At 36.7% G+C, this 104,932-nt stretch overlaps 4 protein-coding genes across 5 annotated transcripts; all 4 read right to left on the bottom strand.

The window, feature by feature from the left end:
- Positions 1-27,457: 27,457 nt before the first annotated feature.
- On the bottom strand, positions 27,458-31,038 carry LOC133857366 (uncharacterized). The gene is made up of 5 exons (XM_062292612.1): positions 30,830-31,038; positions 30,668-30,741; positions 29,046-29,175; positions 28,626-28,937; positions 27,458-27,950 (listed from the first exon to the last, which is right to left on the bottom strand). Exons 1-5 carry the CDS (start codon positions 30,938-30,940, stop codon positions 27,675-27,677), a joined length of 903 nt encoding a protein of 300 aa, XP_062148596.1. The 5' UTR covers positions 30,941-31,038; the 3' UTR covers positions 27,458-27,674.
- Positions 31,039-33,779: 2,741 nt separating this feature from the next.
- LOC133857294 (uncharacterized) lies at positions 33,780-34,644 on the bottom strand. Its single transcript, XM_062292504.1, has one exon. It carries the CDS (start codon positions 34,553-34,555, stop codon positions 33,968-33,970), a length of 588 nt encoding a protein of 195 aa, XP_062148488.1. The 5' UTR covers positions 34,556-34,644; the 3' UTR covers positions 33,780-33,967.
- An 11,447-nt stretch (positions 34,645-46,091) lies between these two features.
- Positions 46,092-46,842, bottom strand: LOC133856540 (uncharacterized). The gene has a single exon (XM_062291592.1). It carries the CDS (start codon positions 46,772-46,774, stop codon positions 46,184-46,186), a length of 591 nt encoding a protein of 196 aa, XP_062147576.1. The 5' UTR covers positions 46,775-46,842; the 3' UTR covers positions 46,092-46,183.
- A 6,393-nt stretch (positions 46,843-53,235) lies between these two features.
- On the bottom strand, positions 53,236-98,027 carry LOC133857340 (ABC transporter D family member 1). Of its 2 annotated transcripts, none has more exons than XM_062292570.1 (27): positions 97,726-98,027; positions 91,372-91,444; positions 86,414-86,588; positions 81,330-81,609; positions 77,655-77,879; positions 75,121-75,318; positions 74,506-74,960; positions 74,124-74,262; positions 73,964-74,042; positions 72,306-72,544; positions 71,864-72,168; positions 71,663-71,774; positions 71,387-71,545; positions 69,347-69,446; positions 69,158-69,266; positions 68,029-68,119; positions 65,155-65,279; positions 64,874-65,023; positions 64,707-64,779; positions 58,456-58,636; positions 58,183-58,341; positions 55,874-56,035; positions 55,565-55,801; positions 54,642-54,805; positions 54,492-54,544; positions 54,314-54,392; positions 53,236-53,759 (listed from the first exon to the last, which is right to left on the bottom strand). In XM_062292570.1, exons 3-27 carry the CDS (start codon positions 86,473-86,475, stop codon positions 53,673-53,675), a joined length of 4,023 nt encoding a protein of 1,340 aa, XP_062148554.1. In that variant the 5' UTR covers positions 86,476-86,588; positions 91,372-91,444; positions 97,726-98,027; the 3' UTR covers positions 53,236-53,672. The 2 variants fall into 2 exon arrangements, with proteins under 2 accessions (XP_062148554.1, XP_062148555.1); XM_062292571.1 differs by having other exon boundaries at positions 55,874-56,032.
- Between the last annotated feature and the right edge of the window lie 6,905 nt (positions 98,028-104,932).

Raw genomic sequence — 104,932 nt, 5'->3', positions numbered from 1 at the left:
ATCGTTAGAGTACTCATAATGAGTTGTTTAAAATTTAACTTTTCTCTAAATTTTTAACAAAACACACAAAAATTACCATTTAAACAAATTTTCGATTAAAAGTTGAATTTAACATCATCAGAATCTCTCGTTAAATTTAAAGAATCAAAAAGTGAATGTTAAATTTTTTTTCATATTTTTTTTTGCATCGAATGCTATTAGTAGTTAACTTTACCAATAAAAGATAGTATTCTATTTACTTAAAGTAGAGAAATATTTAAAGAATTTATTATTTAATAGTTTTAAAAAGTGACTAGCCAAATCAGCAAAAATAAATTTTTAGAATGAAATTTGAAAAAAAAAAAAAAAAATTAGAAAGCTAATTATGAATGCACTAAAATGGTTTGGCTTACGGTTCTTGATCCACTGCAAACTAGGAAACCTAACTTGAATCCTAAACAGGCAAAAACAACAACTCATATTCACAAATTGAAAGACCCGGACATGAAGATCGGACTCAACTCCGAAACCCAGTGCCTCGTTCCCGACCATAACCCAGTTCTTGCACAGAGTCTAATCAACAGATTTGGCCTTTCAACTGCCCCGCCCCAAGATCTAGTGCCTTGACCCGATTTGCCCGAGTCCATTTTTGATCCAACCGGACCAGATAACCCATGATACCATCGGGTCTACCCAGTTAGAAGGGAAGAACTAAAGAACACCCAAATTTTATTCCGTGAGATATAGTCTTATATATATATATATATATATATATATATATAAAGAAGAAGAAAGAAAGAAAAAAGAAAGAAGAAGCCATATTACAAAAAATGTAACCAGCCAAGTAGCCAACTACTAATTAAGATTCTACTTAGAAGAGAAAGGAAACTAAAACCGCGAGAGAGCACGTGGAAGGTTGGAGAGAATTTGGGCATGTTTGAGAACTATTGCAGGTGCGGAGGCTAAGCAAAAGTTTTTCTCCAATTTCAATGATTCAATTTTTATTTTTAATTATTCTTTGTCCCACGTTGAAAAATTGAGAGTTTTTTTTGTTTACTTTATAAGCATTTATCTTGCTCAATCTTATACTAAATTAGATTTTAAGTACATACATGCTAATTGTCTCACTCATTGTGAAGCATTGATTGTCGCTTTCGATGCACGTGTACAACTGCTATTCTAATAGTCATATTTTTTAATATTTAACTGTTTTTTTAACTTTCAGAAACTACATTTTTAAACTGTTTTTTTAACAATGAGGAACTGTTTTTCAACCGATAAAAACAGTAATAAACTACTTCTGTAATTTATAAAATATATTTTTCCTGCATATTTTATATAATCTTTTTCCTTCTTTGTTATTATAGAATTTTTTATTATAAGTAGTGTTCAGAATTTACAATTTGCACATTACATTTGGTCAGTATTGTATCATGAGGACATCATTGTTGTATTCCTTTTTCCAAAACTTATTATATAAGTGGGAGGCAACATTTATCTAAGAGACATATTAATATTCTGTCTTACTTTCAAAAAGAGTTCAATAATTTTTAATATAGTTTTTATTTTGCTTTTATTAATTTATGTAGTTGCACATCTTTATTTCCAATAAAAAGGTGACCATTATCTTAGCCCAATCTGTAATATGGTTATGCACTTCTAAATCAAGTGGTGGAGCGGCTGCTTCTAGTTCTAGGTCGGGTGGTGACTGCGGCCCTAGGGGGTTAAATCTCTTAGGAGCTAGGTTGGAGCAAATGTGTGAAAATAGTCATTTTCGGTGTCAGCTAAAATGGGGGATGCCATCATGCCTCAAACTGTGGTTCCTTAATTTGCGCGTATGCTTATGCACAAAATAAAGTTGATTTTGTAAAGAAGAAAATAAAAGAATGGTTTGCCAATTGCCATTGTCCCATCAGATCGTCGGTGTTTATACTTTGAGAAATGATCATTTCTCTTATACTTTTCCTCACCACAAACGCAAGAGACCAACAACTGAGCCACAAACGCAAGACAACAATGTCATGTGTAGTGTGGAAGATAAAATCTGATAGCCTGATGGACTTATAACCAAAACCACAACCTCGAAGGAAAAGAGATAAGAGAATGCAACACGAAGTAGGGGAACAGTGGGGGCATTTCATAGAGAACACTTTTTGAGGCTTTCGCAAGCGGAAAAGAGAGGAAAAAACACCAGCAATTGGAAAGAAGTTGGGAAACAAAAACATGGAAAAGAGGGTGATGAAAAGGGTGTCCCTATCTAATCCATGTCGTTTGTCTTTTTTATCACTTACATGCCCAGCCTTCTTATCCCTCTCCATAATTAATACCACCACCTCAAAATTCCTTTCCAGAAAACCCCTTTAGCATAACAGAGACTGAAAAAAAAAAAAAATGGTGACAGGGTGAAAAAGAGCCTTATGTAACGAGCACTTTTTTTTCCACAGGAAAACAAAGAGAAATGATAGTGAGGAGTCATTTTACCGTTCCCTCTTCTCCTGATCTTTCTATTAAAAAAATAGATTTTAATAAAAAAGAGTGTACTTTTGGATTAAAATTTATTTATTTTTAATGAGAAGAGGGAGAGAAGAGATGGTCAAGTATCTTATCTCTATCATTTCTCGAAAACAAATGTTCTTTTGATCACTCGATCACGTCTGGTAAAGCTGGTTTCGTCCTTGGAATTCGAACGCTGTTTGCTTTTCCTTTTGATAATTCGACGTCGTTTGTGTAAGATTATTAACTGTTAAATCTTGACCGTTCAAATTTTAACAGCAGATGTGCAGTTAAAAAAATAAGTACTGCATGTAAGTTGGATCTGTTTGTTCATAGTTACGTTGTTTGGAGCTTATTCTAAAGAAGTTTATGGGCCCATAAAGAAGATACTACAATACATTGAAAAAATCGCATCATTAGTCCTTGGAGCTGACCAAAATTATTTTTTATTTTCTATGGTTCAAAAAGTTCATGAGAGGTCTTCGTGGTAAAAATAATTACGAATTACTCCATGTACCAATTTTCTATCAACTAGGTTAACAGATTATGTTAGTCAATCATATTACACTCAATAAGAAGTCAACACGTGTCTATTACAATAAAAATATATAAAATATAATAAAAATATAAATAAATAAAATCAGAATCTATGTTTTTTTTTTTAAAAAAAAAAAACAAAAAAAAAAATTATCAAAGAGGGAGAGGGAGAGGGAGAGGGAGAGAGACAGAGATTTGCATTGACACTGCAGTATACGGTGGAGATTTAGTGAATCATATAATTAAGGGATGGATGAAAAACTCATATTTCCACTTGGTGAGGATTGACCCAATCGGCACAAGAGGCCAAAAGCTGCTCCTAGTTGTTGACCACAAAAGTCCAAACAAAATGTGCTTTTTGTAAAATGACATCATATGACATCATTTGATGCTTGTAATGATTTTTAAATTTAGGAATGTAAAAAGCAACATTCTAACGTGGCAGACATATGTTAGTGTACGCGGGTAATCAAAACGGTGGTGTTTTAGAGTACAGCATGTATGCGGTAGTGTAACAAGCCGTATTCCTTTCGTTATACCTCCAAGTAGCTCACATGTGACATGGCCCCAGCTCGTGCATCTGACATGTGGAGAATGCTAGCTTCTAGCAAATAGCATACATCTTTTTTGCACAACCACCCGTGAAAATAGCAGCGTTTCTCTAATTCTCGTAATTAGCAAGCAATGGATTACTGAATTTCACTTGCCTCTTTCCTATCGAGATTGTTAGAATAATATTGAGTTATTATCTTCCTAGTATTATATTAAAATAATATTTTTAAGTTTTTTTTTATTAGGTTTACTATCTTTCTAGTATTATTTCATTCTTAATGTCTAGGGTTTAGTACTTGTCTATTATTCATAACCTCTTTATACATAAAAGTCTCTTGTAATACAATAATATTAAGACTTAATACAATATAGTCAATTATTCTCTTTCGCTCATTCTTTTTTCCATATACTTCTCCGATATACTTTACGTGGTATCAAAGCTATTTAACATAGATAAAACCGGACCTGAACCAAAATTATTCTATATTGACAGTCAAGTAGATAGAAAATGTAATGCTTAGACTCCATCTCTTAATGGCCTTTAGAAGATATTTTTTATTTTTTATTTGAGAAAGTAATGGTGAAAATAAAGTGTTTTGCACGTTTTTTGTGTTTTAGATTGTTAATGTTTTTATTTTGAAAAGAAAAAGAAAAAAAGAAAAAAAAAAACCGAAAGGACCAATCAAAGGCAAGAATGTTACCTAAATTATTACCTAATTCATAGGTAAATAGATAGCTAACCCAATTATCTAGACTTCGGTAAACCTAACAATGTATGGGATATAAGCAGTACTCATACACTCAAACGAACGTACAATAATCTTAATCCTCATCAAGCATGCATGGAAGCTTTATCAGTCAATACAGAAGTGTTCACAAATGGATATGAAGAAAACACCATTGCCTGATAATTTAAACTAAGGAAATGCTGCTCTTACCACAAGGAGGCCTGCGGACACCACCAAAATGGTCCCTTGACTCTGCCTTTCCATCAGCAAAGATATACCATAGCCTGTCAGCTCCGCAAACTTCTGGGTATATACGTAGTTTTTTAGATGTCTTGCCAGCTGGTTCTTCATGACTAAACATAATATTACTCTGACATCCAGCAGGCTGTATAATTGACAAACAAAAATAAAACATAAGTTCGTGTAGCTGAAACCAAAGATATGAAAGATTCACAAGCACATCCATTTTGGAAGATGTTTGAATTTTATACTATCAGCCTATAAAAAAGAAGAGCCGTTGTACATCCTCCTTTTGTACATTGTGCTCAAAGGTGTTACAGGTACTGTACAACTTAATTGTCAAAAGAAAACACAGAGAGAGAGAAAAGAAAATAATTTTTTTTGAAAAGAGAAAAGAAAATAAAGAAGGAAAAATGAAAAAGTGTTATCAAACAAAGCCACGGCACACGGATCTCTTTGCTAAAATTTTTATTTTTGTAAATAAAAATATTAACAAACAATATAAACATAAAATATTTTTAAAAATAGAAAGAAAAAATTAATTTTATATCACATTAAAACAATTTCTAAATTAGAAACAAAAACATCTATGAGTTTAGTGTACGAGTTCTTTATGTATAGAATTAAAAAAGGTCATGATAGACATATTTTTTAAGAAATGCATAGTATATAGTAACCAAAAAACATGTTAGATATCAGCTATATGCATAGTTTAATTAATATCTTATAAACAGTACATTTTGGGCTACATCGGAATTCGGAAAGTGATTCCGGCGCAAACTAGAAAACTATATAACCCGAATCCTAAACAATTCGTATTCACAAATTGAAGGACCCGGACATGAAGATCGGACTCACAACTATATATCCCAAACCCAGTTCTTGCACACAGTCTAATCAACAGATTTTGCCCTTCAACAGCCCCGCCCCAGGACCTAATGACTTGACCCGATCTGCCCCAGCCAATGTTCAATGCAACCCGATGACCCATGAGACCCGCAGGTCAACCCGGTTAGAAGGGAAGAACAAATTAAGAAACACCCAGATTGAGATATCCGTGACCGTGAGATATGGATAAAAAAAAGGGTCGCTTTACTTCCTAAAAATATAAGCAGCCAACTACGTACCAATATTCTCTTTTACAAGAGAATGGAAACTAAAACCGCGAGGAAGGAAATGGCATAGACCAGCCAAGCGATAATTTGGAGCCACAGAGGAAGTGGAATTGTAATGGCTGTGAAGTAAGCTGTCACTGCAAAGAAGACACCAACAAGGTCGAGCACTCGGGCTATCACAGGAAACTTGGACTTCATGAATTTGCTGACGAAGAAGGAAGCAAAGCATAATAAGAATTCGAAAGAGAGCATGTGGAAGGTTGGAGAGTATTTGGAGTGAACTTGGGCATATGTGAGAGCTATTGCAGGTGCGGATGCTAAGCAAAAGGTGACCATTATCTTAGCCCAATCTCTAATATGATTATGCACTTCCAAAGCAAGTGGTTGAGCGCCTGCTTCTAGGTCGGCAGGTGGCTGCGCCTGCGCGTGCGGCCTTTGGGAGTGAAATCTCTGAACAAGTTGGAGCAAACGTGTGAAAATAGTCATTTTCGGTGGCAGCTAAAATGGAGCATGCCTCAAACTGTGGTTATTTAATTTGCGAGTGACTTGCTAGTATATATGCTTAGTTTTATAAGGTGTTCGCGCTAGTATCTATGCAAGGTGTTCGCGCGCCGGACCTATTTTGCTGCTTGGGAAGTTTCCCGGTTCCCACTATAAGTCTATTTTTTTTTTTTTTTTTGGGTAAAACTTGGATGATTTCCGGAAGTTTTGCCCCATCGTAGCACTGCTCATTTTTTTTTACATTAAAAAGTTGACTATGATGTCACATCAAAGTCAACTTTTTAATAAAAAATTATTTTTTTATTATAAATGGGTGATGGGGATGGATGAGTCTCTCCATCAAGCATTTCTCCTGTCGTAAAAGAAAAAACAGAGGGGAAAAAAAAGAAAGGAAATGACACACCGAATCATACCTATGTACAGTATCCCACTATTCGGTATTGTACCGTCCCTTAACAAACAACTCCACTGGTCTCCAAAACTACAAAATCACGAATACAGTATTACGGAATGCAATGAAGCCAAATGCGATCTGTAGCATTTTGAACTCTCTCTTTGGCCAACCGATGTGCAGCTTAATTTGCCTCCCTTTCAGTATGACATATTTTCCAGCTCTGGAAACAAAGGAGTACCTCTTGAATATCAGCCAAGATTTGCCCATACATACTCCAGTTTAATCCTATTTTGTTTAGAGCATTCACCATAAGTAGAGAATCACCCTCCAAAATAATTCTAGTATACCTCATATGCAAAACTCATTTATTAGTCCAAAATAACTTTTTATTTTTTCTATTAGTCCGACCCTCAAAATTAATTTTTTACCCTTAAAAATCTTCATTTTTTAATTTCATCCCCGGCCCCTTATCTCAAATCCCAGTTCTCTCCCTAATCATATGCACATGTCATATCAGATACCCGGTGCTGATCACTTTCCTCAACCCCTTTCCCTCAACATCAGATATCCCCTGCATTGTTATATTCTAAATTAACAAAGATTAAAGCGATAATTTTCCTAAGCGTTAAATTATATATACTATCCTTTGGCCTTATTCTTACTAGTTACTACTGCCCATGATTTCTTACAATGTTCTTTTTTTTTCACATATTTAAATGTGTAACCTTTTATAAATAGAGTATTAATGTTTCTTGCATTACTTTTACACAACTCTAACTACTTCTTCTTTTTTTTTTTTTTTCTTTTTTTAAATGATCAACTATTGAATTTATTTTCTATATGTGGGCCATAAATATTCAATGGTTGATATTAAAAATAGGTTGTTAGAATTGCTCAAAAATTGTGCAAGAAACATTACTCTTATAAATAACACAAGATGTGCATACAATGCGGGCTAACTCTTATTGACAATATACTTATTAAGTCATGAACTTAAACGATTTTTATCTATAAAAAAATTCGTTTTGCAGATTTGACAGGCGACAGTACTCATAGAGAAGGCAGAGGTGGTAATATGATTTCGAAGCAGCAAGGCAATGTCATATAAATGTGAAGTTAACAGTTTATGAATTTAATGGTTTAGTTAATTGAGTGATTAAAGAAAAGTTGTAATGGACAATGAACTTAAAGGCTCAGGTAATGTATTATTAATGATATTAGTGAAAAGAAAAGAAAAGAAAGAAGAGAGAAAAAGAAAAAGATGTAAGAGTAAGATAAAGGCAGGTTCAGATAATTCTTAGTTAATTACAAGTTAATAAATTTAGGGTTGCTACAAACAATATCTATGGTGATTAATTTGAGAACTTTTTATTTGGTAAATTGAGCTATTTCTTAATTGGGGTCTAAATCAAGAATTTCAATTTGTATTAATTTTTGTTTTGAAAAGAGAAATGGCGTAGACCAGCCAAGTGATAATTTGGAGGTACAGTGGTAATGGAATTGTAATGGCTGTGAAGTAAGTTGTCACTGCAAAGAAGACACCAACAAGGTCGAGCACCCAGGCTATCACAGGAAACTTGGACTTTGTTGGGGATAAAATTAATCCCGAGGACACGTGGATCCTAATTTGGAAACATCTTGGTGTTACATCTCGAACATTTGTTACGACCCAGAAAATGAAGATTGTCTACGTATAATGACGTCTCAGTCTTATCAAACCCGGCAACTGTATGAAATATCCTGAGATTTTCTAGTCTGATCGGAGCGAACATATCTCGGATATTTATGCTTCGGAGATTTGATAGAAGCCACGAGACTATTCGGGAAGTTGAATCACAACCCGATATACAAAGACTGTCTCGGTATGATAACACCTCGGATAAGACGGTCTCGGTATGATAACACCTCGGATCTTCTTCCACAACCCTGTTACGATGCGGCAATATTCCGAGATCTCCTAATCCTTTCGAAGCGAACGTGTCTCAGATATTATCACCTCAGGGGTTGGTCGAAGTGTGTTACAATTGTCTTAGAATGAGATAAGACCAGTATCCCTCAAGATCAGGGATAAGCCTTTATCCCATTATTAATGGGATAAGAACACTAGTAACGTGGAAATTAAGACTAAAGAGATACGAATGCAATTCAATTTGGACTCTGCGGCCTTATTCAAATTCCCTGAAGATAAGGTTAAGGTTCAATCAGACTATGACTCGAACTCCTAGTTCAACTACGTTTTAAGAGTTCCGGTAGGACTGCGACTACCAGCCTATAAATAAGACCATCACACCAGGTATTATACAGATGATTTCTGAGCTTTTGAGATTACAGATACTTTCCAAGAAATTGATTTGCACTGACTTAGGCATCGGAGTAGGCGTAGTTGGCACCCCCGACTAGTTGTTTGTTGTTTTACAGGAATCAATGTTGTGCGTTTGCTTACGAATAAGAAAGCGTAGCATAGTAAACTAACGCAATTTAGTGCCAATATCTCAAATTGAGCCCCACCAAGACTTAAAAAGGTTGCTTCAGATTCGAAATTTATATCGATATCTATATTTATATTTCGTCTCTCAAAAAACTTTGATTTTAGTCACTTGCAGTTAGCCACATGTATGGGGGTCATACACATGGCTAACTATTAGCCACGTGCATTTAGCTACGTGGGTTACACGCAGTGAATCCGGTTGTTACTAAATGCATTTTAGCTACGCTTCCTTTTATATATGTGGCTATTTAGCCACGTGCCACCTTAAGTGGCTAAATGCAATTTTATTTTCTAAAAAAATAGGCAATTATAGCCATGTGTAATTAAAGGCACGTGACTAAAATTTTGGTTCTTTTTTTTTTTTTTTAAAAAAAAAAACGTAACATAAATTTTTATTCTGTTTTTCTTTTTTCTTCTCCCAATCCGGTGTACATCCAGGCTAGGACCGGCAATCACCCAGTCACTGGATTCGAACCCATCAAACCAAAAATACAAAAACCCAAAATGGGAAAAAATTCAATTAACCAAAACAACAACAATCCAGTCGCCGGAAATCAAACCAGAAAAAAAAAAAAAAAAAAAAAAAAAAACCAATTCGCCGACCATTAAACCTAAACAACAAAAACCCAGTAGCCCACTCAACCACTCGCCAGAAATCATCAAATCAAAACAACATAAATCCAAAATTAGATTCAAAATCCAGTCGGCGAGCGTGAGTCGGCCGGATCTCCTCCATCTCTGAGAGTCAGTCGATCTCGATCTCTACCTCTACGGCTGTGATCCTCCGGACTCCAGCTCCGTCTTCGACCACGGATCTATCTCGGATTCGCTCCAGCTCTCCGATCGGTCTCCCTTTGTGTGAAGAAAAGGAGAAAAAAAAAAAAAAAAAAAAAAAAAAAAAAAAAAAAAAAGGAGAAGAAGGAACGGCGAGCGTGGGAAAAAGGGAAAGAAGGAAAAGAAAAACCGAACACCAAAAAACCAAAAACTGGCCGGTGAGCGTGAGTCGGTCGGATCTCCTCCATCTCTGAGAGTTGGTCGACCAAAAGCTCTACCACTCGGGCCATGACCCTCTGGACTCCAGCTCCATCATTGACCACGGATCTATCTCAGAATCTCTCTCTCCAGCTCTCTCGGTCTCCCTCTTCCATCTCCCTCTCTGTGACTCTATGTGAAGAAAATGAAGAAAAAAAAAAAGAAAGAAGAATGAACGGTGAGCGTGGGAAAAAGGGAAAGAAAGAAGAAAATATAACAAAATGAAAAAAAAAAAAAAAAAAAAATAGTTAAAAAAGGGGGCGGGGGAACTGATAAAAAAAAGGAGAAAAATTGAAAAAAAAAAAAAAAAAAAAAAAAAGAGTAAGAAGGAGAGAGATAAAGAGGAGGGAAATTAGAAATTTGTTGGAGGGAAGTTTTAGCAATTAATGATAGATTAGCCACGTGGCCAATAAATAAGTGGTTAAAATTCTAAATCTTAAAATAAATTAAAATAATTTTAATAAATTAGCCGTGTGGCTTATGTGCCACGAGGCCAATTGGCCACGTGCATATAAGCCACATGGCTAAAATTTTAAATATAAATATTAAAAAATAAAAATAAAAATAATTTTTTTTTTAATAAATTAGCCATGTGACCACATAAGCCACATGGCTAAAATTTTTAACCTAAAAAAATTTGGAAAAAAAAAAAAATCAATTAGGAAAAAATTTTAGCCGCGTGGCTTCTTAGACACATAGCTAATTAGCGACTTGGTAAAAATTCAAGTGGCTAATTACCTACACAAATCATTTAGCCATGTGGTATATTATCCATATGGCTAAATCGCCATGTGCCGGTACTGTAGCCACGTGGCTAAAAGCAATGTTTTTTGTAGTGGCAGTTAGATACTCATACTTGGTGGCCTTGATACCAATAACGCCACGGGGAATCAAATTGGGATTTTTGTGGTATATATATATATATATATGGCGAAACGATAATCCATCTATTTATTGAGCCGTGCAATGTTTATAGACCTAAAAAATATTATATTTATTTTATTTGAGAATATATATATTTATGGTTTATTTTGATTTCGTAGATAAAAAATACAATTTTAAACTAAATCGCAGAAATAAATTGTTTAGAATTGTGAGAGTTATTGCAGGCGCGGATGCTAAGCAAAAGGTGACCATTTATCTAATATGATTATGCACTTCCAAATCAAGTGGTTGAGCGCCAGCTAGCTTCTAGGTCGGCAGGTGGCTGCGGCCCTTGGGGGTGAAATCTCTGAAAAAGTTGGAGCAAATGTAAATAGTCATTTTCGGTGTCAGCTAAAATGGGGGATATGCCTCAAATTGCGCTTTTTTCCTTAATTTGCGAGTGCCTTGCTAGTATGCTTTATGTCCTAGCTCTTTGCAACTGATAAACCTTTTGAGGTGGATTGGATTTTCTTTTCTTCCAAGTAATTAAGCGATCGAGGGTGCTTGGGAGAAAATGCCTCTTGGTGCGTGTCTCTCGCTGATATTTATAAGAACAAACTTGGGTGCGCATGACAAGTCGTGGCTGGATCGATCCCCTTATTCCACTGCATACGTCGCAAGCCATGTCTTCAAGAATATTGCCATTGGAGAATCAAAAGGAAGAAATCAATTGTAGAATAGGCTTAAATTTACTCATCATTAATGCAGTTAATGATTGGGAACATATTCATGCATGACATGCAGTATCACTGACCCACAAATATTTTAATTGCTCTCAGATCATTTGGTCACCATATTCACAAAGAAGACAATCTCGAAAGTTGGAGACAAAAAGGGATTGATTTGTTTGTTCAAAATAAGTTAATCTTTTGCAAAATTTGAGTCTTGTTCCACGCATAAAGACGGGGAAGAAGATTGGGGGGACGTTTAAAATGAGGTTTAAAGGCTATGCTGGGAAAAAGGCATCTCATAAAAGCCCTATCACTAGTTTTGAAAGCCCTGCTGTAAATGCTCGATCTTATGTCTTTGACTTGTAAATTTTTATTAAAGCTATGAACTACTATTTGAGAAATGGGATTTATTAAAATGCCAAAAGGAAGTTATGACATTATATTATTTCTGGTTTAGCCTTCTATAAGATGAAAATATCGATCTGGAATTTTCTCAGATTTTCCTTTCCTTTTGCAGACTTTACTAAATGCTTTTGGTTGTGTAAGTTCGATCCATTGGAGTAGTGTTGGACTACATATATAGATTATAGGAATAGATTTTAGGCAGCACCTCACTCATGCACCCATTACGTATCGATCCAATAAATGCAGGTTAGGCTATGTCGTGCTAAAGATACGGGAGACTTTTGCCATTAAGAAATTGAAGAAATCAAAGATGCTTAGCTTTGGACAGGTGAAGTGCTATCTTTATTAATAGTATTATCTAACGGGCCCGTAAAGAAGATGTTAGAATTCATTGCAATTCTTATTAGTTATCATATATTTTATTTAGATACATACAAGAAAGTCCTCTAAACTACAAGTTTTTTTTTTTTTTTTTTAAATATATATATATATAAACGGACAGGTGTAACAATTAGATATATCAAACTACCATTTCGTGACAAATAAGCCACTCCGTTTAGAGTTGGCTGTTAGATTAGATGGAAAAGTGGTTACGTGCACGTGATCACTTTTCTGTTTTTCTTCCTATAATACCCTTATTTTTTTAGGGTGAGTTTTCACCCCCTCAACCTCTGCAAAGATGAACAACTCACCCTTCGCCTCCACGAGAGGTATGGAAAATGGTGGATCTCCATCCTCCCTTAGCGGGATGGACACCATTGGTTGGAGAGAAAACTCACCTTTAGCGAAGGGGCGGCCTCCACTCAATATATTTATGTATATATATTTTTTATTTTTTATTTTTATTTCTTCTTAATTTTTTGCAAGTAACAAGACTAACCTAGCTCGGCTAGCCTCCATACTTTTTTTTTTTTGATAAAAGGGTACTGCTGTCATTAAAACAAACCAAAGACCCAAAGGTCCCATTACAATGTTAAGGAATACCAAGACTCCCTAAACAAAAAATCAGAATTAAGTTCTGATTTGGGAGCAAACTATCTAAAAAACACCCAAAAATTACAAGATCATACATTGGAAGCCACCCCAACCAAATAAGCACCACTACTAAAAAGATGGCTGATCTACGCTAAAAAGCGAAAAACTCCAATAAAATCCAAGCATCTAACAGGTAGCTTGCAAATCTAACTAAATAATACAGCAACCGTCAAACACCCCCACAAACGAAGATGGCCGAACCACTGCAACTAAGAAAACCAAAAACCAATACAACCCAAACAGAGCCTCGGTGAAGTGAAGGAACGATCTTCCGAGAACCGCCGTCCAACGAGGGAAAGGAAGCCGGGAGAGTAGCGCGTGACCATCACACGCCAGGAAGGTCTCTGGCGCATGATTGCCACGCGCCGATGAGGAGGGGACGGTGGAGAACACGCCAAACGTCGAGGGACTCGGAGGATGCCGGGGAACCCAAACGTGAGGTCGGTGTTGTGCAATCATGGAGAGAGAAGCATAGATCTAGATCGAAAAATTTCGATCCAAACAAATCTTCCAAAAACACACAACACACGCCATCCTCCCCACGGAGCTCACCGGAAAACCCCAGCACCTGAACCTCTGCTTGCACCAAAGAACAACAGAAAAACAAAGAACCAACAAACCAAAAAAACCTCCACTGGTTCAAAACAACCGTGAAGAAACAAACCTCCAACAGCCCTAAAGCTTGGAAAAAGGGACCATCTACCTTTGAAAACAAGTCAAGGAGGAACAAAAAAACCACCCTAACCATAAAGGCTAAGGGGAGACACCAGCACCCGGAGGGGAAGGCGTGAAGCCCACCCCCCGAGCGAAAACCAAGCAAACTCAATGCTTTTCCTTCTTCGGTTTTTCCTCTGGAGAAAAATATCAGAGCTAGATAACGCAGCAAAAGATGGCTAGCCTCCATACTTGAAAACGTAAACACTTAAAAAAGAAAAGCTTCTTAAAAAATGTTTTATGTTTTTTTTTTTTTAAAAAAAAAGTGTTAATAGTAAAGATCATATCTGAAAAACTGTTTAATTAGTATTATCTAAACGTGTTTTTTAATATTTTAAAAGATAGAAAGAGTTTTCAAAAAAGAAATGATTCATTTTTTCCTCATGTTCTCCTCTCATCCTTCTACTTTTGAAAATAATCATTGGATGTGTAATGTTCATGTAGGTCCCTCATATGGGCCTTCAAAATCTATGAGTGATTTTCAAAAGTAAAAAAATTACAAAAAGGACACGAAGATAATGTAAAGCAAATCTCAAACTATATACATGTTAAAAAATCTTTCCCTGCATACACGTGCTAAAACTTAGTATCAGGATCCTTTAAAGCTTAGGATCACAAGATCCTTTAGAATGTGAAAAAAATATTATACACTAAGATGATAAATGGTTGAGATTTTATTATTCTAATAATGTAAAAAAATATATATACATAGTAAAATATTCTAATAATTTTAGAGGAGCTAGAATATTGTTGTTTTAATTATCTTTGGATCTGATCATCGAAGAAATGGTACTTGCCTACTGCCCTTGCAACAAGTTCTGCATTATTCGTGCACCGTGAACAAAATGACATGGCAGTACTTTCCTTACACCTCCAAGTAGCTCACATGGTCCCAGCTCGCGCATCTGATATATGGAGTATGCTTCTAGTAAATAGCATACATCTTTTTTGCACAACCACTCGTTAAAATAGAAGCAATTCTCTAATTCTCGAAATTAGCAAGCAATGGAGTGAATTTCACTTGCCCCTTTCCTATTCAGATAAGACAGAACCTGAACCAAAATTATTTTATATTGACAGTCAAGTAGATAGAAAAAGTAAAGCTTAGACTCCATCTCTTAATGCCTTTTAGAAGATATTTTTTTTTTTTTTTTTTTTGGGAAAGTGATGGTGAAAATAAAGAGTTATGCGAGTTTTTGTGTTTTAGATCGGTAATGTTTTTGTTTTGAAAAAAAAAAAAAAAATCGAAAGGAACAATCAAAGGCTAAAATGTTACCTAAATTATTACCTAATTCATAGGTAATAGATAGCTGAAACAGCTAGCATAGCTACCCCAATTATCTAGACTTCGGTAAACCTAACAATGTATGGGAGATAAACAGTACTCATACGAAGTTGCCGAACAAGTTGGAGCAAATGTGTGAAAATAGTCATTTGGGTGTTAGCTAAAATGGGGATGCTTCATATCTGTGGTTCCTAAATTTGCGAGTCCCTTGCTAGCATATATGCTTATGTTTTATAAAGGAGTTGGTGTTAGCCGCATTGGTCTTCGCCGCATTGGTCTTTCGCCGCTACTTGGAAGTTTCCCAAACATATAAGAGTGCCCTTTCCATACGGTTATGGCAGAAACCAAGGGGTTTTTGCTCACCAATAATCCGTCGACACGTCAGCTAGAACAAAAAAATTGAAATATTGGTGAAACATCGGATCCTTCTCACAACTCCCACTTTTACCTTTAAAAAAAAAAAAAATCCACTGCACCATCACCTCCCGTCTGCCCCACCGTGGGGCTGCCCAGGCCGGAAAGCCATCGCCACCGACTGGGCCGTAGCGTCTGGCCACTGCCCGGACTGGACCACGCCACGAAAACTCCCCCAATTGGAAGATCACCGCCCGTCTGCCCCACCGTGGCACTGCCCAGCCTCCGACCACTGCTCGAACTGGACCACGCCGCGAAAACTCCCCCAACCGGAAGATCACCGCCTGTTTGCCTCACCGTGGCACTGCCTAGGCCGGATAGCCGTCGCCACTGACTGGGCCGTAGCGTCCGGCCTCTGCTCGAACTGGGCCACGCCGCGAAAACTCCCCTAACCGGAAGATCTATTCCATCACCGCCTGTCCGCCCCAAATCCACAGCCCCACCGTCACTACCCAGGCATGAACGCCGCCACACCGGTAACTCCTCGTCTCTTTCTCTGTTTGTGTTCTCTCTCCGATTTTCTCTGTCTGATGGTCGTGATCCGAGGGTGCCGCGTTCGTAGATGTACCGGTGGAGGAGCAACATTCGTATTGGGCACAGCGTCGGCAGCGTTCGGGCCTGGGCTCGGGTGGCGGCAACATTCGTCTCGTCTTGGGCGGTGATTCATCGGTCAAGAGGTCTTGAGAGGGTCTTTTTTTTTTAGCATACGTTGAAGAAACCAGTGTTTTGTTTCTATTCGATTTTTTTTTTCTATGCTTACGTGTCAACTTTTCATTGGAAGGCAAAAAATACCTAGTTTCTGCAATGTCCGGATTGAAGTTATTCCCAACATATAAACTAGAAAGAAATTTTAATTTTTTTTTTTTTGTAAGGAAAAAAGTATAGAAAATTGTTCGGTAATGTGTAAAAATAAAGTAGATTTTTTTTTAAAAAAAATAAAAGAATGGTATGTCATTGTCGCATCAGATCTTTGGCGTTGATACTTTTCCTCACCACTATCCAAAGGAAATATCTTAATATAACGAGAACATATCCATTAAGGGTAGCCAAAATAATTATTGAAAAAGTATAAATTTTTATTTTAACTATTTATTTTTTTATATATATATTTTAACAGATTTTTTATTTTTTTTAAACATTATTTTGTGTGAGAAAAAATGTGAAAGAAAAAAAATATTGTGATTAATAGTCTCTCCATGTCATCATCGTTTCTTGGAGAATTCTGTTTTGCCTTGCACCGGAAAAGATTTTCGAACGGCGATCAACGCGTAAACACAAAATCAAATTACGCACATCAATAATTATAAATCCAACACAACAATAGATTATGTACTAATAAACGTTATTGTTATTAACAAAATAAAGTTACACAAAATATCTACAAATCTGAAGGCCGTCGTTCCTGCGGATCACAAGTTCCCGTACCAGGCGTGTACTCGCCAACAGGCGATTGCTGCGCAAGGAACGATGTAGCAAGCGATGGTGTCCCGACGGGGGAATGCTAGCTTAGCTGTTGTCCAATAGGCGACAACGGACCAATCGTTGTCGCATTAACTGCAAGAAATGAAAACAATTAAAAATTTTGATTATATGCATATCAAGTCCATAACATTGATTAAAAATAAGCAATTTACACAATATTAATCATACCTGCAGATGTACTACTAACAGAAGACGTACTACCTCCGTTTGCTGGTGGACTGTTGAGCACCAGGGCTCGTAAAAATGGCCCAGCCACCCCCAGATTTTTTATTTATTTATATATATATATAAAAGAAATCATTAAAATAATAATAAAGAAAAATGATTGCCACATCAGCGCTGAAGTGTAACACGGGAACAGGTGTCGCGCATGCACGCCAACACCTGTAGGATGACGTGGCTGGACGTTAGTTTTGAACAGAAAATCAGACGGAGGTACTATTTCCGTCTTTTCATATACCATCGGTATCAAATTTGATAAAAAGTGAAACTGAGGGGGCAAAAAATAAAGGTCGTAAAGCACAGGGGGCAAATAGGTATTTAATCCTTGTTTTTATTTGGTTGGACTTTCGAGGAAGAAGAGAGAGAGAGAGAGAGAGAGAGAGAAAATATAATAGAAAAAGAGTAAACAGATGAACAAACATTACCTATTCACTGTACATGTTGGTGAAAAAAAAAAAAAAGTTATAATCATTAGTTAATTGGAGTAAAAAAAAAAGAAAAAAAAAAAAGAAAGCTCAAAATAGTTAAATTTGGCTACTTTAAAAGTTTTAGAGCATCGGTTAGAGATGTTCTAATATAATTTTCCTTGTTGTGTGAATAGTAAATAGGCAAAATAATCTGTTCACTATTCACCATAGGGGTGTACAAGCGGGATGTTAACCGTCAACAACCGCTATATTTATATATATATACAAATAATTATATTTATTGTAAATGAGCCTCAAACGCAACCTTTAAATTCAAGGAATGAATCATCTTAAATTTTTTGATAATAACGGTTTGGTATTTTTTTTGAATTCTTATCATATTTTAATTACAATACAATTGTCAATATATTTTATAATATTTGTCAATATAAAATTGTATTTTCTCTATACCTCAATCTCACGGTGTTGCATAAGATACTTTGATCATATGCAGGGGTAAAATTGCCCCTGAGCTTGGGGAGAGAAGTCCCCCCAAATTTTTTAAAAAACCTCAAAATTTTTAAAAATTGTCTTAATTTTGTTTTTATTAATCCGACCCTCAAAATTAATTTTCTAACCTTAAAAATCTTCATTTTTTAATTTCATCCCCCATCATCTCAAATCCCAGTTTTGTCACAAACCATATGCACATGCCGTATAAGATACCTGGTGTTGATCACTTTCCTCAACCCCTTTCCCTCAACATTAGATATCTCCCACATTGTTATAATCTTAATTAATAAAGATTAAAGCGATGATTTTCCTAAGCGTTAAATTATACTATCCTTTAGCCTTATTCTTACTAGTTTCTTGCACATGATTTCTTATGATTTTTTTTTTTTTTGTTTGCACATATTTAAATGTGTAACCTTTTATAAATAACACAAGATGTGCATACAATGTGGCCTACGTCTTATTGGTGATATAATTATTAAGTTATGAACTTAAATGATTTTCATCTATAACAAAATTTGTTTTGCAGATTTGACTGGCAATAGTACTCGTAGAGGAGGCAGAGGTATGACATGGTTTCGACTTTCGAAGCCGCAAGGCAATGGCATATAAATGTGAAGTTAACGGTTTATGAATTTAATGGTTTAATTAATTGAGTGATTAAAGAAAAGTTGTAATGGACAATGGACTTAGAGGCTCAGGTAATGTATTATTAAGATAATAGCAAAAAGAAAAGAAAGAAAAGAGAAAAAGAAAAAGATGTAAGAGTAAGATAAAGGCAGGTTCAGAGCATTCTTAGTTAATTACAAGTTAATAAAAAATTTAGGGTTGCTACAAACAATATCTATGGTGATTAATTTGATAACTTTTTATTTGGCAAATTGAGCTATTCCTTAATTGGGGTATAAATCATGAATTTCAGTTTGTATTAATTTTTGTTTTGAAAAGAGAAAAGAAAATAAAGAAGGAAAAAAATGAAAAAAGTGTTATCAAACAAAGCCACAGCTCTCTTTGCTAAATTTTTTTATTTTTGTAAATAAAAATATTAACGTACAATATAAACATAAAATATTTTTAAAAAGAAAAAGAAAAAAATTAATTTTATATCACATTAAAACAGTTTCTAAATTAGAAACGAAAACATCTATGAGTTTGGTGCACGAGTTTATGTATAGAATTAAATGCATAGTATATGGTAACGAAAAAACATGTTAGATATCAGCTATATGTATAGTTTGTCTAATATCTTATAAACAGTACATTTTGGGCTACATCCGAATTCGGGAAAGTGATTCCAGGGCAAACTAGAAAACTAACCCGAATCCTAAACAAGTCGTATTCACAAATTGAAAGACTCGGACATGAAGATCGGACTCACAACTATCCAAAACCCGTTTCTTGCACAGAGTCTAATCACCAGATTTTGATTTTTGCCCTTCAACTGCCCCGCCCCAGGATCCAGTGACTTGACCCGATCTGCCCCAGCCAATGTTCAATCCAACCCGATGACCCATGAGACCCGCAGGTCAACCCGGTTAGAAGGGAAGAACAAATTAAGAAACACCCAGATTGAGATATCCGTGACCGTGAGATATGGATAAAAAAAAAAGGGTCGCTTTACTTCCTAAAAATATAACCAGCCAACTACGTACCAATATTCTCTTTTAAAAGAGAATGGAAACTAAAACCGCGACGAAGGAAATGGCATAGACCAGCCAAGCGATAATTTGGAGCCACAGAGGAAGTGGAATTGTAATGGCTGTGAAGTAAGCTGTCACTGCAAAGAAGACACCAACAAGGTTGAGCACTCGGGCTTTCACAGGAAACTTGGACTTCATGAATTTGCTGACGAAGAAGGAAGCAAAGCATAATAACAATTCGAAAGAGAGCACGTGGAAGATTGGAGAGTATTTGGAGTGAACTTGGGCATATGTGAGAGCTATTGCAGGTGCGGATGCTAAGCAAAAGGTGACCATTATCTTAGCCCAATCTCTAATATGATTATGCACTTCCAAATCAAGTGGTTGAGCGCCTGCTTCTAGGTCGGCATGTGGCTGCACCCGCGGCCTTTGGGGGTGAAATCTCTGAACAAGTTGGAGCAAACGTGTGAAAATAGTCATTTTGGGTGTCAGTTAAAATGGGAGATGTATTAAATTGCGCTTCTTTATGCTCGTGTACTTTTATAAAAGAATTAGGCCCCGTTTGAAAACCTCCTTGCCCTCCCCTCCCCTTGGGTTTTTATTTTGAATGATTGAAAATTAAAATTGATATGATATAAAGTTGATATAATTTATATGGAAAAGTGAAAAAAAAAAAAAAAAAAAAAATTGTATTGTAGTGAGTTTTTTATTTAAAAAGTAATAAGAAAGTGTTGATGTGATATAAAAAGTCAAAAAAGTTAAGAATGTTTTAAAATTGATGTTTTTTGAGATAAGTGAAAGGAATGGGAGGGGAGGGGAAAGTGGTTTTCAAACGGGGCCTTAGCCTAAGTGGTCGCACGAATGCATTAAATTGGGAGTTTCCCAAGAAACCTACCTATTGTTAGATGGACTTTTTTGGATGTGCGGGCCACCTCCAATATGTCTTGGAGCGGTGCCTTTTAGTACTTCTTGTAATTCTATTTCTTCCTTTTGTGATATATCTCTAGGAGTGGTGGACTAGACTTGACATTTTGAGGATACGAAGGAGTGTAATCCAGCCAAGCTTGAGCGAGTGGTGGTCGATCGAGCTCGACTCGTGTAATTTTTTCTTGAGTTCGAGTTCCAGTTTGAGCTCAAATTCGAGCTCGAACTTTCCACGAGCCTGGCTTTCGTGTTCGAAATTGGCTCGAACAAGTAGGATCCCTGTGCGAGATCGAGCTCGAGTACTCGGCTTATGCTCAGCTTGAGTGGATCCTTTCGTATTTGGAGAGCAAGTGAGCCGTTCTGGACAGGAGGTTGTGATCGTTGGACTCGTGATGTTTTTGGTCGACCTCATATATACAGTCATACTCAACCCAGGATGTGACCTTGAGGCCACCATGTGCATGTCTGACTTTAAAAGAGGGGGGTAATTACCTTTTCCCCCCATAAACTACCGGCTTGTGTCATTTTGCTCCCATGAACTATCACTTCGACTAAAAGAGAGCATCAAACTACCATTTTTACACACTTTGCCCCCTTTTGTTAGTCTAATTCATGCAAAGACTTAAATGCCCTAACTCAATTTCAAAAATGACCTAAATACCCTTATCTTAAAAAAAAAAAAAAACAAAAATAAAAAGAACAAAAAAAAAAAAAAAACAAAACCTGAAGGAAAAGGGTTGGCTGCCGCTACCCCTGAGGTGGCCGGATGGCCTGCGAGCTACCCCCAGAGGTGGCTCTAGCCACCTTTGGGGTGGCTCGCGGCCCACCCCAGCCTAAGGGGTGGCCGCACGGCCACCCTAGGTCTTTTCTAGGGTGGCCGCGCGGCCACCCCAGAGGCTATGGGTGGCTCGCGGCCACCCCGGAAGCTGGCAGCCACCCCAGAAATGACTCCTCTATGATTTTTTTTTTTAATATATTAATTTTAATATTTTTTTATTAATTATTGTAGAGGGTATTTTGGTCTTTAAATCAAAATTAACGGTAAAAAATGGCATATTCCATCCAAGTTAACGGAATTCCTGACGGAAGGGGGCAAAGTGTGTAAAAATGGTAGTTTGATGCTCTTTTTTGGTCGAAGTGGTAGTTCGTGAGGGCAAAATGACATAGGCCGATAGTTCATGGGGGGAAAAGGTAATTACCCCTTAATAAAGCCTACGAGTATTTTGGTGTAGTGATGAGATTGTAAAAGCCCCACCCCCATCATTTTGTCAAAATCAGGCCAATGCCTATTTAAACCTACAAGTTCTGTAAACATATTTGCATTTTGCTCATTAAAAAAAAAATTAAACTATTCTGTTTAGTGGTTGCATCACTATTACTCCTAAAATGAGGAATTATATATTATTCATTTAAAAAAAATGATAGAGAGTCAGTATTTTCTCACTACTGAAATATTTCAAAAAATTACTCTTTTTTTGGCACCAAGAAATAAAAATCATTCCTACTTGTCATCTCTTTGCCACTTGCCCAACAATCGTGCCCCTTAATTCAGTGATTTTTAAGTAAGCAATTGGGAGATATACATCATTTTTTTGATCTAGCGTGCAATACGATATGAATATTTTAATTAATATATATACATATAAACTATTTTTAAAATCATATCATGTTAATTTTTAGTTGAATGATAAATTAATAAACAATAGAGAGAAAGAGAGTAGGACTGAAATAATTAGGGAAAAAAAATTGTATAATCAGTTCCTGTACTGACTTGAAATAAGCTTTTTAAGGTTTAAAAAATGATTTAAAACTCCACGTGATAAGTAAAAATGACAAATAACTCCACACTTTGAGCTTCTGTTTAAAATTTTGTAGTAATTTGACCTCTCTATATAATGTGACGCATTAACATATTAACTAATTTTCTAACTACTTATACTTATGTAACTTAATTATGTTAATTGAGTTGCTTATTCCCTAACTTATGGGATAATTGCACCACTGGTCCCTATGGTATGCCATAATTATTTTTCACCCTCTATGGTTCAAAAAGTTCATGGGAGGTCCTTGTGATTAGCAATAATTACAAATCGATTACTGGAGTCAATTCCGTTAAAATTTTTGACAGATTCTGTTAAATGACACGCCAACGCTACATTAAACCAATAAGATAACGACACGTGTCCATTTAAATAAAAAAAAAATTATTAAAAAATAAATAAATAAACTTATTTTTTTAAAAAAGAAAAAAAAAACAAAAAACAAAAAACAAAAAACAAAAAACAAAAAAAAAAAAACAAAACAAAAATGAGGAGGGGTGGTCGAGGGTGGAGCGCAGCCACCCCTTGTGGCCTGGGGGTGGCCTGAAACCTACTTGGGGTGGCCGTGGTCGTGGCCTCCCCAGAGGCTGGGGGTGACCTGCTAAAGGTCCATGCGTGGCCTTCAGGCCACCCCCAGGCCACTGGGGGTGGCTGCGCGCCACTCCCGACCATTGGGGGTGGCCACGCGCCACCCCTTTGCCCTTCCCTTTTTTTTTTTTTTTTTAAATAAGTATATTTATTTATTTTTTAATAAATTTATATTTTTTATTAAGATGGATACGTGTCGCCATCTTATTGGCGACACGTGGCACCGGCGTGGCATTTAACAGAATATGTCAAAAAATTTAATGGAATTTAACTCCAGAGATCGATTTGTAATTATAATTTATCACAATGACCTTTTATGAACTTTTTAAACCATAGGGAGTGATTTGTAATTATGGTATACCACACGGACCAATTGTGCAATTATCCCTTAACTTATTAATACAAAGTTAGTGTGTAGAAATTAAATGGTCAATATACATAAATACATATTTTGATTAATATGCACATTTGAATATTAATTAACATGTATGATGACATACTAATGATACCATGTTAGTTAACTAACACATTAATGTTAGTTATGATACGTACTATGTTAATATTAATGTTAGCTATGCTAACATATATTAAGTTTGTATGCTATTGGTTATTGTTAACATATAGTATACATCAATACATGTATCCTTTATGATATACATTGTATTTAATAATCTAGATATTTTATTATTTTATTAGTATGAATTTGTATATTTATTAACTTATATGACATTATATGGTTATAATTTATACTTATAACTTGATTTGTAATTATATATATGAATTATGATATAACTTATGTACTTATCTATGATAAGTATCATCACTATGACTATTTATGAGTCATAAGTATCCTAATTCCTAAGTATGATAATATTTAGATCATATGATCATATGTATGTAGTTAATATGAATTTCATTTTATTAGTATGAATTTGTATACTTAGTAACTTATATGACATTATATGGTTATAATTTATACTTATAGCTCGATTTGTAATTATATATATGAATTATGGATTATATCTTATCATATAACTTATGAGATTAATTATGACAAGTATAATCACTATAACTATTTAAGGGTTATAATTATCCTAATTCTTAAGTATCTAAATATATAATGATAATATTTGGATATATGATCATATTCATATGATATTATGGTCATGTTATATTATATGAATAATATGATTAAGTGTCTAAATTATCATTAAATTATTTAGATCACATGATTAAGTGTTAATATTATTCACTTTTATTATTCAACATATATATAGCCAATTAATTATTTATATTTAATGAAATTTGGCTCCAATAAGCGATTTATAAATTAGACGAACCACATGGATATTTGAGTTGATTTTGGTATGACATAAAGTGATTTGTAAAAATAAGTTATAAATTAATTTGTTAATATATAACTTATTTTTATTATATATATATATATATATGAGTCAAGCCTTAATAAGTGAGTCAAGCCTTATACGAGCGGGTTCACGAGCTTTAATCGAGTCGAGCCGAATTTATACGAGTTTACATCGTTTAATAATCAAGCCTAATTCTGTATTCACGAGTAGCTCATTTAATAATCGATTCGAACACGAGTCGAGTTTATTCGAGCCAATTTTGAGTAAGCTCACGAGTAGCTCAGCTCGTTTACACCCCTACAGTGTGGGTATCTCACGTTGTGGCGAACTAGAATTGCACGTGCAAGGGTGGATCCAACATACAAGCCCCAAGATTTTTTAGCAAGCACAATTTGAGGCCTCCCCCATTTTAACTGACACCAAAAATGACTATTTTCAAACATTTGCTCCAACTTGTTCAAAGATTACACCACCATGGGCCGTAGCCACCTACTTAGAAGCAGGCGCTCAACCACTTGATTTGGAAGTGCATATTCATATTAGAGATTGGGCTATGATAATGGTCACCTTTTGCTTAGCATATGCCCAAGTTCACTCCAAATACTCTCCAACCATATTGTTGCGGAGATGCTCTTATTATTAGAGTTGTACTTTTTCAATAGCTACTTTGACTATTATTGCTGGAAATGCTCTTACCATTCACATTAGAAGGAAATAAAAAGCACTCATAATAATCGACCTTAACTAATATAGAAGTAGAAAAGACTTGTAACCCTTTTAGAGAAAACCCTAGCCATCGGGTTCCTCTTCAGATCTTGGTTGAGGGGGGAGGGGGCGTTGCCCTCGACCCCCTACTCTTACTTTTTCCCACTTGTTTACTTGCTTTCTGTTTATGATTTTGTTTTCGGCCCGGCACTGAGCTGTGGGCTGTTAGATTTATTCTCTCTGGGTGGCTCTCTACAAAACCAAGAGGTGAATGTATTTTCCTCTAATTCTTTTGAGGATTTGAAGTTAGTGGGTTTCGCTCTACGGTTGGGATGTTCAAAGGCTCGAACTGGTGCGAGGAGCGTGGAAGATAAAGAGGGGTCTTCTCTTTCAGATCTGCACTTTCTGTGCTATTTCAGGGGTCATCAGCAACGTTTGAGGAGGAAGGAATGATGATAGGTTACACAACCTATGGTATTTATTTTTCAGGGTGTCGGCAGTGTTTTGATGAAGAAGAAGACTGATGTTTGGGTTCACAAATTGGGTTACTTCTATTCCAACACGGGAATAGGCTTATTCTTGAGCAAATTTTGGTGGGGTTTTATTCCAGTATGCAGATAAGCTAATTTCAAAGCTTTTTCTTTTTCTTTCTTTCTTTCTTTCTTTCTTTGTTTAGAAGAAGCCTTATACAGATTTATCGGCGACTCCCTACGCTCTATGCCGGCCAATGTTATTTAGTTTATGTTTTTGGCTTCTTTAGATTGTATTATGTTGTTTAATCTCTGCAACCTGTCATGATAGACTTTAGATTTAGTTTTTAGATCAGATCTTGTTATCTTATCTTCTCATAGTGAAACTTATCGTAAAATAGAGATGTTTTTCTGTGTCCTTTTACTAAGACAACTGTTCTCTAAGTCAAGAATTAGTTATGTATTTTGCTTTTAGGAGTCTTTATACCCCTAACTACAGCTTTTGACCTTTTAGGCCTCATATTATAATAAAGGTTATTCCGTTGTTAAAAAAAAAATCGACCTTAGCTATTATCTCTCATTTGCTTGTACTTTTTCTTTTTTCTTTTTGCTTCTAAAACTAGAAGCCGAATTCGGTCCAAAGGGGGACATCTGATGTCTGAAAAGGGGTTGAGAAAAAGTGATCAACCCCGGGTATCTGATGCGACATGTGCAATTGTGCGTATGTAAACGTAACAAGACTAACCTAAAAACGTAAACATTTACAGGTGAAAAGTTTTTTAAAAAATGTTTTATGTTTTCTTAAAATTATTTTTTTTTCTTAAAAAAAAAAAAATGTGCCAATAGTAAAGATCATTTCTGAAAAACTGTTTAATTAGTATTATCTAAACGTATATTTCAATATTTTGAAAGTTAGAAAGAGTTTTCAAAAGAAGAATGATTTCATTTTTTCTTGTTCTTCTCTCGTCCTTCCACTTTTAAAAATTACCATTGAATATGTAAGATTCATGCGGGTCGGATCCTACAAATCTAATAGTGATTTTCAAAAGTGGTAAGATAAAAAAAAAAGACACGAAAATGATGAATGGTACATCTCAAACTATATACGCACTAAAAAATCTTTCCATACACGAACTAAAATTTAGCATCAGGATCCTTTAAAGCTTAGGGTCACAAGATCCTTTATAATGTGAAAAATATGTGGTACACTAAGATGATAAATGGTTGAGGTTTTAATTCTTTTAATTTTTGTTTTTTTAAAAACATATACATAGTAAAATATTCTAGTAATTTTAGAGGATCTAGAATATTGTTGTTTTAATTAATTATCTTTGGATCTGATCATCGAAGAAATGGTACTTGCAGTTGTTCTGCATTATTCGTGCACCGTGCACAAAATGACATGGCACTTTCCTTATACCTCCAAGTAGCTCACATGGCCCCAGCTCGTGCATCTGACTGACATATATGGAGTATGCTTCTGGTAAATAGCATACATCTTTTTAGCACAACCACTCGTGAAAATAGCAGCTTTTCTCTAATTCTCGTAATTAGCAAGCAACAGAGTGAATTTCACTTGCCTCTTTCCTATCCAGATAAAACAGGACCTGAACCAAAATTATTTTATATTTGACAATCAAGTAGATAGAAAATGTAATGCTTAGACTCCATCTCTTAATGCCTTTTAGAAGATGTTTTTTATTTTTTATTTGAGAAAGTGATGGTGAAAATAAAGTGTTTTGCGAGTTTTTCTGTTTTAGATCGTCAATATTTTTGTTTTGAAAAGACAAAAAAAAACGAAAGGAACAATCAAAGGCTAAAATGTTATCTAAATTATTACCTAATTCATAGGTAAATAGATAGCTAACCCAATTATCTAGACTTCGGTAAACCCAACAATTTATGGGTTATAAACAGTACTCATACACTCAAACGTACAATAATCTTAATCCTCATCAAGCATGGAAGCTTTATCAGTCAACACAGAAGTTCACAAATGGATATGAAGAAAACACCATTGCCTCATAATTTAAACCAAGGAAATGCTGCTCTCACCACCAGGGGGCCTGCGGACACCACCAAAATGGTCCCTTGACTCTGCCTTTCCATCAGCAAAGATGTTACTGCCACTCATTTCTCTCAGTTTAGCCGTGCTCATATACTTTTGATCAGCAGAGCCAGGAGGAACTTCACCCTTCAAAATACCATAGCCTGTCAGCTCCGCAAACTTCTGGGTATGTAGTTTTTTAGATGTCTTGCCAGCTGGTTCTTCACTAAACATAATATTACTCTGACCTCCAGCAGGCTGTACAATTGACAAACAAAAATAAAACATGAGTTCGTGTAGCTGAAAACCAAAGATATGAAAAATTCACAAACATAACCATTTGGAAGATGTTTGAATTTTATACTATCACCCTTGAAAAAAAGGAGAAGAGCCGTTGTACATCCTCCTTTTGTACATTGTGCTCAAAGGTGTTACAGGTGTACAACTTAGTTGTCAAGAGAGAGAGAGAGAGAGAGAGTTGAAATGGTCTTGCATCTAGCAGAAAAACTGGTAGAAAGAAACCAAGGAAAGGATGCGATTCGGCAATAATTTGGATGGAAAGACAAAAAATGGACATTCAAGCAAAGAAAGAAATGCAAATTAGAATATCTAGCTCTTATGCATGATGAAAAGAGTTCAATTTATTATAGGAGTGCAATTGAAATTATTGTCATGGGATCCTCTTCTGACATTTCACAAGCTTGGGAATTCAGATACATTTGATTCCAAAAGCTTGCAATTTAGGAATGCATAAAATTTGACACTTCATTAACTCAATATTAGACCCAGCCTACAAAGTTACCCTGCATGGTGGATTAGAAGAGAGTACTAGCACAATGACCACTGTTTAACTTCTCATCCAAATTATAATACTTGGGGGAATGAAATATAAAAACAATGAAGGATTCACTGTCATGCCCACAAAATACTCACATTTGAAACTTTGACAGACGTCCGTACATTTCGAGGTGCAGGCTCTCCCATGTCTCTACTTTCTTTTGATTCCAAGGTGCGCACAGCAGCCACTGACCGAGACACAATTTCAGGAGGGCCAAAGATATCGTGGCCACTGAGCTCCTTAGACTTGGCACCTGATGTCTGCTTCTTAGTCTTTGCATCTGACTCACTTTGCAATGTCCCACTTAATTCACGCTGCTTTGCTACCTCAGGGAGAGAGGTAGGCTTCTTGGGAGAAAGACTCTCTTCAGTACTGAATGAAATTTGACTGATTCCATTCATTGCTTGCTGAACGTTCAAACATATAAGTTAGAAGGAGAATGGACAACATGATGGACTTTTGATGTCTAAGATGCTCATATTGCACCCTGAACCCAATGAGATCCACTAATATACCTGATAAACACGCAGCCCTGTTCTGTTATTATGATTAGCAGCATCAGATTCTGATGCACCATCTACGCCGTTTCCAGCAAATATACCACTACCATTAATTTCTTTTAATTTATACCCAGAACATGGCTTCCTGAAAGTAACACACGAAACAGTTCCAAATAGACTTAGATATATGACACCCATAATACGAAATCATAATGCCGCAGACCTTGCAATAAGAAACATAGATGATGTAGCATAAGCTTGAAAATCTATAGCAGCAAGATTTATTTTTCAGCTTTACCTTTATTTCTTTATATTCGTTGGAAGGTTACAGTGAACTCTATCAGAGTTAGGAACATGTTTAAGCAGAATCAAACCTCAACCCTGATGAGGGCAAAAAAAAGTAGGCCACCAGTAGGTTCAAGCTCAATCCTTTTTTTTTTTCTTTTTTTTCTTTTTATTTTGGCAAACCAAAACTTAATCTAGCAGCTTGCTCTGGTCCTAATGGGCAAAGAAGGAACTTTAATAGTAAGTTTTCACAATGTAAAATTGTATGAACTCTTTTCTTTTTGTGTTTTTCACATTTTCCTGATCTGGCATGACATAAAGCATAAAGTGTATCTAATTCCCTCCAAGCAATGTTATTCCATCTCTTACTTGGTCCAAGGAGGAGTTGCATTTAAAGATTTAATTTATACACATGCATCGCATTAGCTATGGAATTCTACCATGTAAATTTTGAGACTTTGAAGTTTGGTACTAAAACAAACTCATCTTGATATGCCAGAAATGGCAGTGGCTATTCTAGTAAAATCTTATCCTATTTTTCGTTCTGGATTATGCAGTCAGCAATTTCAATCCCTATTTTAAGTATATTATTATCGCTTCAATATCTTCAAGTATGGAAGTAATACCACTAGTCAAGATCCTATTTTTAAGGATTGAGATTCCAGCAATTTGGGTAGCAAATTGCTAGGTTGGACAGTAAATTGTGAGAGAGTTCATATAAACACACCTACCTGGGTAAGTGACTGAACTTTGTACGGGTGCGTTTTACATAGGTTCTCTTACAAATGCTGGGTATGACTGACTTTGACCATTTCTAACTCGGATATGCCCATAACTTCGTCTCTAGCAGACTAGCAGTTAAGTCTTATAAGCTTTCTTCACACTTCCACATATATATTTATGTTTTTGTGTCTGCATGGGGGTAATCAAGTTTACATTACATATTAAAAAGAAAAATTACCAAAATTGTAGTAGCTACTATAATTTAAAGATCAATCAGAAGAGAAGCTTCAGCATTTAACTTATGACACAGATCAGGAACACAAAAAAATTGACACAAAAATTCTATCAATCGCATTTCTAAATAGAATAAACCAGTATTTGAAACAGATACGAAATCAGATCGAAACCAAGAAAGCATCCGTTAGATCTGACTTCAAAGTCAGCAAAGCACAATCGGAAAAGAATAGAGGAACGCAAAAAAAAAAAAAAGATACCGCATGCAATTGTTGCATTGTAAAGCGGCATTTGAGAAATAGTTTCAAGTGAAAAACGAACTTCTCAGAATAGACAAAATGAAAATTAAGCTCAAAAGCGAAAATCTTTGAGCGCAAAATAGAATGCAATCTTACTTTTTCGCTAGGCTCTGAGTTTCTTCGTCGGTGAGTTGATCTCCGTGGAGGACTTTGCTCATTTTATCGGACGGCTGAGAATACACACATACACAAGTGTTTGTATTAATACGTGTGGCGCATAACCGCACATTTATCACCGGAGAAATCAAGAAGCAGTACCTGGTGAGAGCGAGCGCCGTATACATTGGCCGGAGAGTTTGACGGAGCAGCCTCCGGCCAGGTGAGCAGATCCGCTGTGGACGTCTTCCTCACGGGTGTGCTTCTCTCCATTCTCTCTCTCTCTCTCTCTGCGTGTGTACGTGAGCGAGTTAAGCGTCAGACTATTTTAGTCTGCCTTTGAGATATTTTCAAAAAAATTTGAAAATTTAAATTTCGTATAGATAAGGGTCTTGGGCTGTGTAAATGATATCCACCAAACTATATATAGTTTCTTTTTTTCTTTTTCATTTTTTTCTGTTTAATAAAAGGAAAATAATTTTATGAAGAAATTTCTGTGGTTTTGGACTTTCCTTCTTTAAAGGCTTTCAAACAGCATAGTTTGTTTCTTTTCCCCCCCTTTTTTTTTATGAGTTGAAGAAGGATAAGAATGGATAAAGCATTAAAAAATAATCTAATTTCGGACAAAGTTTTCTTTTAAAATAATTTTAATTTGATCTGCTTTTAGAAAATGTAATTCTCGCATATATTTTAAAAATTATTTGATAAATGTCAATTTAATAAACTAAATATAAAGAATTTCTTCCAACCTAATTTGAAGTAAAGCTTTATTGCGGAGTCTTTTACGGCGTTAAGGGCAGTAGAATTTTGTAAAAATAGAGATTTTCCTTATATTATATTGGAGTGAGATTCTTTGATTGTAGTGAATGCCCTTAATAATAGGAATGAAAATTGGCGAAGGTATGGGCAAATTACGCTTGATATTGATGCGGTTCTTAATGATTTTCAAAGTTGAAGTTACTGTCATACAAAGCGGGGGCTAACAAGGCGGCTCATCTTTTGGCAAAGGAGGGCATTTTGCACCGCATTAATCGAGTGTGGCGTTATTTTATTCTAGATTTTATTTTTAGTATTGTGAACTCAAAGAAGTTGTCTCTGGCTTTTTAGGGCTGTCTAGGTTCTAGTTTTGTATGATTGTTTATGCAATGAAATAGCAGTGATTTTTTCTTTTTTCTTTTTTCTTTTTTTTAAAAAAAATAAACTTTATTAATTTAAAGAGTACCCAAAATTCTCAAAATAGTTAAGTGCTAGTAAACCGTGAGAGGTCCTTTTTGGTTGATTCCGGCGGGTATGTGTAGATTGGGTTTCAAGCTTCTCATCCGTTTGTTGATTGTTTTGAAAGAACACTTGGAAGGCTGAGATCTAATGAAGGTATATAGCGAGTGAATGGTTTGGAAGGACGTCGACAGGAACTTTGGAGGAGTCATCGCCGTGAAGAGCACCAAAAAGAAAGAAAAATTGAAAGAGAGAGAGTGGGATCGGAGTCCCTGAGAAAGAGTTGATTAACTTTGATACCATGTAAAAAACTACATCAAATAAAAATAAAAAAATACTCAAAATAACATTTTTATTTTACAACTATTTCACAATAACAACGCAGCATTTTTATGGCATGAAATGAATCAAATTAGATTGTTATGTGGAAGATTGCATCAAATAAAAATTGAAAAATTGTCAAAATTACATTTTTATTCTACAATTATTTCATAATATCGACACAACCGCTTGAACTAACACTTGGACTCAAATGAAAAAAAAAAAAAAAAAAAAGAAAGAATTAAGAGTTGATTCGGACTATCATGTGAACATTATAAAATAATTGAGGGATAAAAATATAATATATACTATTTATAAAAAAAAAAAAAAAAAAAAAAAAAAAAAAAAAAAGAAAGAAAAAAAAAAAAGAAGAAAAAACCCCTCTAGAATCTTGAAGGGTCATGTTAATTTAAAACGACCGTGAGTTGCAACAGTGTTGTGTTACAATAAAAATAAGAAGCTCTCTAGAATCATGAAGGGCCATATTAACTTAAAACGACCCCGTGTTGCAACCATGTTGCACGTGTTACAATTGTAATGCTATATCCACCATGCACCCCCAACGAGAGGAAATTAATAATTTTATTGCCACTCATGGGGTGCTTATCTATCTGTTTAAATTGTGCATCCTATAAAACGAAAGATGCCAATCCTTTTTTATTGGATGGGACGTCTATGTTTGCCCTTGCAATGAATTTTCAGTACAAATTTGTTCCGGCCGTGAATTAAATGAACAAAGCTGCTGGTGAATAGGTTCGGATTCAGCTCAAATTAATTTAATTTTGATATGGTTTACTTATTAAATCAACAGAGTTTGAGTAAAAAATTCAGATTCAAATTTGTATAAAATGGATTCGACTCTTATAAGTTTTTATAATTTTATTTTTATTATTTTTATAATATTGTTTTTAACTTTGTAACGAAAACATGTTAAATATTTAAAAAAAAAAAAAAAAAAAAAAAAAAAAATATTTTCGTAATGCAATATATATATCTTGAATCATTGTAATTGTAATGAATGCTGTTAGGAAAATTATCTGCTCATAAAGGTTGTGGGCCACCAGGCCCATGATCAACCCACAGTTAAGGCCCTAAATAATATTAGGTCCAGCCATCAGGTTTGTAGCTATTTTTCAGCCTATAAATACATATTTATAACATATATAAAGGAGGACTCAATTATCTCAAGCAGTTTTTTTTCTCTAAAAAATCATAATCAATACTCTCTAACTTAAGCATCAAAGGGGGATCGTCGGCACCCCCGACGCAGTTGTTTGTTATTTTGCAGATCTCAAAGAACAAGACAAATCATCAGGCATGTCATCAGGTAACACGACACCATGCTGGAAACTGTATCAATGCTTTGCTCGCTCTGATTGCAGCCTTACTTTTTCTCTTATATTTCAATACTAAAATACTGGGAGTTTGTTCTGTTAAATTCCTATTAGGTAAATAAAGTTAAGCTTGAATAATATAATAATAATAAAATCTCAGTACGGAAGAAGAAGAAGAGGGGGCGGAGAGCAGAGGGAGGAGGAAGGCGGAAGCGATAGTCGGAAAAGCATGCTCGCATGACAACCAAATGAACCAATTAAACAGCCAAGTGCTATGTATATATGAAAGATCGCGGAACAGTTCAACTGCAACTCTTTTTTTTTCAAAGTCAGTATTCTCTTCATCATCCTAATTCCTATGGGCACATCTACACAAACAAAAAAACAAAAAATTCCGACTTTCCGAATTCACAAGCATGAAAAATTGTGCCTAAAAGGCCTCCAAAGCCGCTAGAGCAAAAATATCATAATCTTCACAACTGTACCCATGGAAATCTTTACACCCACACTCATCCCACTTCTTAACCTTCCCATTTCTCCTTCTCCCCATCTCCTCCATTGCAGGAACTTCAACTTTCATCCCCACTTGCAGCTTAGGTGGCTTGTTGTCACCCACATGTCTCATCGTCGAAATCATCGGGACCCACTTCTCCATTTCCATGTTCGGTGATTCAAAGACTTCTTTCCACGGAATCTCTGCCCTCCCCAAGAGCTGTGACCCCGCAATCCTGCCAAAAACAGGTACTTTGCTCCTCCACCGGAGCTCGAAAACCACGTTTTCTTGCTTCAGATTGTCCATGGAGTCTTGGGTACCAGAGCAATCCAACGAGAAGGACTCGTTCCAAGAGAGGTCGGATCTGGAGGAGATTTCTCGGGTGTTAAGCCGAATTCTTTTGTTGTTTCCTGCAGAAAGATAGCATCTAACAAAGAGCGTGCCAGTGGACTTGAAGTCCACGTTTTTTGTTTGCATGATAGTCAGTTTACAAGAAAGAGAAGAAAGCTGCTGAGGAGCATCCATTGAGAATGAAAGTGGAAAAGGCTGAGAGGTTTGTTCTGTGGGTTAAGAGGGTTTGGCAGGTGCGGATATATAGAGTTGGAAGGAAGATGGCAGATGGTATTATATATTGCTTCTTTTGAGGACGCTTCTATATTTTATGTATCACCCAGCTGGAAAGCTAGATTCTTGTTGTACTACTAAGATCTATCTACTTTTATAATGACAACATTGACAAGAAATGGGATCGTAAGAGATTGTTTAGAAGATCATGTCGAATTAAAATAAGCCTTTAAGATTCTGCAAGGATTTCCTTGCAAGGTGCGGCACAAGTGAAGAAATCCTACCTCCACTAAAAAGAAAAAGGTTTTTGGCACTCGTGGATTCATTTCTTTGACTGATCGGAGCCGTCGAAGTGGAAATATATCCAGACACGTACGCATATGACCCGTTTTGACTGTCAAAAGTAGAATTGCCTAATTTCCACTTCTACAGTTAAATGAAGAATCCATCGTTGCCCTGGGTCACGAATTTGGGTCTAATTCTAAACATGATATTTAGGGGTGGGTATCGGGTAAGTTGGTGTCGAAAATAGCATTTTCGATTACCGACCCGTCCTTGTCGGTAAAGTCGGATAATTACCCGACATATTTCCGTTAAACTTTGATTTCGAAATTGTCGGATAAATCGGAAAGTCGGTAATAGTCTATCGGATGAATCGGTAATACGAACACATACAGATATGCCTATAAAGGCATAAACACAGGCAAACATCCAGAAAGACCAAGTAAAACTCAAAACATGAAAATAAAATAAAATAAATTTATGTGAAATGTGTAATAACAATAACTACAAGGATCTAAATCAGTCAAAAAATGATAACAAAGAGTTTTGTAAATCGAAAAACAGAGAAAAGTATAAACGACATAGATCTATCATCAATGCTAATTGCTGTACCTGATTTGCAAAGAATCAACTAGAGGGAGTCAGGGAGAGTTTGGTAGAGAAGCTAAAAATGGAAGAGAAGCGAATGGGCCATGGCACGTGAATGAGCTTTATGAACCCCCCAAACGCAGTATTTTCGGTCTGTTTGGTTGCTGGAGGAAAGGGGGAAAGTTAACCGAGGCAAAGAAATTAAAAAGCATGGAATTTGAAAGACGTTTAAATGGAGGGGCGAACGGGCAAGGATTTCTGGTTCTGGGTTAATTTGGCGGGGGGGAGACGACGCTGTGGGTCTGAGCTGAGGGTGAAGGTCAAATGGAGTGAATAGGGTTTCCAAAAATTAGATTATATAGGTGTTCAAAACGGCGTCGTTTTGTTAGTTTTGTTAAAAAACTAACTGAGCCTTAGTCATGTCAGGTAAGTCGGTAACCAACTGAAAAAACCATTTTGTCGATTACTGACTGATCCGAAAAGTCGAAAACTCTTTTAATTTCGAATTTCAATTTTATAATTAATCGGTAGGCGGAATGCGACCAAAGTCGGTTCGGTAGCGATCGGCGTATTTTCGGTAGTCGATAATCGGATAATTTGCCCACCCCTAATGATATTCATGTCTTTTTTTTGTATCTGTCTAATAATAATGTAATTTTTAAAATTATTATTTGATTTAAATTTAATAGTGATTTTAAATGCTATATTATTAGTAGAAAAACATCAATAAAAAGTAATTTTAAAAGTCACATTATTTATAATTCAGATTAGATAAAAAAAATCATAAATAAGCTTTGTGCGTTAATTCGAAAAGGAGAAGTGATTCCACAAGTTAAAGAATTAATTACCTAGCATGTCCTTGAAAGTGCAATCCTCCATGCTACTTATTGAATTATTAATTTTCTTTAAATTAGTGATTGGCTGTAAAGAGAGGAAATGAAGAGAGTTCATTGGTATAATATATTTGTCTAAGGCCCATTCGAGCACTCACTACATGAAAAATAACTGAATAATATCAGACAGCTTTAAGCTCATTGCGTACGTACGTGATAAGCATTCAGGGCACCATCTTTATGAAGTACTCTCTCATAAAAAGGAGCACACATCCCCAAATACGCACGATCATTAACATTATCATTATCACTCTTTTCTTAAATCTCTCCACTCAGTTTTTTTGTCAATAAAATTAGTAACTTAAGGCCAGGATGCCAACTTCGGCAATCTCCTTCGCTGATTTCTTTCTCTTTTGCAAGCATTGACCAAACGGTACCTTGGCACGAGGAAAATTGTTCTAACAGTTTGGCACCTCCTTGCAGGCACTGGCCTTTTGTCTTCCTTGCAAGTCTCCTCCGCCGGACGTTTGGTGTACGATTAGTTACAATTATCCTCATTTCATAATATATATATATATATACTTCGTTATACTATTCCTAAAGTTTGCTTAGATAAATTTAGGGTTAAATGCTTTAGAAGTACTTATGGTGGCTCACGCCTCTAGATATATATATATGGCCGGTTAGAGTCTTTGTGAAAGGTGCAGCCACCCTAAAATGGGCGTTGCCGAAACTACTCTTAAATGGCTGATTTCGGCAAACCTTCTATGGCTGGTCTGAGGTTATAGAGGATTTACGTACGTTTAGATCGATCGTGCATGTAGATCAACAATTAAGTTACATCAACATTTTCATGCAAAAAATCATTGAAAAATTGGATGAGATAATTGCCAGATTAGACGGTAGTTTAGCTGAAAATAACAAAGCGCCAACGCTATGACAGCCACAACGGTGCTATCACCGTATTCCTTGCAACCACCGTGTCAAACCGCATGATCCACCACCACTTAAAGTCCAGCCACCAGGCTCGGCCAAGTCTACACAAAAGGAACAACTCAATCACACCCAAGGAGAAGTAACGGGCTACACCACTGGCAACCCAAAATCAAATCCCTTCGCGCAGCTGCGCCACCTTGTACCGTCGAGCACAGGGAAGCCCAGATACGATGGTTGTTGAGCTAGCGGGCTGAAAGTGTTAGAAATAATCAACATATTATTTAATCTAACATGCGCAGCGGAAAACGAATAAACAGGATTCAGGCTTACCTCTAGCCATGTTTGCTCAAGCGTCTCCACGATCCATCTGAAGGCCAAGAAAGATTATTTGAGGGATCTTCTAACCTATGCCTATTGCTTGATGGCTGTACTGATGGTGTACACAGGCACTCTATTTATAGGCTAGGTTAGGGACCCTCAAAATGGTAAACACCGTATTTGTTTCCTTCCATCAAGGAAACAATATCGTTAATTGATTTTAAAATCAATTAACCGATTCCATATTTACGGTAATCTAAATTAATAGAAATAACCATAATACCGATTCCATATTTACGGTAATCTAAGTTAATGGAAATATCCATAATGCCGTATATGTTTATTGAAAAAATAATAAACATAGTAAATACCGTAAATGTGATATAAAGGCCACAACCAAAAAGGAATAATATATTACATTCTCCCACTTGGACTTTATAACACATGACCATATGGTATTAGGTTCTTTAGTTTTGGCCAATCTTTTATGGAATCCTCCAACTCAGTTAAGAAATGTTTCACACGAATCATGGCGGTAAAACCATTATAAAATTAGGTCGTCCCTTCCATGTATCACGATGTAAAACACTCCTTACATGAGTACCTTATGGATAATCAAGCTTTATGAATGAACTTCCTATAAGTCATTCGGGTCCAACTTTATTTATCCTCATGGATAAAATAACAAATGTGCACAAAAAATCTTTATTACAATAACTTTATGTCTATAGACCAAAAAGAGACAAACCAAGCGAAAATGAATTAATGAGTCTCATATATTCCGCATGACTTTATTCTTTCTTTACCGGTAAACTTTAAATCATGGGATCCGCAATCATTAATTCAGTACTTATATGCTCAATAGACCCTTTATGTCTCTTAATGTTATCTCTCGTACTGAGATACTTAATGTCGATTTACTTCTGCTTCTACTTTTTATTCTTATAAAAGAAGATTATAGTAGAATTACCGCAGAGTATCTTTATGGTCTAACTGTAAAATCGACAAGATTGAGACTTTCAACAAATGTCTCAACCATCATGCCTGTGTACCAAATTCATAGCACGCTAGACTTTTAGCTTTCTTGGTAGATGTAGCAACTATAGTCTGCAAACTGCATCTCTAGGATCTATCCTTCAATAAAAAGATATATACCTTAGAGTAGACTTTCTACTATCTACACAATCAGCAAACTCAAATCTAAACAACTAACCACCTTCAAATGGAAAGTGTATCCTTAGGTTAAGTTGTTCTTCTTGATTCCTTGCATATACCGCAAGGCTTTATTTGCAGCACTTTATTGACTCAATATACTTATTGTCAGTCATATGGTTATGTATAATGCAGACGCTTAAAACTTTTCATCTGCCCTTATTCCAATACCTTTTGGGACATTAATCTGTATTTAATTAGTCCCTCTTAATTGCTACTGAAGGTGCAAATCCTTCATTCTAAATTTTTTCCAAAACTTTTTTCAATGTAGGCCTTCCGAGACAATGTTAATATTCTTTATGTCTCTGTGAATCTCTATGTCAAAAGACATAAGAGGTTTCACCCAAATCCTTCATTTCAAAGTTTTGTGAACTTTATGTAGCAAACCTAAATCACCACTTGCAAATATAGGACTAGAAAGATTACTGTACTCCCACTGACCTTAAGGTATATATACTAATCAACAAGGTTTTCTATAAACAATAACCTTGTAAAAAGTATCTTACCATTGAGAGATCTATCACAGCCCATAAATAGAATTCTTTAATTTGCAAGCTTTCTGACTGTTATTTATAAAACCTTTTGATTGTTTCATGTAAACCTCGTCCTTAAGATCCCTATTCAGAAAAATTGTTTTCGCATCCACTTGATGTAGCTCTGGATCAAAAATAAGCTACTAATGCTATGATCATCTTGATGAACCATCCTTAGACACTGGAGAGAATGTTTCACGATAATCAATGCCTTCCTTATGAGTAAAACCATTGGCTACAAGTCTAGCTCGACCCTTCAGCCATGGACTTAACTCTCACTTCATGGCACTGAATCTCAATGAGGAGTTTTCTCCATTCATAGCATGTGAAAACAAATTTGGATCATCTTTATGTCCAACGTCAACATCAGACTCTGGGAGATATACAACATAATCACTAAGAATTGTTAATCTACTTATTCTATAGGATTTTCTTAATTCTACTTCCTCTGCATTTTGCAATGGGAGAATAGATTTTGAACCTGTTCTGTATGAGTTGGTTGTTCTAGAAGTGATTGTGGCTCAGGATAATCAATCTGATTTTCCTGAATACAATCAATCATCCTCTATGAGGAGGAGATTTGGCCAACTCTAGTGCTTCCTCAAATTCCAATTTATGTGAATGAGCACTCCCACTAGGTTCCGTATCCTCTAGAAATTTTACAATCAACAACTCTAGGCTTATATGAAGGATAATAAAACATTAAAACCCTTTAAAGTTTACTAGATAGCTTATAAAAGATCCGCTGATTGTCCTTGAATCTAATTTCCTTAGGCGAGGATTATAAATCCTCTCTTTAGCAAGGCAACCCCATATGTGTAAATAATTTAAACTAAGCTTCCATCTATTTCATACTTTAAAAGGTGTCTTATGGACAACCTTAGATGGAATACTGTTTAACATATACACAATGGTCTTCAAAGCTTTACTCTATAAGGGTGATAGCAGATTAGTATTACTAATCATTTCATTTTGTGTGTACCTACCTTAATACTCTATGCCTATATTAGATCTTATGATCTTCATATTGTTTCTCTTCTTCTTCCTTATAGGTATTGAAAGCATTCAATACCCCAGCTTTAATATTTAGAAGATAGAGATACATAAACTTTATATGGTCATCACTAAAAGAGATAAAAAATATCTCTGACCATTTAGGCAATGAGTATGAAAAGGTCAACACCTTTCAATGTACATGATCTCAAGAATCTCAAAATGCTCTCTTTGGCACCTCTAGTGGTCTTGTTGGTATGCTTTCCCTTATGCAATCCACACAAGTACCAAAGTCAGTAAATCACCGACTTTTATTTTCTGTATGGAGATATATTTCAATCTCCAAAGCCATAACAAGAGCATTTTTAAATTCTTAAAGACTCTACTTTACGTCAACATCACTATGCAGAAATAAACAAATAATTTTGTTTCAAAAATTGGGACGTAGGTCAATTTTAAATAGACTTTAAATAAATCCCAACCAATATTCCACCAAAAAATAAGAAAAATTTCAAGTTTAAAATAAAATTGAAATTTTTAATAAGCCAAACTAGAAAATAGATTTCAAAAAGATTATGGAATATAAATCATTTTTTGAGGTCAAAATTATAACTGAATTTTAAAATTAACCTATAGATCCCAACAAGCTCAAATTATAAACACGTGTTATCCATTTTAAAAGGGACTCTGCATTTTGTTGACAATGTGGATTGTTAAACCATAATCAATCCACAATATATTTGATTGAGTCACTAAAAGAGATTCACGACATACTAGATATGGAGATTATCTTTATTTTAAGTCATTTCTTATACTTCATGCAATCTTTCTTTATATGCCCTTAATTTTCCTTATTTCATGAGAAATATGTATCTTGATTGCCATAATACTTTATTGGCACCTTATTCTCATGCTTTAAGTGTTGGACATGATTGCATTTATTGGTCCTTCCTTTGACATGAATAATCATGTGAACACTTTATAAATTCTCTCATATCCTTGAACACACATGGTTAGAAGTTTATTTACTAACCATTTATCCTTACGTGTGTTACAAGATAAAATTCTACACTTAGAAGAGAGAATTCAAAAAATTGAAATAGACCAACAATGACTCAAAAATCTCAATCTTTAGGGACTTAAGCTAATCTATAATATCCTTCATTCCCATAATGGGATTATAAACACTTCAGAAACTGTAAAAGGTTTGTCTTTAAAGCTTTTTCTATTAGGGTGCTGGCCAAGTTTTGTTTGAACTTACTAAATGTTCATAAACAACCTTTATAAAACTTTGGCTCTAAAACATTCAGGAATAAATCCCTGATGACTTTAGTGACATGAGATTTCATGAACATCTAACTTAAGTGATTAAATCACTCCCACCGTTCATGCTTAATAATCTCACGTGGCATACTTAATTCCGCGGGAGTAGGTGGTTTGTCCACACGGAGTACCAAAATTTTTAACACCCCAAATGAAAAAGCATATCAATCATTTTTCCAGTCAGAAAAATATTATCATAATGTATTGGAATATAAAACCACCAAAAGGTAGAGTAACAGGAATAGCTGCAATAACCCAAAATTAAAATAAATACTTTAATGCTATGAAGTAACTTTATTTTAAATTAGCCAATGCCAATTTAAATAGTAAATTTCAACCTACCTTTGGGCAAAGGTTGCATCACGCATGAAATTTACTCTTTATTGATAAGACTAATAAATTTAAATATTAATAAATAAAATTCTTCGTACCTTTGGGCAACCGAAAGAAATTTTACTTTTAATACTAAATTTGTTATCTCATTCTAATTAAGTCATAAAAATAAAAACTTCCCTTTGGGGATAGGTAATTAAATTTATGAGTTAATTACAATACGATGTTAATTTTTCTATATGAAGTTCATGTGTACGATCCTTATGCAATTATTACAAAATTAGGATGCTTTGGCTCTCCCAAAATCATAATAATCACGCTGTAATTCATGAACATCTAATAAATCTTTATGAGGTTCATGCGTGTGATCCTGATGTAATTATCATACAAAAAATGGGATGCTTTGGCTCTCCCATAATTATTATGATAATTACGTGTGTGTAATCTTAATGCAATTGTCATTCAAAATTGGGATGCTGTGGCTCTCCCAAAAATTATCATGATAATTGCTACTTCATTAACATCTAACAACTTTATAGATGCCCCCTTAATGGCCTTAGGAATATAACAAACCAATACTTAAATGGGGTAAACAGCATTTTCCAAGGTGCAAGTAGATGAGCTCCCAGGAAAGTGAGGGGGGTCACACCGGACACACTTAAATCCCAAGACTTTCCTTGCCAGAACTTTCCCCGACATTGCATTCTTAGATATTACTGTAAACACATCAGTATATATGGTATTGTTAATTATTCTTAGGTCTAGGCATCAAACAATTTATATTTAAACAATATAAATTTAAAATATATATTCCTCAATTCATGTATTAAATAAACAATAATTTTAATACACAGTACTGTAAATAATAAAGGGAATAAAACTTTAATATGAGGACATAATAAAACACATGGCCTAATGGTTTAGTAAGTGGCCAAGGCCCTTTACACCTGGTGAACCCAGGTTCTAAACACCATAAGGCCTAAATTCCCCTTTTAAAAAGAACTTGATGGGTTACTGAAAATGGTTGCTGTATTGGGCTGACCCAATTGGGTTAACCCATTTAATTTGGGTTGGGTATCTGTATTGGGCTACTATATTGGGTTGGGCTTCTGGGTCACAAGACTCCAAATGGGCTACTGTATTTGGCAATTAGGTCAACCCACTTAATCGGGTCAAGCCTCTGGGTCTATGTATAGTGCTGGCCCAAACTAGGTCAGCCCACTTAAATGGCCCAAAACTACATGGGTTTTAAAAAACCCTACCCGAAAAATATATCCAACCCAAAAACTTTAATGGGTCGTAACCCTACCCAGTCACCAACCAACCCGACCCGTAATATTCCAGATGGGTTGAAAACCCTAAAAATGGAACCCTAGCCGCCACCCCTTTATGAAAATACCCATATCAAAATTACAACAACTCAAAATTAGGCAGTATATCATAATACACAGAATAGTGATAAAACAAAAAATAGTTTTATCAAATTTATGGGTTTTCACAAACAGTATGTGAACAACAAATATTCACAAAATAATCGCTAATGCGTTTCTATCATGTCACAAAAGACGAAATATTGCTCAAACAATATTGACAAACAGAAGTGAACAATACCAAATAGAATATACTTGATTCAATATTGATAACCAATAAAAAATACTTGATTTAATATTGATAACGCATAGTAAAATTATATGCTGAGCAAAATAGCACAGAGGCTGGCTCTGATACCACATGTTAGAAATAATCAACATATTATTTAATCTAACATGCGCAGCGGAAAACGAATAAACAGGATTCAGGCTTACCTCTAGCCATGTTTGCTCAAGCGTCTCCACGATCCATCTGAAGGCCAAGAAAGATTATTTGAGGGATCTTCTAACCTATGCCTATTGCTTGATGGCTGTACTGATAGTGTACACAGGCACTCTATTTATAGGCTAGGTTAAGGACCCTCAAAATGGTAAACACCGTATTTGTTTCCTTCCATCAAGGAAACAATATCGTTAATTGATTTTAAAATCAATTAACCGATTCCATATTTACGGTAATCTAAATTAATAGAAATAACCATAATACCGATTCCATATTTACGGTAATCTAAGTTAATGGAAATATCCATAATGCCGTATATGTTTATTGAAAAAATAATAAACATAGTAAATACCGTAAATGTGATATAAAGGCCACAACCAAAAAGGAATAATATATTACAGAAAGTTCACCGGGCGTGGAACATCGCGGGTGCACGGTGGAGGCTCGTTGAGGAGGAAGAGTACCAACTTATACCGGGCACCACAGAAGTGATTGAAAAGCTTAGAAACGATTTCCCCCCACTTCGATCTGATGAGTTTTCCACGAAGAAAGGGTACTGTTGGGTTGTGATACAGATACGTGCATAACTGTGCGCAACTAATGCACAAACCCCAATGTGTTTTAAAGTTGTGTACAACTATTTCCCTTCTAATTATCTGGTTCATGAAAACTTTTCCTTTGCCAAGTACGAGATCAAGAGGCTATTGGTTGTTAGGGTTTCACTTTCTGTTTTTGTTTCTCTCTCAAAAAAAGATGTTGCGGAAAACATGGAAATAATTAAGGAGGGTTACTGTATAATATTTAATTGAAATAAAAAGTAAATGAAAGAGACATGATTTGAATTTAAGACTTTTATTATGATATTATGTTAAATTATCAACTGTCTCAAAAGCTTAGAAAAAAATAAATTTTATCATTTAATCAATACTTTAACCGGAAGCTATTTTAGAAAGAAAAAGAAAGTTGATGGCAAGTGTAAAAAAAGTGAGAAAAAAATTATGTGAGCATGAAAAAGAGATGAGATATATATGATACACTAATAATTTTTGTTCAACTTTGTACAAACCTTTTTTTAAACTAAATATTGAAAAAGTGGAGTAGCAGCACAAAAGCACGTAAAGTAACAGAGTAGCAGAATTAAGAGCAGATAAAGCCAGAGGAGCATATAAAGCGGAAGTTTGAATAACTTTCTTTTTTAGTCGTCGAGATATTTCAATATTTGATCTTTCCAATAATTGTTAGGTGCTACCATTATCTGCAGATATTAGACAAAAATATTTCAATCGCAAGATGTTTAGTTACTTGAGAACAAGGCCCATTGGTTAAGATTCAGAGCAGCCTTCATTTGATTCAGCTGGGGGTCCGAGATACTCCTATATGGATGGCTTCTAATTGAAATATCTATTCAAGTAGAGGGACTTGGTAGGCACTAAGAGATATGCTACGTACCAATTAATAGTTGCATGTTGGAGTTTGGTTTGGTTTTCATTAGCTATTCCAAAACACTCTCTTATTCTTTGGTTGGCTATAAAGGGCAGCCTTTCTATTGGAGATAGAATTCTAATTAAAATGGGGAGCGAAAGGGGAAGTCAAGTGTATGTTTTGTAGAGGTTGTGGATATAGTCAGAGAATTTGGCACCCTGTTATGAAGAAATGTATTCAGGATAATATTCCTATTGAATGGGAAGATATTAAGAGTAAGGGAGTGAAAGAATGGAGGGGAAAGAACCTGAAAGCAGTAATATGTAAACTGGCTTGGGGCTCGGTGGTATACCACTTGTGGAGGCAGAGAAATGATGTCAAATTTGGGAATTCATTAATCTCTGATACAAAAGATTTGTTGGGAGGTAAGAGCTATAATTAGGTGGAAGGGAAAATTCAACGGCAATGGGGAGAATATGGCACTTTGTGCTAATTAATTGGAATATCCGAACTAATGTCCTGATTTAACTCTGGTTGACTGTTTGGCTGGAAGCTTCGCCGATTGATGTTGTTTCTGCTGCTGTTCATTCTGTGAGTATCCTGCAAGTGTAAAGCTGCTGGATGGCAGAAGGGGAAAGCTCAGTACAGATTGTATTGGGGCTTCTTTGATTTGAATAGTTGTTCTGGTTTGTTCCTTGTTTTTTCTAGGCTGATTGTTTGGAGTGGCTACTGATTTTGGTTGTTCTGAGTTAGTCTCTGTTTTGGTAGATTGTTGGGATTGTTTATGCTGTTTGTTGTAAAGGCCTATTGCCATAGGGATCTAGCAGGTTTCTGCTAGTGTGTGTTGTAATTCTTGATTTGGTGTTAAAAAGAAATTCATTAAAAAAAATTCAGAAGAAAAGAAAAGAACAGTTCAACTCTAATTCTTTTTTTTTTTGTATGTATTCACTTCATCATCATATGTACATCCAACTTTCCGAATTCACAAAAACAAAAAACTGTGCCTAAAAGGCCTCCAAACCAGCCGCTAGTGCAAAAATATCATAATCTTCACAATTGTATCCATGAACATCTTTACACCCACACTCATCCCACTTCTTAACCTTCCCATTTCTCCTTCTCCCCATCTCCTCCATTGCAGGAACTTCAACTTTCATCCCCACTTGCAGCTTAGGTGGATTGCTGTCACCCACGTGTACCATGGTCGAAATCATCGTGACCCACTTCTCCATTTCCATGTTCGGTGAGTCACAGACTTCTTTCCACGGAATCTCTGCCCTCCCCAAGAGCTGTGACCCCCCAATCCTCCCAAAAACAGGTACTTTGCTCCTCCACCGTAGCTCGAAAACCACGTTTTCTTGCTTTAGATTGTCCGTGGAGTCTTGCGTACCAAAGCAATCCAACGAGAAGGACTCGTTCCAAGAGAGGTCGGATCTGGAGGAGATCTCTCGGGTGTTAAGCCGAATTCTTTTGTTGTTTCCTGCAGAAAGAAAGTATCTAACAAAGAGCGTGCCAGTGGACTTGAAGTCCACGTTTTTGGCTTGCATGATAGTCAGTTTACAAGAAAGAGAAGAAAGCTGCTGAGGAGCATCCATTGACAATGAAAGTGGAAAAGGCTGAGAGGTTTGTTTTGTGGATTAAGAGGGTTCGGCAGGCGCGGATATATATACATAGAGTTTGAAGGAAGATGCCAGATGATATACATATATATATTGCTTCTTTTGAGGAAGCTTCCTATATTTTATGTATCAACCAGGTGGAAAGCTAAGATCTCTGTACTTTTATAATGACACGAAATGGGATCATAAGAGATTGTTTAGAAGATCATGTCGAATTAAAATAAGCCTTTAAGATTCTTCAAGGATTGCCTTGCAAGTTGCAGCACATGCAAGTGTTGAAATCCTACCCCCACTAAAAAGAACAAGGTTTTTAGCACTCGTGGATTAATTTCTTTGACTGATCGGAACTGTAGACGTGGAAATTAGGCAATTCTAATGTTTACAGTTAAAACGGTACATACAGGTACTTGTATGTATATATACATACATATGTAAATTGCCAATTGGTCAGCAATTTGGTTTGACTAACAGGTGTGATATAACAAACAATAAATATTGTTTGTAATGCCTCAGGCTTTATTTTCTATAGTATTTAGAAGTTATAACCAAAATTAAGACTATCCAACTCATCTTTTGAGTTTGTTAGAGATATTCAATTGTGAGAGATAAGGACAATGGAATAACTTCAATTCGGTCTGGCAGAAACTAAGCTTTGTTTGCCTGTCAATGAGAAGTTGACACGTAAGCTTGGAGCAAGAAAATCAAATACATGCAAAACACCCGATTTTTTTGCAGTGAAATGAAGAGATCGAGGGAGAGAGATTAGCGTCTTCACGTCAGAACCCAGCCCTAACTACCAACGCCAACCTCGACAACCAAACTGGCGTAGCCCAAGTGGAAGCCTCGCCACCTCGTGGCCGACTCGGGTTCGACCTCAACCACATCGCCGTTCACCATCTCCGGTTGAACCAAAATGTTGAGAGCACTAAATCATCGGACCAGATGTGATCACCGAAAACCACCAGAGGGGCGAGAGGGGAGAACGGTCGGCAAAAGGGAGAGATCCCAAAGGACAAGGCTCAAGCCGAATCTCTGTCGATAGTGTCTGGAGGTCGCGGGAAAGAGGATCTGGAGGCTTGTTAGTGGTCACCGAGACTCTATCGCCAAATCTCTTTGGCTGAAGGACCGGCCGTCCGACGATGGAGAAGAGGCAGTCGGCTGACGGGTTGAGGAGCTTTAGTTTTTTTTTTTTTTTTTTTCCATTTTTTTTTTCATGAATTTGGTGTGATCGGGTGTTTTCGGCCTATATTGTTTTGATGTGTTCTGGTATACTAACGTGACGTGACATGTTATTATTAGTGGGCACTGGGCACAAACCCCTTGTTCTCTGCCATAACCGTATAGAAGGGGCACTCAAGGATAATTATCTCATACAATCTTTGACTTGATCTTCTCTTTTATGCATTAGCCATTCTTTTTTTGACTAATCGATAGGCTTTTTTTATTGATCCTTTTTACTTTTCTCTTGGGTCTTTTTTGATATGTTATTGTCTCTCGTCTTTTTTTCTTTTTCTTTTTCTTTTTTATTATTACTCTTTTCTCACTATCCATATTAAAAATCTTAGATAGACGACGTGAAGAGAAAAATTGCATACATGAATGTACCCGAATCCAAAGTAGATAAAAACATCAAAAATGCCTTATGAATTAATTTGAAAAGGAGAGGTGATTCCACAAATTAAATAATTAATTATCTAGCATAGAATTAATAAAAAAGCATGTAAAAAACATATACATGATTTAAGAACACATCACTTTATTAAACTAATTTGTAGGAATAACGAGTTAGTTTGTAACTAATTTCTGTCCATTAAACTATATGGAAAACAACTAAACAATATTGGACAGCTCTAATTAAGCCCATCACATCATAAAAAAGGGTCACACATTGACTGACTTTTATACGCATTAATAGAATTACCTACTATCGACCCGTTTTGACAAGCTCATTTACTGATTTCTCTCTCTTTTGCAAACATGGATTGATCGATACCTTGGCACGAGGATAAATGTTCTAAGAATTTGGTGCCTCCTCCCAGGCATTTACCTTTTGTCTTCCTTGCTGCTCTCCTCATTTCATGAGATAGACTTCCTTATACTACTCTAAGGTTTGCTTAAATAAATTTGGGTTAAATACCTCGTAGATACATGCGGGTAGGTCCTAAATCAACTCGCCGTCACGGTTTGAAAAAAGGTCAAAGGTGGTACCTGTCATTAATAAAAAACTCAGTTATTACTTCTGTTAGTCTTCTATCCATTTTTTTAAAGGACCTCCACATCACTCACCTTAGAATGCTGACACATGTTTCTCTTTCCACGTATTTCGTCCATCTCGAATGAGACACCCACGTGGCACACGTTACTAGGTGATACTTAGGGTTTCATTGTAACTTGGGTTGAGGAAAATAATAATAAAAAAAATACAAAATTGTAAAAACTTGAAAAACACAACTGTCAATTAAATAAAAAAATTGAAGAACAAAAAAATGGGGTGGCCAGCCACCCCATTTTTGCCATGGGGTGGCTCGAGCCACCCCCAAAAAGCCTAAGAAAAAAACAAAACAAAATAAAATAAATTTGAGAGTTGGCCTTTGGGGGTGGCCAAACCACCCCCAAAGGCTACGGGGTGGGTTCAGCCACCCCTAAAAGGCTATGAAAAAAAAATTAAAAAATTAAAATAAAAATTATAAGATTGGCCCTTGGGAGTAGCCGAGCTACCTCCAAGAACCATGGGGTAACCGAGCCACCGCCAGACCGGCCAATCTTGAGTGGCCAAACCCACCCCCTGGTTAAACTGAGTTGGCTGGCCACCCACATTTGGGCCTTGTGGGTAGTCGAACCACCCCCTGGTTGGCTATAAGAGATGGCTCGAGCAACTCCTTGGCAAAAATGGGGGTAGTCGACCAACCTATTTTTTTGTTCTTCAAATTTTATTTTATTTTCCTTTTTTTAAAAAAAAAAATTGAGGTTTATTATTATTATTATTATTATTATTATTATTATTATTCTCATCCTACATGACATTAAAAGCAGTATTACCTGTGATACGTGATCATGTGGCTACCGAGACAAGTGTCAGTATTCTAAGATGTGTGACGTGGAGGTCCGTTAAAAAAATAGACGGAGAACTGACAGAAGTACCAACTATGTTTTTCCATTAACGACATGTACCACCTGTGATGCTTTTTGAAATCAAGGTGAAGATTTTATTTAGGACTTAACCACAAGTACCTCTAAGCTATTTAACCCAACAAATTTATTATGATTATTGTTATTATCCAAATTTTGTAAAAATGGTGGAAAAGTTCTAATGTGAAAGCCTAGGCCTGTATAGTTGCCACATGGTGGTTGAGGCCCCTAGAAAACGTTAAACGGGAAAATAAGATCCTTTTCATTTTATGGTCATAATTTAAAGTTGGTACATCTAAAGATGTACATGAAGTTAATATTAACACGTCTTTTAGAAAATTTAAATAATGTAAAATCATGTATACCATTTAGATACATTAACTTTAAATCATGACTATAAAATTAATACTATCTATTTCATTTGAAATTGAGAGAATCCTACTCCAGGATTCCTAAAACAAGAGGCTGTGGCATGAGGGAATCCGTAAGTGGGCTTTTGCTGTATATATATTCCATGTTGACATGTTGTAGCTAAAGTAGAGTCCCCATAGATACGTATAAGCTTTCATTATTGTTTATTTATTTATTTATTATTATTACTATTATTATTATTATGGAGGGTAGAGGGCAGAGGCACTCAGGCATGCATCCTTTAACTGAAGGCTGTAGGGTATATAGCGTGTTGTCTGTTCCCACTGGTTAACATTTTTTAAAGGATTACGAGCATCCCAGTATGCCACTAATTATATTTAATTTAATTCTTTTTTTTTTATTTTTTATATTAATGTTAGTATTATTTTATCAAGCCCTCTATCTGATTATGTGTTTTCTTTGAACTCTCTTCATACGCTTTTAATACTGTCACAAAGCTTTCCTTTTCTTATAATTGTGTTTGGATAATTTTCGAAAAATACAAATGTCATACAATTTGAATACCGTCAATACTGTTACATCATCAATTTATATCACAGTCTTATAATAATCTACTAAAAATATTATTTTTTTCACGCCGTTGAGAGTTAACAGCTATTAATTATACTACAAGTGGAACCATAGGTAAGGAAATTTTTGTATCGTGCAATAAAAAATATTTCTTTACAACCCAACAGGCTAAGCAAAATCCTCAGAAGATCGATGCCACTTTATTTTGTTATATGATAATCAGTTTACTAGAAAGGATCCTAGAGAGAGATTGTGACCAACACTTTCGTTAAGAAAATACTAAAGATAGAGATTGTGATCCACAAGTTGCTACAAAAGTGATAGTTTATGGTGCCCTAATGCTTATCCACATTCAGTTGGAGTTGATCCTCTGATGTGTATCATAGTAACCCAATCTTCGGTACTTATATCCTGTTGGACCTTTTTCCATAAATTATATAAATACTTAAAGAGAGGATCGAGTGAGTAATAAAATTTAGAAATTTACACGATCAGGTTAAGATTGAAGGGTCTGATCTAACTCGTTTAATTAAATAGGTTAGATTAAGGTTAACCTATATAGTCTTATATGCATGTTTCGATACAACTCGAACCTAACACATGGCATTTAAAGTTGTCAATTTTTACTTAACACAAAATTAGCAAGTTTAGGTTAAAAAGCTTAACCCATTTAACTAAATAGATCGAGTTAAGATTGACCAATACAATTTTATACTCATGTTTGAACACCACCCAAATTTAACAAGCAAACACAATTTGTCACCGTGTGCAATGCCAATCTCAGCGTTCCGGATAAGATCAAATATATAGATAAATAATGAGTTTTTCCTTGTTAACGCGGTTCACGGGCCCAATGGTCTCTCTATAGCCTGTACTTCACCAGCTTCGTTAGCCAACAGATGGAAAGAAATCAAAACTAATTATATTTTAAAAGAAAAATATATATATTGGATGTCAACTAGGTTAATTTTATATATATATATTGGATGTCAGCTAGGTTAATTAAATTAAATTGTGGTAATTTAAAAGGAAATTTCTGGCCACAATTCACAACCAAGTGGCGGTAGCACTATACAGCACGACCCCAATTTAGGTTGTGACTTCATTCAGGCCAATGAAAGACAAAATCATTGGTCTTTTTTTTTTTTTTTTCTTTTCTTTTTTCAAATGAATATGTGAAAGGAGTTTTAAGAGAGTACAACTCAAGTGAGGCAATGGGGGTCAATAATATAACTCCGAATGATTATAAGATTAATGAAAGAATGAGTCATAGAAGCAACTGACGAAGAAGAGGCTTCATTTAATCATAATCCTTCCATAAAAGAAGTCATATCCTAAGGTTACACGTAGCACGCTTTTTCTTTTTCTTTTTTATGTAGACACACGTCGGACGCTTGGGTTATGAAGGAATGCACCCTTCTTTCGGTTGCGAGTGTTTGACATTGTGATTTTATAGATAAAATGTACGATTTAAAACCAAATTATAGAAAATAAATTATTTGGAATTACATTTATAAAACATTGTGATATGTAAAACGTAAAAAAAAAAAAAAAAAATTAATTAATTAATTTTTCAAATCACATGCAATGTGTGCTTTTCTAACCCATTTGGGTTTGTAATTGAAAAACATAACTTTTAAAAAAACAATTAAACGTTTGGTAAAATCATAGTTTACATTTAAAATCATAAATTAACTTTTAAAATTGTTACGTGCTTTTTCTTTTAAAAAAAAAAAACCCATTGCCTGCAATTTAAAAAAATATATTTTCAAATCACAATTTCAGATGATTCATTTTCTACGATTTGATTTAAAAATCGCACATTTTATCTACGAAATCGCAATACTAAACGCACCCTAAGCAAATAGGACTCTTTTATCTATAGTGTTAGAGCATTCCCAGCAGCTTCCCAACCATTTTCCCTCAATACAAGGAACAAAATTACTTTTTACTTTCCTATTAAAAAACACCCCCGAGCAGCTTCCCTTCATTTTTCCCTATATCATTAAAATATTATTTTTTTACTTTTAATTTAATCAAAGGTAGGAAAAAGAAGATAAAATAGGAGAGAGATAATATATTTTTGGAATAAACAATTGAATGAAAAGTGAATAGTGCTTTCCAAGGGAAACGAAAATTTTAAGAAAGCTGTTGTTGATGAATTTTTGTAACTTTCTTAAAATTTTCTCTAAAACTTAGAGAACAGATCCTCTTTAGAGAAGCTGTTGTGAATGCTCTTACATCAAAAGCATGTATGGGGCACAAACATTTAAGGGTTCAAAACATTTGAAAAAAAAAAAAAAAAAAAAAAAAAAAAAAAAAAAGAGAGAATGAAACACAAGCAAAAAGGAAAACCACACGCAAAATGAGATCCTAAAAACCTTTACTTCTGCCATTTTATTAATGGGGGCCAATCAATATGATAGATTTCGAATTCTTACAACATATGACTGATCAAATAGGCTAATAAAAAGGGAAAAGAAAAATAGGGAAGGACAAACAAACAAATAAAAACTGTACACATAGGATTTCTTTATGCTACAGAAGCTATGACATGCTTGTATGCTACAATCTTATTATCCATTGTTTAGTAGTTTCTGCACTTGGATTCATCTGATTGGCTCCTCCTGCTTTGGGCCCCCCCCGAAGTATACAGAACAATAGTTCACGGCACGTGCCAAAAAAAATCAATTTGATTAGCAAAGCCACCTTTGGCTTGCTCCCATCTCAACATGTAAGAATTAATAAAATCTTACACGGTAACTGGAATGTCAGATTGCAGATGCTACTAGCAGAGTCGAACTCATTGCTCGATTGAACGAAGTTCCCAGTTACCCTCACCATCAATTAGTCGTAATTCAATGGAATGGAACGGTATTAGTGCCGGACGCTGCCAAATACAAAACCAAGAGATATACATAATGATTAAAAGGCGTTGCCGGGGGGGGGGGTTGAAAAAAATTTAGAATCAAGTACAAATATCAAAACACTTGGTGGAGGTAAACAAATCACACTCTGCATTATTCAATGGTGAAATGCATTTTGCACAGTTCATCTTAGAGTATCCCAGAAGAAAGAGGGAGGAAATTTCAAAATATCCACCAAATCAAACAAGATGTGCTAATTTTAAGCAACTAAATCAATTGAAATTGGACATAAATACAATCTTCACTATATTCCTGACTATAATATATTATCTATTCCCTAGCCAAGCTATATTTATAGCAACAAACATCTAAATCTGCTTGTCAATTAATGGTTTACTACTCACAAATTTACTGGTGAATAAAATTGTACATACATAATCAATTTCTAATAATATGATATTCCATACAATAAAATATGCATGCAGGAAAAGGAAAGGGGTCACCAATCAATACGGAGTGCATCACAAGTACAACATCCATTGTCACATGCCAATCACTAACAAAGTTTTATGCTTACTTGTGAGGAGGTAACAACCGTGATGCCCAAATCCTTTGCAAGCCTATAAAGCTGTTCTTCGACATCAACACTTGTTGCACTGCAATTTCAGAAAAGGTAAACATAAAATGAAGATGTCAGATAAATGGGAAGCATTTTTTTAAAGGGGAAAAAAAGATGTGTGGGGTTCATAACATACTTGGTGCATTCATCAAGGATGCCAAATTTAGGCTTGTGAAAGAATAAGCGTGCCTGTAAAACAGAAGGTATCATGTCAAATACAGAAATCCTTCATTACATTCTTCACGGTATTTGTTTAAAGAAGTGACTTTGTAAAGATTTGGCTTACCATGCCTAATCTCTGCTGCTCTCCAAGAGAAAGAGTGTCTTCCCATTTCAGATCAGCATCCCAACCACCGTCCTCTCTTTCCAACAGATAATTTAATCGAACATTCTCCAAAATAGTTTTCAAACGTGAATCCAGAATGCTTTTGGTGTCAGCAACATTTTGACCTGAATTTCCACAATTAAAATCCTCAACCGAATAATGGCAAGAAATCATTAATGACACTGCTTTTTAAACAATGGCAAGAAGAAAAGCAAGCAGTATCTGCTTCACACATATGCACAGATAGAAAAGTCGACTGAGCATTTTCTCTGAATTTCTTGATGCAGAGATGAGAGACAAGTACTGTCACAATCACCCAGTATGATGTTCCATAAAGGTGTCACTTTCTTACTAAAAGCTCATGATGGAACCTGATGATGTTTGATGGGAAACTTCAGCGGCCCAATTCATACATTTCAACTTCAAATACTGTCTAGATGTCTCCGAATTGAGAACTCTAGCTGATATGTTAACATCAAGAACTTAGGATTGTTTTCCATGGTGCAATTTTAGGTAGCGTTTTCTCATCATTTGCATCATGCATGCTCTTGGATGGCCAAATGTGCATTCCCCAGGGGAAAATTCAAATTCTGATCAACTATTAAAGAATCAACAATCATAACAAAAAACAAATCTACCAGTTCCATTAATATTTTATCAGTTGAAATATCTGTGGTCCACCACTCTTTCAGTCTAAAAGTAGAAAACATAAGCAACGTCTCAAACATTTCAACATAAGAAAATGATAACTTGCTAGACATGCACTTACCAGGAAAAAATAAAATAAAATAAAATAAAACTTGCTAACCGTGTTTAGATAGAAATCAGGAAGTTGAAGAGTGGAAAGTATTACATAGGCATTCTGATCTAAGCAAGAAATTCACCTTTTCCATACAATTTCAGTGCCCTCAACGCTGCTTCCTCACATGAGAGAGGATATATAATTTGATCCCTTAGGGTTCCTAAGCACGTATAAGGTCGCTGAGGAACATAGAAGACGCCACAACCAGATCCAGCCTCTTCATCAATATGTTGGGATGGTTTAGTGAGTCTTCCGCTTACAACAGGCCATAGACCTTTAAGGACTCTGAAGACTGAACTTTTCCCACTCCCATTTGGACCTTAAAACAATGCATATATGTCAGATGCAAAATCTACATAACAACATAAATAAAGAAAGTTACTTCACTAACCAGTTACAAGTAGGCTTTCCCCTGGTACTATGTTACATGTCAACTGCCTAGCCAACATTTTCTGTGCTGGAGTAATTATATCCACCTCAGAGAAGGAAATGGCATCTTCAGAGTAAAGATCTCTCCTCTTAGATGGCAACTTACTTTCAGACGTAGAATCTGCTATAAGGCCAACAACTCAATTAGCATGAACATGCAACTTCCGATTACTCGATTAAACAAAAACCAAGCAAGAATGATTGCCATTGATTGACCATAATTTACATAGTAATGTATACAGGCCAAACAATGTCAGTTCAACTAATCAGTATATTGGAAGAAAAGTATCTTCACACGGTGGTGGTACACCTTACAATCAAAAGAACGAAGACAGTAAAACTACATAAAACTACACCTAAGTTACAACTTTTGATATGGGTAGCTCAGAAACTAATATCACTGTGTAGAGATATTTATTTGCTCCTTCTAATAATATTTTAGCCTGTTGATATAGTTGCTGTGATCTCCAAACAATGCCAGTTCAACTAATCAGTATATTCGAAGAAAAGGATCTTGATATGGTAGTGGTACAGCTTACAATCAAAGAATGAAGACAGCAAAACTACTTCAAAGTTACAAGTTTTGATCTGGCAAGCTCAGCAACTAAAATCTCGATGTACAGATATTTATTTGCTCCCTTCTATCAACATTTTAGCCATTTCAAAAGTTTGGTCATGCTGTAATCTACATATATACCAATAAAATCAGACATGCTTCCTAAATAACACCGATGTTCAAACCCATGACTATGCATCATCATTGTCGCATGTCCCAAAAATCTAAGCCCATTAGTGGAAAAAGAAAGTATGACACTCCTTCAGTTTATACCCCCAGATCTTGGCCACTGCCGTATGCAACTATATGGTGCTTTCAAATTCTAATCTTGAGACCATAAAATCCAATTGTCTCTGCCTGATATGCTTTGATCCCAACCCATACTTACTCCATAATGCATTTTATTGTCAAATGACAAACAACCAGAATGCCTCAAAACCTCAAAAAAATGAAAAGTCGCAAAAATGTCATTTAGATTTAATTACATTTAACATTGTTCCTTTGGCCAGCCAAAAGCACATTAGAATCATAATTCCAGATAGATTAAGTCATCTACTTTTTACAATGTACCACTTCAAAAACCTGAGAATAGCATGTTAGAAATTTGCTCCTTCTACCAAAAGGCATGCTCTGTGATGGATGGCAACATCTTTTTTCTTTTACACCAATATTTTTCTTCTGCTGCTCAGCTTAAGTCCTTACTCCCACAATCTCTTTGTTGTTTGCTTAAAGTGACAAATTGGTATGTTGGTGACTATATTATTCACCGACATCTGATCTCAAGCTCTTGCTTGCATACATAGATTGGATAAATCACACAATTCCACATGAGCTCTCTTGTTTAAAAAACGGTATCCTAAATTAGTTTCATTACATAAAAATCCACATATGTGATGCATATCAATATTCTCTTGTTCAAATATGTAAGAACTAATAGGAGTCCTGGGAAAAAAAAAATGTACGAGCATGATCCCATTATCAGCCATATATGATGCATTTCAAATTTATCTCATCAATGTAATTCAGACTTGGTTACTTGAAAGCTCTTCATACTCCAATAAACCATATATCAGCTTCACATTAAATAGCTTCCTTAAGACCTCCCCTGCAACAAACTCTATGGTTCCGCAAATGCTGCCTGGGAGGCTGCATACCATTTGAACCATGCTCAAAGCAAAGCAATAGAAATTAGATCCAGTGGCTGGTTGAAGAAAATGTTATTTGCTAGATCTCTAATGTAGATCAAGAAGATAATCGGAAAATCCTCAACCAGGAGCAGTGCATCGAATCACAGCCCAGAATGGGGAAAATATCAACCACTCCTAACCTTATGTTTGAGGGGAATAATTCTCCTAAGAAAAGACTGATGCAAAAAATAGCAAATCCAAGACTCCACTTCTTATTTTCTAATTCAAATAAATATAGCTGGTATAGGACAAACAAAAAATCTGACACCAAGTGATCCCAAAGTATTACCTTATTCCCTAGCAAGAAACATGTCTCCAAGACACTAACGGATCCCATAAACAATTCTGTACTAATAACTAAGATCCTCAGTGTTCCGATAATCTTATCATCCATTTCTATTTTTTTTTCCAATTCTTTATCTTTTCCAGCTACCCAGTTTCAAATCAGAAGAAAGTTGGACTGTGCTTTTTAAAAAGTTCAGATAAAAATATTTGTTGAAATCTTAAAAGGAACACAGAAAGACATACCAGACTGTGCAGCATGTAGAAGCTCTTCAAGCTCAAAAATCCGGTTAATGCCACCAGAGAGCTCAAGGAATGTTTTATGCAATTCAAGAATGTCACCGAAAGCCAAAAAACTTTGAGATACAACAGAAGCTAAGAACCGCAATGCATGTGCCAGCTCACCTGGAAAAATAGTATATATATATACATGAGAGAAAGAGAGAGAGAGAGAGAGAGAGAGAGAGAGTCTAATAACAGGCTGACAGAGTCTCAAAATTACTATTAGGCTAATCGCACCTTGAGTGGCAACCATTGCTCGGTCACCCTTGTGCTCCATTGCATATAACAAGCTCAACCCCCAAGTCACATTATGCGGGAGTTGCTTCGTGATAAAATCATCAATTATACCAAACAGCCATTTCTTTTTCAAAAGTGACATTGAGTGATTGAGAAGCTCCCTGAATCTTGACTCAATCATCTGAGAACATATAAATTTAAAAATTAATAGCTAATACAAACAATGTTAAATATATAGTTCAGGAGCGCATGATGCCCATTGCTCGAAAGAAGTTTTTATGGAATCCCTATCAACCAAAATTTGTACCTTTGGTTCCGGCAAATGAATAATCATCAAACTTATTTGGCTATACTGAACCATGATGCACACAGGACATGCAAATGACAAGTTTCTTTACTACAAAGGAAAGACAAAACACAAGGTCTTGAGGCACTACAGTTCAGTTGTATCTATTGTTGCCACATCCTCGAGAAGTAGCAGACAAGTTAAAAAAATGCAAGCTGCTATAAAGAGTGCCAAAGCGATCCCACCATGAGTAAGGAATAGATAGGACGAACCTAAAAGATGTGGAATGTAGGAAACTGACAATTAAGCAAGTAGCAGAAGTATTCATAGCCTCAAACAGAATTGATTTGACGAACTTTGAATTGATATTCAAGAGCAGAAGAATGAAAGTTATGTAGAGAATAGAATGGATTAAGGTATGTTATAGGGATGTAAATAAACCAGTACGTTCGACAATCAACTCAGTTTAGCCCAATTCGAACTCGAGCTCGATACTGTAGAAACTCGCTCGACAAAACTCGATAAACACAGCACGTTTAAAGCTCGACCGGATCGCTCACCAGGCTCGTTAGTCCGGCTCGTTAGCTCGTTCATATCTCTTTTGTGTGTGTGTGTGTACATATATTACTAAAAATGAGTTATATAAATTTAAGCATGTATATTAGTAATTAAGTACTATATGTTATATATGTTACTTAATATTTATGTGTGTGTATTAGTTAACATACTAACTAGTTAATTCATAAACTAACATATTATCTAGTTAATTAAAATATACTAAGTAAATATAATGACCTATATGTTACTCGATATTTCTATGTATATTATATATGTAGTAGTTAATTATAGTCTATAGGTCTTTATATATATATATATACACACACTAAAAAAGCATATAGTATATTAGCTAAGTAAATATAGTATTACATATTAATTATAATACTTTGATAATAGTATTTAGTATGTTAAACTAACATATTAAGTTATTAATAGTTAGTATACAACAATATAACTATACTGAATAGTTAGTATATGTATATTATATAAACACACATCTATCACATCACACATGATTAACAATAGTTATATATTGGGTTTGTTTTTTAATGTTGGGTTGTAGTTTCTCAGCCAAAAAAAAAAAAAAAACAATAGTTATATAATGTACTTATACTATAGTTACTTCGTTATATAGAATATATTAGACTTATTACTTGCTCACATTATACATATACCATAGTTTATACTCTCTAGTTATGGCTTGAACTTCGCTTTGATCACACATTGAAAAATTTAATAGCCTAGCTCAAGCTCTAGTTAAGCCGAGCTTGTTGAGTAACCCGGCTCAGCTCGAATGACATTCTCAACGAGCTCGAGCTCACCCGAGTTTTAAATGAGCCGAGCTTAAACACACATTTCATAGCTCGGCTCAAGTTCGAGCTCGACTCATAAATGAGCCAGTCTTAAAATCTTATAGCTCAGCTCGGCTCGGCTCGACTCGATTACAATCCCGAGTCATATCTACGGAGTTCTGAGATGTTCAACAAATGATTTTCAAAAACACCTAACCTATAGCTTGCCAATGTCTTGAACACATATTTTATCCTCTTGTTTAATGGAAATTTCAACACATGCAGTTGAACACTGAATAGAAGAATTGCGAGCTACCCAGGTATCACCAAGTACGGGGAAAGAGTTTCATTGACGGTCCATAAAGCTATTCCAATTAATCAAACAAAAGCCGTTTTTATGAGGGAAACGTGTATCAAAGATTGACATGATAGACAAATGGCACATCCAAGTGTCCTACACCAGTGCAGATAAGAATCGCCTTTCTTTCAAGCAAATGCAACAGGAAGAAAAGGCAGGCAAAACAAGAGAGAAAAAAGAGGGGAGGGGGGGAAGGGAAAACCAGAAGAGGGGAGGAAATAGGAATGCTTTCACTTGTCATTATGGAGGTGGCCAATCTAACACAATTGTGCGTAGACCAGTTACTATAAGAATCACCTGATTCTTGTGTCTCATTCCCCTTTTAGTAATGTCTATCATGCTGTTAGGCTTAGAAGAATAAATTGGGGACTTGTTACAGGGGTAATTTGGATTGTGAGGTTTCGAGTAGGAGAAGTCAGCATTTCAAGTTTGAAAATATGTGTCTGAAGTCGGAGGGCTTTATGGATCAAGTGAAGTTATGGTGGAAGTCTTATCAGTTTTAGGGTTCCCCTAGTTTTGTGTTTGCAAGTAAATTGAAAGCTTTGAAAGTTTATTTGAAAAAATGGAATGAAAAAATCTTTGGCAATGCAGAGAAGCAGAAAAAGGATTTAATGGATGGTATTTGAGAACTTGATGTCATTGTATAAGGGAGAACATTGATTGAGGAAAGGGTGAAAAAGGAAGACTTTGCAAGGGAATTGGAGAGATTGCTTCTCTATGAAGAAGTGAGCTAGAAGCAGAAGTCCAGGGCTCTTTGGTTGAGACAAGGGGATAAGAACATAGTTTTTTTCGCCGGTTAGCAAATTTGAATAGAAGAGATAACACTATGGATTCATTAATGGTTAATGGTTCTAAATCTTGATCCTATAGAAATAAGGGAGTACATTGTGCAATTTTATATGCAACTGTATTCAAAACAATATAGTTGGAGGCCAAAGTTGGATGGTCTTTCTTTTCATTCTATTGGTGATGAGGAGGGTTCTTGTTTGGAAAGAGAATTTGAGAGTGAGGTTTTTGAGCTGGTTCAAACACTTAATGGTAATAAGGCTCCAAGACCTGATGGGTTTTCTTTGGGTTTCTTTCATGGTCGATGGAGTTTTGAGAAGAGCATTATGCTACATTCATTTCTCTTATCCCAAAGAGAGCTGGTGAGGTGGAGATTAAGGACTTTCGTCCAATAATTTTAGTGGGTCGTGATTATAAAATTATATCTAAGGTACTAGCGAACAGATTGAAAAAGGTGCTGGAGAAGATCATCTCAAATTCGCAGAATGCGTTTATTAAGGGGACTGATTTTGGATTCAATTTTGGTTGCAAATGAGTGTATTGACAGTTAAATCAGATCACAGGTTCCTGGCTTGCTGTGCAAACTGGATTTAGAGAAAGCATGCGATCATGTGAATTGTAAGTTTTTATTGTATTTGTTGAAGAGAAGTGGTTTTGGGTAAAAATGGCAAGCATGGATAGCATTTTGTATTTCTATAGTGCGATTCTGTGTTTTAATAAATGGAGCCCCCTTTGGTTTCTTTAGTAGTACTTGTGGTTTAAGACAGGAGAATCTGTTATCTCCTCTATTATTAGTAGTTGTTATGGAGGTTTTGAGTAGGATGATGTCAGCCACATTTTTCGATGGGATCTAGAAATAGTGCAAAACTGGTTGTGTCTCATCTATTGTTTGTGGATGACACATTGATCTTTTGTGAGGCTAATTGTGAACATTTTCGTAATCTGTGATGTCTATTTTTATGTTTCGAAGTGGTATCGGGGTTAAAGATCAATTTATTGAAATCATAGATTATTCCAGTTGGTGAGATGGATGATGTAGAAAGTTCGGCTAGTATTATTGGGTGTAGGGTGGCTTTGTTACCATTGAAATACTTGGGTCTCCCTTTGGGTGCACCATACAAGTCTACTTTTATTTGGAACTGCATTGTAGAAAAAATTGAAAGGTGGTTGGCTAGTTGGAAGAGGCTCTATTTATCAAACGTGTCCACTTACTATTTGTCATTGTTTCCTATTCCTATGGGTGTGTCTAATAGGCTTGAGAAACTTCAACAAGATTTTTTATGGGGAGGTATTAATGAGTTTAAGTTCCATTTAGTTAATTGGGCAACTATATGTTCTCCAAAGCAAACTGGTGGATTGGGGGTAAGAAATTTGATTTAGTTCAATCAAGCTTGGTTAGGTAACTAGTTATGGGGTTACGCCACAAAGAGGAAGGCCTTGTACAGAATGGTGGAGGAAGCAAATTATTATAGTATGTGTGGAGGTTGGTGCTCTAAGGAGGTAGGGGAACCCTTTAGAATTGGAGTGTGGAAACATATTAGGAGGGGGTGAGGAGTTTCCCACCCCCCCCCCCCCCACCCCCCGAAATTTGTCAGATATAAACTGAGAAATGGAACTAGGATTAGATTCAGGCATAATTGATGGTGTGGAGATCATCCACTGAAGGAATATTTTCCAAAGTTGTTTAGTATTGTTTGTTGTAAGGAGGCATAGGTTGCGGATAATATGCAGTTTTCTAATGGTAATATTTAGTTAAATTTATATTTTATAAGATCTGTACATGATTGGGAGGTCGATTTGGTGATGGCGTTTTTGATTTGTGGTATTCCCTCAGATTGAGACAGGGTGGGGAGGATCGTATTTGGTGGATCCCTTCAAAGATGAGGAAGTTTGAAGTAAGGTCGTTTTATCACGAGTTATCTACTTCAGGGGGTCATCTTTTCCTTGGAAAAGTATTTGGAGAGTCACTGTTCCTTTGGGAGAAAGTTTCTTTGTGTGGACGGCGGCTCTTGGAAAGATTCTAAATTTGGATAGCTTGAGGAAGAGAAAGGTAATAGTGGTGGAATGGTATTGTGTGTAAAAAGAGTGGAGAATCCATAGATCATCTTTCTTACATTGTGAAGCGGCTAGAGAATTATGGAATGTGATTTTCAGCCTTTTCGGAGTAGAATGGATCATGCCTAGAAGGGTGATAGAGTTGTTAGATTGTTAGCGAGGGCAGATGGAGTCGTTCAGTTTTAGCCACTTGGAGGATGTCCCCTTTGTGCTAATGTGGAGTCTTTAGAGAGAGCAGAATGCAAGATGCTTAGAAGATTGTGAGGCCAATGGAAGAGTTCAAGAACATCTTGGTCAATCACTTTATATATGGACAAAGGCATATAATATTTCACATTTTTCTAATTTTTCTGAATTTGTGGATTTCTGTTTTTCTTTTAATCATTAATGAGGGTTATCTCTTGTATACATCTTGTGCACTAAGATTACACCTCTCTGAGCTTTTAATGAAATACATTTACCTATGAAAAGAAAAAAAAAAAAAGTGCTGATTCATATTGGGAATCTATTACTCGTATTATTCAGTATTTGTAGAGAGTTCTTTGTCTTGGGATAGTGAAAGATCAAATAAACATCTCAAGGTAAAGGGTTTTACTGGTGCAGATTAGACATGTTCTCCCTCAGATAGACGATCTACTACATGATATTGTACATTCTTAGGCGATAATCTGGTCGCTTGGAAAAATAAGAAATAGACAGTATTGGCACAGTCCAATACCAAAGCAAATACATGGCAATGGCTCTTACCGCCAATGAGTTGACATGGTCGCAACATTTTCTCCAGGAGATTGAATTCTCGGCTCCTACTCCTATTCCATGGTTTTGTGATAACGGAGTTGCTTACATATCGCATCTAATCCAGTTTTTCATGAAAGGACCAATCATATAGAGGTTTATTGTCATTTTATTCGAGATAAGATACTCGGTGGAGATATCTCTACACCATTCGTGAAACCTGAAGACCAGTTAGCTAACATGTTAAAAAAATCCTTGTGTCGAAAGTGGTTAAGAGTTTATTTGTTCCAACTGGGCTTATATGATATATATATGCTCTAGCTTGAGGGGGAGTGTTAGAAGAGTTTGTTAGGGTTAGAAGAATATGTTGGTGACAAGGATTTGTAACAGGAGTATTTTGGTCATTGTATTGAATTTTACAGGCTACATATGGAAAGAAACTTTTTCTATTTGCTTCCCATGCAAACCTTATAACACATGTAAAGTAACTTTTTCTCAATGGTTTACTCTAGTTGCCCACATTTTGGTAATGGCTGACACTCAAATTTCATGTTTAACTGCAAGCCCTATGTCCATGTTCAAAGACAAGGTCCAGAACATCAAGAAATATGATTATTGATAACCACAGAAAAACAACTTAGCATCCATGTATAAAACAAATCATGAGGTTCAGGAAACTTACAGCTTTTTCTCGAGCTCCACCCCCAAAGAAAGCAACAGATTCGGCATGAGTACGCAGTCTTTCATGCATGAACCTAATTTTTGCAAAATGTACAAAGTCAAGTTGATATTAAAGCAATATAGCTCAAGCATTAACGATGTAGGAAGCAGAAACCAAAAAGATGTTACCTAAAGATTCCTTCAAGCTGTTGTTCATGACTTGCCAAATCACCAAATTCAGGAGTAACAGTTCTTAAAAAACCCAGACCCAGTAACATGTAAGCATACAATATGGCAACTCCCCTTCGGCCTGTTAACAGCTTCATTCTCCAGGTGAACCTTAATAATTGTAGAAACACTTAAATTATCCATGAAAAGGGAAAAAGCAAGCAGTATTTGAACCTCATATCAAGCTTCTAATGAGACAAACCCCTCGGCACTACAATAACTAAACTGAATACAGTACTCACCAGAGAATGTCCACAGATGGCTTTACCATTCCAGTAACCAGTCCTGACAAATCAGTGGTCAACTTTTCCAGATCATGAGTTATTCTCTGATCTGCATCTATAGTTTTGCTTGACATGTGAAAGACCTACAAAGAGAAGCATTTCACATGAATTTGGATTTAATCCTGGATGTCTCACTAAAGAGCTTAAAAATCAACCAAATAGCTTCTAATGATCCAGACACCAATCCAAAATAAATAAAACCACCAAATTTCCGAGATGAATAGCAGAACTTTCAAACGAAAGTTTTTTAAAAAAAAATTACAAAAAAGGAATTATAACAGTGACAGTTAATTCATAGACTAAACAAATGCAAACTTTTGCCGAGTCAGTCAGATCAAAAAAATAAAGCTAGCTAAATTTAAAAATGTGGCACACAACTTACAAAATAATTTTTTTTATAAGTGAAGTATATTTCAAAAAAAGGCGCAACTCAAAGTATACAGGATGTATACATGATACCCCTAAACCAAAAAGAATGAAGAACACAAATCTAAAAAATCATAAAAACAAATATCAGACATAGAATGTAGCATCACTCTCCACGTAAACAATGTTTGTATCACCAACTTCTTCAAATTAAGTGAACCAGTCTAACAATCTTCAAAATTGTGTATGTTCCATTTCTTCTAGAGACACCACATTAAACACAATAGAGCCATTATTCAAATCGACACCATCACCCGGTTGCCCTTTTGCCCCCTCCAACTCCCCAACATCTCTATCACCGATCGAGGCATAACCCACGCAACACCAAACAGCTACAATATTGTACTCCACAATTCTGTAGCAACCATACAATGCAGGAACAAATGATCAATAGACTCTCCACATGTCTTACACATATAGCACCACTCCATCACAATAATATTCCTCTTGCGTAAATTATCCAAAGTTAGAATTTTCCCTAAAGTCGTCATCCACACAAAGAAAGCCACTCTCGAAGGAACCTTTACTTTCCAAATACTCTTCCAAGGAAACGAAGAATGTATAGGAACAGATGATACATTATAATAAGACTTCACTTCAAATGATTTTCTTTTCGAAGGAATCCAACAAATTTTATCCTCTCCTTCATACCTCACTTTGAGAGAATACAACACCTCAAAAAATCTAGAGACTACTTCCACCTCCCAATCATGTACCGGGCGAGTAAACAAAATATCCCACAAAATGTTACCATTTTGTCTCTGCATATTCTCCGCTACCCACGTATCCTTACCAGACGCAATAGTAAACAATTCTGAAAAAAGAAGCTTTAAAGGTGAATCTTCACACCACACATCATGCCAAAAAATACTCTAGAACCATCGTTGGCCTCATATTTCACATGAGTTGCAAAAGCATCCCAACCCCTCCTAATATATTTCCACACTCCTACTCCAAAAGGACCCCCAACCTCCTTTGAACACCAACCACTCATACTACCATATTTAATATCCACCACCTTTCTCCGACGAGCATCCATTTCCATAGCAAACTGCCATAGCCACTTACTCAACAAAGCTTTATTAAACTGAATCAAATTTCTCACTAACCCCCCGAAACCTTCGAGGAACAAATCGTAGACCAATTAACCAGATGGAACTTAAACTCATCTCCAATACCTCCCCAAAGAAAATCCCTATGAAGTTTTTCCAAATGATTAGCCACTCCCACAAAAATAGGGAAGAGGGACAAAAAATATGTTGGCAAATTCAAAAAAGTACTACTGATCAATGTTAACCTCCCACCCTTTGACAAACACAATCTCTTCCACCCCGCCAATCTGTTTTCCATCTTCTCAATAATACTCGTCCAAATATTAGAATCCTTATACTTAGCACCCAAAGGAAGACCCAAATATTTTATAGGAAGCAAAGCCACACCGCATCCAAGAATGCTAGCCAATTCCTCCACATTCCCTGCCTCACCTACAGGAACAATCTTGGATTTAGACAAGTTGATTTTCAGCCCCGAAATCGCTTCAAAACATAGCAGCAAGCATCTCAAATCTCGGAATTGTTCAACATTAGGCTCACAAATGATCAAGGTATCATCTGGAAATAATAAATGAGACATAATCATAGCCTCCTGATATCTCAAGCCCATAGAAAACCCAAAGAGTCGCCCGCTTTCCACTGTTGCAAACACCATCTGACTTAAAGCTTCCATCACCAACACAAACAGTAAAGGAGACAAAGGATCCCCTTGTCGTAGACCTCGTGAACTACTAAAAAACCCCAAAGGCGACCCATTAATGATGATATAGAGAAACGGGCAGTTGAGATACAATAAGCAATCCAACATCGTCATCTCTCTCCAAAACCACATCTCTCCAACAAATAAAGCAAAAACTCCCAATTTACATTGTCATAGGCCTTCCCCAAATCCAATTTGCAAATAATACCCGGTATTCCTCCAAAGCGAAGCCGGCTATCCAAGCATTCATTAGCCACTAATACAGAGTCTAGGATTTGTCTCCCCTTGATAAATGCAATCTACGAGTGAGAAACAATTTTCCCCAACACTGACTTCAACCTGTTTGCCAGAACCTTCGAAATGATTTTGTACATCCCACCTATTAAACTTATAGGTCGAAAATCCTTGATTTCTACCACTCCGCTTTCTTCGGAATAAGCGAAACAAAAGTAGTGTTTAGACTCTTCTCAAATTTACCACTAATGAAATTCCTAGTTCTAAATTATAACAGTTTCAGTTAATGAAAAGTTTTAAAAAAAATAAATAAATAAAAAACGAATATCTTTTATTGAAACACTTCAATGCCTGACAAGTAGGGGTTCTTGCAAGATAGAGATGCCAAAAGAATCAACTATACACTTTAGGAACTAGTACCTTATAAAATGCATTATTTGTCAAATAGTTCTTCAGTAAGTGTTGAGTCAAACGGATCCTCCACCCAAGGGCCAGCCTGGCTTTCAAGTGCCTATAAAATAAAGCATAGTTTAATTGACTGTTACTAAACGAATGGTAGCAAGCAATCATTTACTTGACCTTCTCTTCTTCATAACATAAACAATCTAATACAGGTAACCATGCAAAATAAGTCATTAAAAAAAGTGCTTATGTGTAATGTGGGGTATTTGGTGCGAGGGGAATGCTCGGCACCTTGAAGATGTAGAAACGCCAGTGTTGGAGTTGCGTCGAAACGTGCTTAATACTTTATTTGTATGGGTCTCAGCTCATCACAGCCCGAGTCGTGTTACTCTTGCAAAGTTTTTAATTTCATGCTCTTTTGTTTCCTCTTTTTAGGGGCATTTTTATATACTTCATGTATACTAGAGTTGTGTCCATCTACACTTTTTAATGATATAACATTATTTATCAAAAAATAAAAAAGTGCTTAGCTTTAGGAGTGGAAAAATTATTCTTGAAAGTTATACTTGACTAATAGCATCAAGAGTATCACAAAGAAGAATACCAATGATGAGTACATGGCTCACAGATGAATATATGTATGATCTCATTGGATCATCAAGTGTTCCACTCAGATGGTTACAAGAGCAAAGGATAGAATCAAGAGTTTCATGACGCAGTAGACAATTTATAGAAATATCTGAGGAAATCTATGATGGCATCATTCATCAGACCCATTAGATAAAGCATTACAAATGACCATGAGAATGCCCACCAACATATGAGGCTTACAGCATTAAGCCTGTAATAGTAACAGGCAACTAGTATCAAACAGTTGAAGCAATAAAGATACAGCAGGCAATCCATTCAAGAAAAAAACAGCACATGGAATATTACTAGACATTCTTTCCTGAGGAACAAAGTAAACAGGATATGGATTGGACTGCTAACCCTCTATTTGCCATGTTAACCTTCATAATGCTAGCTCTAGAACTCGTGAAGATATAGCAAAATTCTTGACAGCATATGACTTCCAATACCCAGCAACCAAACTGTCTTATATATGCTTTCAGTTCAATAAAGTCTATTTCACTAAAAGCTAAATTACCTTAAAGAAGGTGCAATGAAAGAAGATGCACCACTTTGAAGAACACTAACACCAATTAACCGAATAAAGGACGCCTTATCCTGCTCCAAAACATACTTCACAGTGGTTCCTGTGAATATCAATGCACTTCAATGACAAATACATCACTCCCAGGATCCTCTACAGCTTACAGAAGAGAAAAGAATATACCATTCAGTGAGGCAATACGATCTGAGACCCATGTCCTTGATACAACAAAAAAAGCAACCGCAAGCAATTGTGCTCCTTGTCTATCAAGTAATGTTGGTACCTGAAAAGCTAGCAGTTTGAAGGTCAATAAAAGCACTTTTTAAGAAACTTTTGCATTCATCAATCCAACAAAAATCAATCTTTTAAAAACACGAGGAAAGGAATAGATTGGAAGAATAGAGAATGAACCACAATTTCACAGATTAAGGTAGAAAGTGTTACGCACTTTACTGTCCATATTAGGATATACACTAAAAAATGTTATTTATAAACTAAAATCTCCAAATATTTAAGATCATTAAAACAATGAAGCATATGCATAAGTGAGGGAAAGGGGACTGGTGCAGGACAAGGTGATGCTATCCCAAAACCACAAACAAAATTCCAACTCTTTTCAAACTCATCCCCACTAAACGTGGGGCAGGAGAGCAATAGAGAAGAAACATGGGAGTGAGGGCAAGGTCCTCGCGAAAATGTATGTTGAAAATTTAAGCTTCACGCACTCCCAGATAGACAAGTTAACTTCACTGCCAACAAATGATTGGATACATGTCAACACATGACTGGATGCATGCCCCTCTCTGTGTTTAGTTTCTTGCATCAGGCACTCTACTCTATAGTTTCAAGCTGCAAAGGAACCATATGTATATATATTATGGCCAGGTACATGAACCTTATTAACCCCCCACCCATGCAATGTAGGTATATACATAAGAGATTAAGCTTTGGGACTAGTGGTAATATTTCAGTTACATAAGGATTTCTTAGAAAATAGAACTACATGCTTTACCATATGTGCAACAAAATATATAATTATTGGACTGTTTCCTAAATCATCTCCCACATTTGCAGGTAAATAATAATAACATTTATGCATGTTCCCTTTTTTTTCAAATGGAAAGGGACATATATATCAAAAATGTTTACGGTTTTTATTGTTCTCATTCTCACTTAGATTGATGTTGCATGATGTCATAATGGATGAAAACAAAAACTAGCAACTTAGCATAATTGAAAAACAATAAAAAAGTAAGAGTAAAACAAACTTGGACATTTCTCCAAGTATACCCTGGGGCTGGGGATTTAGTAGTTCTGTATTCATGATTTGTAGATGACACAAATGTTGTTTCTCGACCTCACTTGGATCACTTAAGATGTTTTGAGGAGTATGCTTTGTTATTGCTGTTTCAGGTACAGGGAATCTTGGTAAGTGTGAATTTGTACTGGTTGGTAAGCTCAAGTACTTTAGGAGCTTGCTAGCCTTTTTAACATGCAAGGTCGGTGACCTTCCTATTAAAAATGTTTTGAGAGAGAGAGAGTCTAAAGCAGCAGAAGGAAAAAAATAAAAATAAACAAATAAATTAAAGCTACCTGAACTGACTATATTTGCCCACAATAGGATCTCCATGACCAACAGTAGATAAAGATAAATTTCAGAACAGATGCATGGAGATTTTCCAAAACAAGATCTCATTTAACAAGCAATCAATTTGATCACCTCAGCAGCAGGTTCCATGGGCAGTACAACCCCTTCTATGCTTTCCACCAAATTATCACAAATATTCTATAATCAAAACTACCAGGAACTCCCACCATCAAATGGTGGGCTGCAAAATGACATCTAGAGGTTAAACCAGAGCATAAACTCACAACCAAAATCTATTGTATGTTGTCAAAAATGTAGAAGTTAAGGTGAGCATGTGAATGTCTCAATCATTGTAACTTGTAAAATCATAAGAATGAAACTTCATTTACTTATCAAAAAAATAAATCATAAGAATGAAACTTTGGCTCAAATGCCACCAGAACTCAATATAGAGAAGTTGGAAGATGAAGGAAATGTCTAGTCATCAGAGTGCCCAAAAAAAAAATAGAACATCAAAAAATAACACAACTACAAAACACAACCGTTAGCCATATTCTGGTGAAGTATTACCATGCCAAGAATATAACATAAACAGTACCGTATTAAGAAAGTGTAACCAAACTAAAGAGACTCACCAGTATTTTCAACATGGCAGCAACTCTCAACGGCAATACCCTTGGAGTTGTTTGGAGTTGCGGAAACACAGGCAATGGAACTGTTTGATCCACAGAGGGGGACACTGCCATCACCTCTGTAATGTATGATTGTGCTTTGGAATTTGAGTGTGTAGAATTCTGGACAAAAACCATTGAAGAGAGTTGTACAATAATAATAATTACAATAAAAGAAAGCAAACCATAATAGGATTAAAATTTGATTTTTATTTTTATTTTATTTTTTTTTTTTTTTACCTTTCCACTCATGGAAAACGCTCGTTGAACTGCCATTGCATCACTCTTGCGAATTGTCTCAGAAGGCTTCACCATAGCAATCTCTGCTTCGCTAAGGACTGGAGAATCCTCCCTGAAGTTATCATCAAAGTCTGATAAACAAATGTCTTCATCCTTATAGACAAACACAAAGATTGCAATTAACCAACTTAAAAATCCAACCTTCTATAATGAACACTCCAGCCTCCTTCACCATCCAAGGACAACACCACGTCATGAAATGCTACTAGTGCTGGTCGATGTGATATGGTTATGCACGATGTTCCCATTGCTCGAACTTTAGCACAAAAACGTTCCTCCATATCAGTTGTGACAGCACTAGTGCACTCATCAAGAATTGCGAATTTAGGCTTATGGTAGAACAGTCTGGCCATCCCCAATCTTTGTTGCTCACCCAGTGATAGTTCATCTCCCCAGTTTATCTCTTTCTCAGGTGGGTAACGGTCTAATAGGTACTCAAGGTCAACCTTGAAACAGTACATGCAATTCCTAATCCATCAGTTATATTGAAGGCTGGTTATCAAATTTCAATAGAACTAACAAATTTTAAGCATCAATGAGTATTCAGAACAGAATAAGAGGAAAAGAAAAATAGAAAATTTACATTTTTCAATAGCTCCACCATTCCACTATGAGTGAGAGGTTCAACCTCTTGATCTGCAGTAAGAGGATAAATTAACTGGTCCCTAAGTGTTCCTACAGCTGTGTAAGGTCGCTGTGGCACATAGAAAATCTCCTTATTAAGATCAGAACCAACTCCAGGTTTCACGATGTGGCCAGATACTAGAGGCCAGAGGCCTCCTAGAACTCGGAAAAGTGAGCTCTTCCCACTACCATTTGGACCTTCAGAAGAAATTAACATATAAATCCAACATGTCATAATCACATACTGAGTTGGTATCTCAGAAAAAAATACATCTTTTACACCAATTCTGAATGAAATTAAGCATTTTGTTTTTATATTTTCATGTACAATTATAGAAAATCATAAAATGTACCAAATGTATAAAAAATTAAATTTTAAACGGCAGCAGTTTAAATATGTTGACAAATGAGATACCAAATAGAAACTGGTTTTGAACCTAAATTTTCTTGAATCACTATATTGAGCTGCACATGAGTTCAAAATGTGTTTGATTTAAGTATCTGTTGCCTGGTTTCTGTGTTTTTCTTTGTTCTGCTTTGTCATTTCTAATTATGCTGTCAAGAAGTAGTTTGTACTCGTCCTTTTAGGTTGAATAAGATACATTTGTTTGGTTTGTTTGTATTTCTTTGTTTCTGCTTCGCTATTTCCGATTCTGCTGTCAAACAGTAGTTTGGACTCTTGTACTTAATGGTTGAATAAAATTCACTTAATAAAAAGACCAGGAATAAAGGATATAGAACTCAAGCTTCTGCCCCAAAATACATTTATTTCCAATACTAATGTGCATCAAACTATTCATACAACATTTAATTTCCGGAAGAAACATATATTCCTGGCTGTGGCAGCCATCCATCAACAGCACAAACTCCACCAATCTGGAAAAGGTATAAAAGACATTCCAACCTTAGAAGAGCACTATGCAACCAACAGGCACTAAATCTCTTAACTATGCAACTAGCCTAGAACAAATTACCACCTTCCACAGCCCAGCCATCACCACCACCACAATCACTAATATTAACACCAAAACCACCATTACCATTCAATATCATCAGGTTCACCTTAACCCATACATGCACCACCACCTCTCTGTCATCTTAAATAAGTCAAACATGCCACCACAGAAGGAACCAAAGCAACCAGACAATCACCACCACCAACTTAAACCCCCCTCCAATGTACATTATAACATCTGAGAATGGCAAATCAATGCTACCTTGACTCAACCATTAACCACAGCAACATCAACACTATATACCACATCCACAACCCTCCACTTCTGCCACACCATGACCATACTCAACTGAACCACGCCTAGCTAGCTGTGTGGTCTCTAGATTTAAACATAGAACACTTTACAGGCAGCAAGCTACCAATGCTAAAGACCATGTCAAATTAAGCATTTTCTAATAACAATAGATACTAAGGTCTGTTGCAGCGAGAAGAACTTCTAACCATCATATAGAATCAAAGTTTATAAATAGCCTTAAAGTGAGTGCTACGATTTCACGTAAGAACTGATTTTATTATTCTCGAAAGGGCAAGGAGACACAAAGCAAAGAAAATATAGAACGAAATAACACCAAATAAAGATTCTCTTAAGTCAAAAAGGCTACCTGTGATCAAAAGATTAGATCCTGACTCAACTCTAAGAGTCAAATTATCCACCAAGACATTACCAGAGGGTGTAACAACCTGGAAGACACTTGCAATAAGAACATAAAAACACAAAATTGATACGAACTCAGGGTAGATCATTAAATAATTTTCATGTACCTTGACACCAGCAAATTCAATGTAATTAGCTTCACAAATGTAATTAGAACTCCCATATCTCTGCAGAGGAGATTTATCATTAACCACACTTAGCTCTTTTGATATGACAATTAATTCATGAATGCGGTCAGCATAACCACTGCAAACAAAGAGAATATGTCAGGATATTATTCACAAGTTAGAATAGGACATGTGTAATCACCACAAGTTAGCATTGGACATGCCTAATCACCAACATATAACTCTCTCATATTTCATATTTAGCCATATAAATGCATCAGTAAGATCTCTAGTGCTGCAGTTAGAAAGATGCTTATATTGATTATTATAGATTGCCTGTTTTATTCTTGGAAAATGCCACAAAGAACAGATAATATAATACCTGAGACGATTAAGTCGTCTTGAACTGATAGATAGTGTTCCAAGAGACTGAAATAGAGAAATTACGACACTAGTATGATATCTTAAATTGCTTAACATCTCTGCACGCCCAATGGTTGAAGTGTCAGGTCTCAGATGGCCAGAAAAGAAGGGCTCAACAATCAGGATAACAGCAACTGTAGCACCAAGATACTTCAGAAAGAAGTCCTGAATCATGCCAAACCACCAATGATCGTGAATAACAATACCCATATGCCTGATCAGGGTTTTAAACTTCTGCTGAATATGAAATTCTTCTCTTCTTTCTCCACCATAAAATGCTATACTCTCTGAATGGGTCCTTAACCGTGAATGAAGCTGCCGATAATCTCCTTCCAATTGTTGTTCTTTGGACATTAGTTTCCCAAAAGCAGGAGTAAAGTTTCTAATCATGACCCCTGCCCCTGCTACATACACCTGGAAAGTAACATAAGAGGTAGAAGCTAGCTTTAATAATTATTCACCAATCTACAAGCTATCAGCAAATAGTCAGGAAAATATCTATAATGACAACATAACATTTCAACTATCAAGAAAAGATTTGACTGATCAGAGCTGACAGCAGATAGAGAATTACCAATATCCACAACACGTATTTGGGGCTGGCATAAGAACAAAGACGCCAAGTATAGAGCAGGCCATCAGTGACTGCTGTTAGATCATCCTGTACAAGTTCACTCAACTCTGAACAGAACCTTGGCACATCACTTGCTATTCGTTGTTCAGGATTATTTACCCGTCCGTCAACATGTGATATTTTGTAATAAGCCATATTCTGAAACCCAAATAAAGAAATAATAAGCAACAAATACAGCGAATTGCTAGGACAGGCAAAGCACCATCATGCATTCATCAGGTAACTTTTATGGTAGTTACTCATTAGGGAACTTGTCAACTATTGAAAAATGCTATTTCTTGTCTCAAGAGTGAAAATTTTGAAGAATGAGATTGATAATGCTCTTTACTAAACAGAGAGATCTATAGATGTTCGACGGAAAGCAGGGATCCCATATCAGCTGGACCTTTAGTTCAAGTATTGAGATGCAGAAGCAATACAGATCAAAAATGAAAAAGGACAATACAAGATGATTATTAGAAAATCAGCCATATACACACCATACAACTCTCCCTAAAAAAGAGAAGATATAAACAGTATACAAACATTATCCTAAGATAGCATTCAGGGAGAAGGCGATCACAACAGGCTTTTTGACTTAGGACAAATCAATCAGACTGAAAAAACGGTTTACAGATGCAAAATAAGATCTAAAGGTATACAACTACACAGCATTGCCACAATGTACCAGCCCAATTCATGCAAGCAAAAGTTAAAGGAAGAAAGTCAAAGTTTGGATCATATATAAGTCCCAAAAATGCTCACTATGCCTAAAAAACCATTTTTTTAGTAAGGTACCACAGGAGCCCAGAAGAATATGCATTTTATATTTGCCTACAAACTTCAGATGTACAGGTATTACTTTACCTTCCCAATAAATTACATCAGCGAACCCATTTTTAGACAAAAACCATTGATTCTTCCCTCCTTGAGATATCTTGAATTTTTTTTCTCACCCATAAAAACTGAACCCCAGACCCATCCCAGACCCTTATAACCTAAGGCGAGGTCCAAAGGGGCAGGATATATTACACATATGAAAACTCTAACTATATCATATTGCCTTATATCATCCAAACCACAGTTGCAGATGTCTAAGGAAAAAAGAGATGTAGGACCACAGAAAAGTCACAGGCAGTCTGGACAGGTCTCAATCTTGACGTGAAAATCAAGAGTGTGTTTGATTAAGTTTTTGAAGTGTTTTCAGTTTTCGGTGTTTAAAAAGAGTTCCATGTTTTGAGAAGTGCTTTTGGTGGAGGTCGCATCGGAAAAATTATTGTTTGTGGAGTTCATAGAAGAAAATTGTTTGGTAATCAAAAAGGGCTTCTAAAGAGCAAATAACTGAGAAGTATTTTCCAACATAAAAGAAACAGAATAAAAAAAGCAACCAAAAAAAAACTGTTGAAGGTGTGGTAACGGCCGCCGCTCTTACAGAGGAGTGGGGGAGATCAGCCAAGCGCAAAAGGGGTGGGTCTCCACCCCCTCTCCTTGATAGTGATGGGCAACCCACACCTGCGCCTCCACGAGAGACGCAGAGGGTGTGGGTCCCCAACCCCTTCCGCTCTGCAAAGGTGGAAGACTCAACCCGCCTCCGCGAGAGGCGCGGAGGGGTGGGTCTCTACCCCCTTTCCTATGTAGGGGTAGACGACACACCCCCAAGCCTCCACGAAAGGTTCGGAGGGGGTGGTCTCCATCCCCTTCCGCTCTGCAAGGGTGGACGACCTAGCTTGGTGCCTCCGTTAGAGGCGCAAAGGGGTGTGTCTCCAACCCCCTCCAGTGAAGGGGTGACCTCCACTTTTTTTATTTTTTTCATTTTTTTTATAAAAAACGTCAATCTCCACACCTGAAAAAAAAGCATGCATTTTCAAAATATTGTTGTGTATGAGATTTTTTGAAGTGTTTTAATAGTCTTTTGCCTTGAAAAATGTGTTAGTAGTAAGGGCCACGTCTGAAAAGTGTTGTGTTTTGAAAATCCACTTCATAACAGAACACTGAAAACTGCTTTCCAATGCTTAAACAGAGAAAAGAGTGTTTAGACACACAACCAAACAGGGTGCAATTTTTTAGTAAGTCAACATAGGAGCCCACAAGAAGAGCACTTCTAGATTGACCTACAAATATAATATCCAAGTAGCAAAAGAGGTCTCCTAGACTGATCTAACTTGCTACCCCTCCCTAGATTTTGCTTCCTTAGGACCCAGAGGATCAGAAGCTCCTTGTAAATGTTGTCAAATTCAGTGTAGATAACAATGGCAAACGACAAATTCATCTATAATCACCTCATGGTTTGGTTAATAATAACCAACAAAGCTTCACGAAGGAATTCTTTTCTTTATTCTATCTTTTTCAGTTAGAAAGTGTATAAAAGGCAAATAGACAACCTTTCACCAAAAAACAGATGTTAACAATTGAGAATAAAAAAACATATAGTAAGGAAACCAAAAATAAAAAATTAGATAAAGCAATCTTGCACCCAAAATGGTAAACATAAGTACCTCAAAATAATGAGCATGGATAAGTCCTGTCAATATTTTTCTGAACCGCAGACTTAAGGTCCCTGTAATGTACTTTGAAGTTGAATGCATTGCTGAAACAAGGAAACATAATAAAATATTTTCCGAAATCAACCGAAAAAATAATGGTACGCGTCGAAGAAAAGCAGCACGGAATAGAAATCCTTGCACTTTCGCTAGCCTGTTGCCTAAAGCAGTTCGCAACACCTGGAAAAAGTGGAAGAGTTGTAATTGACAGAATACTACAAGAACCAATCTTGTTCATGTCATAAAGTCTTGTCCGTTCCTCAGATACTAAGACAGACAAGATATTCTCAAATAATTTATGTTTATGCATTTAGCTTAAATTTTAACAGTTCTCTTTCAACTTTTCCTTGTATAATAAGACAGAAAAGATGCCCAAAATCCTTAGGGAATATACTTGGAGATAACTCTTCTATCTAAATCATAGATTCATCTTTTTTTTTTCTAAAGAAATATATAATGATTTTTAAAAATCCATCACTTTATAGGACCGAGAGGGGTCTTTGGAGGAGATTATATATTTATTCTTCAAAACTTTGTATTTGTGGACAGCTACTTATGTGTCTCCTCTGACGATTAATCATAATGATTTCCTTGTTCTTTTGGCTAATTCTAGTTAGATGTTTCTTTTTGTATACTTCATGTATACTTAGGAGCGCCTTACACTTTTTATGATATTTGTCGATTACTTTCTCTTACCTATCAAAAAAAAAATGATATTTGTCGATTACTTATTAAAAAAAAAAAAAAAAAGGAGAAACCCCACAGAACCTTCAACTTTTTTGGTTCTTTGGCGCCCAGTGTTGACACACTGTGGCTGCAAGTTCAAAGCCCGTTATCCCACTCAGAGAAGGAATTATCTCTTATCACATTTGAGAAGATATTACTTATATATTAACAATACGATGATCAGTATTGGATCTCTATACATTATCCATCTGTTAAGATAAAAATGATTTTAGATTTCTAACTTGGAGAGTGATTCACTTACCCAAAGAGAGAGAGAGAGAGAGAGAGAGAGAGAGAGAGAGCAATTGAATCTTTGATTAAATCCTACTTATCACAAATTCACATAAAAGTATAATTCCATTGCAATTCCTTCTACTTTGAATCCGAAAAGTCTCAGGCTACAGAGCACAAATGTGTCACTTTGAGTTTTGAGAGTGGTCACTTCATACAAAGTGCTAAAGGGTAGGACCACATCAAAGCCACCCTCCCAGGATTCCACTTAGTGGAACCAACATTGGGTAATATTTGGAAATTTGACATGTTTAACCACTGCTTAAAAAATTGGTTGTCCAATCAAAAGAGGCTTTAATGAAATCTGTCAGCAATCACATCTATTGCAAGCTAAAGTAGGATCCTTGTTGGCAGCAGGGGGAAGAAAAAAGAACAGGGAAGGACAAATACAAAAACTTTAGAACTTCTCTAAAATGTATTATGTTAAGACTATAATATAGCACTTTTTTTTCTTCCAACCTTAAGGGATTCATGCCTCTTCTCAAATACCGGGGAAAAAAAAAAGTTCTCTCTCAAAGAGGCATAATGTAATGCCATCCACTTGAGTCCTCTTCTATACAATACAAAAGCTAATTACATGTTGAATTTTTTGAATATTTGAGGACATATAACAAACTGTCTATTTCTATGAAAACTGGAATCTTAAAAATAGACTACTAATCTATAATCAACATATACGACTTTGCTTCTTTCTAGTAGTGAAACATTAGAGTAAGGAAGTCCACAAAAACCCAGAATTCCATATGCTGGATGAAGTGAGAATAAAGAGAAAGAAATAAAATGAAAGGAAAAATTAAATTAAATAAATCTTGTCCCAACCACGAACTTTAAAGTTAAATGAAGAACTGAATATTTGCAACACAATTTCTCAAAAAAAAAAAATTATATTACTATTAATATAAGTCATCGTATAAGTATTTGATTTCTTTTTGCATTTTTATCCTTTTTTCTATTTAATAATTTGATAAATGTATGTCACATAAGACATATGTATTATTTAATGCAATTACAATAAAGAATCTGCTGTGGATAGGAAAAGGGACAAGGGAGTACGCTAGTCAATCGATGAGCAGTATGGTATGATTTGCCTGGGTGCAATAGGGAGGTGGCCTCCAGAGCGGCCTCTAGGGAGACTCCTTCGAACATCTCTATTGAGTGACAGGGCCCTTTTGATTAAATATGATAGCGGAACCAGCAGGGCAGGTCGACTGGTCACCATGTCGAGTCCTCCCCGCTCTGTTGTTCGTCTCAGGGCTGGAATGGAACTCATGAGCAACTCCCATTTATTGCAGTCCAAGACCGTGTCAGTGTCCCAGACAAGAGCAGGAAGGGCTGCTAATCAATACTAAGAACCTTGCACTTCCTCATCAATCTTTAGGAAGCCAGGAGTATGGGCATAGCAGGACTTGAATGGAATCTCACTGACCACGTCCTATAGGGATCTTCAGAAAGCAACTAACTAAAAATAAGCTGTCACCCACAATAGGTAGAAAGGGGTCTAATTTTCCCTGTCCTCTTGGACTGCAATTGAAAGCTTGCTTGGAAGTGTGAAAGAAAGGATGAGATCAAAGCCATTGAAAGGAATGAGCTGTGAGAGCAAGTTAGAGGGTTAAAGGAGAGCGAAGCGAAACTTGTTGTGAATAGGCTACTAGACTAGATAAGAGTGAATCCTTGAATGGAGCCGGCCTTGCAGTATAACCAACTCGTAAAGGCAAAGAAAGAGTAGATCTGATTCCCTTTTCAAAAGCTAAAAAGGTATCGTCACAACAACTACATTTGCTCGGTAAACTACTCAGGGCTACCCATGATTTAGTAAAAGGGAGGGGAGTAAGAAAACGGATCACCTAACAAACAGCAGCTGTGCGCGCTAACGACTTTTGCGCGCTGGCACACTCAGTTGCTGCTTGTTTCATTCAGGGGTTCACTTCATTCATTATGAGCTAAAAAGTGTAAGGCTCATTAGTGAGGTCTTAATAACTTCATACAATGAATGATCAGCAATTCAATTTATGCTTTCAGCAAGTAGGCTGGTAGTAGATCAGAGCGGTATTTCCTTGGATTGACTGAAAGCTTTATAAGGTAATATCTAACTTAAATAGAGGGTCCTAACTCAATATGGTATTTCTTCCCCAGCCCGCTATTCCTTCCTAAAGTTAGGGTGAATGGCGAACAAACTCAGTTGCAGACTCAGACATGTTGATACTAAGACTAGAAGAGGAATGCCCCTATTTATGCATGGATCAGTATTTAGCTAATCTTGGATCAGTATTTTCACACTCACCAAATCTGAAAGATAAGGTCGTCCTCAACTAACAGTCAACAACTGTATTCATTTCATTGGCCAAAGGAAAAAGATTTGAAGATGCAAGTTACCAACATTAATATTTAGCTTTTTTTTCTTTTTTGTTAAAGCTTAACTACAAATAATATATTCAGGTGCAAAAGCAAACCCCACAACTATGAATTGAGTACCATTGAGGCATTGTCCAAAGAAAAACTAGATCAAATACAATATACTGATAGCTGACACAAACACTAGCAAGGGAAAAAATGCAGAGCCATCAGAAAGAGCCAAAGGTTACAAAACTTGCAGAGGCACAAAAAGGGGCTTACCACTATGGCCACTAAAGCTAAGAGGTCCCTCGCACCCATTTTGCCCATCTCGGACAGTAGAACTGCAGCAAGAACTTGAATTGACTTCAATCCTCCTTTCTTTTTTGTGGTTTTCTTTACATTATTATCATCTCTAACCACCTCCTCTGATTTTTCTTTATCATCATTGAGCCCATTTTGATGCTGATAAGAACCAGGCTTTCTACAGTTAAACCGTGATTGCACGTACGCAGCAGTCCCTCCAGCAACTAAGATACCAGTGGCAAGTAGTAGAGTTTTCCTGCGGAACAAAAATAATAAATTTCCATACAAGAGCGTAAGCAGGGGGTTGTGTGCATGATTAGTAAGTTGAACATAGAAATGTATGGCAAGGAGGAAGCAACTTTTCTGTCATAACGACATTTATAGAGCAAACACAAAATTCACTGGATCAAAAACAAGAAAAACGGAGCATATGATTTCACAATAAATAAATGGAAAAGAAAAGAAACAAAAACCATACAATCTTACACACAATATCATTAGAATGATGGATCAAATGATATCAGCAATCCAAATGACATATTAGACACAACATTATTCTGAAGAGGGTCATAAAGGTTGCACAAGTGAATTCAATAAAAAAAAAATATATCTGGCTCCTTCCTTCCTTATCTCCTTTTCTCCCCGACCTTTAATTTCTCTATCATTTTTTATTATAAGTATAAACAAATACAGACGTTTAATCTCTCTATAATCACTTCCGTTTAACCTTCTATTGTGCTCTTTCACCCATCCCTCTGTTCTCTTCAACCTCTTCCTGATAAGAAACTGGATGTCCTTCCTGGGGGTTTTAATAGTACTCAGTGCACACACGCTGGTGAAGTTTCACCTCCTAATACCATGTTTGCGGAGGTAGTTGTTGCTCCTGAAAGTGTCTCCATGGGCAGTTCTAAGTTCTTCATTGAATCAAAATCTTTCGAGTTCATTCTCAAATCAGGAGACAGTTTCTTCATGTTATGAGTTGTAGAACGGCATAAAGGTTACTATCGATTAATCATCCTGGGAAGGGACGGAGCCTTTTGGTTGCCTTCTATACTTGACAACGCTTCTAGGTCGGCAAACAATTTGGGTTACCTTCACAAATCCAGAGAACCACAGAGAGCTCTCATGAGCCAACAGTGCAGTAACTCTCATGGGAGATACATTTTTTTTTTATATAAGTAATTTCAAATTCAATAAAAAAGCGCAGAGGGGCGCAACCCTAATACACGGGAAGTATACAAGAGTGCCCCTAAACGGGAGAAACAGCTAATAAATTTAGAAAGTCTACAAAAGTATAAACACCTAGGTGGCAAAGACGGGACGCTATCCAAAGATATAGCGTGTTAAGCACACACTTCCTTAACACTACCATTACAGTGTCGACATCTTCAAAAAGCCTCGCATTCCGCTCCCGCCAAATGCTCCACAAAACACAATGAGGAACTAACCGCTAAACTTTTTTACCTAGGCCATGACCCACTCAACTCCAAATAAAGAAAACATAAAACTCCAAAGCTCACGGGTGGCGTCGCAATGAAGTAACAGATGATCAATAGACTCCCCCTTCTTTTTACACATACAACACCACTCAATAACCACAATATTCCTCATGGGAGATACATGGCCATTGAAGAAATCAACGGCAGCAGGAGGAGGGACTTCATTCTTAGTCCCGAAAGTAACAACAGTTGGAGATGGTGTAGGTTTGTCGAGACTCTCAAAAATCTGTTGTCTCCTCTTACCTCCGTGAAACACGCCCTTCCTGCCGTCGTCATACCCTCATCAGAGCTTCATCTTGTCACCGTGAACAGTTATTATGCTCAATGGTCGCCGGACAAGGTATTCTGGCCACTTCAAACGAAACAGGTTTCGAAGTGATCATTGCCGCAGCTTCCCAAACAGCACGTCCTCCTAGGCAATCTCAGAAAGCAATGTCTTGCATGCCTAGCTCATTCAACTCTACAGCCTCTTCCAAGGCCCGAAAATTGCCTAACAAGAAACTAGGGGCAGAAAAGTGGGAGCTCTGTTTTTCCCTTTGAGGATGTAAAGAATTTCAAAAGAGTGCCTTTTCAGCATGCTTCAAGGAGTTCGGTTGCAGACAACAGGTCTTGACTGATACTCTTCTTGAAGGAGAAGGGCAAGCGTCATGTGAAATGGGAAAAATCACAGGTGGTCCCCTCTTGGGTACCATGTGTAATCAAGCCCAACAATTTCCCAGATCCATTTGGGCCTGGGGATACCTCAACCAGTGGCACTCCTCCTGTTACAGGCCTCGTGGACAGTGTAGGCCTTGCTCAGTACAGGCCATTCTCTCCTACGATCCTTGATGTAGTAGCTGGCTCTTCATTAGACAGCCTCGGCCCACTTTTGGTCTTTTTGTAATCAATGCGTTTTCAGACTTTCTGTAATCAGTGGGTTTCGTCGCTGATTACCTGAAGGCCCAACTAAACTTTGTGTTGCAGTCTTCGGTGGAAAACAGGTGTGCGGCCAGTTCTGTGCCTTTCAAGCCACCTGCTCTCTTGGGGTGAGCGGTCCTCTTGGACCAATAGTGAACCAAAGAAGACAACCCCTTCAATGAACAGGAAGACGTGTTACGATACGATGAATATTCCCGCTTCAAGGCCGACAATAGCGCATTCTGTTGGGACAGCAATAAAAGCATCATTCTCGCCGGTAGCAGGGTTTTCTCCACTGGTGATGGATGCCTGACTGAATGGGATTGCTGTGAGGTAGAGAGGAGAGAAAGCCTGCACATTCCAGGGATATTTCTTCAGAATGTTTGCTTTGAGAGTGGCTTTGGAAGGGAAGAGAACAATTCTTTTAATGGTGTTCTCAAGTCCAGGTCTCAGGTTAGTCCCCATCTCAGTTTTTTGGACCTGCATTTAGATTCGAACGACCCAACCCCTCTAGACCATCAGACCAGTTACTGTGGAACCCTATTTTTGCAACGAGGTTGCCCACAGTTCTTCCCAAAACTTCCCCTCTCAACACTCCCAACACTTGCATGAGGCAAGTCCAGACCACAGCTTAGGCTAAGAGACCCATGTATGGGTTTGAGAAATTCTCGGGGTTTCTTACGAAAGTTTCGAGCAGGAGGCATCAGATTTATTCTCAGCCGCAAGAGTGCCAAAGGTATGTCAGGCTCACTTAAAAAAGAGGCTGGGAGTGAGGTCAAAGGAGCCAGGGAACTTCTCAATTTATCATGCTCGGTGAATTATGATTCCAAGAGGACCACATCCAAACCTTGTCTCTCTTCTAGGAATCAAGGAAAAGCTACTATTCCATTATGAATTTGGAAATCATTTGTTGGAATGTTAGATGACTTAACAACATGGGGAAAAGGACCAACATTACCAAAAATGGAAATGATCTCATCTGGCATTGTTCGTGGTTTGTGGGACAGATCTTTCACAGAGATGTCTTCTTTGCCAGCTTCAATAGCCTCTTGAGGCATACTTCAATGTGGGATAAATGAGTAATGGATCACATCGAAGAGCTACTGGACACTTTCTCTATTTCCTGTAAATTCAAATATGCTTTAGACGAGTTTGTATAGGCTTTTTCAGGATTCTGACTCAGAAAGATGTTATTTGTGGGAGGAGTTAGCTAGTGTCTAAGTTAGGCCTGTAAATAAATCAGTTCGTTCGACAACCCGCTCGATATCCATGACTCGACCCGAACTCAAACTTATGACTGTAGCAACCCGCTTATTATTATAAAAACCCACTCAATTATTAAATGACACATACCCAACTCGCTCGACGAGAATCGATTAAGGCTCGCAAGCCTATCTCGTATAAAGCTAGATCCAACTCGGTTAAGGCTCACGAACCTAGCTCGTATAAAGCTCGACTCAACTCGTTAGTCAATCTCGTTAGCTCATTCATAAAACTTTGTATATACATACAAATATATAACAATATATTACGAAAAGTGAGTTATATAATCCCTCCAACTACTCCCATTTTTTTCCTTTGTTCCTACACGTGATCCTCCCATTTCCCCAAATGCATCCCTTCCCCTAGAAACTTCCCATTATTTTCAGCCATTGGATTTCCCCCTTTAAATCTTAACCATTAAAATCAACTCAACCCATTTAATGCACCTCATCTACCACACGCGTTTTTCCATGTCTGATTCCTTGAAGTATGCCCCTAACTTTCAGCCCATGGATTCTTGTAGGCAAATCTTGACCGTCTTTTTTTTGTCAGAATTAAACTCTACCTAGCAACCTGTTGAATACACCATCCATCCTACACCCTTGGATTCGCCCAAATAAATTTCCACCGTCCATTCCTTACCATCTGCATTGAATGCATACAACTACCCCCACTCACTCAAAAAATTGTTCAATCCTAAGAAAAATAAAGACCATTCGAGAACCTTCCTCCACTTTCTCCCCTGCACCGTTTCATTTTCTAGGTTACTCTTACTACACCTTTCACCACAGCTCACTAGCTCCTCCCTTCACAGCGTGAATCACGGAGGTCATCCAGTTTCTTCTTCTTCTCCTCCACTCCTCTCTGTCTCCTATTGACAAAACCTTGTCGCAGATTCACAGTCCCAAAGTCATCGCTTGCCTTCGTGCCAAAGAGTTGTAATCGAGCCAAGCTGCCCAAATAAGGCTTGAACAAGCTTTTATACCGGGCTCGAGCTCCGAGCTTGAATCAAACAATAGTCTAGCTCAAGCTTGAGCCGAGCCGAGCCGAGCCAAGTCAAGCCTGTCAAAAATCGAAACGGCTAAAATTCTCTCATAGATGTCTATCCCGTATTGTCAATATCATCTAAATATAGTCCGGCTGAATTTTGATTGTAATGAATATTAAGTTGTCAATTAATTAGGTTTTTTCATTGCACATTAAATAACCACTTTCTGTTAAACAAAAATTGACAATTTGAATAGATTACAGTGTATCACAACAGTAAGAAGACAGCAGAAATGCAAGAACGAATATCAAATAGACAAACCAGATAAATTGACTCAATAATGGAACAGAAGCGTTAAAATCAGATAGCATAATTGAGTATCAGGAGAAGCGCATATAGATGGCAGTTAATACCTCCTTGAAGCCAGAAAACTTCGACCATGCTCAGTTAATTGCAACAGTTGAAGAGAAGGCATGGTTGTAGATCAACCTTCCCCTATTAACAAATACCAGCAACTGTGATAGCCTCCTCTTATCTCCGGAAGGCAAAAATTCTGGCCGACATTAGAAGCAATTGAGAGATGATAATCTGCAGCCAAAAAAAGAACTGAAAAATTTTGAAAGAGAGAATAGAAGCATTTAGTGCATTAGTGTTGTAAGCTCCACATACTGAACGAGTAAATGCCGTAGCAAGAAAACTAAAATTTAAGAGCCATGTTTTCAAGGAAAATTGCACTTTACTTATCAATTACAAAAATCAGTGTCACTCCTTTATAACAACCCCTCTCAATTGACGTGTGTGGGGGAGTTCACCCTAGCTGTCACTTATAGAAACGTTGAAGACCATTTTACTTGGGCTTTCGCGGGTGTCTATGACCTTAATTCTAATAGGAATAGAAGGCTTCTTAGGGATGAGTTGGCTGGAATGCTCAACTGGTCGAACTTGCCTTTGTGCATTGGGGGTGATTTTAATGTTACATGGATTCCCAGTGAAAGATCGGGAGAAGTTTGTTTATGCCCAGCTATGGTGGAATTCTCTTACGTCATTTTTTATCAGGGCCTGATAGACCTCCTCTTGTTGGCGGTACTTTTACTTGGTCGATGAATCGGGAATCACCCTCTTGGTCCAGAATAGATAGATTCCTTATCTCTCCAACATGGGAAACCCAGTCTCTTGGTGTGTCCCATGGTGTGTCCCAGAGGAGGCTTCCTAGACTTTTCTCGAATCATTTCCCGATCCTCCTTGACTATGACGATTTTCTAAGGGGTGGTAAGTCCTTCACATTTGAAAGCATAAGGCTAAAGTCTAAGGGTTTTGTGGACGAGGGGAAACAGTGGTGGGAATCTTATCATTTCCAAGGCTCGGCAATGTAGAGAGGAAGAAGAAGATTCTTTTAGAAGAGCTACATGTTTTTGATATCATTGAAGAAGAGAAGGCCTTAGGTGTTGAGGAGAAAATGAGGAAAGGCAGGAGTTGTTAGGGAGTTAGAAAGGTCCACGCTCATGGAGGAGATGAGTTGGAGGAAGAAATCTGGAGTTTCGTGGTTAAGGGAGGGTGACAAGTGTGCGAAGTTTTTTTGCACAAAATGGCTAACTCCAACATAAGGAAGAACTCCATTGACTCCTTGTTGACTGATGGTACAATTTCTACCAACCGGTTGGAGATCAGTGAGCACATTGTCCAATTTTATAAAAATTTATACACCGAGCAGTTCAGTTGGAGGCCTTTGTTGGACGGTCTTTCTTTTGATTCTATTGATGAGGCTAAGGTTAGTTGGTTGGAGAGAAATTTTGAGGAAGGGGAGGGTGTTGGAGGTAGTGAAAGCTATGAATGGTGACAAGGCGCCGGGCCTGACAATTTCTCTATAGCGTTCTTCCAAACTTGCTAGGTTGTTTTAAAAGAGGACATCATGAAGGTCTTTCGTGACTTCCATACTAGAGGTAAGTTTGAAAGAAGCCTAAATGCTATGTTCATTGCCTCATTCTGAAGATTCTTAGGGCTGTGTGGGTGGCATTTACAAAATTATTGCTAAGATTATAGCAAATAGGCTTAGGATGGTGTTGGAGAAGATTATTTCTAATTCGCATAATGCGTTCATCCGAGGTAGGCAAATCCTAGATCCTGTTCGTATTGCCAATGAATGCCTTGATAGTGTAATAAGATCTAGAGAAGCGGGTGTTATCTGCAAATGGACTTTAAAAAGCTTATGATCATGTTAAATGGGACTTTCAGTTGTACATGTTGAGAATGTGCGTTTTTAGGGGAAATTGTGCTCTTTGATAGCTCATTGTATTTTCTCGATGCGTTTCTTGGTTTTGCAGAACGGCACTCCCACAGGTTTTTTTAGAAGTTTTGTGGCTTGAGACAAGGGACCCTCTGTCTCCTTTGCTATTTGTCATTGGGATGGAGGTGTTGAGTAGGATGCTTTCTGCTACAGTAAGAGGGAGTTTGTTGTCTGGCTTCTATGTTAGTGGGATTTATATCTCTCACCTTTGCTGATGATACTTTGATTTTCTGTGGAGTTGATCCAAATCATCTACGTCATCAACGATACTTATTCTTATGTTTTGAAGTTGCGTCAGGCTTGAAAATACACTTGGCTAAGTCGTAATTGGTTCTTGTGGGAAATGTTGATAATGTGAATGGGCTTGCTAGTATTATGGGTTGTGGGGTTTCTTCTCTTCCTTTGAAGCATCCGAATCCACTGTTGGGGGCCCTCCTATAAGGCCAAGCATATTTGGGATGGTGTTATCGAAAAGATAAGAGTATCGGTTGGCTAGTTGGAAAATGATGTATTTGTCCAAGAGTGGTAAAGTTACCCTTATCAAGAATACACTTTCCAGTTTACCTACGTACTTTTTGTCCCTCTTTCCTCTCCCTGCGGGTGTTGCAAACCGTATTGAGAAGCTTTAACGTGATTTCTTAGGGCATCTCCAGCAGTTGGAGTTAAAATAGCTACTCAAAAAGTATCAATCTCTACTTTAACCACTGGCTATCTTAAAAACACTCCAACAATAATCTCTATTCCACTCTTCATTTTCTTAAAATATTGTTTTTTAATCTTTTTCTTTATTTTTATTTTTTTTTCACTTCTCCATCTCACTCTCCGGTCTCCCCCAACCCCCAACCCCAACCCCAACCCATCTCATTTCTTTGAGTATTTGGAGCTAGCAAAATAGAAGGAATCCCAACAGAGCCGAAGCCGAGTGATCGGCGTAGTCAACGGAGTTAAGGATCTGCGATGAGGATCGGCGAGCGTCGAGATGATCGGCGACGAGGAACCAAAACCTGGACGAGTAGAGGATCTAGCGGGCATCGGCAGTGACGATGCAGAGATCGGATCCGATGGTGACGGCGTAGTCGACGGAGGCGTGGATTTTGGTGTGGGGGAGGAAGGCAACGGCGTGCTGGAGGTCGAGCATCTCACCGCGAAGCTTGTCAGGCTTGGTGTCAACGAGGACGAGCTCATCGGCGAGGTCTTGGGTGAGAACGAAGACATTGCTGGGGACGGAGGAAAGAAGGGCAGCGGTGGTGAAGGAGAGGGAAGGGGTTGGTGGTGTTGACCGAGAGGGGCGGAGGGTTTCGTTGGGCATCAAGACCGGGAGGGACGAAGAGGGAGAGTGGGATAGTGAGAAAATATTAATAAAAAATGTTTGTAGTGTTGAACAGTGAATAGCCATTGTTGGCTATTTACTGTTCAATGTTAAGAAAAAGTAGTTAAAGAGGCTAATCTGCTGAAGAAGAAGAAGAAAAAAGGCCAAAAATAGTTAAATTTGACTTTTTGGCTAAAGTAGAGCATCTGCTGGAGATGCTCTTATTGGGTGGACTAGGCGAAATTCACATATCACCTGGTGAGCCGGTCCAAGGTTTGTTCGCTGATCTCTAAGGCAGGGTTGCGAATTCGGTGCTTGTTGATGTTTAATCATGCTCTCGTAGGAAGACAAGCTGTGGTGGGTCCCCTCCAAAAGAGAGTGTGTTCTTTTTGTTGTCAGTACTCCTGATTTTTTAACTTTCAATGAACCATCTCCGAAGCTCTTTTCTCCTGGTGCTATTCTCTCCTCTTCGGTCGGCTTGGGGTGGGGAGTCGGCCCTTTACTGGTGAAAGGGAAGAGGGTTCCCTCTGCCTGCTTTGGTTGGAATGGAGGTGGGTTGTGTTGGAGAAATCAGTCAACATGTGCTTGATTTGGCACCGTGTCGGGGCGTGGTTTTTCTCAATAGGGAGGAAGCTCCATACTACACTCCCCTTAGCTCCTATCCCCCCGCAGTGATGGGAAAATCTGGTCACTCAAGGTCAAGGTATTCAGATTGGGTCTTGCAAAGAGTGAAGGAGATCCATCGAGTATGGGGGTTTTGTGTGAGGGTTTTGATGAGCAGTTTATGGCTATTTTGACAATTATTGAAGCAAGTCGTCTTCCTAAGGGTTCGGGTTCCATCTCTAAACTGGGAAACAAAGGCAATAGGGAGTTAAAGAGATTGGAATGCTCCATTAATTACGCCTCTAAAAGTGAGTGCAAGCCATGGTAAAGCAAAGGAAGGGGTATTTTAGTTTTTAATGAAGCCTTAGCTTCTATCTTGGAATGTGAGAAGATTGAATGGGGGGGATAAATGCATGAGTGTGAGGAACCTACTCAAAGAAAGGAAAGTTGTTACTGTCTGTTTTCAAGAAACTAAGTTGGAGGTCAAGTCTCATAGTGTTGTGCGTAGTTTGTGGGGCTGCCATCCTGTGGATCGGTGTTGTCTGAACTCTAGAGTGGTGTTTTGCTTATGTGGGATAGGAGGCTGGTGGGGAATTTTTAACAAATGAGAATAGACATAATGGAGTAAAAAGAGGTAAATGAAGGCTTATAATAGCGGTAGTAAAAAATGACGTGTTAAATAGGGAAATTGCAAAGAGTATAATTTTAGATAAAATGTAATGACAAAAATGAACATATGCGCATGAATGCGATTGGTTGACAAGAATACATAAATTCGACCTCAAATCAATTGAAATTAAGGCTTAGTTGAATTGAGTTGAGTTGAATGCATGATGATTGTAAGAAAATTGTCAAAAATGAGGCTTAGAATATAAAAAATAGGCATTAATTCTCCATAGTTTCCATTCATTTTCCACTTTTGACACCTAATCGTTTGGAATTGAGTACGGCCTATTGGGTAGCTGTTGAAATCTGCAAAATAAAACAAGAACATAGAGCTCCACTAACAAAAAAGCAGATGATCGAAGCTATATCACAAAAGATATAATACAACGATAATAATGTAGTACGTAGATCTTGTATATAGACTATAAATAGACAAAAACTTTCAACAACATGTAAAGGACACTACATTGCAGTAAATTTTCTGTGTGAACTCTCAAGGTACCACAAACCTTTGAATGGACAATGAAGCTAGCCATGCTCCATCAGATGTAAAAGTTGGTGAGAAGGCATAATTTTGGGAGACTGAAAATTCAATTTAGAACCAGCAAATATGCATTATATCAGTTTCTTGTTCTTAACAATAGTTCTTGACAGCAATCACAGATAACATGTCTGCAATATCATTTGGCTGAGTTGATAACCAAGGCATTATGAAACAACATAAACAAACTAAAGAAAACAAGAAAAATGCAACAAGCATATCAGCTATGATATTTGGAAGAAATTTGTGAAAATCACAGGTTCTTCAGAGCAAGAGAAGAATTTCAAATAATAATTCTGTATCCAAGAAAAAATCAAGTTTGCCAATAAATGATAGAGAGAACAAAGAGTAACATGGATAGAGCAACATGTGTTATAATATGGAGATTGCATTCTAAAGTTTCTAGACCTCTGGAAAGGAACAACTAAAAGAGATCATTTTCATATTTAAATAAATTGTCCCTAACACAGTAAAGGTTAAGTTGATTGTTGCCAAGAATTAGAGTAGAATAAAGTAGAGAATTGCACTTGATATTGTTTCTTTTAAATTTTGTGGGTTTGCTAGAGGGCTGAAAAGGACTTTGTAAAGGACTTAAAATTTAATAAACCTAGGAGAATCTGGCCAGCTTTATTTTCAAAAGGAAAGCTTTCTTTTTCAAAATAAGCCCTAATTGTATCCCAATTCCTTCCTATTTTCTAGGAGTTGTTTCCAAATCTATTTCACACACACACAAAAAAAAAAAAATCAATTTCACAAGGAAACTAACTCTTTCTGCCGCCAGCTTTGTAGCCCCATAATAAATCCTATGTTAGTTGTAACCCTAGCTCATAATTAACCCTTTTCAGCTGCCAGCCTTACAGCCCAATAATAAACTAAGACCTAAAAGCCTAAGTCAGCTTGCAAAAAACATTCTCCCTCACTGTTGCACCATGAAACAGGTAGGATTCTCCAAATTTTTCTCAAACTTTTCAATTGAAAATTGAAGTTCAGATTTGCATATAGCCTACCTAATATTCCTGTGTTGTTTCTATGCAAAATTAGTTTCAAATCGAGCCCCAAAATTGATTCCCAGAATCACTTGCTATACAGCTTCTAGTCAAAATTTTGGTAAGTGTTCTCAACGATTCCTTCAAATTTTTGTGATTCCCATGTTCTAAATCTTACAAAAACAGTGCAAGAACTTTATTCGTGCACAGAGAGCTCTTGTTGCCCCAAGCAGAACATATTTTGCAACCTAAATTTTATTAAGTGCTTAGGTATGGTCTATAACAAGCCTTTAAATTGATACTTAATTATGCTATTATGAGAACCATAACAGAAACCTAATAAAGCATGAATAACGGATTGAAAATTTGATGTTTGAGTTTCCTATTCATGCTGCCAACACTAAGGAAAACTCTTTGGATCTGATTTCTTCTCTTAGATGAGATAAATATGATTTATTTATACAGCAGGATCACATGAGTGCTTGAATGTTTGACATTAATATAAATATTGTATGACTAGTTAAGTATGTTGTGTCACTGTAGACGCCAAAAGGCAAGATTAGATTGCTACAGAAAATTCTGCAGCACTGCAGCCATGTAGAGGCTACTGTTTGGTTCCCCTATGCATTCAGACAGCACTGTGAGGCCACATTGAGATTTGATTTCTTCCATTTGTTGACATATCTATGGCTATATGCTATGATCACATGGCTTATAAACGTTTAGACAGTAACTGAAAGTGTTGCATGAATGATTTATGATGTTGCGTGCATTCTAGAAACCTAGGATAAGATGTTATGTGCTATAGAAATTTTCCACAACACTGCAATCACAATAAAAATGGTTGTTAGGCCTTTTCTAAAAAGATGTTTTGAATCAAAGTGACCATAGAATAAACCCTTTTTGAGTTGCCTTTCCAATGGTCCAAACCATGTGATCATTGGACACCTGTAGGGCTTACAGTGGAGTGATTTTCACTGACATGTCGCAAGAATTACAGCACACGCAAACACATTCGTTGAACATTTGAGGCCTTACAACCTATCTTTTTGGCCCGCGACCAGACCTGATTAGGGGACCTAAGCTGACTTAAAACCCTAAAAAGACATGTTCAAAGATTGCTGCAACAAGCATGATGCAGCGAGTTTTGGGGACAAACCAGAAGCCTATTGTGAACATTTAGAAACACAACGACCCTATAAAGACTAGATGTAAGTGGTACTGGGACTTGCACTTTAAAGAGCACAACAATAAGTCCATGTTGCATGATCCATGTGTAGTAAATTGAACAAACATGCATAGTGTGATCATTGAAGAAAATAATCGAACTTAAAAAATAAAAATAAGTGTCTTAAAGAGGAGAAATCAGATCTGCCACTTAGTGTGGAAAGCAATGTTTAGGAAGATCAAACAATGCAATAGAATAAACGATATACGAAAACCGTTAATAGAAAGTGATTGCTCATGAATGCTTATGTTTAGGTTGCTAAGTGAGATGTGTAGAAATTCTTGAAGCTAAGGAACGAGCCAAGTAGATATGATCGTACCATTACTTTCTTCAAAATGTCAATGCAATGTGTTCTTAAAATTGTCTTCAAGTTATACGACATAACGTTAGCTTTTTTTTTTTTGATAAGTAAAATTAGAGTTAATTAATAGAACTTTAGCTTTTTTTTGGTAGCCCCTTTTATGCATCCAATACTATATGTTTGATAAAGGATTTAAATGTAAATGATTCTATGTGCATACTTCCACAATATTATGAATAGGTTATAAATATGTTATGATACTTGATGAAAAGTAAATGAAAAGAAAGAAAGGAAAGAAAAAGGACAACAATTGTATGAATGCATGAAAGGTTTTAAATTGTTTTTGGCTGTATGAAATGATGTGTGATGATACCAGAGCTAATGAACGAGGCAGCCATCTCATATGGTCCACTAGAAATGGCTCACTCAAGTGCACTATCGTTTATCAAGTGATGTCCATATCCTAGACAAAACTTCTCCTGTGGCCACGGGAGCGAAACCGGGATCCTTGTGATCGCCAAACCTTACACACAGGCCGTAATTGTGTGTCGACTATTTAAGATATTAAAGGAAAAGAATGTTTATAATATGTATGAATGTTTTACTTATACCTTTTGATGTTTTCAAAATGAAAATTGTTTCCAATTTCATTTATTGTCTGATGTATCTACATTTTTTTTTTTTAAAATAATAGACCAATCCCATTAAAAGTGTGAGGCGCCCCTTAGTACACTGGGAATACACAAAAGGAAACGCCTAACTAGAGAAACGAGTAAGAAAATCAAGAAAACTAAAAGATAAGGGTAACACATAAGCCGTAGTCCAAAGATACAAAGTGTGATAGAAGGAAGATAAAAGCTCCTCAGAGGTCATCTCCACGTCCTCAAAGCTCCGATTATTTTTTTCCCTCCATAAGCACCAAAAGCGCCAAGTGAGCACCATTTTCCACACCGTAGCACTCCTCGACCAGCCCGAAGACCACCAACAAGCAAGCAGATCGATAACCTGTCGTGGCATAACCCAAGGCAACCCAAAGCGACTAAAAAGAGAATACCACAGAGCAAAAGCCACATCACAATGAAAAAAAAAGATGGTCCACAAACTCCTCCGTCTTCTTACACATGCAACATCTGTTTATCACGATATCATGGCACTTCCTAAGATTGTCCAAGGTGAAGATCTTTCCAAGAGCTGCTGACCACGAAAAGAAGGCTGTCTTGAAGGGGCTTGGGTCCGCCACACACACTTCCAGAGAAAGCAAGTACCTATAGAATGAGCCAAGGAGTGGAAGAAAGACTTGACTTTGAATAGGCCTTTTTTAAAAGGGACCCACCAAAATTTGTCTTCGCTACCACTTCTAACTATAACTGAATGCAGCACCTAGAAGAAAGAAGCAAAAACATCCACCTCTCAATCATGCACTTCTCTAGCAAAGCTCACGTTCCACTGGTTGGAACCACCCAAAAACTCTAAATTATTTGCAACAGAGGCGTCCTTCGCAGAGGCTATACCAAACAAAGCTAGAAAAGCTGCCTTGAGAGTCATATCCCCACACCACAGATCGTGCCAAAAGCTAATCCTGGTCCCATCCCCCACTTTGAATCTGGTGAAGCCTGAAAAATTCTCCCAACCTTTTCCAACATTCTTCCATAATCCCACCTCAAAAGCTCCTGTGGGAACATGGGAGCACCACCCGCCCTGTAGACATCCATATTTGAATTCCACCACAATTCTCCACCAAGAATCTCTCTCAATACTAAAGCGCCACAACCATTTACCAAGAAGAGCGCGGTTGAACATCCTCAAGCTTTTTTTTTTATAAGTAATAAATTGGTCTTATTAAAAGCGTTAGGCGCTCCTAAATATACTGAAAGCACACAAGAGAAAGTACCTAGCTAGAAAGTGAAAAGAAACAGCTCCAAAAAGAAAGAAACCCACCAAACCCTCAAAATAGAAAACCAACAAGCCCGCTAGACCCTAAAACCCAAGAGGCACTCAACACTACTTCATGTGAGCCTTCCCTTTCCAACACCGATAGGGTGCACTTGCATCGTCCTAGTTAATGGAGCTTTTTCAAGTTCAAAAGCTCCCTCAGACCTTACGGATACCTAACCCTCCCATCGAGATTGAAGAGCAAACCTTAGCCCAGCTAACAAGATGATATTTAAATTGTTCATCAATCCCTCCCCATATAAAGTCTTGTTGGAGCTTCTCAATGCAATTAGCCACACTAGCAGGGATGGGGAAGAGGGACAAAAAAGTACGAAGATAGGTTGGAAAGTGTGCTCTTAATAAGGGTGACCCTACCACCTTTGGAAAGATACATCCATTTCCAAGTGGCCAACCGACACTCCATTTTTCTACAATGACATCCCAAATATTGCCTTGTAAGAAGCCCCTAGCGGAATACCAAGATACTCATGATGTATCTACTTACTAAATATTCAACTAACTCTTTGTTTTTAAATCTTAAAACAACCCAGATGATGTCATGAATGGTTCTACAGGCCATGGAAACTAGAGTCGAAAGCCTTCACCTAGAAGAGGATTAAATAAGTGCATGTAGCTCATTAGTTCTTTAATGTTTCAGTATGCTTTCTTGTGTTAAGACTAAGGTTTAACGTTTACTTTTAATGGGGTGAGTTGTAGAGTAGCGATACGATGGTTTAAGTTTTAATTGTAATGAGACACTTAGTTTGCTTTGATTTTCAGTTTATGGAATTCTTGCATCCTTGCGTTTCTGGTTAGAACGATGTGTAATACCGTCTTCCTATGGAAATGGGGTGTTACACAGAAACACCCTTCAACATTAAACATGCTCTCACTCTTCTTATTCTTCTTTTCCCTGTTCAAGTTTGAATAGATTCTCTCAAAACTCAAATGGATACATCTTTCAATACGTATCAGGATGCATTGGGCCAAGTTTGAATCCCACCAGAATTCTTTACAAGTGCCTAGATATTAGTGAAGTACAAGAGTCCCTGACACCTCATTAGGAAAAGATAAATGCTACAATTGCCAAGATGACTTTGAATCAGTCACATGGAGTCATGTATGTTTCCTACTCGTAATCCAGCCTAAAAGGAAATTTCCAATGCAAATCATACATGATATCAGGGGGAAAAAATTGAGTCTTACACGCCATGCTTGCACCATGTGACTCAACGTGAGTATTACACGCATATTCTTTTTTTCACACGGTTTCCTATGTCTCTCTCTTTTGTCTCAGCTATTCATTAATCAAGAAATTCAATTATTTTCAGAGAATAAATCATATTCAACTTAAAAGCAGATGATGAACTACATTTAAGACAGTATTATAAGCATCTCTATCTCTGTTTGCATAAAACCTAAATCCTTCATGCATGTGTTCTTCATCACATCTCCCTCTCTAACATATCGAACTCAAAATCAGATCATAATGAAATTCTATACCTTAAAGAATACCATGTCTAAGTTTAGACATAATGAATTCACGTTATTAAGCATCCATATCACCGTTTGCGTAAAACCTAATCATATTGATACTACTTAATCTCTCTTTTTCTTTTCTTCTTTTTACAATTTTGAACATACTATGTATGTTTTTCCTTCTATATTTACTTGACATACTTATTTGTTAATTAAAACTGCTAGTACAAACCATGCCCAAGCTTAGAAAATCACTTCAACAACACCAAAACAGCTCGCGAATTTAATTGCCCATCTAAATTATAAATACAAGAACATTACGCACACTTGAAAAAAATGGGAATTCAATTTCACAGCTCATTGGAATTGAGAATTCCAGTAAACTGTTTCCCGTACCTCATCATCAGCGAGGAACAGAAACGCCGGCTGCCGGCATAAGAAATGGAGCTCGTTCTTCTCAGTCCGCGTCGCTCTCAGCTACCAGTCCAAGCCCCGCGTCTAAGGCATTCGAATCACGCGGACATGGAGATCTTTCAAGAGCGGGACGATCGAACACCAGAATTTTCAAATCCGGGAGAACCGTTTGAATGGCAGTGAGAAGAACCGGACAGACCCGAACTCCTAATCGAAGAGCAGAAGAGGAGAGAACGAGAGAGAGAGAGAGAGCGTGCGTTTTATGCTTTCGTTGCAAGTAGAGCGATGATGATAAAATGAAGTGGTGAGATTTTCCCGGAATTATATTATTATTTCCACTGCAATTTTTGTTATGGGGCAATAATTTTTAATTATGAGCAACGAGTTTCATACGGAAACTGTGACAGGGTCTTGTTCGGAAAAGAAAATTATTAAAAAAAAAAAAAAAAAATCATTATTATGCCTCTCTCTTGTTTGGTGTATTTTTTTTTTTTTTTTTTCCTTTTTTCCTTTTTGACATTCTTGTTTGGCGTCCTGATCAACCTTTGATCGGCATATTTTACTCTCTCTTTTTTAAAAAGAAAATAAATAAAAGACAAAAATAAAAGTGTCGGGGGCTTTAATAGGAGCATTAGTTATGTTTCTATTAAATTACGAGGACTTTAGGAGAGGACTACTTGGTCCAATTGATGTGAAGTTATAAGGATAAACAAATTACTGGTAATCAATTTCTTGGATTTTACAATTTAGTCCTTAACAATCGTGTACAAGGAAACAAAAATATCTGAACGTAGAGCCACGCGGTTGCCTGTTTCAGCGCGCTTGCCGATGGCATGACGTTTGATCGTGTGAACGCCCTCGGGGGATGTGCAGTGCGACTGCAGTGTATAAGGATCAGCATCGGTAGGGGTGTTTAAACGGAGCGGTTATAACCGCTTTAAAATCGCTAACCGCTTAAAACTGCTAACCGCTTATAACCGCTAACTGCTTTTGAAAGCGGTTATAGAGTTTTAAAAAAGGTTATAAATAACCGCTAACCGCTTTTATATATATATATATATAATAAAAATAAAAATAAAAACCTGGGATGGCAAATGGGTAATTGTTTGGATTTGTTTGGTTTTAGAATTTAGAATATGTTTGGATTTGTAATTTTTTTGTTTTGAATTTGGTTATTTGGATTTGAAAAATTAGATTTAGATTTGGTTATGTTTGTGTTTTGGATTTGTAATTTTGTATTTAGATTTGTTAATTTTGTACCAAATGACAAAAAGCCCAAAAAGTATTAAATTTTTTTCTTGAAAAAATTAAAATTTGTACAAAAACCGACCCAAAACCGGTCTAAACCCGGCCCAAAATCGGAATTCAAATGCGGTTTTAAACCGCCGGTTATAACCGCTAACCGGCAGTTATAAAAATAACCGCCTTCGCCTAGGCGGTTAGCGGTTGCGGTTGGTAAAAATAAAATAACCGCTAGGCGGTTAACGGTTAGCGGTTTTAGCCAATAACCGCCGGTTATAACCGCTTGTACACCCCTAAGCATCGGCTCAAATTTTTTAAATCGATGGTGAGAAAATATTTATAAAGATTTATTTGACCAGATAAATAATTAAACAGTATATTTTCTCAAATTTTTTGTTTAAATTTTAAAAATTTTGAGCAGTTGATTATAAGAAAGTACTTATAAAATTTATCTGACCGAACAAATAATTAAATAATCTAAAATTCATTTAATCAGATAAATTTTATAAGTGCTCTTACTATCATTATTTGTGTACGAGTGCGTTGCAAGCTTGCAAGTCTTTGAGTAGGGGAAAGGTGGTCTAAATGGCTGTCCAAAGTTACATCTTTCGAAAGGAAAATGTTAGAAATACTTACGTGCACAACAATGTATCTTAGAGCAGTGTATTTGTTGTGCACCATAAGTGCAGAATCATTCTCCTTTCGAAGTGGACCTAAAACGCTACTCTTTTATTTGGAGTATGACTAATCAATAATCATTTATTTGGATTACGACTTCTTCTCTTCTGTTCTTTTCTTCTTCTTTTTTTTTTTTTTTTTTGGAGTTTTTTCTTTGCCTTTATGCTTCAAAAAGTAAGTAATCATTTATTTGGATTACGACTTCTTCTCTTCCATTCTGTCTTTTTTAAAAAAAGTTTGCTTAGTTTGTATATTTTTAATTGATGTCATTTTCATAATTTCATAGAAAAATGAGCACATGCTTGTTATTTTATTTAATTTTTTTTATCTATTTAATCGCATGGACTAATGGAAGAGGGGTTTTTTTTTTTTTGGCCTATAATTGAAAGTTACGAAGGATTTAGTATGACAAATGGCAGTTTACATAGAGAACGTAAATGAAGTTAAATATAATTCACTCTTCTTTTTTTTTTTTTAAAGCAAAGTTTTGATTTCTTGAGAAGGTTAGGTAAGTGGCGAAATCGTAGAAGTTAGTCTCGAGTGTGAGTGTGTTAACAATAGAAGAGCTGATTAGTGCACAACAGTTGTGCAAATATTGTGTACTTTTATAGACACATAAGGTAAGATTTACATCTCACCACATGAGTCTCACTCTATATATCTACAAACCTGCACAACAATTATACAGGAGTCTTTACTCTAACAGCAGCCACTCCTTTCAAAGTCTCCAATTTCCATCAACAATTGTATCAAATTCAAAATTCTCATTCTGCCATTTATTCTTTATTCTTGGGCTGAAGGCTGAGGGCTGAGAGAGAGTCCTGAGAGAGAGAGAGATTCACAAGAATCAAAGAATAAAGGGCAGAAAAATTGGAAGGACTGACTGTTGTCAACACACTAACATGCGCCCCCCCCCCCCCCCCCTCCTTATTTCTTTTATGAACATGAGAGTCCTTCTACCTCTAAGTAAGAGGTCACTTCCTCCCTTCTTGGTGCTTAAGAGCATTCTTAATAGCCTCATCAAATTTTACTAACCAAAATAGTTAAAAATTACTTTTCTCTATAGAGAAATGATATTTACACTTCTTGTGCACAACTACACTTACACAAGATACATTGGGTCATTTCCCTTATCTATATGGTGATCCACTTTTTTAAAATTCTCCCAGCAGTGTTACCATTTTAACTATTTATTATCACTATTCTATTTAAATAATATTTTTTCATATTTCTTTATTCTTTCTCTATATTCTTTTTAATCTTTTTACAAAGAAGCATTTATGTCTATGAATTAAGGACATTACCGTGTGAGAAAGATGGGAGATGAGAGAAAAAAATGAAAAAAAAAATGGGCTGATCATGTGAGAGAGAAAGGTAAAACAAAATTGTTGAGTGAATATTACTAATCAGAATTGGTGAGTAATTTCACTCATCAAAATTTTTTGGTTAAAATGGTGAGACTGTTAGGAGTGATTTTTTAGCATTTTCATCGAATTAGCTAACTAAAATAACTAAAAAATTATTTTAATGAGGCTACTAAAAATGCTCTAAGGAGGATGAAAGAGCTTTCCCACCTTATTTCTCCCATTTTCCCGCCCCTTGCTCCTCCTTCCCCTTTCTCTTTTCTCTCTCTCCTTTTTTTTTTTTTTTTTTTTGTGTTTTGGAAGCCAAATTTATTGTCCACCCACTACTTTTTGGCTTTTTTCTCTTTTTCTCCCTCACGCCACCTCTTCCTCCCCCTTCCCCTTTCTCTTTTCTCTCTCTCTCTCTCTCTTCTCTTTTTTTTTTTTTTTTTTTGATATTTTGGAAGCCAAATTTAATGTCCACCCACTACCCTTGTTCGCTCACACGCCACCTTATCAGCTCCACCTTCCACTCCCTCCTCCTCAACACATATAACCTAAATGCCACCTTGACTCATGTAGGCTAGGCTCGGTTTGGCGACCCCTCTCTTCCTCTCTCCATTTCTGTTTTTTCACTTTTCTAAAAAACTATCAATTTTAAAACATTTTAATTTTTTTTACTTTTTATATCACATCAATAATTTTTTATTATTATTTAAATAAATAAATTTAAAAAAAAAACTACTACAATACAAATTTTTTTCACTCTTCCATATAAATTATTTATACTTTATATCACATCAATCACTTTTTATCACCACTAAATTAAAATTTCCCCCCAAATATGTCCCACTCTCCCTTCTGGCCTCATGTAGCATATTCTCGACCCTATTATACATCTTCTATCTCCTTTGTATTTTTATTTTTTTTTTCGAACAAGTAGCATGTACAATATATTGCTAAAAGCTCGAAGGCAATTACATGACAAAGAGGTACAAGACCCCTAAATCATAAGCCAGAAGGATCTGATTTAAAAACAGCTGCCTAGCAATACATAAACAATACAAGGACATCGTTTGGGCCTCTCTTTACAATAACGCACACTCCTAAAAAAAGAGGGCCGATCTAGCAACATGCCAATAAATAGTCCAGTACAAATTTAAGTATTACAAAAACAGTCTGTGACCGGAGGAACACAGGAATAACACAAAACAGAGACCACACAAACAGCCAGAATCGGGGAGCGTCGTCACCGGAACCGGCGCGTGCAGAAGACGCACCGTCACCGGAGCCGACGCATGCAGAAGACGCGCCGTCGTCATAAGCTCTTGAGAAGCGAAGGATGCCCGAAACCACCGATCACCGTCAACCACCACCGGAACGACAGGCTGAGGCCCGCATGCGCAGCAGCGGGAGAAAACTCCCTGGCGCGTGCTGGCCATGCGCCGAGCAGGAGGGACCACCACGGCCGTGGCTTGACACAACCGGACCAGAGGAAGCCGGCGACCACCACGGAAGAACGCGTGTCAACAAAGAACCCGCCGAGGTCCACAAATCTAGCTCCAAAGATACCCTCAACTTTAGCACGGCCAAACAAACCATCGCCGGAGACACCACGAAACAACCACTCCCCTCAACCCACTACTAGTGTAGCTTCTGCTAGAAAAAAACCAAAAAGAGAAAACAAACAGAAAGGAAAAACTCCAAAGCACAAAGCTTGGAGGAAAGCAGCCACAACTGGAGACAAGCTGGAGGAACAAAACTCCACGGCCCTAGAGGCTGGGAGACTCCTAGCTTCCACTGGTACACACCAGGGAAGGCCAAAAAAACCAGCTCCGGGAGGAGGGTGGCGTGAAGCCTCCCTCCCCCGGCGCAACAGTGCTCAAGTTGTCTCTCTCTCTCTCTTTGGGCTTTTTTTTTTATACCCTTGTTCAGTTTGCAACCCTTTCTTGACCTAGGAGCCAATAAATTATTGAATGGAGTCAATTTTTAGGCTCATTCCCAATTTTTATTTACTTTCTATTAATGAAATGTACTAGAGTGTTTGTTAAAGCCGTACACCCTCTCCTTCTGTATCCCCTTTTTTTCTTTTTTCTTTTTTCTTTTTTTGTTTAGTGTCATCTTATCTTCCCACTAAAAAAAAAAAAAATCTCACTCCCTTTCATGCTAAAAGAAAGCCTAATTACATATCTCATGACTTGTGACTTTCGCCCTAATGTACAGGAGGTTAGCAGGCGTTGGTTGTGATGGTGTTAAAAAGATGAGCATGGCGGAGAGAGTTTTAGAGAGAGACGGTCCCGAGAGTTTGTAGAGAGAGAGAGCTTGAGATTTGGTGTGTTATGGGGGGGAGGGTTCTACGCCTCCCTCCCCCAGTGGTGACGTCCTCCTTGCCCCTTAGGGGAGTTTTTGTTCCTCCCTGGTTAGATTCAGTGGGGGTTAGGTGCTTTCCAGCCTTTAGGGCTATGAAGTTTGTTTCCCCCGGGTTAGATCCGGTGGTGGTTGTTGTCCCCTGGCAGTAGACTTCACGGTTTTGGGTTGGGGAGCGATTTTTTCCGGTGCCTCCGGCAGAGTTTTCCTGACTTGATTTTATTTGTTTTAGGTTTTTTCTTTGTAGTCAGATCTGCTCTTCTCCGACGGGCTTTTAAAGGCACACGCCTCTCCACAGGGGTCACCAGCCTCTTCCGATCCAGCAACTTCCAGCCACGGTCGTGCCGGCTCTTCACGCTCGGCTCGTGGCCTGCACGCACTAGGAAGGTAACTCCCTGACCTGGCGCGTGTAGGTCACGGCTTGTCTTCCAAGGTGCGATGGGTGGTTTCCTGGTGGTTCGGGGGTCTTCCAGCAGATTTCTATGGTTTGCACACGCCGTCGCCGGGGGCGTCGTTTCCCGGCTCTGGTCCTGTTTTGGTTTTCTGTTTATGGTATTTTGTTGTTTTTTATTTTCTTTCCACAGCCAGCCTGTATGATGCATAAATATTACAGGACTATTTGTTGGCGTAGGTGCTAGATCTGCCCTCTTTTATTTGTTGTTTATACTAAATTATAAAGAGTGACTCATTGATGTTCTTGTAATATTTTTGTATTATTTAGGTTGTTGTTCAAGTCAGATTTTCTAGCTTAGGGTGATAGGGTCTTGTACACATGCTATTTGTTAAAAATAAAATTAAAAAAAAGAAAAAAAAAAAAAAGAAAAAAAAAAAAAGAGCATGGAGTTCCCTATTCCTAGCCAAAAGTCTCAATATTATATCATTTTGTCACCGTTCAATATTGACATATTCTTTTTGAAAATTATGATTATAATGTACATATGCAGACACTTTCAAAAAAGCAAAAAGTGGGGGTGAAAACATATAACAGATTATTGAAAATTGACAACCGGTTACGCCGATTGGTACCCGATTATCCAAACCGAGTACTGGAATTTAAAAAAGAATATATATATATATACCTCGATTGGTTCCCGATTATCCGAACCTAGTACTGGAATTTAAAATATATATATATATATATATATGAGTTTTTGGGGCCTATTTTATAAACCCTTGTTTTCCATGTTTCATCTGGATCTTTGAAGTTATTGCTTCGGCAGCCGTCAATTTTTAACGTTGGCAACGAACATAATTGCCAACGTTAACAGATTCAACAGGGTTACACCGTTACAGGATGCATCGATACAATGAGTGACTATCGACTGAAAGTCTTAGAGTTGAGTATCGAAGAGACCGTTACAAGATGCACTTCAGTGAAGCGCAGAAGTGTCGAAGTGAGGTGGAAAGCCGGAAAGGGAAAGGTCGGAGGTCGAAGTGAGGCGAAAACTGGAAAAGGAAAGGTTGGAGGTCGAAGTGAGGCAGAAACTGGAAAGGGAAAAGTCTAAAAGAATGAGAAATGAGGTGGAAGGAACGAAAACCCTAAGGCTAAGCTAACCGGT

Source organism: Alnus glutinosa, chromosome 14 (genome assembly GCF_958979055.1).
Source record: "Alnus glutinosa chromosome 14, dhAlnGlut1.1, whole genome shotgun sequence".
Lineage (NCBI taxonomy): Eukaryota > Viridiplantae > Streptophyta > Magnoliopsida > Fagales > Betulaceae > Alnus > Alnus glutinosa.
Note: the sequence above shows the minus strand (reverse complement) of the source record. Positions and strands in the feature narration are given on the sequence as shown.

Excerpts from the sequence above, each read along its gene's own strand:
- LOC133857366 (XM_062292612.1), bottom strand. The coding sequence starts at position 30,940 with ATGGAGAGAAGCACACCCGTGAGGAAGACGTCCACAGCGGATCTGCTC. Across the intron at positions 28,938-29,045 it reads CAGGGCTGCGTGTTTATCAG|CAAGCAATGAATGGAATCAG; the intron begins GTATATTAGTGG and ends TTGAACGTTCAG. Across the intron at positions 27,951-28,625 it reads CGTCTGTCAAAGTTTCAAAT|CCTGCTGGAGGTCAGAGTAA; the intron begins GTGAGTATTTTG and ends TCAATTGTACAG.
- LOC133857294 (XM_062292504.1), bottom strand. The coding sequence starts at position 34,555 with ATGGATGCTCCTCAGCAGCTTTCTTCTCTTTCTTGTAAACTGACTATC.
- LOC133856540 (XM_062291592.1), bottom strand. The coding sequence starts at position 46,774 with ATGGATGCTCCTCAGCAGCTTTCTTCTCTTTCTTGTAAACTGACTATC.
- LOC133857340 (XM_062292570.1), bottom strand. The coding sequence starts at position 86,475 with ATGCCTTCTCTTCAACTGTTGCAATTAACTGAGCATGGTCGAAGTTTT. Across the intron at positions 69,267-69,346 it reads TCGTATTGCCTCACTGAATG|GAACCACTGTGAAGTATGTT; the intron begins GTATATTCTTTT and ends TGATATTCACAG. Across the intron at positions 65,024-65,154 it reads CCATCTGTGGACATTCTCTG|GTTCACCTGGAGAATGAAGC; the intron begins GTGAGTACTGTA and ends ACAATTATTAAG.